This window comes from Gymnoscopelus microlampas (assembly GCF_963454915.1).
Source record: "Gymnoscopelus microlampas genome assembly, chromosome: 14".
NCBI classification, from domain to species: Eukaryota; Metazoa; Chordata; class Actinopteri; order Myctophiformes; family Myctophidae; genus Gymnoscopelus; species Gymnoscopelus microlampas.
The window spans coordinates 23,066,554-23,173,910 of NC_139951.1; the positions used below are offsets into that span (position 1 = coordinate 23,066,554).

Consider the following 107,357-nt stretch of genomic DNA (forward strand, 5'->3'; position numbering starts at 1 on the left):
GTTGAATTCAATTTGTGAACATGCAACAACCGAACCCCAACACTATAAAACAACTATAGATTGTTTTTTTGTATTAATTATTTCATTTCGTAAATTCTTTAGGCAAATGTTTGCTGCATCATATCCAGTGACTGTAAGGCTTGATTTATACTTGGTTGTGTGCCAGTGTTGCGAGTTCATCTGTGTTAGTTGTGTGCCAGTGTTGCGAGTTCATCTGTGTTACGCATGCAGTTCTTGCAGGCATCAGGCGGTGTGTACAATTTCTATTATTTTATTGGACCTTTATTTAACACAGGAGGTCATTAAGAACAAATTCTTAGTTAGAATGGTGGCCTGGCAAAATGCAAGGTGTTTAGGGAGAGGGGGTAGAGGCAAAAAACAATAATCTTTCAAATTAAAAGAAGATTAATTTAAATATCAAATTTAATTGGCCTGGAAGACCATTGGTCGTCACCTGGTCTAGTTCAGTCTTCACGTGGTCTCAAGAAGGTGCTTATTCATGCTTACTTCATGGGGAATAATTGCAAGGTTCAAGGTTGTCTTTATTGTTACTTCCTGAGGTGCGGGCACAGCCTGAGAGGTGTTTGGAGAGTGAAGTTGGTTATTTGCCTTTCATTACAGAGGGGTATGTGTCATTGGCAGGGAATGATACCAGCTACCCGTTAAAAACTTGCCTAATACCGGTTCATTAGATTAATTCATTTTAGAATCTGTATTGCCTCTCTCCTCAGAGTCGAGTATGGGTTATAGTGTGCTTATTCGAGGGATGGGGTTAAAGGTCCTGTCAGTGCCTCTTCATAATGGTGTGTGGGATAAGTACAGGTATATAACAATAAAAATACATTATTGTAGCATAAGAAATCCCCTATCCCCATCACAAGCGGGGCTAAGCATTTACACGTGCCTTTTGGTGAAGGGTAGCTGTGTGTTGGGGCTCAGGTCAACGCCACCTCTAAGAAGTTGGTCGCGATACCGTTTCATTAGATTCATTCATTTTAGAATCTGTAATGCCTTTGCCTCTTCATAATTTCATGTGGGGGGATATGTACAGGGTACAAATGCGTAACATTTGTTTGGTTCCTCAGACATTGTTGCAGCATAAGTAATCAAATCCCCAATCCCCATCACAAGCGGGATCAGCAGGTTACACACGCGGTAGACACGCTGATAATGGCTCAGTTCAATGCCACTTCTCCCTCTAAGAAGTTGGTCGCTGTCCACACAGAGCCACAACTAGTCAATAAGCCAGAGTAATTTTTTTTAATCTAAATCAACCAGACAAATAATTCCACCAACCAAGAACAGCCAATGCGTCACCACCTACAGATTTGAGAAAGAACTATCAATCTGTTGCAGGAATTGAAGGATAAACACAGCTTCAACTTATCTCTCTGAGAACACAAACAATGTCACTCATTTATTTTCATCACAACAAGCAACAGATGCCTAGAGGCACAGCTTCCCCATGTTGAGGCATATTAGGCCGCAGGCTCCGCTCCTGGTCATGCCCTTCTGTCATCTCCATAAAGTTTCAGCTTTGCAACCATACGCCCCTCAGGACCCAAAACTTTGGTAGCTTACAACTCAAAACGCCTAAGTAACAACGCGTCCCAGCAATACGCATTGTGAGCTGGTAGACCAGCTATTGTTGGGTGCACGCAACCAAGTATAAATCAGGTTTTAGAATTCACTCACCTTAACGTCACAATGTTGACAGTGTTGCCACTGGTGACGCAACTATAGCAATGCTTTCAATGAGGCACGAAGGAAATGTAAGTTGATAATGAGTTGGTAGCAATGTGAGTCTTCAGTCACTGTTTACAGAGTTGAAAATTATAAAGAAAAGTTGATCATTACAATATTTCAACTCCTTTACTGCCCATGAATAGATGGTAGACCTTTCTATCAGTAGTAGAGTGGGCGTGGGCTATGGTCGGACATAGCATGATATGGCATTTGGGTAATGATAAAATCACTTCGAGACAAGTTTATTTCATGTCACCTGCCACACAAGACAAAGATAGGGCTCGCAACTCACTTTTGTGCTCCAGGTTTTATTCAAACAAAACGGCTGATGATACGTTTCCCTGCCACACACAAACATTCTTTAGAATTGACTAAATTAAAATAAAATTAAGCTCATAGAAATTAACTCCTTTTGAGGAACACAAATGCTTCTGAAATGTTTAGAAGCACACGTGCACAAGTATGAGACCTGAGACCTACTTAGCAGCCACTGTGGTTTCATACTAATTGTCAGTTTAGTAGCACTCAGGTTTACCAGTCGATGGCATCACAGATTTAACCTAAATCTTGGATTTCTACCTTAGTAAGAAACTTCCACATGTTCACATATTTACATTGAACTGTCCAAAATCATATGCATTTCAAATGTGAATTAATCTAGTTTTTGTTTTTCTTTCTTTTTTTATTCAAACATCACAAGGTCCAATGATAAGAGCTTACTTTTTTTTTCAGTAAAATCAAATGGTTAGGAAAAAAAATATTCTAAGAGATAATGTTGTCTTTGTTTTCCCACTGACTTCCAGTTCCAAGTTTTCCTAACCTAGTTTACTTTGTACGTTGGAGGGAACATCTGGTAGGGGAACATGTTTTCTCTTTATTTCCAAGCAGAAATTATTTTACTATTGAAGGTTTGGGGATTGCAATTGTGTTTGAAAGCGGTGGTGAAGGAATATTTGTTCATATCCATAGGTTGTTGATGTAAATAATCTAAGACCAATATTGATATTTAACTCTTAAAAGAAACTGCACGTTTTGTACACTGTATAGAGAACACAACTTCAAATAGAAGTTGTTTATACTGGATCTTTAAAAGCTAGACATTTTTGACCATGTTAACTTCCGTTTTGCATTGTTTGTACAGGATTTTACGACCTATTGAGATTTGTAAGTTAGGATTAAAGTGTTTGGCGCTGAATATGGTTTCTTTCACTGACAACATGCCTGGAACATCTTTTGATATAAAATAACTATACCTTGGCTGGCTAAGAAGTTGACTGTTACGTACAAAAAAAAATATTTTTCCTGCAGTGTAATACATTCTTCAAAGCATTTTGAATTGTGTAGATTTCATACATTACAAGCACTGCAGTGGGAAGAACACTGTGCACAATGCTTTTAAGCCTGTAATGATAAGATGTGTAAATACTGCAATTTAGGACACTTTTTATAGAAAGTCATTTCAGGTTTGAAGCGTGATTTCGACTGGTTGGATATTTAATTCACAAAATAATCGTTTATAGTGCTGCCTTCCCAATGACCAAAATCCAATGTCTATGTATATTCTCCACATTGTTCTTCGTGTCAGGGATGAGTGTTTTTTTTTTTTTTGCTGGCACATGTACATATACAGACTTGTTAGTGACACACAAACCTCCTTTTACTCACAAATACACACTTGACTCAAAAACACAATTTTATATTGTTGGGGACAAAAGTATGGATGCATGTTTTATATATATACACACAAGGGCTTTTAAAGTGCAAAATCTGAGATCTGCAAAGAGGTTCAATCAAAGGAGAGTGAATTTCCTGCCAGAGCTAGGCTATGTTTACATTTGCTATAGTATTCTGAAGCCTTCCAAATATACTGTGTCTTGCACTCCCTTACACAACTTAACATAGTCTGACTTCTTTGACCACAGCAATGGCACCAAGCACTCACCACTCCACATGGGTAGAAAGAAACCCTTTTGACCAGTTGACTTGTTAATCTGTGTGAATTCACTCAATCCATTTCGTCAACCTCCAAGCGTTTCAGACAATCCTGTTTTCCCCTTTGTGGTAGTAGTCATGGTAATTTTAAATGATATAATTTAGCTCTGTCTGCTCAGAAGAAAGGCACCTATTTAGTGTCTCCATGAGCCCAGTTGCAATGAGATTTAAGTGTTTTGTATTTAGTTGGCTAAGTTATGCTGTTATTGTAACCGTATCATTTGATGTAGGCCTACTAAAGCTTTTTTAATTCCATGATTTCAGCAGCTATTACCTCCAGAAAGAGGTTGTTTCATTGAGCACTTGGCTTTGATCATCATTTCATTAAATTCATGAACTTATCAAATCTGTAGCCTAATATCTTGTAAGTGCCCAGTTTATTTTGATAAATCGTTAAATTCATTAACCAGACCACTGTAATGCATGATTGAAGATGGTCACACTTGTAATTGGAGGGAATGAATGAGTCTTCTCTCTGAATGAGTTATGTTGATAATAAGATTATCATATCACCACATAAATCACTTCTATATGATCTTATGCAATGTTTAAAATGTACAAAATAAGTGTGATGTTAATGGGATGGATCTATATGGTCTTGCATAAGATAAATCCAATAAAAAAAGTTTGTCTTTAACATGTGTACAAATGTGTTATATTTTCAGGAAACGCATTGTGGAGAAATGGGAAACTTATCAGATTGTTTTTGTTGAGTAGCTACTGCTGTGGAAGAAATGCACAGATAATCAGCTCAATTCTATTTGCTGGTATAGATAAAATCAGTTTAACATTTCTCAGTATTCTTTATAAAGAAATAAATGTATCTTATTGGAGAGGGGAACAACTAGGAGTAATGGTGATTCAAGTAATTTAGTTACAAGGACAATGTAGTTTTGGATAAAAACAATCAATATGCAGAGGTATATGTAATACATGCAGTAATAAATATAATGTCGAAGAGGAGGGCTTTCGTGGTACTAGTGGTAGAAAGAAACTTAAACGAATGGCGACCTCTTGTGGCATTTAACTCCTTCAAATGGTTTTCATGGCTTAGTCGGTTAAAAGATGCCTGTTTACATGTTATTGAAACTAAATAAATAAAATAAAAACTGTGGCTATAAACGTATTTATACTTTGCGAAATCTAAATAGCGAGTTTTACTTTTAAAAAAAAAGAAAAAAAGAGGGGTTGATGAAAAATATCTCCACTGTTAGCAATTGTGTCTGGCAAAGACACACAGAGAATGATTTAAAATGGTTTGGTTGAATTGGAATAATAAAATAAAATATTTTATGAATTTTAATACAACAACCAATTGCTGCGAACTGTACAGGCAGCTTTTGGGTTGTTACGGCAAAGGGGGCCTGTTATTTCGTCAGTACAAAGATGTTGGAAACGAGAAGATGGCTATACGTCTACTTGAGCCCTGGAATCAACTCGTTTTGCAGTTTTAGCTTGTGCGCCCAAGAATATTTCCCCGGAAATGGTTGGTCTTACCCATAAGCCTGTGAAATCGTATACCCATAAGCCTGTGAAATCGTATACAATTTGGCATGTTTCTTCAAATAAATACTGTATATTTTGTGTGGTGTGTCCAAACTTTATTCTGAACCATAGCGACTGCGGAGACTTGGCTACTCGATTCGGCATTCATGTTGGGGGACAATAACATTGCGGCGCCCAACCGGATACGGATATTAAGGGGATTCTAGAGTGGGCGTGGCTTAAACCAGATCACACCACTGAGTTCCCAACGAAAACGAGGCTTTAATTCCATCAGGCTAGGCTACTTGTCTTGAGGGTTAGTTAGAGGGGAGAACTCGCATGATCTGATCTGCACACTCAAAGATCGAAACGTCCAACTTGTTTGATACACTATTAAATAAAAAATAAAAATAAAACAAAAAATAAACATCATTTAAAAAATAATATACCTACTAGCCTAGCACATTTCTTATGACTATGTAAGGCCTAGCATGCCACTAAACTGTGAAAGACATCATTTTCTGTCTGGAGTTGCCAATGTATTTTTTTTCTCTTTCTTTCTTTTTAACTGCTGGGTAGTGCGTTGTTCTTGACCGATATAAACTAAAACATAATAGGGTGCGCATAAGACAATAATGTGATTGGACCCAAACTATGACAGCTCCAGAAACCGCTCATCGAACGCATTTAAGCGAAGGCGGAAGTAAACACCAGTGTACACTCTCGCTCTGCTAAACGTCTCTGATTTGAGTCGGAAGGAACGGGTGGCTTTTCAGGAGGGAAACTTTATCAGGTTTAACCCGATCACAGCGCGAATAATCCCAAGAACTTGATTACTTGAGCCATTGCTGCCATATACTGAAGGGTAAGAGCGAATTTGTAGCGATTCCAGTTTTTAATCTGGTCGATATACAAGGTTATTTAATCCGCTGTAGTTTGCGCCATTTTCGCTAGTTTGGTCAATGCGTAAATGTGCGCCTTTTTAGAGCTTGCGTTCTTTGTCCTGCTCTGTCCCGGGTGATCAAACGGTTCATGCACACAGCTCCTCTCTGGCGCTGGTGTTAATCTTAAGAAGCAAGTATCACGAATTAAAACTTTAACACCGTTCACTCTCTCATAACTGCATCTGTCGCCAAATCAAGTGAAAGTGCGCATTTTTGTGCTGCATCAGGCCGCTAACCGCGCGCCAGCCGCCTGCGAGGCAGCAGCGTTCTGGCGCACATGAGCTAGTTGGCTAGCTGGATAGCATGCTAATTTTAGCCCGGTGTACTAGAATGTGTTTACATCGATACATTACCACCGAGGGAAGCTAGCCGGTAACTGTATTGACATGCGGGCTGTCGCAACGACTGTTTGGGTTCGTAACTCCCGCAGACGCAATGCCCGTTGTTCAAAATGTTAAGTGTTTTAAAAAGCGTCTCTTGCGCAGATGATCATAACAGCTAACGTTCGGTAACTTGGTGGCTAAGAAGCCACCGGCCATCTAGTGTCAAGTTGTCATGTGGTTTCAGTCTGACGCTGTTTTGAGTATCTCAAGCTGCTGATTCAGTGTTTATCCACTTGAATGAACACTTGTGTAGCGTTTTTGTAGCCTTGTTATTATGACAAGTCTTTACGTCTACGGCGTTGTTGCCATAGAGATCATTAGCTGTGCTTGTGCAGGGACTAGTGTGGATGAATTAAGTTTGCATGAAGGCATTCTGACCATATTACCTGACCAACGGTATTTTGACCTAACTTATCTAAACCAAGAAGGAACCTGGAGCGGAATACATGATGTCAGTTACGCGTGTAGTCAAGTCCGACTGAGTTTCAATGCCACATATTGACCTCCAAAACACCAGCACCCTGTTCTGTTATCAATTACCTGACAAGTTCACCAGCCACATCCAAAATTAGCTGGAGTTAATATCGCACCCCAGTGCAGAAAATAAAGTAGGTTCCCCATTTCTGGTAGGAACTATGGACAAATTAAATGTATACATGGCAAACGTTATTCCAGAGGATCTACAATATTCTGGCAAATATACTGTCGAATAGGTTTGACAAATATTATTCTTTCATTCACTCCTTTTAGAATAAAACTATTCTTCCCTTATCTTGATGGTTGCAACAACCTAGCTGCAAGCAACTATTTGTAATATCTGTCATCTAGAGCAGTGATTGTCAACCGCGGTAGATGGTACAGTAAGTGTACCGTGGATACTTGCTAGGTGTACCGTGGGCTTTGAAGAACGTGTGAAACCAGCCCCTCGAGAACAATGGCGCGTCCATCAATCGATACGGCCGTCACCCGTTTCACACCCAGCCACGGCCGAGTCCTTTCAGTGCAGCGACCATCACCAGGAATGCAAATATGTTGCCACTGCAGCCTGTGTGTGTGTGACTGTGTGTGTGTGTGTGTGTGTGTGTGTGTGTGTGTGTGTGTGTGTGTGTGCACGCTCGTTGTGCGCGCACGCTCTTGTGCCTCGTTAAAAAAAAAGAATCCAGCAAACAGCTGGATTCTTATAAAGTAGTCCATTGAAGTAGATAGGGACAACACTTATTGTCGAGGTAAGCACAACATTTTAGATCCATTTTAGAGAGTTTAAAACTATCAATTCCAGTGGAGTTTGATGCTAGCAGTTAGCGCATAGCAATGACATATGGTACTTTTTTGCCTAGAATATTCATGAAAGGCAGAGTGACATGGTTTGTTTTTTGCCTTGAAAACAATGAAAGGCATACAATGTTGCTATATTCAGTGTTTCTAAAAAGGACTCAAGTTTCAAACAAAGACATTTGTACTGACTTAAAAAGTGTTTTTTTCATTCTAAAACAGTTTCACACTAAGACTATTGTGGCCAATCTTTCCTATATATATTTTTTAAAATCTTTCCTTTTTTTTCATCTTCTCCATTCATTGCACTGACCCAAGTTTATATATTTGTAGGCCAAAGACATTTTGTAATGTTCAAGGTTTCTTTATTACATCTTGTGTACATGAGAGTAAATATTATATATATATATATATATATATATATATATATATATATATATATATATATATATATATATATATATATATATATATACGCACCGTATATCTAGGTGTACCCTGGGATATTTTGGCTAAGCCAGGTGTACCTTGGCACCAAAAAGGTTGACAAACACTGATCTAGAGTTGCAATACCAACCCTTGACAGCCCAGAAAAGTCAGATCTGATTGTATTCTTGCCAGTATATTGTGTGTTTGTTTGTTTTTCTTGTTTGTTTGCTTGTCTGTTCTTTTGTTGTTGTTGCTTGTTGTTGTATTTTCTTGCCTATGATAGTTATTATCAGGTTAAAAGGGTAGGCACAATAAGCTAAGGCTTCAGCCTACACCTTTTTGGTCTTATGTTTTCAATGAATAACAAATGAATTGTATTCATTTGCTTTTAATGACCAAAATAACTACTACTATTAAACAACGTTAAACTCACAAACATTGCAGCTGTACGGAAAGTTCGATTATCCTCTTTGTATCTGCCAAGTTTTTGTTTCAAAAATCCACCATAGACATGTTATGAGCTACTTTCTGTCAATTAATTCCGTGCAGGTGATAATTTTTCTTAGTGTTGGAGTTTGGAAGCGCTTGTTTTCAACAACGCAATGTCCTGCTGCCTCCTGCATTATGTGCAATTTTGAAACAGGTGGTACGCCGGACCATTAAGTGATTTCCAACGAGTGCTTCCAGACACTTTGAGAAGAAAAATGATCACCTGCACAGAATGTATTGACAGAAAGTAGCTCATATGTCTATGGTGGATTTTTATGAATATAAAGATATTCATAAAGACATAAAGAGGATAATCCAAGCTTTCCATCCAGCTGCAATGTTGGTGAGTTTAACATTGTTTAATCAATCAGATCAGACTTTTCTGTTTGTATGAATGGGCTGTCAAGGGTAGCCTATTGCAACTCTGTGTGCCAGATATTATGGTGTCTAGGGCTATGGGGTAACGATGATCATTGATGATCAACTGAAAATACCTGAAATCAATCTCCTGCAGGCTTTAAAGGAGTAGTTCATCCCCAAAATAACTTATTTTCTATCAATTACACACCCCATGAAGCCTTGAATTCATGGAGATTTATAGTTTTGTCGCATTCCTAAGCCAATAATTTGATGACGGCGGAGTCTATCCCGTCTATCCAAGTCTACCCTGAGCAGCCACCCGGTCATCAAATTATTGGCTTAGGAATGCAACAAACTAAAACATCTCCATGAATTCATGGCTTCATGGCACCTGCCATTTTTTGGGTGAACTACTCCTTTTAAAAAAATCTCTCTTCCCATTGCAGGAGTCCAGAAATGTCTGGGATTGCATTGAGCCGGCTTGCCCAGGAGCGCAAAGCATGGCGTAAAGACCATCCCTTTGTAAGTAACAGCTCCTATCTGTCACAATTTTCCAGGCTTTTCTACAGCTTTTCATTAGACCGTGTGTAAGGTCTAATCCTTCACTGAACTTTCTCCTCTGACTGTTTGATACTCCTTCTCAGGGATTTGTTGCTGTTCCAACAAAGAATCCAGATGGAACCATGAACCTGATGAATTGGGAGTGTGCTATTCCTGGCAAGAAAGGGGTAAAAGGACTTTTATTTTCATTCTTGTACACATGAAGTCCGTACAGTGTCACTTTATTTTGGTGTAGTTAACTCTAAAGAATGATTTATACTTCAGCCACAGTGTTGTGTGACTTGTTGCTCTGCAAAAATACAAATTCTCAACTGAAAAGAGTGTTGACACAATGCATGTGCATGCCTATACTAATGGCTATACTAGGCTTCATAAAGATAAGATCGATTTTTCCCTGTGAGGAAATTAAGGTGTTCTAGCAGCAACAGCAGTAAGAACGGTGTAGGTACAGGAAAGGTTAAAGAGATCAGAATATGGTAGAAATATAATAGAATCTGACACTGGGCATTTGCACTTGGTCTGAGTTAGTTAACATTAGGGAACAAAATTAACACCTGCCAACCGCCAATGGTATGTGGATTTCTTCTTTGGATAATAAATTACGGAGACTAACCAGTCATTATGGTGTCTAAAACAAGTAGGAGTCTAAAGCGCTACTGTTTAAAACTGGTGCAGCCGCTTATGTACTTGACACAACACACACACGTGTGGGTGTGTGGACTTGTGTACGTACGTTCATTGCATGTGCTGCGCGTTCAACTCACAACCACTCAAGCGGTTAAATTCAAGCGCTCTCACTGTGAAAGTGTCCTTAAATGACTGCACCCCACTCTCACTGAAAACATTTTACTGAGGGGATGCAGATTTTTCTTTCTCACACACACATACACACACACCCATACACACATAGCCTGGCATTGTTGGGTTCACAAATAACACACACCGTATTTCTGTGTAATCATCAATCTCATCATTTTCATTGATGTACTTCAGAGCAGCTGATAGTGTTTGAGGATGGTTCTGAAAAAGTTGAGGGGTGTGTACACATTGAATTGCAGTTTGCTCTGTTACTAATAGGGTTGAGTACCAAATTCTGTACTTTTAGTGGTACCGACCGAATCACGTCGGTTACTACCGAGTACCGGTTCACTTAAAAATGAACTGTACCACGTTTCGGTACTCTTGAGCGCATCTTGAAAGAAAGCGAGCGGACAAAATTTGTAAACGAGGGAACATGAACGCAACCATCTCAATTTAATGATGGGGAAAGTAAACAAACATGCATGGCCAGCCGAAAGCGCTCTGAAGTGCCCCAAGATGGGCAGAAGGATTATCTGCTGTTGCAACTTTATCTGCTATTGCAACGCGGACACTAAAAAACGCGGGCACTCGGGCAACAGCAAGTAAGTCACCTTGCCCCAACAACAACTCCAAACATGTCCACTGTTGGAGCATCACAAATTGCATGCAAATGTCTGTTTAGAGCCGCGGTGATTAATCGCTCATTGCTTAACAAAAGAAAAAAAAAGATGGGGTGGGTAAATGGGCAATTCATGACCTCAACACCTCAGTAGGCTACACAAACATGAGTCACCAAAAAAGTTCTGTCCCCTAGCATTTGAGAGGGATTTAACATAAAGTTTGAACTATATTAAATTATAGCCATTTTCAAGTGCAAGCCCTGTTGCCTCATGCTGTAGTGTAGACTATAATCGATGGAAGAGGACGCAGGCTTTTGTTTGCACTTGTTTGAACATTATTTGAGTTAACGTTTGCTGTCGCAATTTTGAAATGACTCAATAATTTGTGCAGGACGACATGTTCGCATCTATCTGCCTGTAATGCTGTCAAACCTACTGTGCCTCTTTGATCATTAATACTTTGTATCTGCAATAGCTAGGTCTACCTCTTGTGATCATCTTTGTAATGAAAACCATACATTGCTAGTAGCTGCATATTGTAGCCTATTTTATCACCTTTCTTGTATTACGGTGCAATGGCTATTTCTCAATAGACATAGGCCTGTCGGCCTGTGTTTAACTGAACATTTGTTATTACGGTGTGTAAATTGCCCCCCAAAAACTTTTAAGTACCGATTTTGGTAACTTATCGAATTCCAGATACCGGCCGGTACCATATCAATTCGAAGGTGAGCGGTACTCATCCCTAGTTACTAAATGAAAAATGTTCTAACCTGGTAAAGCTGCAGCTGCTTTATCATATCAGTATTATCAAGCCATGCCCCAGACCCCTCAACAGGGGCTTGATTTCAGAATTGTCACCTTTTTCACAAACAACACACAATTATGCAGTGTCATTGAAAATGGCATATTATCTAGACCCTCCAGAAAATCGCATAATCAGCAAAATGCCGCATAATTATGCGGGGGTAATGATTTTTCAAAAAGGCCGCATCACATTGCATAATATGCGCATCGCATCCCATAGCATCGCATAATATGCACATAGCATCGCATAATATTTATTATTATTATAATATTTGATATTTATTATATTTCGCAACTTTTTAGCCCGAATAATCAAGGATTTTTGCCCGTGTTTTTCTGGAGGGTCTAATTATCATTTTTGGCCAGTGAAAAATCTGCTTAACCCGGTCCTTAACCCCAAAATGTTTATTCCCTGTATAAATAGTACTAGAGGTGCTCACTCTTCCTGTATCCGTATAAACTAGGGGTATCACAATATATCGTCCCATGATATATCGCAATATTAAAATGTGACGAAGTGGATTGTTGGGACGTCATACTGTATCCCAATATTTTTAAATATTTTTATTTGGTTTCTTTTTTATTGGGCTGGTGAAAGTTACAGGAGTTCTTACTGTATGGTCCATCAAGAGGTAGAAAAAATATTGATAGAAATATTGTATCTATCGTGAGCCCAATATTGTGTATCATGAAATGTATGTATCGAGACACCCCTAGTATAAACTATCACCAGTGAATATGCATGAATACACATTATCACCTATGAATGGGTATTGCGTACAGTGGATGTGACTATATGTGCAGTGTCAGTGGGTATCGATAATGGTAAGTGAAGTAAGTAGATGGGATAGGATTGACCTTTATTGATCCCTCAAGGGAAATGTAGCTGCCTTGGAGTTAAACGGTCACGACAAATAACAGTTAATGAAAAAACTAGTTGGCTAATGCAAAAAATTAGGCCAGCTAGGCCAAGTACGTAAAAAAAAGTGCAGTCTATCAACCTTGAAGCAGTTGATAGTTATCCATAACAGGCATCTGTCATGGTTCTGTAGTGTACATCCTAGTAGTCCATGTGCAAATGTGCCAGAGTCACGCAGGAGTCAATCCAAGAACAGGACAGAACATATGGGGATCAGGCTTTGTTGTGGAGAGCCTGATGGCTACTGGCACGAAGTTGCTTTGTGTTGTACCAGGGGATGATGAGTCTGGCTGAATGTGCTCCTCATCCCCACTAGCACATCATGCTTGTCTGACTTCATTAGGGGTGGGACAAAAAATCAATACTGCGATAAATAGTTGTACATCTCATGCGATTTGTTATCAATACAATGGTGCGCCAAGTATCTATTTATGTTAGTCTGGCAGTCCCACGCTGGTCTGTTGTCCAGACAGAGGCTGAGTAAAGACATGCATAAACACCTGACGTGCATGCATAACGCACGTCTTTGATCAGGATTTGATTGGCGTTCACTGCGTGATGTTGCGCTGCGCCAGAGTTGTTTGATCAATAGCAACAGCAGAATAAGCTGGGTTTTCTTTCAAGGCCGCAACCCAAATAATCTGCTGCGCTGCTCATCCTACAAATGTATGTTCCTTACAAATGGCGCACTATTTAAAAGGGAAATGAACAGGCTTTCCAACTGTATAAAAGTTATTGCAAATAAGCATGGGAAGAAGCAGGGATATAATCTACCAAACACACATTTCCAAACTTTTTAAAATTGGGAGGTTTACATTCACTTAGGGACAGTTACAATTGTGTTTTGAGATAGTTCTGGGATGGTGGTGGAAAAGGTTAGTTCTGGAGCCCTGACTGGAACCAAGAACTTAGAGTAACACATGGTGTGTGTGTGTGTGTGTGTGTGTGTGTGTGTGTGTGTGTGTGTGTGTGTGTGTGTGTGTGTGTGTGTTAAAGAGGCACTATGCAATTTGTTGTACATTGTTTCATGTACTTCTGACTTCTGTGAATACATACGTGATTCCTACTTTTTGCCTTTTTATTTGTACAATCATAACAAACAACCGCTGAGAGTGGGCTGGTACCACAAAACAAAAACTGTTGTGACGATAACGTTCTTGACTGACAGACTACCTAAAAAGACATCTATAATATTATTGTCACATTCACTTGTATTTTAATACATTTCTCAAGTTCTTGAAAGGGATTGCTTTATGTTGAATGGTGTCTTGCATTTTTATTTATGTAAAAGTATGAATCATTGACATTTCCCATTTTGTTTACTTTTTCCAAATTCAGACCCCATGGGAAGGAGGCCTGTTCAAACTGCGCATGTTGTTCAAGGATGACTACCCCTCCTCGCCCCCAAAATGTGAGTAGCGGTGTCTGAAACGTGTTTAGTGCGTACACAAGCCCTCAGTAGATGCTATCCTTGCTTACACTACTGTAAATGTTCCTATAACTCCTCACCCACGTTGTGGGTAATGCACGCTAACACACACAGGCACACAGTCTTGGAGAGCAGTGTAACGGGATGGGTTGGTGCTTGTATGTAAAGTTCTCCAAATTTATATTTTTTTATGAGCAACATAACGTTTCTAATATAAATTAAAAATATCAAAATGTGGGGCAGCGCTATTGCCTCACAGCTAGAAGGTCCTGGGTTCGATTCCCGCCGGGGGAGCTGGGGGCGTGCTGGTGACGTCTTCTCCTCCGTGTCATCAGCGCCCATACCCTGGGTGGGGTTGGCGAAAGGGCCTACTCTGTGTGGAGTTTGCATGTTCTCCCCATGTCTCCTAGGGTAGTTGGTACCCTCACAAAAACATGTTGTAATCCTGGTCGCTATACCGCCTCCCCCATGACAGCCGGGGAGCCTGATGGAGGGGAAGGGAACTGGTTGGAATAACGTGTTCCTTCCACGCGCTACGTCCTACCAGGGAAACTCCCCCCTGTCAGGTGACAAGAAGGTCAGTTGGCTCAAATGCATTGAAGGAGGCATGAGCTCGGCCCTGGGCTCCTTAGGCTGTGGGCGGAGTGTAGCGCCCAGGATCACTTAGAAAATTCCCACCGGGTGAAAAAAAGGTTACAAAATCGTGGGATAAAAAAAAATCTGAAAATTGTGAAGGAAAATAAAATCTGCCTAAATTTGTTCTTAATTATTATTATAACTTTCTTTTCATCTACACTCGACTCATGATTCCACAAACAATAGACCCAGGTGGGTCATGAATCATGATGAGTAATTATAGACGTCCACAACTTGCGCAACAGGTTTATCCCAGCAGGGGGAGACACGATCACATAATGGAGTTAACAAGGACAATATTATGTGTGTGGGTGTGTATGTCTCAATGCCCATGTAATGTATTTCACTGGTGTTGGTTATGACTATTAAAATGCCTAGCCACCGATGACTTATCATCCACCGATGACTTATCATCATGACTAAGAATGGACCACTTAAGTTCACAAATCCTCGTTTTTAATCCATCATTTTGTTTTCTCAACATAATATGAATTCCATGGGCATTTTAAATCACAACTTGTTAATCAGTGCAGACTCTAGCATACAAACAAGGTTGTATTGTATTTCATTCCCCACTTTATAACATGTTTTGACAGGGGTCTGTGTGGGCCAGACAATTGGCTCCGGCGGCCACTTGGCCTGCTGGCCACCTACTATACATCAGAATTATTTTTAATGCTGGTGAATGATATCTGCTGAATTGTAGAAAAGTTTTTCTATCAGTTTACTTCCTGAAGTATATCTCCAGTATGTTTCACCAAAACATCCCAAAGCAAATTGTATTCCAGATCATGACAATGTGAATGTGATGGATGCCATTCTTGAATAAAAAAAATAGTGAGCATTATTTTGAGCATATTTTCAGAAGATATTTAGTGTAGAGCGTAAACAGGAGGAGGGCTAGTATAGAGCTCCAATAAATAGGTAAATATTGAGTGTTATCCTGGCCTTCTTTGCCATAATTAAAGACTAGAACGTAACATGTCCATAAATATTATGATCATATCACCAGCACTGATGCTTCAGCGTAGCGAAATGGCATGTCTTATTTCAGGGTAGAGTTCAAAAACAGAAGTCAAATGCATCTAGCAAATGGTCGTGGGATTGTGTGGTTTCTTAAAACTTGTGTGAACTAGTCCATACCCGGTCGACGCATCCGTGGGGGGATATGCGCACATGATCTGGCAATCCGTAACCATGGCGACATAAAAACGCGAATAAACAGCTGAGATTTGGTGAAATCGAAAAACGGGCTTCGCTGTTAGGTGCACATGGTAATGGTCAATAGCTGTGTGCAATTTCGGATCAATTGCTCCAGCCGCTGAGGAGAACCGGGCAGAGCAATTTTGGCCTCACCACCGTCCATGACACCGTGACAGAGGTTTGTCAAATTATAGGAGGATTGTACAACACATCCTGATCCATTATGAAATATAATGTTTACACATTTCCTTGTGTTGCAGGTAAATTTGAGCCTCCACTCTTCCATCCAAATGTATATCCGTCAGGCACAGTATGCCTATCTATTCTAGAGGAGGACAAGGATTGGAGACCCGCCATCACAATAAAGCAGGTCAGGATTGCAAACTTTTTTAAAATGTATTCTATTTAAGGGTAGTGGGTATTTAGCCCCAGTATTGATGGGGATTTGATCTAATTCCAGCCAGGTTGCCCCTAGTTCCAGAGGCAATGATCTTTATCCTGTTATTATCAATTGACTCGGGAATGCCAACAATTCCTGATACTCTATATTCAGCTCAATGTTTGAGATTTTCTATAGAAGCTACAGTAGCAGTAACACTAGATGTAGTTTTTTTTTGGCATTGGCTTGTATTGCGTGTGAATGTATGTGCAGTATCTGTATCATAATGTGCACAAAGGTAACACAACCACTGAGATGACCAGAAACTAAAGCTGTCAAGATTTAGTTCAACTAAATACACCACTACACAGCTGAAAGCACAGAGGGGATACAGTCCTTACTCAGAATTTCTTTGAAATCCTGTTTATTAAATGATGAAAGGTACTGATCCCTGAAAGTGTGACAGGTCTGACATTAGCTGAGTCAGGGCTCGAGCTTAGGGACCTCTTGTCCTCCTGGGACAGATAAAAATAGTATTGGGGGCACCTGATAGCTGAGTGGTTAAAGGCGCAAACCTCCCAACTCACTCTCCATGTTTCCCGTCTCTCTACACTGTATCTGTCAACAAAGTCCAGGAAAGCCCGAAAAAAATAAAAGGATCAGTATCACCCTGGCAGTTAAGACAGTTGACATTGAATCCAGGAAGCCACTGGGCTTGCCACACTGTTTGAGAAACCTTACATTATATCGCATGTGTAGCCCTGTGTAGACCATACATTGTAGCCCTGTGTAGACCGTACATTCATTGTATCCCATAGGTAGCCCTGCGTAGACCCATTCACAATTTTTGAGCTTGGATTGATTTGTTTGTTCATTGATCTTGCAGATCCTATTAGGCATCCAGGAACTTCTAAATGAGCCAAATATCCAGGATCCTGCTCAAGCAGAGGCATACACAATTTACTGGTGAGTGATATTGATGACATTGTGTGTGGAGAGTGATTGGGGTCAACGAAGTGCATTTACCCTCGAAAGCTGAGCCTGTTTCACACAGGAAGCTCCTACACAAATCTAAAAATGTTTTTGTTGTGTACATTAAGTTCTCAGTGGCCACGACTGATCTCACTCATTCCATTCAAGCCAGCATGGCTTCTTTGAAAGCATGTTGCACACCGAGAATAGCAGATCTACAAGCTCACAACACGTTGTGCTGCGACGTGTTGTGAGCTTGTAGATTTTCGGCTATTAGTTATTTTATATGGTTGAAATGGTCAAACTAGCAATAGAATACATGTTTAGAAGCAACTTCCGTAAACATGAATGGTCTCAGAAATGTCATAAAAGCAAAGGTGGTCAAAGCCTCAATCTGTGATTTCTTCAACTGGTTGGATGTATGTAGAACAGCAGCAACATAGGTTTAGAATGATAGTACCTAAACATCATTACATTTTCAGTCATGAGATTGTATTTTGCTTTATTCCATGCATTTTCATTCAAATTAACACATTGAGTGCCAAAAACGGTCCGGACCGTTTTTCATAATCCAAACGAGGAGTGCCAAAAACGATTATGACCGTTTTTGAAAAGAAATATTTAAAAAAAAAAAGCACCAGGAGATATCATTTTTCGAAGATTTAGACTCCAATCCACTTCCTGGTTAACTTATGACTTCAAAAGCCTGTATCTCTGCTCCTGTGTACTTTTTTTTTTTTTTTGACTATTTTCGACTATTTTCAACTGGCTGCAACTATGGAACGGATTACCTAATGTTTTTAATTTTTTCCCCCCGATTGTACGAGACCCCCGTGTGTGTAATGAAGGGATCACCGTGAGGACGGTGATCACTGAAAATATTTTGTGACTACTTGAAAAAGGTTCAAAAATTGTTAAAAATCCAGGCACTGACTTTACCCCGTTTTAAAAAAAACCCTGGCACTCAATGGGTTAAGTAATTTATAAACAAACGGACATGGGGGTGAATGTTGTCATCTTGCCTCTATGAATTCCTTAGTATCAGAGGGTTTGACCATGCACATTTCTTACTGTAGGGTGCACAACTTTATAACAAATTAGAATTGTATTTAAACATTTGGAACGCATATAATAAACTTTATTTGTATAGTATTTTCAAAAACAATGAAATCATAAAGAGGACACAGCTTATCTGATTCCACAAGGAAGGTTACAATTGCAGAGCCCTTATGGCAAATGCCCTTTTGCCCTCTTGTTACAATCCTTGCCCTGGGGACCAAGCGCAACAGCTGGTCTGCAGATCTGAGAGTTGGCTGAAAAGTGGCTTAAGAAGATAAAGCTTTAATGATGAGTGGTGGAATTTGGTGGATATAGTACTATATTGCCTAGGATACATTTTGGGTGTAGTATTCCATTAATATGCCTTACTGATTAGTCAGACAATTTGGATGTTTTTCCAAAGACATCTGGAACAATTGCTGCACATGAATATACAAACCTGTTGATATACAGTCCCAAAGGTAGAAGAGACCGTTGTCCATTAAAGCTCAGTCAGACGGATTAAGAATGATTAATGACCCTGCTTCACTCTGAGGAAGACGCAAGTCGAAACCTGCGAAATAATAAATACGTGCAGACCAGCTGAGTGCTCCAGTATTGTATTTGGGCAGACTCTCCTGAAGTGCCCAGGTATTATTCTCTTGGATTAAGAATGAGTTTTTTTTTTAAATGAAGGATCTCCATTAGTCTACACCGTAGTGGAGACTATTCTTCCTGGGGTCCAGGCAAAAATCTCACTATGAATCATATAAAATGCATTCATGATTGTGTCATTTTTGCAAAACGGGCCCCTCCCGCAAACTTTAAAAGACTATTGTAGGCAATCGGAATGGAATCTAAAAAATGTGAAATATAAATCTCGATCTGATGACTTCAGAGATCATGTCAACTGATTTCATGTGAGCTTGTATAGGGAGTTGCATCATGATCCAAGGATTGCAGAGAGAAAATAATTTTGATGGCATAACCTACGGTTCAAGCATTGTAGGCCAAAACGTGAATTGTCCTGTTATAGAGCCACCTTCAGGCCAACCCTAACCCTTTTTGGGGCAGATGTTCTTCCTTCTACTGGGAGTGTGTGTGCAAAAGTTTAGATTTAGCTGTTCAGTCACAGATATACGGAGGGACAGACGAATTCACAGGAGCGAAAACATACTCCCTCGCCTCCGGCCATTCCAGCCTCCTAGAATATAATTAGTTAAACTTACTTAAAAAAGCTAGAATTTGTTGACTTTTTATATTTTTGTAAATGTAACGATATTTCTTGTGGTTCACCTAATTTTCTTTGTTTTTCTTGCAGCCAAAACAGAGTAGAATACGAAAAAAGAGTTCGAGCACAGGCCAAAAAATTCTCCCCCTCGTAAGGAGGGCGAAGACTCCGCTCCACTCCGCTACGGCAGAAGGAATGGGTTAAAAACAAGGATCACCTCCCCGCTCTCAGTCTCTCAATGAATGTGCTCCTCTCACATCAGGACTCGCCTAAGGACTTCTATTTAAAACTCCACACACATTCTGTGCCATCCGCTCTCCTCTGACTGCCCCGTTTTGTTTGTTTTTGTTTGTTTTTTTTGTTCAATTTGTTTATGTTCTTAATTGGTTGGCACGTAATGTTGGGAGGGGGTGGGTGCACCTAGCACCCTGGTCATTTCCTTTTTTAAGCTGTTGAATTAATTGTCTTACGTGGTGCGAGGGACACAGCAGCTCGGTACCAGTTTTCAACAACTCTCCATACAAAGCTGATCTGTCATCAGTGTTCGAGGAATTAAAATGTTTGTCTGTTTTTTGTTTTGGTCTCTCACAGGGTCTATTCCTTAAGTTCCCCCTGTATTTTCCATGATTTTAATGTACAATTTGCTATTACTTCATTGTCAGTATTTCAACTGCTGTATAATGAATGGCACTTTTATACTGTTCTATTTCACTTAGTGTCTCTAGATGGCTCTGTCTGATTATCTTTATGCAGGTTTTCTATTCAGCATGCTGTAATATATGATAGATTCTGCTGCCTTGGCTGTCTCTTTTGTTATTTAGAGTGTTTGCTATGGGGGAGAAAAGAAAATGGCCACGTTGACTGAGGCAGGTAGGCTTTCTTCTGTACCAACCTTTTTGTTTATATGGTGCTTTTGTTCATGTATGTGTTGGAGTAAATAAACTGTTTCTACAAAGCTCTTCTTTCGATTTTATTCACTTAAAGCAATTAACCAAACCAGAAAATGTATGTACGTACATACAGAAAATATTGTACTCATTGCTCATGCATTGCTCAGTGAATTGTCATATATTTTCACCAACAGTGTTAAGCAAAAGCATTCTTGAGCCGCTATACATCAGTGATCACTTGTTGCTGCCCCTGATGTATTCCAAATGCCTCAGTTGGCGCAACAATATATGTGCCATGCAAAGCTCTATAGTATGTGTCATACCACTACAAAAATAGGCTACATACCAATTAAACGCCATGTCAGCTACATAATTATACATCGGGATCAGAAATTAATCCAGTCATGCTGACATACTGATTCTGATCGTTTGAGATATCCCTGCTGATGCACTGAACAGCACCTGGCGTATGGAAGGCTCTCAGTGTGTCGGCCAACGTGCAGTAGTTGCTGTTGTACCAGGAAGCGTCCCTGTCCACTGTGTCCAGGGAGGTGGCACTGCAGAGTGAGCACCTCGAGTCTCGCTCCACAATACCCACTGGCTTCTTCTGAGAGGACGGTGGAGGTGGTGGTGCAGTAGTCACGGCATAAGGGAAACCCAGTAGAGCGGCATCAGAATCTGGGAGAGTTATGTTGCAGTACAGGCCCTCCTGAATGGTCTGGTGAGTCTCTGAGGCGCTGTCTTCTTCCTGTGTGTGCTTGATCAAGGTGTCAATTTGGAGGGTCTCCTCTACCTTCAGCAGGCCTGTGTCATTGCTCGGTGTCACCACCCAGCTCTAGATTAACAAATTGTTCAGGCAGGTAAGCTTGACTATTCACACAGCAGCCATTTTGCCTGTAGGTTATTATAATCAATCATCCCCTCCCCCTGTGTGCTGTGAGATCATGGTCAATTTAATTACATTGTGTTCAGTGCATTGCATGCGAGAGGTCCTTTAAGCCATACCTTGAAATCTCCCTGGCATTCACTGTACAATGATTGGAAGTAGGGTGCTGGAGTTGGGATGACTGCGCGTAGCCTTGCCCTGCAAATATTTAGATTTGGTAAGGATCAGTGTTTCGTGTGTGTGTGTGTGTGTGTGTGTGTGTGTGTGTGTGTGTGTGTGTGTGTGAGAGAGAGAGAGACAGAGAGGGAGAGAAATTGCATAGCTGATAATTGATCCAGTCTGGTGTATGAATTGAAGTGTTGAAAGCTGTAGTAGGAACTTACTTCATAAGAGGGGCAAGGCCCAAAAATAGCAATAGCAGTGGTGCCAGCACACATAAGGAGATGATCACATTCTTATCCAGTTGAGGAATGATGGTATTTGCTGGGTCTGTATTTAAGAGCATGAAAACAAAGCTGAAAAGTGAAATGCCAAATGGTATGGCCTAATTTCATGAGTAAAATATTCAGTGTGATGTTTAGTGTGATAACTAAATATGTGATCAATATAGTGTCCTGAGTCAGTGGCATGGTCATGGTCATGGTTTATAGATATACATAGTTGTAGCCTCATCTGATTTCTTTCAAAATGAGAAGGCCAAAGAAAAGTGCAGATGAATAAAATGTCAGAACTGGAGGACGATGTACCCTTCGCAGTAGGACCTGTCTTTTGCAACACATTTTCACCCCAACACTCATCACATGTGATCACCCAACTTGTCATGGGTGATCATATTTGATGAGTTGGGTTATGCCACAGGCATAACGTGGACATAGACTCGACATTAAAAACGCCTTTAAAAAGATTGAAAACGAGTAATAAAAAAAAAAACACTGAACAAGGCAGGCATCCATTCAGAGGTGGGCTTGAGCCCCTTAAGGCACACCAATGTGAGGCATAACGGTGATCGGTGCGAAGCCCACTTCTGCTGACAGTGTCGTTCTAGTTGTATACTGATAGGGTGTGAATTGGCCTGTCTGATCATTCTGTCATCATCAGCATCGGGCACCAAAAGCAACTTACCAACAGGCTGTGTTTTCCAGTAGACCTCAGCTGACCATTCACTCCATTGTCCTCTGTGGAAGGCTTGGTTGGGACTGGACCGGACCTTAACAGTATACTCCGTGTCAGGTGCAAAATTGAGGTTATTCACAGAGAAGCTTGTATTGTGTGTTATTTCAACCTGGAAGAAAAAGAAAACAAGACTGAGATCCAGCCATACAGTACATTGGCTGAATAGCACTATACAGTATGGGGTCTCCAAAATCTAGTTCATCCTGAAATAGGTCTATTAGATTCTAACAATAATGATAATCTAATATATGACGTTAGAGGAAAGGCCATGGTGTCACCAAGTTCATTAGGGTTCATTCCCCATGGTACATGAAGGTGCACAGCAGATTTTAAGTCAATCCAGCCAGTAGTTTTAGAGATATGTTGGGGACCAAAGTGGTGGATGGACGGACGGGCCGCCACTGCCTTTACTATTAAGTAAGCCTCTCAACCTACTTACTTAGTTACTTGTGGGACTAAAGAAAGAAATGGAGTGAAAGGGCTGAAACCTGACATTTCTTTCCACACTGTAGAATGGATTAAATTACCTAAAATGAATGGGTTAAATAAAGGGTAAGTTTAAATTGGTTTGTTCAGTCCAATGTAATAAGACTCATAGGGAGCCAGAAAAGCGGGATGGTAAATTGGTTATCAGAACATTTCTGTTGGAATTCTTACTTTATCTTTGTGGTCTCTGTTATAAAAATGAAGTTGATACATCAGCTTCTTGATTAGGTATTCTTCCTCATAGCCGCTCCTCCAGCTGAAGAGGTATTGACTGGTGTTCCAGATGAGACAGCATGGTGCATTTGGTGTAACTGAGAATTGAGACGGCAAATAGATCAAAGAATGGTAACATTGATTGTACAGAATACAGATACAGTATTCAGAGACTTTTTAAAATTGATGGCAAACCTTGGATAAATAGGTTGAAACATCGGAAAATATACTACGTACTACATATTGTATGTGCCTTTGTCAAGCCTATTTCTTTTCTTTTTTTAAATATGTTTTTACTAGCTTTCCTACCTCTATTTGGATAGTACAGTGTAGTGACAGGAAACTGGGAGAGAAAGCCCTTCAATACCCTCCAAAACCTTTACTCAATTTCATGATTGTTCTTTATGTTGGTGTTTCATTTGAGAAAAAAAAAGATGGGAAAAAAGGAAATCTATAAGGGTGGATGTGTGCGTGTGTGCGTGTGCGCATGTGTGTGCGTGAAAGAGAGATAGAGAAGTCGGAACAGTAACGTACTGTTTTTTGCTGGCATGTATTTGGCATCGAGCACCTCACAGTTTTCAGACACATTATGTCTGATTTGACAAAGAGAGATTTCAAAGACGTGCGTCTCTGAGAAGTAACTGTAATACTCATCATCATCGTTGGTTTTGTTAAATGAGCAGTTATAATGTCCGTCTGTCTTCCTCAGTTGGCACACATACTTCTCCCTGCACAGTAATGGATGAAGTATACTCACATTTGTTACTTAAGAAAAGTATCAATACTGCAATATAGAAATATTCTGTTACAAGTAAAAGTATTATATTCAAAATTTACTTGAGTAAAAGTATGAAAGTATTGGCATGAAAATATAATTAAAGAACCAAAAGTGAAAGTTCTCATTATTCAGATGTATTCAAATCTTTTTTTAAATAGCAGATCTACTCGCGCATCGTGTTGAGGTGTGTGTATTTTCAAATAGCCAAAGTATATATTGGGCTTAAGTGATTAATGTATGTTTTGTAATAATGATACAAATGTACAAAGTAACTAGTAACTAAAGTTTTCAAATAATTGTAGTGGAGTAAAAAGTACAGTAGTATTTGCCTCTGAGCTGAAGTGGAGTGGAAGTAAAAGTACTGAAAATTGGAAATACTCCAGTAAAGTAAAAACACCTCAAAAGTGATCAGGGAGAGACAAAGTAGCAACATGACCAACCAACATGATCTCATAGTAAACACCATTGAAATGTATGATTCTCAAGTAGGAAAGGGGTAATGTCTCACTCTCTATAATCTCTAGGCAGGTAAAGGCGCCTAAATAACAGTCCGTAGCCGTCCAGAGGGGCATCTGTTGGTGTGATGGCCAGGGAACAGTACACGGTCAATAGATAATCATTCACGCAGCGAAGGTTACGCTTCACCCCTAGAAATAATAACAAGAACACAAATATTCCGACATCACTCAATTTGTGCTAAATCAGAAAGAAAGTGTGGCAAACCTGTGGCACCATTCCTTTGTAAAATTATTTAACTAGAATAGGGAAAATAAACGGTCCATCAGGGATTTTCAAACTGTTTTAACCCAAGCATTACAGTGGTTCTCAAACTTTTTCATGTCAAGGATGCCCAAATTAAGTATTTGTCCGTGGACCCCCGTCAGAAAATATTTTTTGCCAGGGACCCCCATTTAAGATTTGTGTTAACATTTTTCAAATATATATTTTTATATATTCTTTCAAGATTTCGATGATCTACAAGCTCACAATGCATGGCTGTAACCTGCAAAATACATGCATTACCAATCTGCAAATTACTGTGCAACAATTACTTATTATGCACTGACACTGAAGTTATGAACCAGTCGTGAGTAAACACAATATCTTTCTATAAAATTAGCTCATCCTCCATAAAGCTGTCAGAACTTCTTGCAATTGTGTTGCACTTCAAATCAGGAATAACACGCAGGATATTAAATAACCTGGGATCGTAGGGTTTCCATGCAGATAGACGACGTTGGCACACATCAGAAGGAAGGCGATAGGGAGCGTCATACTTCAGCCTCTGTGGGGGGTGACCTGATTAATCATCTCAAGGCAGCAGACACATCATCCCAGGCCTCTCTGACCCCATTTGAATCATGTTGGCCTGTGTATCAAACCAAATACCCTTCATGACAAGCACGTGAAGTGGGAGGTATCAGAGAGATGCTTCATACTGATAGCTGTCACTCAGTGGTTCGGAGAGGATGTGCTTTTTGTGAGCAGGCAGTTGTAAATAGGATCTGTAGCCTGCTGAGGGTTAGACTGCTATTAAGGGTCAAGTAACACAAAAAATAAGTTTGGGGTATCAGGTTTAGATACTTTTATAATAAGTCATCCATTTTATATAAAATAAAACCTCTGCTTTGTTTAATTAATTTACCAGTGTTCAACTTTGCACATAGTCTGTCATTATTGTGTGACAGTGTGGTTACATTTTGGTGTACATACACAATTAATACCTCAGGGCGATATGTAAACCCTTCTCCTAGTATAACTCTCGTGCCTCTTCAAAAGAGCTTAACTCTGAAAAACGTGACTAAATGATATACTCTGTGGATAGATTTCACTATTTGAAGTACCGGTATATGTATTTTAGGAAGGCAATGGGACCTGTGGTGGGTGTTCTATATAAGATTGTGACCTGTTTTCAATGTCTTGCCATGAATTCAGTATTTCTATGCCACACACAGGCGGTTAGTGTGGATAGTGCACTTCAGTTGTTGATGCTGAGAGGCCTTTAAGGCTTAAACTAGGCTATGCTGATGAACGTGATAAGATTTGGTTTCATGTTGATCGTACTGTTATGAAAGATACATTTGGGAGATTGTGTGACTCTTCCTCTTTGCTTTGTGAATGTGTTCATATTACACTTGTATTATATTAATAATCTGTTGTTTATTGAATAGTGTATTACTTGAATAAGAAATATGTTGATACAATTTCTTTCAACTAAAATTGTGTTCCCTCTTATCTCCTACTATTCCCATTATCCCCAACAACACCCATACCGCCCCCCAACCCATAGATTATCCTACCTAAGATATTTGAAAAAAGTTAACAGAAACAGTACAATATAGAATAAATATTATTATGGTATGGCTCTGCAAGGGGCTAGCCATCTATGAGAGGGTCTGTGTTTGTGTTTGTGTGTCTTGAAAACCATGGGGGGTTCTCATACAGTATGGATTATACTTTTTGAATTATTTTACTTAAATTTCATAATGGAAGGACCACAATGGAAACAAGCCCCTGGGGCTTTTTGTGTTATCCTTTTAGCATACACTGACGAAGGCCTGTGTGCCGAAACTGTTTGGTGGACTGCTGCTGTGGATCATGAACATTATATTATTATATTATTAAAAAAGACTCCTAAGACCTCTACAGAGAGTGCGGATTGTAGCTTCTTCCTTTTTATCCTTTTAGCATAACCTTTGACTGTACTACCTGTACTGTTAATAAGCATGTTAGTAAAGTATTCAACCAAAGTCAATGGGGCTCTGAACTAGCTGAAACATTGTTATGTTCAAACTGGAGTTATATGTCACAGATACTGTATGACATAGACAACTGACGTCAAAGGCTGGCCACATGAAGTCCGAGATCCACTTTGGAGCCACACAGTTCCCATGTGGATCCCAAGATCCACATGATTAGATTTTATGTACAATATTTCACTTGAAAACATGAAACTTTACGCCAGTACAATGTGAACGTGACATTTTTATGAATGCTTGGGATGTCGTCCATTCAGGACAACGTCCAAGACATGGACAGTGACTGTGTGTGTGTGTGTGTGTGTGTGTGTGTGTGTGTGTGTGTGTGTGTGTGTGTGTGTGTGTGTGTGTGTGTGTGTGTGTGTGTGTGTGTGTGTGTGTGTGTGTGTGTGTGTGTGTGTGTGTGTGTGTGTGTGTGTGTGTGTGTGTGTGTGTGTGTGCGTGCGTGTGTGCGCGTGTGCGTTTGCATTATAGTGAAGTATAGCATAATAAAGCAATAGTATTGTCAGCCCCATGTGCTTGTTCTTTTCATTATAGCTACAGAGAAAGAGAAGCCATTTCTACGGATGTAGGATATAAGACAGTCGACTGGCGTCATGTTGTAGCAAAGGCTAAAGAGAAGCTGTAAATATAACACCCAGAATGCTCCTGTGGCCCCACGTTCTCATGGTCAGCTATAAAGACTTCAAAGCATTTGAACAGGAAACAGGTATCAGTCTTTTTATTCCACAGACATACGTGTGAGGTCAGTTTTGGTTGGGGCTCATTCTATTCACATACATCTGAGCAGTTTTCATGGTCAACTTCATCTCCCACAGTGCATAACTGCAGCTTATTTTAATGTTGTGTAGAACCTTAAGAACTGTCTGTTCAAAGCAATACAAGCTTGCATTTAAGAAAAAAAGAGCCACCTGTTTATCACACGCACTGAAGTCTGTGTGAGATACAACATGTTTTGATATTGCAAAAGAAGATAGACTATCTCATGTTTGGCTCTGCTCTATCTATATCTGCTCGCTGTTCCTCAAAGTCTGATAGCAATACCTCTTTCAGTATTTAACCTTTTGATAAAAGGGCTTCCGTCTTTTTGATAAAAAAAAACAAGCCTAAATACGATAAGAGAGGACAGCTACAGACAAAGTTGTCTTAGAATGCCAACATGATATTTTAGTTTTTTCACTCTTGAAACAAAACAAACTTAGCAACGGTAAAACAAAAATTGAAAGGAAATGAATACAGTTATGTTATTGTTAAAAAGATTCAAAAGTGTGAAGAAATATAAGAGATAATTATAAGATGAAAGATCAAAAGTCACGGATGTGCAAACATTGTGTTATTGCTTTTTAATGCAAGTTATGCAAAAACATTTTCCTGATGTGCAAATGTTTATGAGCAATTCTCTTTATGCAGGTGTACAATCATAAGGTGTTACAGTGCACCGACATGAAAACATGGCTAAAAAGTGACATGAAACAAGTAACGTTTGTGGGAAATTGACTGTTTTACACATCAAAATGTGTCTCTAGGTGAGAAAGACGTTTTCAGTGTTAACAGGAATAAATGCTCTGTCAGTGCAAAAATGCTTTCAATAAAGCCATTTCCTTTATTGAAATAAGTGTAATTGGTTAAAAATGATGTAATAAATACAGACCCCTCCAAATGGAAAAAAATGATAAATAAATAAAACACAAGACATTCCAGCATGGTGGAAATTGACAACAAGAAACCATGAAGCCATCCCATTGAGGCACACAAATCTTGATCACTCACAGGCCAGTTTGCCATCAAACGAGGACAGGGTGATGGCGAACGCTTGCAGGGCACACATAGGGAAACTGTAGTCCATAGAGAACACATCCTCTGCCACACGGCCAAACTGCATCACAATGTAATCCCCTGGAATAGACATTAAGGGATTGGATGGTTGTTGGGGTATTATTGTCAAGGACATTTGCACATACCCGTTACTTTGCATTTACCCATCCTAACTATTAGGAGTAGTGTATGCCATCAATACAGCGCCCATAGGAAGGGAACAGTTTGGGGTCTTGCTCTGGGACAGTTGTGCTTTTTGTGAGCAGGCAGTTATAATTAGGATCTGTAGCCTGCTGAGGTTTATACTGCTATTAAAGGGGCTATAAGTGATATGTTTTTAGAAAGTGTCCTCATCTCTCCAGCTCCTTAGTAAACAGAAAATACATGTTGATACCAATTTTATCCAATCAGGAGAGAGAATCCCACAGAGCTCATTTATCAGCTTCAATGTTATAGTGTTTCAGTTCCAGTTTTATCTGCTTTTATTATTTATTTATTTTTCATCACTTCCAATTTTACTTGATTATTCTGCATCATCTATGAGTTCTCTCTCCTGATTGGATAAAATGTGTATACCGACCTGAATACCACGTGACGTCTTAGACGTCACGTGGCGCACTGGGCTTAACAATGGCGATTGTTTTATGACGTTTTAGACGTCACGTGGCACTGAATGAGTTAAAATAAACCTCTAGTTTGTTTAATTATTGTACGGGGTGCTCAACTTTGCACATCACCTGTCATTATTGTGTTTTGAAAGTATGGTAACATTGGTGTACAGTACATACAAAATATTAAACACTTAAGGCCTGTATATTAAACCCTTTCCCTTACACTCTCTTCTCAAACAGCTTAACTCTGAAAAACATGACCAAATGAAATGCTATGTGTACAGTTAGTAGAATAGATAGATTTCACTGTTTGAAGACCATCTGTTTTTGGAAGGAAATAGGACCTGTGTTCCGTATGTTTTCAGTGTATTGCCATGAATTCAGTATTTCTATGCCACACTCAGGCAGTTAGTGAGAATAGTGATAGTGCATAGAAGTCGTTGATGCTGAGAGGACTTTAAGGTTTAAACTAGGCTATGTTGACAAACTTGTTTCGAGATTAGCGGTGATGGTTTCATGTTGATTGTACTGTTATGAAAGATAACAAATGTAGGAGATTGTGTGACTCTTCCTCTCTGCTGTGCAAATGTCCATAGTGCACTTGTATATCGTCGCTGTCAGGCAGAAACCTTGCATCTCCATATTTCAGCTTTTTATGTTTTATTGTAAAGTAATGCCATACTTCATCATACAAGAGTGTCGCACAAAAGTAGTGAAAATAGACCATCTACAATTTCACAATGCGAGGCGTTTGTGAGCTTGTAGATCTGCTATTTTCACTATTTTAAATAGTTTTTTAAAATAACAGATTTTATAACAGATTTTTGAGTGACACAGTCGTGTGACAAAATTTAGGTTTTAGCTGTCCACTGCCCATTACAACACACACTCCTACCAAAGCACCTTGTCCCTAGGGTAGTGTTTCCTCGACCTTTTCGATCGGGAGGCAAAAATGTGTCACATTATGTTTTGGGAGGATACCACGCACCAGAGCTTCACGACTCACCGTTATCAGGATGGATGATCTGGAAGTTTTTAACAGAAGCCTGAGTGACTCGCCCATGGAAGTTGAGCACATAGGACTGGGTTGTTTCATTCCAGCTGGGGGACTTGTTGATCAGCGTCACCAGGTTGTCTGTGTTACCATTCTCATGGCGTGCCAGTAGAGTTTCTGTATCCTGTCAAGTCAAACTTTATTTGTATAGCACATTTTCTACACATGGAAACTAATGAAAGAATACAGAAAATACAAAACTAGGCAGTGAGAGACAAAGGGTGGAGATGGGTGCCTGATTAAGTTAAGGGGCAAGGAGTGGGTTTGGGTTCAACCCCAGGTGAGTTTATATTCTGGTTTGGTTTGGGGTAGGAGGTGAGGCTGACATAAGGTTATGAAGAGGCAGCAAAACTAGCATCCATTTTAGGATCTTCCCTGTGTGATTCTGCAGGTTATAATTGCCTAATAAAGTCAATGCGATTCTCATAAACGTACACTCTTTGGGTGAATGGACACTCTGTCGTCATTCTCCAGCATGCCAGGGATGATAACCGTCATTTTCCTTGGTCCTTTGAAACCTAGAACATTCTTTTCCTGGAACATGACAGTTGATTGGGTTATAGTAGAGGTGTAGTTTGTTTCTGTTGCCATATGAACAATAATATTTGGAGTATGGTATGTGCCTATTGGTGGGCTAGGGGATAAGGTGCTGTTCTCTGGAGCTAAACGCCTGATGGCCTACAGTAGGATTGAATTGCACCAAAGTATTCCCAACCTCCTTTCTGAGAATAATAATAATAATTTGGAACTCACATAACAAATCGCGACAAGCTCTTGCCGGACAGATTCACTCTCTTTGATAAAAGGCTTTTTCTCTGGGTTTTCCCCTCCATCGTAGACAGTGAACTTAGTACCCAGCACATTGGACCTGGAAAAAAGTTAGATGTTCCATTGTAGAATGAGACAACTGCCCTTTCAGACCTTCATACCTCAAATGATTGATGCCATTAACAGTTAACCTTTCGAAGATCTGCCAAGCTACAAAATAACTCATACAAAACAAAACATTTTAAGGCTGCAATCAACGTTTTGCATAGTGACATTTTAAAAATCTGAAATGGGTTTAAAATGTTCTGAAGTGAAATTCTAATTGATGAAAAATGAGGAAAAAAAAGAAGACAGTAGAAAGCCTAATTTTACTTCATCACACAATTGTGTTACTTGATGTGTTGCATTGCATGACACATTTTTCAGATTAGCCCTAATAGCCAGCCAAAGATAGGGGAATGGACAGCGTACCTCAGTTTTCCAATATAACTGTTTGTATCTCTGGATAGATCTGTGGGGTCAGTGGAGATTAGATAATTGGAAGTTGTGCTCTTCTTCCTTTTCCTGCCTGCCATTAGAAATACCTAAGAGATGACAGATGGCAGAAAAACAGGGAACAGATCAGATGGAGTGGGATATTTAAATAATAAAGTGTAGGTATGTAAAACTAATTATTTTGCTGAAATGTATCTACAGTATGTGTACTATTTTAGCTAATGAAATGTCCTTTTAAGAGTAATTAACCACATGAGCCCTAGCATCCCTGTTCTGGGCCTATTCAAGCTCACAACACTCATTGTGAGCTCGGAGATCGGCTATTTTCAGTGAAGATAAAGGAAAAAAGGAACAAGCATAGACCCCTGGCTGACCCTGGTCAACTAAGTATGGGTTTTAAGTGGATAAGAGTAATTAAACTCAAATCATGATGTGTGTGTGTGTGTGTGTGTGTGTGTGTGTGTGTGTGTGTGTGTGTGTGTGTGTGTGTGGGTGTGGGTGTGGGTGGGTGTGTGTGTGTGGGGGTGGTATACATGTGTTTGTATGCATTCTATGAAAAGAAACATGAATCAATGCCAGTATTTAAACATTTTTGAAACAATACCATGGTGTTGGAGTACCTCTTTGGAGGTACTATTGCATCAAGTGGATAGAAATGTGAACAGAGAAGAAAATGATTGACACACACACACACACACACACACACACACACACACACACACACACACACACACACACACACACACACACACACACACACACTGCACACACTGCACGCACGCGCGCGCACACACACACACACACACACACACACACACACACACACACACACACACACACACACACACACACACACACACACACACACACACACACACACACACACACACACACACACACACACACACACACACACACACACACACACACCACACACTTCGTCCCACAAAGCAATTTTCAGACGTTTTCTGCCTAGCTACAGAGAGGGTACTATCTCCCTTTCAGTTCCTACCATGGGATCAGTGACGTTTTATTTGATCTCATCTTAAAATGACTAGGATCTCAATAAATGTACAACTTACTCTTTTGCCATCATCCTTTTCCATGTGAAGGTAGTAAGTGGGGTACATGCCCTTCTCCACGCCTCTCCTGTCCCTGGTGATCCTACACTGAATCGTCGTGTCCCTGGGCGCCGGACGCAATGCAAACTTCTCCAGGTCTTCCACAGACATGGGAGAAACAGACTGTAACAAGAAAGACTGTCAAATAGCAGTCCAAATGAGAGCTTAAAGCTCATATTATATCTGTGGAAATGTCGTATTTGTAATTTGTGTGAAATGTAGTAGTTTTTACTCTTTCGGCGGAGTCACTGCCCGAGGAGGACCTCTCCCTGTAATTAGAGTTGAGCAAGGCCAGAGTTGTATCGGTTTTCTCTCGTTTTTTCTTTTTAGATTTTTTTTCTGTTTCATGAATTTCACCCTCTTTGCCTTCACCGTCATCACTTATTTGGCACATGGCTGTGGAAGGAACACAAAAACAAAGGTATTCCATAAATGAAAATGTATGTGATGAAAAGGCCTGGAGTTGAGAAGTTTTTTTTTGGACATGTATCATGTTTGAACATAAGATTTGTACAAAAGCTAACTCACACGTGTTGAGTTGTTTTTTCTTTGTAGCGTGACGGACAGATTTCTGGGACGACTCTTCTTTTTCGCCTTCGCTTTCATCACTTTTCTTCGCCTCTGTCCTTGCCAACTCCACGAATGAGTCAATATTAACGGTTGGGGGCTCCAGAAATGTTTTTTCTGTGGTAGTAAGACATTCAAGTACTGTAATAACTGGAGAGAGATTGGCTCTGCCCTGCTACTATACCATTACATTATATGATATGATATGAGATATGACAATATATGATATATTATATATTATATTACAGAACAGCCTGTGCCATTGCTGACTATATTCACACAGTGGCTATTTTGCTCTTATGTCATACTTTCTGGGGTAGGTGTTACCTATACCCTCCTGCATGTGAATATGGTCAATTGTCTGCGGATGATAAATTCACAAACAACATAACCTTGAAAATCTTACGCTCATGTTCGTCAGCGTTTGTCATATCCGTGTCTTCAGGGATGGATCCTTTTACTTTGCCCTTCTTCTTATTCTTTTTCTCCTTCTTCTCCTTGTCTTTATTGTCATCCTCTCCCTCTTCATTCAATTCCAACTCTGAAAACGTATGAAAAATGTATATTAAAAAAACATGGCTGCTGGACTTAACATAATTATGCATGCAATACCTCAAACAATCACACAATATTATTTTGTTTTTTTGTTCGTGGTCTTACGCTTAGATTTGTCCTTTTTCAATTTCCCCCCCTTTTCTCCTTTCTTCTTGATCTTTTTTCCGTCTCCATCGTCCTGGTTCTCCGCGTCAGACTTAAGCTCCGGCTCTTCCTCGATCTCTAGGTCCATGGTCCTGGGGGCCATTGGCCTCTCAGGAGGAGCCTCATCTGAGGTCATGGTTGTGGTGACACCAAACTCACCCAGGCTGATCTCCTCCAGGGGATTATCATAGGCATGTCCAACCTGAGCATCTATGGTAGACAACAAACAAAAATATGGAACTGTTTGAGTGAGTGCTTATGTATAAAGATGTTAACACCAGAACACAAACAGCACAAGACTTGAATTGTAAACAGCACTAGTACTGCTACTGTAACTACTACTACTTCACCTGTTATTAACACTACTACTGCTATTACTACTGTTTATTACTGTTACTGCTACAATGACTATTACTACTACAGTACTACTACTACTACTACTACTACTACTACTGCTATAACTACCACTGCTTTTACTACTACTACTACTACTACTGACTCCTCCTACTACGACTATTACTAGTACTACTACTACTACTTCTACTTCTATTACTGTTGTTGTTGCAACTACAACTACTACCGCTTCTACTGTACTTCTAGAACTGCTTGTAGTAGTAGACTACTACTACTACTACTACTACTACTACTACTACTAATGCTATTAAATCTAATGATATTTCATACCACCCACCATTCAAAGAAGTGTTGCTAAGGGACTGACTTATCAAAGGCGTGTCATCAGAACAGCTGCCCCCCTTGACCTTTTTGTTCTTGGGCCGTGTATCTCGATTGGCTATCACCATCTGAGCATCAGCCCGTCTCCTCTGCTGTTTCTTTACCAAAAGTGTTCGCTGTTGAAAGATGGTAGGTATAGTAGGTAGAGACCTAGATTCATTATTTCAATTCAGATCAGTTTATAACATGGTATTTACAATAGAGGGCCCTACATGACATGAATTATCTTCGAAAAATATTGTGAGATTAACATTATTCAGCAAGTACTATGGACCATATTCACATGGCGCCCAGTTGTATGTCATACTTGGGGGTGGAATACCTCTCCTCTGTACTCGTCCCTGAGTATTATGTAAGAGCAAATGTTCAGAATAGTGATAACAATAAGATTCTATTTTGTAGCTACCTGCTGCTCAAAAAGGTTTAGGTGACTGCTGAATGGAAGTTTCTGTTAAAATAGCCTGAAGCCATCTGTTTTACCATTGTAACTATTGGACCTACCTCCACATATAAAAAGCAAATGTAAAGGTTTTAACCCAGACATTAATTGCACTGTTTTTCTGATGTTCTATACTGATGTTCTATTCAGTTGAAGCTGGTCTTTGTAACATGATCTAAGCATCTGCTATGTACAGTAGCCTATGTACATAGCTTAATTTGATTGGCTCGTAACATAATTATGAAGGTGTTGTGTGTTTCCAGTTCAAATCTGCTGATGAGCCAATCAAATTAAGCTATGAGTATGCACACCCTGTTTATCTACACAAATACAAAATAATATGCAATTGAAGATACAGATAAACAAAACCATTGATTAAATGTGATTAAATACTGCTTTTTTTGTTGTTGTTCCTACTGGTAACCATTCATCACTCCATGCTCAGTTCGATTATGACACTGAGGGTATCTTGTATATTATATATTAGTTCTTTGATTTTAGAAGGATAGATAGATAGATATGGAATTACTCATTGGTGTATTTTTAAATGTTAAGACTTTTTATCTGTTTTTAAACACATTTCCAAATATTCATGTTTTCTATTTTTTCTCATTTTTCTCTCCCCCAAAAAATCCTATTAGCCTTATCAGTATTTTTGTGGTACTGTATAGGCTACATATGGTCTGACTTTAACATTTCTTATACCTGGTTGTCGAGCTTCTGTTGACGCATATCTGGGTCCTCCATGTCCGAGTTAAGAGTAAATAAGACTTGTAAAGATCCACTGATCACAGCTTAGCCACAAGGGATTATCAATATATGCAAAACAAATGTCTCAAGAAATATAGAATCAAAGCATTTACCAAATTAGAAATACCTTTATCCTATAAATATTAACCGTGTGTTGCATTCTTTCATTCCATACCCATCTGACATACTCTATCCACCTTCATGTGGCAGAAGGCTGAGTGGATTAAAAGAGGATAATGTTCTTAAACTCCTCCACTGCTCAGCTTGTGCACAATGGCCAGACGCTAGCGACAAAGCTGACCAGTGTCAACAACAAGAAATAAATGAAGGATAGGACCAACAGGCCACAACACCTTTCATGTTACATGTGTTCTCTGATGCACATTAGTAGCCTCTTTGTGTCACCTACAGGGTGTTTTTTATTTTATTCCCCCGAATATTTAGCACCCTCACATACAGCTTATAGGGTTGATTATTACCCAGCTTGTGTCCAATGTGTCCACAAATTACTTTTTTCCAGTCATTTCAGGCCCTGGCTGCAGCCTCTGTTATGGTTTTGAAGGCCCAGAACTAACTGTAGCCTACTATCAGTGGTGGCTTATCCAACGGGCTTGCGGTGCTGAAACAAAGGGCACCAACCTTTGGGGGGGCACCAGGGTTAATCCGCCGCCCCTGCCTACTATATGAGAGACTGGTTCTGTCTGGACTGGAGTCCTCATTGGGCTGACATTACTATGAAAAGCAGCAATAATTTATAACTTTGTATATGTTCAGAGAAAGATTGACATAGACTTATCAATGTGCTTATACTGTCACTCTACTAGATGAACAAACAATTTTAAGGATTTTGTTACTTTTTATTTATTTTTATAAATCTTTTTATTTCATTTTTAAAGACAGTACAGTGTTACAGACAATAAAAAAAAACACCACGAAAAAAACAAAAAAAAACATTACAATAACCAAAAAAAGGACATCACAAACAAAACACATTGCTAGGTTTACAGAGGTCTTTAACAGTTTAACTTGTTAAACTATTTGAATTCAGCTTCCATGTACTGCAGAACTTCGATTACGTTCAAATGTAATGGCTTACAAAAAAAAGGAGTTAGAAAACAGAAAAATAGAGTTGCATGGAAAGGCTCGAATGAATTTGGAAACAGAATCAAAGGAAGGAACAGGGATCGTTGCAACCGATTCATTTTGATTTTTAAATTGGGACAACGGTCCCATAATAACAATTTCGAAAATAGCCGATCTACAAGCTCACAAGCAGTTGTGAGCTTGTAGATCAGCTATCTTCACAATTTTTGCTTCTTTCTTATATAATTTGACCATTTGGCCAATATTTGTTTTTATAGTAGGTTTATTATTTACTTTTGAATTAGTAATGGTCTTTTTTCATTTATTTTCTTTCTTTCTTTCTTTTTTTCTTTCCTCCTTAAATTGTCACTTCACTGTCATCTGCCCCCCCCCCCCCCCACTCATGAGGGGACCCCCCTGGGGGTCACGAACCACAGGTTGAGAACCACTGCTCTAGGACAATGGAAGAGGGGGGTAAGGTTGTTGCTAGGATACAGGTTAGGTCATAGTAAACAGAGAATGATCGAGGCAGGCTGGGCTGCATAGTAAGCTGTAGCCTGCACTGTTGCAGCCAAAAACCTGAAGGCAATCGTATAATTTTTAACAGCAAATTTTCATTTGTGTGTTATGTCAGAATTAACGGAGCTACTTGCATTTTGCAACGTAAACTTTGACAAGAAAACAAATGGATGTCAATGTAAAGGTACAAGAGTGCTTTGAAGGAGTTAATTCTGACTGCCAATGTGGCTTTTTCTATAGCTTGGCCAGCTAACTTGTCGGCTAGTTAAGTCATATCTGACATAACTGCTATTAAAAGCATTGTTTTTAATTATACAGGTACCACACCCTCTGAAACCCAAAGTGTTGCTGTGGTGAGAATCATAACAGTTGTATTTGTAACTGAATTTTCAAATGCTGTTTGTATGTGTTCCTTCTTTGTTATTTAACATGCATTAATTGAAAAGATGTTAAGACAAACTAGGATCTGTTTCTATCAGCTTTACTGCCAGGTTTCTAACCAAGCAGGGCAGGTGCATTCAATATAATAATTAAGGAAAACACATCCAATCAGTACAGTGTTCATATTAAATGTTCTCACAACATTACACAGTATTTTTTTTTAACTATAAATGCATTCTGTTGTGGTCTTTAGGGCAGATGTGAGCTACCATGACATGCAGGAGATTGACCAAATACAGTCGATTCCTGATTTGGAGAGGTTTGTGTACTTTTATTGATTGATGACACATTTTCAGAATATCTTTATAGTGGGAAAGGAGGAGAAGGGTGACCTGAACTTTCACTTATTTTTATTTTTATATATTCTATGTGCAGGTCTGTATGAATTTAGGTACTGTATATACTCTTGTTTATAATCAGGTTGTATTAAGAGTTTCTGGTCGGGTAACACACTGGAAGGATTTTGTTTTAATTGATGTGTCTGATAATCACATGTGGGATGAGTCAAGCAATTGTCCTGACACGGAAATAAAATATGCATTCATTCATTCATTCATTCATACCTAAATGTGTGCATACTGTGCATTTTAGTGTTCTCTCACTTGCCTCTGCTTTAGTGCTTTATGCAGAGTGTTTCATATTGACATTCCTGAGCCACGGAGGGGAGTTCTCTTGGAGCTGTATGTCCAGACTGTTCTGTTCTGCAGAGAGAGCACCTTCAACAGAGAACAAACGTCTTCCCTCCTGTCTATCGTCAAGTGTATGCACCAGGCCAACACAGGTGTGATTTGGTGATTTCACTGCTATAGATAGAGATAATATAATACCTAATAATGGTTGGTTTTCATCAACAATGCTGAATAAAACAACTAGGAAGGGACATATACTTTAGGCTACTACTATAATTTCTAGGTAGACTGCTGTATTTGGTATGTCATATATATATACAGAACATCTTTTGACTGGGATAGAATTTCTCTGAACAGCATGGACTGTTTTTTTTCTCCAAACATTAATTCAATTTCATGACCAAAACATTGTTGTCCCTTTGGCCTTTGTTATATAGCCACTGTATGCAGCCAGCGTGTGCATGCAATGAGTGGATAGGGAACCCTTGTATGACACTTGACTACTGGTCTCAGCCAAATTTTACAAACAGGCCTATGATATCCAGTCAACTATTTTAGCTTGGCAAATCCTAACCTAATTTCCAGTTTTATCTCCATCTCACTATGAGCCTGGAAAAGAACTACTGCCCCAAAAGTGCCTAACCGGAAGTACAAGAAGTACAGGGCTACATGTTATCCAGCATACAGGAACATGCTGTAGCCCTGTACTTCCTGTACTTCTGGTTAGACACTTCTAGGTTGCTATATCGCTATATGTTTTTAATTGTTTTTGATCCAACAGAAACTTCACTCAGCAACATGGAACAGTGTTTTGAATTCTGCAGCGAGCTTCTGCTCTGTCATTCAGTCAGGGTGTGTGTAAAGCATTTTCAATCTATAATATCCATTCTATATAATAATAGTCTCTTTGTTGTCGTTTTGGTCGGTGAAGTCTTGTTTCTCTGTCCTGTCCTCTACAGCGGCCTCCTTTTAGCATCAACCTTTTCAACTCTGCCGAGGTGACCCAAATCCTGAAGTACATCCACAGCACCTATATCAGACACTACAACCTCTATAAATATATTTTCACTGCGCAGGTACTGTATGACCCCATATCAAAGAACAATCCTGTTGTAGTGGTGCAGCCTAAACTTTTTTAAATGATTTTAGCTTTACATATTGCTTTGAATTATTTTGTCACTAGACTTCCTTGTCAATGTGCAGTGAGAGTAATGACACAGACTCACTGACTGTAGGGTCCCCAGAATAGGGACGCTAGTGTTCATGTGGTTAAACCCCTGGTCAAAGATCATCAGGGGTATAACCACATGAACACTAGCGTCCCTATTATGGGGTCAACATTCAGCAAAAATAGCAGATATACAAGCTCACAATGTGTTGCTTTGCAAGGCGCTGTGAGCTTGTACATCGGCTATTTTTGTCAACGATTGGGTTTCCGATAAACCCACTAGGAGCTCTTTTCTCTCTATTTCTTCGGCTAAGGTACTACTTGATCTGTCCTTGACATACTCTGGGATGCTAGAGGAGGAAGACACTGTCTTGGAGGACACAGCTGTTCCAGGTATTATCATTACTGTTATATGGGCATTGTCACTATAATTTGTCATTGTCCATCAGTCTGAGACAAGATTCCATCAGTCTCATGGTGTTTACTTTGAAACGACTAATTCTCAGTACTTGAAGAACCGGCGAAAGAAAACATTTCTCAAATGTTTTAAAAAATGTTCAGAAATGGCAAAAATAACAAATCTACAAGCGCACAACGCATCGAGAGCTCAACCGTTCCGTCTATAATCTGTGGTGAACATTCGGCAAAAATCAAAAAAGAAATCTACAAGCTCAACACATCTTGTATATTGGCTATTTTCGGTGAAGGGGCTCTCCGGTCAACTAATATAGGGTTTAAGTGGTTACATGGCTAAGGAAGACTTATTTTCTTTGTTTTCACCAGACATGGAAAAAGAATCAGAAGAATTACGAGATGAAGACCAGGGTATTGAAACACAGGCGCCATCGACCACAGGCCTGGACGTAGAAGCCACCACACCAGGTACAGTCATGACTCACTCTAAATTAAAACCAATTCCGTTGTGCACATCAAAACCACTTGTTTATAACTTTCTTGTTTTCAGGATCCAAATCAGAGCTGAGGGCAATGATACAGCAGGAAGTCAGAGAAGAGTTGGTGCGTGTGTCTGGCCAACTAGAGGAGCGTCTAAAAGAGAGTGCAGATCAGCTCAACAGCGCCATGGCTTCATTGCAGCCCAGCCTCCAGGGCAAAATGTAGTGGGTACCAAAACATTGTGCTTATTCACTGGTCGTATGAAAGTCTGGGTGTTTTGTTTTTCAGCGTCTATTGCAAGATGTATTTACGACGTACAACGTCAATCAACTAACCACCAGAACACAGATAGTCCAATATTTGTTTTATTATCATTAATAAAACTTGGCATTATATTATAGATATGTGTACAGTTATTGTACTTTAGTACAATGTAGTTATTGTTCTTTCAGGAAAAGTAGAAAACGTAGCGGTTAGTGAATGACACACAGGGTTGAATACAAAATGCTATTGGTTACAATAATACATGTTGCAACCCTCTGTACCAAAAACACAGGTCAAAATGAAAAGGCTGACTTTGAAAGGAATTGCTCTTTTTCACTTTTCACAGTTTCCCTAAAAAAATGTATAATAGTGAGCACACTATCAGATTGAGGTATTATGAAGACAGAAGAAATGACAAAAACATTCACAAGGTCAATGTGAAGAAGACTTTCACACCAATAACATTTCAATAATGCACAGGTCCATTGGAATTGACAGGTATCCCTTAAAATCAATTACTGTTAATTAATGCTGATTCATTTGGAACTCAGGTTTGGTCTGGTTCCAGGTGCAGAGTTTCATCAATTCCTTGCTTTAGTAGCGTTACATCAGTGAGCAGTCCACAGAGGGAAGATTGACATCTGGTGCTTAATGAACCCTTCTGTTAAAGATTACTCTTTTCTTTATCGGCCAGACAAAATAAGGTTTTCTCTTTGCGTTGAGAGATCCATTTCAAAATGCTCAAAACAGTTTCTACCTGTATATACAGTACCAGTAACATGGTGCGATCACCAACCCATTTGATGGCGTTTTAATTCCTTGCTGCCTTGCGATGAAACATACAGTACAACGCTCAGTTTGAGATTAAATTCAGTGAATTTCTGAGTTCAATAGATGTTCGGTTTCTGACCAAGGGATTCTGTGGGAGGCAGTGACCATTCATTGCCTCCCACAGAATCCTCGGGTCAGAAACTGAACCTTTGTTATGAGCAACACCACACTGTACTCATCAATCTGAAATAATGAATGTGCAGCCCAATGAGAAGCGATAGAATTATTAATGTATGCTGCTGTTGACGTTATTTTACAATGCAGTTGCAGAAATTCTGTTTCTCTTTAAAAACAGCCGGTTAAAAAGTAAAAAAAAGATATTTTATCATTTATCAGAAACCAGTCAGACCTATTACTCCCACTACGCAATACGTAGCCATTTGCTGGCCCTGAGGCTCCATACCAATGAAAATGTATCTGATATAGCATCTTATCTAAAGTTTGTACTGTTTTAACCGATCCCAAGAGTGTGAACCTAACCTTTGCCTCCTTTTACAAGGAACTGTAAAACTCAGGGATTGGCTTTATAAATCTGCATGTATATATCAAGGTCAAGGACTAAAATCTAAAGATGTGTGGGGTTTCATGGGAAAATGGTCTGGTTTCCAGTCTCTACTGTTTTATTTTACACAAAACAGAGCCCTGGGCCTGGCATTAGAACCTTTATGGGAGGGCTGATATTCCGGACCTGGACCCATCTTCTGATTGAAACAAATTAGGCTCCAACATATTGCTGGCCTCTAGAAATCCTGATCACTAGCACATACATTATAATTCTACACATAGGGTAGGTTGTACCAACATGGTTAAATTCAGGTCTGTTGCACCAGTCATTTTAAATCTTGTATAAATCTGAATAAGCAATTACTTTAATTGGTAATTCAAACCACCCCTGGAGGAGGTTTATGGTTGCTATATTTAAATTTTACTGACAAACTATCTTCACTGGATGGGATAAGAGAAAGGAAAATTTGAGACAGGGTAAACCAAATAGAACCAGACACCCCACACTCATTCTAAATGATCTGTCCAACTCTTTTAACATAAGCACTATTAGCTGGGCTTAAAGCATTGAAATCAATGTATGCTTATTATTGTTGTGAACTGGAACCTTAATATTTGTGCATGTCATTTTTCATTAAATGATTGCTTACAGTGCATAGTATATAAACGGTAGTCACACTATGCTTGGAAAACCATACAAATTATAATTTATACTCAATAGTTAATAAAGACCTCAATACACTTAGATTAATCAATGCATTCACTACTTACTATGCGTTAGTAACAGATTGTGCAATTGTGCGTTACAAGTAAAAGTGGTACAGTAATTTACTTTTCTGTAACCATTGTTCTCCATTTTAAATCATTTAAAATATCCCACGTTTCGACCCATCAATTTACAGTATATCCAAACAATGAGATTCAATATTGAGGAATGCACTGTTATCAATAAATTAATACATTAATGTGTACCTTAAGGCATACAAATGTCTCCGGTCCCTAGATTCTTTACATGTACAATCAGCAGGAAACACAAACATTGGCTTGACAAGACCCACATTCATACAAAACAACAACACATGCAAACTTTAACGCATTACAATGGCATAAAAGAGGGAAAACCCTAATTCAGTTAGGAAATGAGGTTGACCTTTTCAAGTTTCAAATTCCTCCAGGCCCAGGAGCATGATCTTGGCTGTGTTCTGGAAGAGGGCGGCCCGGTTCTGCCGCTCCCCTTTCTTGACCCAGTGTCCGTAGATACGGAAAGCGCAACCGTCGATGAGTTTGCGGATGTTGCGGAGGGAGTATGGATCCCTGGCCAGGACGTCGCGGGTCAGCGGGCGCGCCCTGCGGTAACGGCTATACATCCTAATGCAGGCTAGCACACTCAGTATTAGGACCTGTGTAAGGCAGGGAAGAACGAAAGAGTGGCATTTCAAATTTAAACTGATTCTATTTAGTTGACAAAGTACTAGATGGGAACGGTTTCCAGATTCCAAAATTTAGCTGTAACTACATTTGGAATCCTGCTTCAACAGGATTACACTTCCTATTATACTCTAGCAAGTACATTATGTACTTACTATGGTGCAATAATATCATAATTTTCATTTTGAGGCCAATTACAGTTACCATATTTCAATATAAATGGAATCAGTGGTCCAAAATGAAACTGTCAATATGGTGTCTCACCCTAAATGTCTTTCTGGGAGTGAAGAGCCGCACATCGTCCTTTCGGTACTGTCTGAAGAAGGCATGAGCCAAGGCTTGTTCTGCAGAGAGACGGCCAGCTGGGTCCACCACCAACAGCCTGGATATCTGAGAAGGAAGGGACACAATTGTGCAAAACATAAACACCAACTGTGTGATACATGCAATATAACTTGCGCCTGCTTGTGTTGTAATTAGTGGGCATTAGATTAATTAGATTAAGGTGAGTTCAGAGATGCCTTAAAGCCATGCTGTCACTCAAATGTTCATTTTGTTTATGGTGGTGGTATAAGCCTGCCATCTAAACTTAATTCAACGTGATTAGGCCATATCAACATGGCGGCAATTTTGCTCTTACAATACGAGCGGTGAGGTTTGTCAGGAGGAGCAAAACGGCCACCGTGCGAATATGGACATTGATGTCTCACCAGGTCTTTGACAGTGTCTGAGCGGTCATCCCACTCCGGTGAGCTGAACTGATAGCGACCCTCCATTATCATCCTCAGCATCAGCATCTGTTTGCGATGCCAGAACGGTGGTGAGCCGGCCAGTAAGGTGAACAGTATCACTCCGCAGGCCCAGCTGGAAGGAAAAAAAACAGGTAAACAAGTAATTTATGAGCAAGGATACAATAGAATAGACTCTACAATCAATTGATAATAATGTTGTTAATGTTATTGTTATATTGACAAAAGAAAGGGGGATACATAAAAAGAACTTACAGGTCAACCTCTTTCCCATAGCCCGAGTGCATCTCATCCATTGAACATTTCAGTATTTCTGGGGCCAAATAGCCAGGGGTCCCACAAAGCTCTGATTTATTTACATAAAAGACAGAGCAAAACAAACGGGTTTGTCTTTAGTCTACATGCAAATGAAAACCAGATGCTTCACATAATTAGAGAGTGAATCAAATAAATGTGCCTAAATGTTGATTCACGGCCCTGTTTTTCAAGTTTACCTCTGAGATTCTCCCCACGTTCGATCTGGACGGAGAAGCCAAAGTCTGACAATTTGATGTGTCCATGGTCATCCAGGAGAACGTTCTCAGGTTTCAGGTCCCGGTGGACAATGTTGAAGGAGTGAAGGTACTGGACTGCCTCCAGCAGAGCTCGCATCATACTCCTGTGGAGGGAGAAGCAAATCTAGTCAAGTATTAGCCAGCTACAGTCAGGTATTGGGGATTTACATACGCTTATGTGTTGTAGAGTTGCTCATTCCAGATGAGTGCCAGCCAAGTTATTAAAGAATTAAATCTAAAGCCTAAGTCATGCAAATGTATGATGTGTCACTTGGCCGAAAATAAAGATGCGATAACGAACAAGATAATGATTTTCAGATAATGATTTTCAGATCTTTTTCTCATTCAGTGCAGTGCTGAATGTTTTCAGTTTTGAACCTCACCTAGTCTCCTTCTCGCTTAGAGTAACCTTTTCTGTGAGGTAGTCAAAGAGCTCTCCTCTCCTCATGCTGAAAATAAATATGTAGAGTTGTAAGTAAAAACATAGTCTCAACAAACTGTTAAAGTCAAATTATTATAAGTACATTCGTACTTCTAATTTTCTTCATACTCACAGGTCAAACACCAAAAATATGAAGGTTGTCGACTCGTAGGAATCAACAAGAGTGACTAAAGGTGAGACACAGATGACAGATGAGTTAGATTCATATTTTGTGCTTCCTTAAGCAGTCCACACAAATGATTCGCAACACAAGTTACAACTTGCAACCAGTTGCAGCGGTCTGAATTGACCTGTTGCAGGTCAGTGCAGTTTGGGGATTCTGTTGGAATGGTTGCAGCTGTTGCAACTTGTTGCGTTGCAAATCATTGCTGTGGACTGGGCTTTACACTCCTTAAACTAAAATGTGGCCCAATGGACTAGAGAATCGGCTTACTAATTGAGGGGTGTCCCTTCACCATGTCGAGGACCTGGATCTCCTTCAGCGTGGAGGTTTTCACCTCCTCCAACTGCAGAATTGTCATCTTCTCGGCTGTAATTTCAATAATCTTTACTGCCAGTTCCTGTCCAGTCTGTTTATGCACACACCTGCGCACCACACTGCTTACACCCCTGAGAGAGATCATAATAAGGAACACACAATGTGCTTTACCACACATAATCAAATTGATGTTTGTGTGTGTGTGTGTGTGTGTGTGTGTGTGTGTGTGTGTGTGTGTGTGTGTGTGTGTGTGTGTGTGTGTGTGTGTGTGTGTGTGTGTGTGTGTGTGTGTGTGTGTGTGTGTGTGAGACCTCCTTCATATTGGACTCACCTGCCAATCACCTCTTTAGCGTCATACTTTTGGTAGAAGTCCTTGGCCCCCACCCAGTCTGGTAGTTCATCTCCAACAACAATGTCTTTAGTCATGGTGAGAAGCTACAGTATAATGCTATAAAACAGAGAGTGATCACGATCAATGGCACGACAGAAGGTTATCTGGCACACTGTATGGAACTGGCAAAAATAATCATTGTTCAGTAACAGCGCTTCGGCCCTTCGGTGTGGATCAAGACTGGTGTTTATGGCATACAGTATATTGCTTTAGTCTAGTAGTATTTATACTCGTTATCGGTAAACACTAGCCTTGGATCAAGACTATCATAGATGTATTGAATCGATTTTAACATTTGCATATACGAAAGTAAAAGTCAGACACTATATAACACACATAGTCTTGATCCAAGGCCAGTGGTGTAAAGTAATTAAGTACATTTACTCAAGTACTGTACTCAAGTACAATTTTGACAGATTTTTCACTTTACTGGAGTATTTGCAATTTTCAGTTATTTTACTTCTACTTCTTCACTACATCTCAGAGGCAAATATTGTACTTTATAAAAAAATGTATTATTACAAAACATACATTACCCATTTAGGCCTTAAATACATTTAGGCCATTTAAAATAGCTTATCTACAAGCTCACAATGTAAATGTGTGCATCGCGACGCAAACTTTTCAAAAAATATATATACATTTTATACATTTGAAAACTTGTGAAATGGGGACATTCTGCATAATTCTTTTGATTCAATTTTGAATTCCAAACTTTCTACCCGCAGTATTGAAACTTTTACTTAAGTAAGAAATGTGAGTACTTTTTCCACCACTGGTCTTAAACCAAGGCTAGGAAAACACTACGGATTAACCTCAAAGCAAGCTCCATTTTACATACCAAGAATCACAACAATGGTTTGATATCACTTTCGTATTTGTTTTCCGTATTATTTGCTGCATGTGAATAGTTCACTTTATTGCTGACAGACGTTTGCTGTCAGATGGGCCTTAAGTTAACAGCTAGCATGCAGGTTCCTCTTTTGCAGCGGAAATCACTTACCTCGAATGCTGTCAAATGTGTTGTGAAATGTCATGAGAATAGACTGTTTACAGAGTACAAACACCAGTCTAATAATGCCACCACGTCCGAGGAAAGCCGATGTTATGCCATGGTTGCATTCATTCGTCTCTACACCGATGCTAGTTCAGTTTGCTAGCAGCAGCAGCAGCAGCAGCACCTAGATTGTTTACATTCAGTGTTGCCAGATGTTGTGAGAGAAATAAGCAACCGGGTCTATGAAAACAAGCCGGAAAGAAGTGACTAGAAGTGACTAGGCACTTTAAAACTGTATTATACATCGGCTATTTGAAAATAGCCGATCTACAAGCTCACAACGCTTGTAAATCTTATATTTTGAATATTTTTTAAACATTCTAGCAACACAAATCTGGTAAAGGCGGGAGCTGGCACAAAATTAATGTGGGGGTCCATAACATGAAAATATTTGAAAACCACTGGTTTCAATAATAATTAAAAAATGTGGAAACAAGCCCAAATAAGCAATTACACTTGTTTAGAAACAATCCCAAAAAACTGTAACCATTGCAACTACAACTACTAATATTTACAAGCAACTTTGAAACAGAAAAACAAGCACAAAGTCGCTTATAATAAGCGGACATGGCAACACTGTTTACGTTCATAGTTCAAAAGAAACCCCCGATACTAGAGGCATTCAATGAATGGTATCGGGGTTTGTCTAATACAAGCTTTCTACAAGGTTTCTATGAAATTGAGTACAAAGGACCCAGATAGAAACAAGCCATAGGCTTTCTTGGGTTTAAAATCCTCTAAGCAGACCTTGCATTGAACTGTACTTTCCTGTGCGTTCTTTGCAAACTGCTAATAAAGTATTCAATCAATTCTATAATACAAGCTAAGGCTCTGCCTGATACGTTTCCAAATATGGCAACAGCGACACCTAAAGGACCAGTAAAGGACTAACAATGTTTCTGTGAATATTTTAACGTAGATAAATGTAATAAATTAAAACACATATAAAATAGTAGAACGTGGTTTTAAATGTTTATGCTTTTTTAGAAAGTAGAAACCGATTTATTGTTCTTCTTAGTTTTTTAACAAACTACCGGAAATGAGGAGTCGTCATTTCCCGTAGCAGCAGCTAGATTTTGCACACATTACGGTCTGTGCTGCTGCTGCTGAAGGTTTGTAATGTTGGTTGAAAACGGAGGGTTAACTTCATACATTGATGCATATACTCGTTGTGTAGATTATCCTCCTGCGTAACAGATTGTTGCCCTAGAAAGCGGGCAGAAGATTATTCGGAGAAGTAATCGAGGAGCGTGCTTAAGCTAGCAATTATTAGCACAATTAGCAATGGCTCGCAAGCTAAGGAAAGCTAGCTAACGTAAAGTCAAAAACACAGAAGTAACGGGTGTTAGACAATGACCAACAGCACGACAATTCACTTGACGTTCTAATAAGTCAAGTGAATTGTAATGTCTGTTGCGGACTTGATAAACTGCGTTTTCCAATCTAGTTTATGGCCGTGATCAAATGAATGAAATGAAGTGTGTAATGTACTGTTCCTATTTCCCTGTTTCTCTGCAGAAGTAAACATGTCAGGTGCTGGCGGAGGGAAGCGACCCTCAGGAGGGGACAGTCCCCCTGGCCCACCTGAGAAGAAGAACAAGAAGGAAGAGAAGACAACGACCACCCTCATTGAACCCATTCGCATCGGGGGAGTTTCCTCCACGGTTAGTTTAACCACTTGAACCCCATATGGGTAAACAGAATCCTTCAGGGCAATATTACTGTATTTTCTATTTTTGTGTTATTCTGGGGAAAGCTTTTGCTGAAAATGGCCGATCGACAAGCTCACAAGCGTTGTGAGCTTGTCGATTGGCTATTTTCAGCGAAAGCTTTCCCCACAATAAGGATGCTGGTGGTTAATCTGGCCATCATGATGTCCCAAGCCAGTTTGATAACCTCATACACATCTGCAAAACGACATAATGTTGTGCTCTTTCGTCTCTCGCAGGAGGAGATGGACATGAAGGTGATCCAGTTCAAGAACAAGAAGCTGTGTGAGCGCTTGGAGCAGCGGCAGGCCATGGAGGATGAGCTGCGAGAGAAGATCGAGAAGCTGGAGAAGAGACAAGCCACTGATGACACCACACTGCTGATTGTCAACCGCTACTGGTCCCAGGTACCTCTAAATGTTACTGCAGGGGCTCCATCACAAAGCCTGTCTAAAGGTAGTCAAGCAGGGGCTATCACAAAGCCTGTCTAAAGGTAGTCAAGCAGGGGCTATCACAAAGCCTGTCTAAAGGTAGTGAAGCATTGTAACGCACCGAACTCAGCAAAAAAGCATCCGCAGCGCATGCGCTTTTAATGCGTGTGCAGGTTTGCGCGTGACTATTCTCGCCAAACCGGAACATTTTGTCATCCTATATACAATGTATTTATATGAGAGTATGCACAGAAAACCTTTTTCCCCCGCCCAGAGCGGGAAAAAATCAGCACGTACATGAGCGGAGCGTCCGTGCGGCCAGTGAGAACGGCTGCATGCATTAAGATGGAGTGACAGAAAAGCAGTGTCCGTGCGCTTATGGTTGCGTGTCCTGTTGCTTTCTTGTGTTTAGCACACATTGTGAGTGACACCAAGATGATGAAAAGTACAGCTTGTAAACTAGGTCAATCCCAGACTGGGAATACACCCTAAAACGTCTTCAATACAATTGGCTTATGAGGGTGTACATCACACCTGTGAAGCTTAATAAGTTTAATAACGATATTCCGGACTTATGCACCAGATGTGGTGAAGATAGAGGCACATTGTTCCACTGTTTATGGTCATGCCCAAGATTGATGGACTTTTGGAGGGAGATTGGGCAGGAAATACAAAGGATACTTCTAATTAACATTGTACCAGAACCTAAGTTCTTTCTGCTAGGCCTCTATCCAGTTGGACACAGAATGAGGCGCAATGAGAGAATATTCATAGATATTTGTCTTTTACAAGCCAAAAGAGTAATTGCATTGACCTGGAAGAGGCCGGATAGACCAAGCATTGCACAGTGGTTCAGGGAACTGTCTTTATGCCTACCCCTAGAAAAAATCACATATATACTTAAGGACAAACAAGAGATGTTTCAGGAGGTGTGGGGTCGTTTTATACAATATATGGAAAACAATAATCTGCCACATTTAATGGAAGAATCTGGAGAGGAGTAGTGCTGATGTAAATGTATGTTTTTCTTTTGTTTTTGTTTTTTCATTGATTGTCTTGTATGTTTTATTGTAATTGTCCTTTTTGTTTTCTGTTGTGTTTGTAATATAATGTTGAATAAAAAACGTGAAAAGAAAGGAAAAATAAATAAACATATTGTTGAAAAAAAAAAAGAGAAAAGTTGGAATACACCTCAACCCTCCACCTTAATGTTGGGTGTTTTTATCTTACAGTTGGAAGAGAGCGTTCATGTCCTGAGCCAACGCATCAAGCCGGAACCTCCAGCAGCGCCTGCTCCCGACCCTCCATCGGGCCATCCCTCGGACCGTGCCTTGATGGAGGTGGGGATGATTCCACCGCCGCCAGCCCCTGCAGTGCCTCCACCACCTCTCCCGGAGGCAGAGAACGAGGAGCAGCCAGAGCAACGGGAGGAGAATCAGCAAAAGGAGCCACAGGAGCAGCGTCAGCCCCCTGCTCCTCCTGATGGCCTGGCGGAGACACCCGCCCACACAGAGCTGCCACGGGAACCCACAACTGGTGAGGAGTTGGTGAAATTCTCCTGTTATAGTTTGCCTTACCTAGAAATCTCCGTCACCAGTGATGTAGTTTTTCCATTATGGACAAAGGAGGCGTTATAGTGGTTAGAATAATAGTTTACTGAGGCACTACACTGTCTCTCTCTGCATTTGATGTATGTGTCACTGTTTACCGTGCTCATTGTTAGTCGCTCTAAGAGCGTCTGCTAAATGCCTAAATTATCAGGAAGACTAGAGGAAAATAAATAACCATATTTTAATTTGAGTATGAGGACATGTTAACAAAATATCAGCGACGATATAAGATGAGCGGTTTAATCTTTGTGTGTTAGTCATTTATTAATGCCCTATTTTATATTTTGTCGTATGACAGTGTTGTGCATAAGTAGCAACGATATGTGTTAAAAATCTTTGACATTTTCACCTGTAATGACAATGCCCAAAATACGGATAGAAGGTTGCGCCCATTTTTCATGGGCACAGCCCACATACTCAGCTGTGCCGCTCACCCCACAAATGCTTGTTCCTTATCTATAAAAGATTAATAGATAGACTATAGACTACAAGTATATGCGAGAGTCTGTAAGATAATTGTTCTTATGGATATGGTTTTACATGTTCATATTCAGTTAAGAATATAATCCGATTTAGAAAACATGTCCCCACTGCAATATCCCTTGTAAATAACAAGTGAACGACACAACACTGATACTGCTGCTTTATATTTTATATTTTATATTTTTCTATGTGAGATAGTATTTGTATGTGTACTTGTATCGTGTCTTTATGAGCCTTTGAAAAGACTATTTTACATCATGTGATGGATAAAAGAAGCCAGTGTAGTACAAGTAGTGTAGCTGTACCATAATAGTCTTGGTGGCTTTGATGTATCACATGTTGACACTAACTTAGAATTGAAAAAATATACTGACAGCAGGATCTCACATTTTAGTGTGACGGGACTGTGTGAAACCAAACTTTTCCAACAACCCCCAAATTACCATAGTCTCTCTGTCTGAATTGAATCTGATGTGAGATTAATTCAGTGTATATATATATATACCCTGTATTATGAATTCTATTTATTTTCCCCTCTTCTTTCCAACTGCGGCCCACACCTTGAAAACATGTGAGCTAGCACACTGTAGGCATCTGGAAGCAGACACATTTCTAACTGTTTTATCTGTCTTTGTCCCATTCTCTGCTGCACCTCGGTGTTTGTCTAATCACAACGCTGCACCCGTCCACCTCCCTGTGTGAGCAGCCAGTCTGCCACCTCCTCCTCCCCTTAGTGAGAATGCCAAGGCCTTCCTGGCCACACTGGACCACAGCAGCGAGGAGGAGCTCAGTCTGCAGCTGCAGGACCGCATGCAGTTCAGCAAGGAGGCCGCCGCCTGCCTAGTGTGTGCCTTCGACAGGCTGCACAGCCGCATAGACGAGCTCTGCAACCGCGTTCAGGCTGCAGGTAAACACGGAGGCATGATCGCCTGTATGCATATGGCTTCTACGCAGTGTTGGCAATGGGCTGAATTTTAACATGTTGTGTCTAACATATATGGGCATTTTATAACATTTGCATGGGATATTACTACCATGTGTTCCTTTGCAGTGTGTGAGGATGACAACCAGTCTGACATCATCAGTCTGAACCGTACGCTGCTGGAGGAAAATGGCCGCCTGCAGGACCTTGCCTCCTTCCTGCAGGGGCGACACCACAAGATGTCCATGGAGGTAGGCTGACTCTACCATGAGTATGGTGGATATTGGGTAGTGCGTGGTGATTGTGTGTTTGTGCTTCTCATAACATCAACAGACAGCCTTATTTGTTATTATTAGTATTGAGTAAATTCCTTTATGGGATGCTTGGGTTTAGAGATTATGCATTGAGCAGCCTGTTTCCTAATCTTTTTAAATTATGACACGAATGAGAATGGCTCCTCAGTGGCACTGGCAAGCCATCTAGAAGAGTGTGAGTGAGAGAGTGTGTCTGTCCGTGGCTAACCTCGCAAACCACTGGCCCGATCAGCAACACGTTTCTTGTGCACACTGCCAGTAGGCCAAGGAAGTAACTCGCAGCATTGTTTTTCTTCAGTACAACGAGCTGGTGGACAAGGTTACATGCTCAGAGACCAAGGTGTCTGAGATGGAGACGACTGTAGAGGACCTGCAGTGGGATATCGAGAAGCTCCGCAAGAGGGAGCAGAAGCTCAACAAACATCTGGCTGAGGCCCTAGAGCAGGTGTGTGTGTTTGCGTTGTATGTATGTGTGCCTGTCTTTCATTGAGGCACACATTATCGCCATAGTTTGTCTTCGGTGCACATCAGTGTACATTGATAAGACTGAAAGCACTTAACCATGTCGGTCTACCAGATGTTGCTACTTTGTGTGTGCTGATGCATGTCCCTGTGCACGTCGATGCTGCAGAATTGTTTACCTCAGCTATCTGACATCAACATCAACAAAATGAACATTGTCTAAATGACTTGATTGTGGATTAAATGCATGTGTGCATTGTTTCCTTTTTCTCCTCTTTCTTTTTTTTAAAACCAAATTCACTGCCCTCTTCTTTGATGTGTGAACACTTTGTTTATGCTCCCCAGCTGAACTCTGGATACAACAGTTCTGGCAGCTCAGGAGGTCTACCTGGTGGCCAGATCACTCTCAATATTCAGAAGGTGTGTGTTCAGAGATGGTCTTTCATTTATTTGTATGATTTGTAGCTAATCAAATTTCAACCATGCTATTGATCTTTTGAGAGGTTGGTTGCTAAGTTAGGAAGAAAAAAAAGGCCTTTCCCTTGTGTACCATTTATTTACATTCATGCAGTGAAAGTGTTCTACGGCCATTACTAGCACACTCGGGATGCTGTGTGTTTACCATACACATCTTTTCCTGTTTGCCATATTTATACATCATTCACACGCAAACACATTTACATCTGTGTGTTTATGATCCCACGTCAGTTTGAGAGCCTGAATGCGGAGTTGGAGCAGAACCAGGAGTTGGCTAACAGCCGCATGGCGGAGCTGGAGAAGCTACAGCTGGAGCTCCAAGAGGCTGTAAGGGAGAGTGAGAAACTCAAGGTAAAGCTTGGACTACATGACATGACATTGACACTTCAGCCAGTAGAAGGATAATAATCATTGAAGTTAAGCTGCAATAGAGGGAGTTTTACATCAAATTATAGGACACATCTTGGCAAACTCTCAGTCTAGAAGTCACATTGCTCCGGTGACATAGCCAAACGGTTCATTTTGCGATAAAAGCACCAAATATGGTACATACTGTATGTGAATGTAGCTTAATATATTTAGAAGAAATCTGGATATTGTGCTATTGCAGATTGGCATTCTGATGAGCAATAGTCCATGCCCGGGGATGCGCATACCCCATTCCTTAACCTTTTTTTCCTGCAATGTTGCTCTAGTATGCACCGTGAAAGTCAACACTGGGAGTTGCGTTGATTGTTGTGTCCTGCATTAACAGACAGACACATGGAACCCAGCAGCAGCAGCCGATGTTTATTTCACCAGACATTTCTTAGTCTGTTACACACACTCATGTCCCTGTGCAAGACCTGCTTCCCATAGTCTGCTCTCACGATAGGCCATGTTCAGATCCCCTCAGACTTGCCAATAATTAGCAATAAATAATCAGGCTTGAGAGTATAAGGTTCTCCCTTTGGGGTTCCTTAAAACCTTTCCATAAAACCTGCCATCCTTTTCTGGACCACATTGACACTCTTACCGATGAAGAACCTAATAATTAATAAAGAGCAGAACGCCCTCCCCTTGGGTGCTTGTGGTGGATGTCTATAATAGAAAATCACAGACCTCTGTTAGAAATAAAAAGTATGGTATTGTCTGCAAAATGTATACGAGATGTGAATAAATTAGCATTTTACAAAAATGCTAATAAACTTAAATGTGGGAAAATGTAAGATCTGCTTTGAGCTCAATACACGTGCCATTTCAGATTGAGTGAGGAGAAAAGTGGATGCAGACAGCTTGTCAATTTCATAGTACGATGGCAGACCAGTAAGGCAATAATAAACTACCGGTAATGAAAATTCATTGTGTCAACATGTTCTAATGATATCTGCCAGGACCATGTTTACCAATGCTTGTAGTAGGTTCGGCACAGTGTCTCTTTGTCAGCCTTCTTGGAATTCAGCGAAAGGGTTTTCTGCTCATCAAACGTGGTGACGCACGATTTCCGAGCAATGGCCCAGGTGCGTGGCATCACTGTCACTGTGCCATTCACATTCCTTGGTTAGGGCTACATCAGTGTCATCAGAGAATGCAAAAAGGGCATCCCTTCCCCTGTGTGTGTGAGCTTGCAGGTCTGGGATCTGAGCCAAGAGTCTTTCCTTCAGTTAACTTCAATTGTGTTGTGTGCATCGAGCTAAAAGGGGTATCCCACTTTAAAACACTAATGGGGTCTTTAACATTTACTCTGACTTTTGTGTGCTCCACAGTTTTTCAGTTTCGGTTAACCGTCAGAATGCATAGATTTTTCACCGCGGTAATAAAGAATTCATATCGCCCTAGACCTAGTATGCACTCCCAGCATTATTCCTCTTCATCAGCATTGGTCAGCTGATCTTTTTGGCAGATGACAACAAACCTTTTTAACACTTAGTCACCATCATCTTGATTATTATGTGACCTGCAATAATACAAACACCACAGATTCTAAAAACTAATAAATCCTACTAGAACAACTAATACTATTCTTTCTGGTACTATAGTTCTGGTACTTTTACTGGTATTTATTATTACTCTACTACTACTACTAGTTCTATATTTATCAGTGAGAATTAAAAAGTCTACATAATTATAGGCATGTTACGTATACATCACTTTTCTAAATAAAAAATGTTTGCTCTAGTATCCACCATCTGTCAAAATAATACTACAAAAACTGACAACAGTGATTCACAGCACTATATAATATAATATAATAAAATTATAATTTAATGAAATGTACCACTCTTTGTTCTCAGGGTTACTAGCATCTGTTCTAAATTATGCCCGTTATTGCATGTGGGTCAACGGCCACGGTGCAAATTTGTGATGACCTAATATCCAGTTTTGCTCCCAATATATCAATCTGCCAAGTTTGACACGTTTATCATGATATTTTATGACAATTTATTTTTGAGCTATGCCGTCCCACCAAAGATTCCAAACTGTCATCTTGGAATGAAAACAGCAGGTGTCAGTGTGTGCATTGTTCATAAGTGTTTCAGAATAGTTCTCATACTGTCATTGTACAGTTGAACGAGATACCTTTATTTATCTCATGGAGGGAAAAAATGTTAACAGCAGCATTGAATAAATCAAACAAACAGTGCAAGGCATACGTTTTAACTGAAGGAATAAAATGCATGTAAATAAAACTAAATAAAACATAAGTAAAGAGAAGTATAGTTTATGTACACCGAATGACCTGATATAGATTGGTGCACAATATACGCGGTCAATCAACATTTCAATGTACCTAGAGGTCTATCAATATCTGTTTACATACTTATCCCCATTACGCCGGCTGACGCATAGGGCAGCAACAAAGTCTCTCCACTTCCATCTGTCTTTGGCCATCTTTTCTATGGTCCCCCAGCTCTGATGGTGTTACTGGAGCTCCTTCTCTATCGTCCTACACCATGTCATTTAAGGCCTCCCTTTCTTTCTTTTGCCTTCTGGGGTCCAGTGTAATGCGACTCTTGGGATAGCGTTGATGTCCATTCTGAGGACATGGCCAATCCAGGCCCACCTGCTTCTATTGATTATGTAATGCATGTCATCTTCTTGGGTGATGTTGAGAGGTTAATTGTTTGAGATGTTCTTGGGCCAGAATATATGCCGGATTTTGCACAGGCATTATGTGTGGAAAGTGGATAGTTTATGTCGCTTTCTGTGGTTCTCCACCATTCTGCACTGTATAGTAGGGTTGATGGTACGCAGCTTTGGTAGATCCAGAGTTTTGTTTTGTTGCTGTATTGGTTTGATTCCCAGATTTGTTTGTCTTATCCAATCCAATCCAATCCACTTTATTTATAGAGCACATTTAAAACAACAGTGTTGAACCAAAGTGCTGTACACTCAGGAACAAAAACAATACTAAAATATACAAGAGCAAAACTATACACAATAAACAAGACAACATATAGACACAATGGCTAGTGGAAACAGCAAATCTCAGTCTGAAATGTTTTAACGCCAAGGAGTGGTGAGTTTTCAAATGTGATTTAAACAGGCAGGGTTTGAGACGTTCTAACATGGGGTGGAAGATCGTTCCACAGTTTGGGAGCTACAGCAGAAAACTATCATTTTCTTATGAAGGTTGTCAATATCTGTCTGGGCAAACTAAAGTGAACTAAAGAAGCCATGTAATGTACTTACAATGATTACACACAGAGAGCTTCCTACACATTTGCATTTCATCAGAGAGGTCATATTGCAGACTACTGCCTCTGGATCAGTTCTGGGAATCGGTGCCTCACTCAAAGACATTTCCGTAATGTTGGTGGGGGCAAACAGAGGTCTCAATACATTTCCCCAACCCATCCCTCTGTAGATGGACCTGCGGAACATTCCAGAGGAGGTGGTGAAGGAGACCCCAGAGTTCAAGTGTCTCCAGTCCCAGTTCTCCCTTCTGTTCAGCGAGTCACTGGGGGTGAAGACACAGCTGGACGAGGCCCGCGCCCTGCTGCTCACAGCCAAGAACGCTCACCTCCGACAGATCGAACACATGGAGGTAAACTCATTTAGGGTTAAAATAGATAGTGCATGCACATCCAATCTACAGTCCAGGTGCTGGACAAACAACAGAACAACAGTAAAACAAATAAAATCTGCACACTGGTTCTCAATTCCACCTTTTTGTTGCTGCTTTCAATGTTTCAATCTCAGTCGATCTTTATCAGGAATTTCCGAAGAAGATTGGCTGAAATTGAAATATCTATATGAAAGATACAGATATTCCAGAATACTATTATTATTGATTTGGAGAACTAAAATAGTGATAATACAATTTAGATATCATCAAGTGTTCAGTCTAGTGTGTGAACGTCACTTTTTAGTCTATCGACGATCATGTTGAAATCCAAAGTGGTGCCTACCACTGACATTTTCCTGGCCCTTTTTTAATGTGTTTATATGGCATTATTTGCGCACCCTCAACGCATGTCTCTGTGTCCAGAGTGACGAGCTATCCCTGCAGAAGAAGCTGAGGACTGAGGTCATCCAGCTGGAGGACACGCTGGCCCAGGTGCGCAAAGAGTATGAGATGCTGCGCATCGAGTTTGAGCAGAACCTGGCAGCCAACGAACAAGCAGGTACTCCAATTGTCCAAAATGCTAGGAAGGAAGACAAACGATACGTATTCATCATTTGTATTTTAAGTGCGAACATGCATGGGAAATTGGGAACCAAGCTAGGCTTTCTGCATGTTTGTCATACTCCTGGTAGTCTGTCCAGATAGGGCATATGGACCCCTGGTTGCTCTTCATTTGTTTGCTTTCTAACATTATTGTACTCTGCAAGGTTATTATAATGGGAGCTAATTCAGCTCCTATTATGATAAAAACCTTGCAGATAATTATAATATCAACCTCTCAACCTTAAGGCATGGCCATGATTTATATAGTTTGACTTCTTGAAGATCCTTGGATATGTGTATACTGTACCACATATACTGTAAGAAATGTACATCAGGTTCCTAGCAAGTAGTTGTTGTGTTGTATCGAAATACAGGTGTATTTTATAGCATTTGATAGTAACATGTAACCTGTACGGGAAGAGTGCACTCACTGTGACGTGTGTATCTGTGTTGCGTCACCTATTGTACCGTTTATCGTGTCATCGAAACTCTCACTCAAACAGCTGAGCTCATCATTTACAATATCCGATAAAGTACAGTGACTCAAAGTGAAAGTGGATTGGTCCTCCTTATCAGAGTTCACTGTCACTTTGCTATTCTCAGGGCCCATCAACAGAGAAATGAGACACCTCATCAGCAGTCTGCAAAACCACAACCTACAGCTGAAAGGCGACGTGCAGCGCTACAAGAGGAAGCTGCGAGAGACACAGATGGAGATTAATAAGGTAGAGGAGCATGGGTCATTGACCTGTAGGGCTAAATCCATCTTTATTATTAAGTCCTGGTGACTTCACTGTATTTTTTGCATCTTGATGAGTTTTAACTGGTAAGTAGAAAAAGTGCTCCTCGGAGCACAGGTCTCCACCAGGTCAGGTAGGTTTATTGTGGGCCAGCAATGCTCGGAATTCACCAATCGGGATGGAATATGAAAAATCGAAAAGATCCGTCTTGATCACATGACTATAGAGATACTGTGTACCTATTTGCGTGATATTTGGACAAAATATGTAGGAGTAATATTAACACATTCCCTGCCAGAGTTTATTCATAAGGTACTCACCCACTGCCAGCGTTTTTGAGTTTTATAGCCTTTTGAACCGTTCACAAAAAAATTATATCCATTAAAATCCGCGATCGGATGGTGTTTATAAACAGCAACGACGGACGTACGAGCCCTCATAATGTTTACACTTTTTTTCCCCCTTCTTCTTCTGCGGCATCAGCCGCTGAAAGAGGCTGCAAACGTCATATCCGTTTGGCTGTGACGTGGCTGTGACGTTTCCCCACCGGCCATCTTAGATTAGCTTAGCCTCCGATCGGCTATCAGATCGTTTTTAAACACAAAGAGGATAACCGTTCGTCGATCAAAGAGAAGAAAATACAACCGAAAAACTGTTTTTTCAAGATAAAAAACGAACCGGAAACGGTTGTCGGAAATTTTCTCATAGGATGGATCGGAAGCGTCATGGGGAAAAAAAAATAATCAAGGATGGTACCAAAAAAATGTTTTTTCGTTATTAAACCACATAAAAAGACGATCCCGAGATATCTCGGGATACGCAGGTAACAGGTGGATTTAATGTCCCGAGATATCTCGGGATTGGCAGTATATGTGTTAAGAAATGTGTTTTACAAAAATCAACCTCTTGGTGGTGCTATAAAAGGCAGATGTGAAAAATGCAGGGCAGAGGTTTTTCTCGAGGGAGTGTGCGTGCAAAGTTTCATGCCGATCGCATGGACAGGGTGCAAAATATAGTCTTGGCCTGGCGGAGACACTAACATTCTAAATTGAATGAAATGTTTTGTTCATGCTGATATCCAGTGATTATTATTTGTGAAATTTGCATTGAGATTTTATTCAAGATGATATTGCCCTACCAAGAAACAATATAGGATGGACCTGTTAATGATCTATAAAAAGATGTGTTCTGTCTAGCGCTCTAGTTCATACAATAATAGGACACACTTATCTCTTTTCTCTTTTGGTTTCCCGGCCAACATTATTAATGTTAGGATTTAGGCCTGAAATATAATTACTAAGAGTAAGTGAATTTGATTGACTGATATATATTTCTTTGGACATATACATCAGGACTGCCGTCCATGGTTAAAATAATCAAAAGATCGCAAGAAATTATATTGAATCTCAATACGCATCCAATCAGAAACTACAGTAGGTATTGTGATAGTATCATATTGGGAGCTTCCTGCCTTGTCCAATCCCTACACTTTTTACAACACAACGTTGACATCATTTTCAAAGATTCAAAGACTTTATTTCTCACATACTCCTATGTGTACGAGCAGTGAAATATTTCCCTACATTTTGCTAACTGAGGTTGTGCCTTGTTGCCAAGCATGCGTTCCCATTCTGGACCGTTACTTCTGGAGCTTTAATCAGTTTGTGGTGGTGGGTTTTCACGCTTTGCTCACTAGCTGCGGTGCCAGAGCGGAGACACCGCCACTGTCCTCATCCTGGAGGAGACGACAAGCGACAGCACTGATGTGAAGAAAGAGGACGACGAGGAGCAGGAGGAGGAGGAGGAGAGGAGGAAGGAGCTGGAGAGGCAGCGGGCCCGTGAGAGAGAGCGGGAAGCAGAGAGGGAGCGAGAACGTGAGCGTGAGAGAGAGAGGCAGCGCAGCGAGGAGCTGAAGAGGAAGGACTCTGACACGCTGAAAATGCTGAGAGCTGAGCTCAAGTACGTTGCCCATTTTCAATTCACTTCAACACTCGTTTTCTGAAAATAAATGTGTGTGGGTTTTTGTTAATTTGATCTTATTGACACACAAGGCTGATGGTCTTAGAGTGTGTGTGTGTGTGAGGCTGGTGTCCCTGTTCTTGTGTTATGATGCAAATGAAGCTCTCTGTCCTGCTTTGCTTCAGGAAAGCCCAGGAGTCCCAGAAGGAGATGAAGCTGTTGTTGGACATGTACAAGTCTGCCCCCAAAGAGCAGAGGGACAAAGTCCAGCTGATGGCAGCCGAACGCAAGTCCAAAGCTGAGGTCCGTTCACTCGCTGCTCTTCAGAATCACCGTATTTATTGACCCAAAGCTGTGTGCTGCCATGTCTGTCTTGTCTTTATATAGTGAGATCAGATGTCCTAATAACACAGTGATGCAAAAGAGTTACAGAGGGGATACACATAAAGTATACTTAAACCTGACCTGTACATACACAGGCTTTCAAACTGAAGAATTTGAGTATGCGTATCTAAAACGGTGCATCAGATAAGGGTGTTCCTCTCGTATCAAAACTAACCAGGTGGATGAGCTGAGGGTGCGTGTGCGGGAGCTGGAGGAGCGAGAGAGGAAGGAGAGCAAGAAGCTGGCCGATGAAGATGCCCTGAGGAAGATCAGGGTGGCAGAGGAGACCATCGACCACCTCCAGAAGAAACTCACTGCCACCAAGCAGGTAAATTAAGCTAACACACAAAGAGAATGGTTATGAGACCCTGGTGATGTGAAACCATTCCAAAAACATATGTGTGTGTAAGAGTGTTCATTGAGTCACGACATTGTCTTGAATACAATGCAGGTTTCACACATGGCCTGATGCGTGATAATATTCATTCAACTCTTGACCCAGCTGCCTCCTCAAATTTGACATCACTTGAGATTAGCAGATTATTATCACATGTAGAGGATTAAGGGGAGTCTGTTATTTAAAGCATGTATTCTACATCACATCTATATCACAAGCCACCATGGATAGTCTTTGCCCTTTAAGTGTCCATTGACTCATTGGTAATTGATGAACAGGAAGAGATTTTTTTTCAGGACACACAATTCCAATTTCTAATGGAGATTCCCGTTTCCCTGATTGTTGGGACCGCTTGAGTCTTTTCCCCAGCTATTTCCGCATTGTCCAAATTTGATCCATCAAACAACATTTGAGGAACGAAGTATCTTAATTAGATGGTTACATTAGTTACAACTTTAGTAATACATTAGTAATAACTTTTTAAATAGACACTTAAAAGATTAAAATGTTTATGAGAGGAGACGGTAGAGATTTCTTCTTGTGTGCTGCATGTGCAAAATCTGCACGCTTTTGTGTTCCATAAACCCCTGTCACAATCCCACCAAAGACATCTATGCCAACATTAAGTTGGCATAGATCCACAATTCAACACAATTCGACCTCTATGCTTTACATGACTGGATGTACTGAAATCGGAATTTCCTTCTATACCGCCAGGAGCAGCGCAATCACGCAGAAACAGGAAGTTAGAGACATGATTTGTACTTGATATTTTTGCTTTACATTGCCCGGCAAGCACATTTGATTGCTCGGTATTGAATTTAGCATTTGGCTCACAAACTTCCACCTCATATCAGAGGTCTGGATATATTTCCTCGCACTAGTTAATTGTTAATATTACAGTAAAGCAGTCCCCATTCTAACGATGACATGTCTGTCTCTGTGAGCTCAGTTTGATTGGGAGTGGTGGTGTTTCGGAGCTTTAACTGATTGCTTGTCATCGTTCTAGCCGATCCCTTGAAGACATTTGTAAATGCATCACAACCCCCTACCCTAATCAACCTTATGATGTTCTTATCTTATGGTTATGAAAACCAGACTCCATTCTTTCTTAAACTGACGTTCACACGCATCCAACAAAGCTCAGACAAAGGCACTCCCTTTTTTTCTCTCTCTCTTGACCCTCTCTCTTACAAAAAATATCTTTGCTCGCATCCCCACACCCTACACACATGCACACAGACAGCACAAACAAACTCCTATCTCGGATACCTCTGTGTGTCTCTCTCCAGGAGGAGGAGGCCCTGCTGAGCGAGATGGACGTGACGGGCCAGGCATTCGAAGACATGCAGGAGCAGAACAGCCGCCTGCTGCAGCAGCTCAGGGAAAAAGACGATGCCAACTTCAAGCTGATGAGCGAGCGCATCAAATCCAACCAGATCTACAAGCTGTTGAGAGAAGAGAAGGAGGAGCTGGCTGAGCAGGTCATGACCTTCAAGACCCAGGTTTGGAGACCTTCGGAGAGGAATGGGATAGATGGATGGGAGGAGAACATAACGGCATCCATATTTGTGCAGAAGCATCGAACACTTTCTTAAATTCTGGGTTACTGTTGGACCTTTTATCAGTGTATTTCTCTGTCCAGACACCAATGAGGGTCTGAGGGCTTAAAATGTTTCATCTGTCATTGAATTATTGTAATTGTAACTAGATACTAGATAGTAACTGGTCCAGCCACAGAGGCCTCCATACATAACCAAGATATGTGTTACTGTTATTTTACTTTAATTATTTTCTTTTCTATTGATGTTGAAGCACTTTATTCACTTAAACACTTTAATCCTGGAGTCCCTACTTTAGGCATGTTAGTATAGGCAAAGATTGATGAAAGTTCTTCGAAAAGTGCTCAAGTGCTTAATTTAATATTGTACGGCAATTTGGTCAAACTTTGGATGTCTTTAAATGTGCTAAACTTGATTTGACTTAATGTGGTTGTCTGTCACAGGTGGACGCACAGCTGCTGGTTGTACAGAAGCTAGAGGAGAAAGAGGGCGTCCTCCAGAACTCGCTGGCTGCTCTGGAGAAGGAGCTGGGGGTCCGGACCCAAGCAGTGGAATCCAACAAGAGAAAGGTATACTGGAGAACTCCCACAAGTCAGACTGATTTTCAGCCACGTGCACTGCTGGCTCACGCAAAAGACCAGCACAGAGATGACAAGTTTTTATTCCAGCCTACAAACCAGTCCCACTCCCACTGAGGTTCTGTTGCCAGTATGATGTTGTGATAGCGAGTGTTGATTATGTTCTGCACCCATGTCACCAAGACGAGTCAATGTACAGCTACTGTACTTGGAATGAAAAGTGAATCTATAGCTGTGAGTGAAACATAAATGTTCAACATGGCAACCAAATCACCACCCTCTGTATTATTTATTTATTTATTTTCCACTAAGTGTATCCTGTTCCTTCTGTGCTCCAGGCAGTGGAAGCTGCCCAACTGGCAGAGGACCTGAAGGTGCAGCTGGAACACACCCAGGCCAAGCTCAAGGAGATCCAGGTCTCTGTAGCTGAGAACCGCACCGCCCGTGAGAGGGAGCTTGGAAACCTCAAGCGAGCGCAGGTACGTTGGACGTCTTTATCAGGCACAGGGAGGCGCTCATCATGAGTTGCAAGATTACAACTACACATGAAGTGGGAAAAAAACCCAAGTAACTGCCAGACAAAGGCATGTGGCCAACACATGTCAGTCATTTAGTCTTTTGGCAAATCCACCAACAAAGAGCACCTTCCAATCACTGCTCTGATGTATTATGTTTCCTGTTTCATAATATATCCCAGGGGTGATCTTTTCTACTTGCTCTTCCTCATTAAAATTGACATTTATACTTTATCTTCATTTTACTACTTTATCTTCGTTCTTTTACTGCCTTAGTTGTTGTTTTTATTGTAACATGAGCTCGCTGTACAGTTTATTGTGTGAAATGTGCAACATGAATAAAAATGAACTGGTATACTGCACCTAGCGAGTCTACCAAAGTGGGTTTGAGTAAGCTCTGGTTGTAATGGTCAACAATAATATTAAACTCTAATTGCATATAGCACCATTCATGCTAGAATGCAACTCAAAGCAATTAAATTAAAGTGTTTTATTGCAAAAACTGGAGTAAACAGCAGCTTTAACTGTAAAAAACATCTGTCTTCCAGGAGGATCTGTCCAGGCTGAGACGGAAGCTGGAGAAACAGAAGAAGGTGGAGGTTTACACAGACGCTGATGAGATCCTGCAGGAAGAGATCAACCAGTACAAGGTGAGAGGGAGAGTAACGATGATGGGGAACAGTCTTTGTTTTATTTAGAAGAGACAGTAGAGAGACAGGAAACTGAGGGCAGAAAGACATGCAGCACAATTCTCCAGTCGTAATTGAACCGGGGTTGTGTTGCTTTTGTGTTTGACACACTGTCCACTCCAGTCATCAATCAGTGCACCCCATGATGAAGTGCCACTATGAGGGGTTTGCATGTTCTATGATGCTTATATCCATCCTAGATCTACCAATTATATCAAGGTTGCGAAGCGGCTACGCAGAGCTGCATCATAATATTGACAGGCATTTCTGTTGATAATTCTTTTTGCTGAATATTGCAGTTGTGATATCGACTGGGTGAACACAGTCCCTATCACCATTGTTACTTCCATTGTGCAGTTCAAGTTGAATAAAACATTTAGGCTTGCAGTGTGACTTAATAAGCCACGTATTCCAAACCTCGGCAGGAACTTGTCAGTAACACCTTTCACTGTATTTATTTTGTCATCAGTAGTGTTTTCCTCGTAACCATCTGCTGAAAAACAGGTTTGATTGATTGATGTTTCATTGACAGAAGAATGTATATACATAAACATATTTGTACATATCTGTCAAAAGGATCAAACACAAGAACGCCCGAGAGCTTATTTCCATTGTGATCCCTTGGGTGTAATTGGCATAGATTTTAGTAATTGGTAAATAATTATTTGTTCATGCTTGCCTCGATCCAGGCTAAGCTGCGTTGTCCGTGCTGCAACACACGGGACAAGGAGACGGTTCTCACCAAGTGTTTCCACGTTTTTTGCTACGAGTGTCTGAAGACGCGCTACGACACCCGGCAGAGGAAGTGCCCCAAATGCAACTGCGCCTTCGGAGCTAATGATTTCCACCGAATCTACATCACCTAATTCACACAGACACAGGAGAGGGGGAAAGAATAGTAGGTGGACAGAACCAAAGGAGAGGAGACAAATGAACTGAGGACGTATTCAGAGAGGCAGGCATTCCGATGTGTCCCCCCTTCTCTCACGCACACTCTCATCGGAAAAAGACCTGTTCTACTGCATCATTACCAGTTGGTGCTAACGTTGGTGACCAAACGGATGGCGAGAGACTTTTGACTTGAGTGAGAGTGTTGTGCTATAGTTAATAAAACACAGTTGTTTGTGCATACAGTGATATTCTTACATGTGGATGCTCTGCACTGTTCTTTCTCTGTCTTTGTTTTGCAATCCTTGCCAATGTTAAACATCTTTCACTTTTAACTGACTGGGTCCGTTTTATTTGTTTATGTATTGGGGGAGATGGGTGGCACATGACTGATTAACAACACGTAGTCTTTTGGATTCTGTTGTGCTGCTGATTTAGCTAATTTCATGAATTCAATACAGTTGGAACTGCTCTTAAAGTGCCAAGTAACCGTCTGTTTCAGATTGCACTGGAATGTATGCATACGTTTTAACCATGTAATCATCATTATACAAAAAACATGAGAATGCAATCTGTAATTCTGTGAGTTAACCCTACACTGAATCTGTTAACAGTACAGCCAATACCCAAGAGTCGTCCAGCTTAGTCTGGCACTGATTCAGCACATACGGAAGTGTTTGGATCACCTTGGGCAAGAATCCTCGCTGTGTGTTCATTTTGTTACCATGGCGCCCACTGGAGAGTTTGACACAACATCTGCAGCTTATAGTGCCTCATTACTGATGAAGTCACTGCAGTGGAAATTCAGCTCATATGGCTGTCCTTAGTGGGCTGTGCTGCCCTAAGTCCTCCTAGACCACTTTACCAAAGGTTATCCGTGACATTTAAGTATAAAAACATCTGCTTCACAACATGGTTCTGCTTTAATTGAACTGACGAACCCCGTTTTTTTTCCCCCTCTGTTCAGATGATGCGAGTTGTTTAATGGGTTTTTGGTTAGCGTCTGTTTGACGTTAGTTCTTGTGGGAAAGGCAGTTCACACTGTAACATTACATAAAAGGTTCCAGGCTTCAGAAACTGTTTTTTTTTGTATTATCATGCATTAGGGTTAAATTAAGAGTTAGCACTTACACTAGATTTCAATGCAATGTTGAGAATATGTCTGAATATTTTTGATTGATAATGAGTGGGCTGTGTTTCTTGGTCATATGATCACATAACCTGTCATAAATAAATTAGAACCGGTTTCCCTTTGTGCTTAATAGTGATAATTTGATGTCACGCACAGCACAAGTCTGATCTGTTGTGCAGTGTTGTCTGGCTCAGTGAAAATTTGAAAAGGAGCCAACATGATTGCACTTATGGCGAGCGTTCATTGGGTTTGTTATTGCATTTTTGTGGAGCAGACTACACCCCAGCCCCAGACATTTGTAACTTGACTCTGCGTCAAGGACATTAAATATTCAAATGTGATTTTCTGTTTTTTTTCCTCAAACAAAGGATTATCAAATTGTATGAGGAAACAGCTGTGGAGAGCAACCAGGCGAAACGAGATAGTGGAGACATTATTTTGTTTGGAGTGTATAATTTAAGCCTACTCATACGGTTACGTGAAGTGCATAGCGTTTTGCTAAATTCCCTTTTCTGAGTAAAACATTCTGATTTTGTTCCTCTACTGTCTATGACTACTCTATGGCAGTGGTTCCCAAACTTTTTATCTCGAGACCCAAAAGAGAAATTGTATGTCTCCCCTTGACCCAGTGAAAATAGCAGATCTACAAGCTCACAATTAGCTAGATCGGCTGTTTTCAGCACTAACACATTTGTTTTCTAATTAATGGATTTTTATTTATGAAATTAGTTTGTTAAATTATTTGTTTTTAATTCATGAAAAATGTTTTGGGGGATTTTTATTTTATTTCAAATGAATAAATAATATTAAGCAAAATGTAGAAACACTTAAAATAAAGGGATATTTACTCGTGACCCAGAAAAATTGACCCGCGACCCACTGTTTGGGAACCACTGCTCTGCTGGGACCCAGAGACCCATGCCAGATACTTGTGTTTTTTGGCAGCAGTCAGTGAATGACGTCGACAGGCGTGGTAATAACAATGAGAACACTATTAAATCCAGACTACATAGGGTTTTGCCGTCCAAGAAGTAAAAAATGTGAAAAAGCTGGTGGGGGGTGGGGCTTTTGAATGTTGTTCTCTATTCTAGCGTATTAAAGACGGGTCTGTCTGCTGTAAACTTTCACTTTTACTACAACAAACGAAACCAAATTGTATCACACACTAGTAAAGTTTCCCGTAAGTCCGGGACGAGCTCCCTTCCTTCGTGCGCACTGAGAATCCGAGAGTAGCCTGCAGTACATAGGAAATGACTCATAGGAGTTGAACTGTTAGCGTGGGTGTGTGCGCTATTAAAACAAGGCGCAGACTCCTCTGGGTGACTCATTCTGATGCTCGCTTTTCCATGGTGAAAACTCAGCACCGATCCCATAGTTAATCAGATGAACTTTTCGGGAATTGTGTAGCCTATAGCTATAGAAAAGTAAGCAGCCACATCCAGTCAGTACCAGGGCTACTATGGCTTCAAACGTGTTCTGTGCGCTGTGTGGACTTATTATTGCGGCTGTGGCGAATTTCCATGGTGTAAACGCACAGAAAAGTAAGTAAATAAATAACTTAACGCTTGTTTTTTGTTTTTTAAAGTTTGAAAGACATGTGTGAGATAGGAATAAGTTGATATTGGACGAAAGTTCTTAGCCCTGTGATGTGTATTGCTAATGTTGGGAGTTTTTCCCCCTAAGTTAATTTGCATGGGAAACCTTGTTTCATTCAACATGGAATATGTTGGTCAGTCACTCAAATGGAGGCAGATAATGGTCAGTGTTGCCAGGCTGTGCGAGAGAATTAAGCAACCAGATCTACGAAAACAAGCCCAAAAGAAGCGACCGCTCTAACCCTATACGTTATACATTGGGTATTTGAAAATAGCCGATCTTCAAGCTCACAACGTGTCGCGAATTCGCGATGCGACGCGTTGTGCGCTTGAAGATCGGCTATGTCTTTGCCATTTCCCCCAAGAAAATTATTGGGAGAAATGTGGACATTTAGGAATATTTTCAAATCCACAAAATCTTGTGGCACAAAATATTTTCAGAAGGTTGGGTGAGGTCTACTACAAATAAATATTAATTTGGGGGTCATCGTCCTGAAAATGTTTGAGAACCACTGTTTTAAACAACATTCAGGAAACAAGCCCAAAATAAGCAACTACACTTTGGAAACAAGCCCCCCCCCCCCAATAAAACGCAACCCGCATGATACCAATATTTACAAGCAACTTCACACAGAAAAACAAGCCCAAATTCGCTTATAATAAGCGGACATGGCAACACTGGATAATGGTCTGCTTACAGAGCCGCTTCCTCTACCAGCTGCACTTCTCACCGGTTCCGCATTCCAATCGCCTTATTTCACCCCATCCATGCATCCATGGCCCTGGGTGAAAAGGACAAGCCACATGGAATGGCGCACTGCTAGTGTGTCCTTTGTCATGTAGAACAGTGGTTCTCAACCTGTGGGTTGGGACCCCCAGGGGGTCCCCCAAATGACAGTAAAGTAACAATTTAAGGACTTTCAAAACTTTTTAAAATACCCTTTTAAACAACAACTGGTCAAACATTGTCCAAATGGTCAAATAAAATAAGATAAAGGCAAAAAATGTGAAAACAGACGATCTACAAGCTTGTAGATCTGCTATTTTCACAATATTTATCTGAAACTGAGTCAAACAAAATGTAATGCCTCAACTCAACTACAATTCCAAGTGCTTGTCAGGGTGTGTGTGTGTGTGTGTGTGTGTGTGTGTGTGTGTGTGTGTGTGTGTGTGTGTGTGTGTGTGTGTGTGTGGGGGGGGGGGGGTCAAATATGATTATTTTGGGGGGTCAAGGCCTGAAAAGGTTGAGAACCATTGATTGATTGAATACTTTATTTAGAATTTTGCAGAAAAAAAGCACATGAAAGTACAGTTTAAATACACGGTCAACTAAATAGGATTGAAAAGCCCATGAAAGCCTAATGGCTTGTTCCCCATGTACCATGATATAGAAAACAGGAAGAAAAAATAAATAAAAGGTTTAACATTTTCACACACAAAATGACAATGTGTGCTTGCTCTCCGTGCCTCTCTCAATTGGATTGTTAAGAACAGAACACATGCTGTAACAATTCAGACTCAGAACAGTAGGCTGCACTGCATAATTACACTGCTATTACAACATCCTCGAACAATTAGAATTAAATTATTAGTATTATTACAGTATTACCATAACGGTATTTCTGTTGAACGTCAAATTAATCTGACTAGAATTAAAATGCAAGACTTGAAAGTAAACTGGGATTCCTTTTACAATAGACCACATCTGGACAAAGTTAATAGTAATTGTATCATCTTCTAGTATCTCTACATCTGGATATCGGCTGCCGCTAATCCCCCAGGGCCCAGGGCAAACAATGACATTCATGACTTTATGGAAAGAGCACAGTTGATCATTCTCCTGGGCTGAGCCCTTTTTAAGGCTCATGTGCCTTTAGGCCATGGATGTTTGTCCCTTAAACACTCATCCTGTTTTTCAGGACAGATCCAATGGTTTGGAAAACGGTTTGAATGCATGCATGCATCAGTAATGTAAAATGTCTGTTTCTACAAATCAAAGACAAATGAGAAAGAAAAAATGAATACATTAGATTTGATAACACAAGTGATTAGCCCTTTGGCCTAATTTTGTTTTGATAGTTTTCTGGCTATAGCTCAAACTCTCAGGTCTGAGTCACCGTTGTGTGCTAAATGGACCCTTTCGTGGAATTCTGGATCAATCAGTAATCGATGAGGCACATAGGAGTCGAGACAATATTCTAAGTGGTGACTTTTTTGCTTTATGTACATGATATCATGGGGAGAAGTACAATAACGCTCATGTCAGTGGTACGGTAGTTCTGCCAACAGGGCAGAAATCATAGTTATACTGTAGCTGCTTCAAGGACAAACTGAACCATAACAAGATAGGCTGTACCAAAACAATAGCTATTAGGCCTAGTGGAGACATAGGCTCTTACAAGCTGTCAAATATCATAATGTATTGTAGAAGTATTATAAGTGATGGCAAAATATAAAGTTTAGATATAAGCAACCATATAATTTCTTCCTCAACCAGTCAAATGGCCCTTTCCTTGTTTCAACTGAGAGGTTACTTGCACCTTGAGGGTGTAGCCAGGTTACAAACATGACAGGAAATGCAGAGAAGAACAATGACACATTTCACTGCGACCCCAATAACATGGTTCAGCCCACCTCTAGTCCTCTAGGGCCAGGCTTGTTTGTCTCTTGAGGCATGCGCAAAACTTTGCTGTTAAAACATAATTATGGAGTAGTTCACCCAAAAAATGACTTATTTTCTATCAATTACACACCCCATGAAGCCTTGAATTTGATGACCGGGTCATCGGTCAGTTGGAGACTCAGTAGGAGTCTCAGCCGGTCATCAAATTATTGGCTTAGGAATGTGACAAAAACTTCAAGGCTTCATTCAAGGCTTCATGGGGTGGGTAATTGATAGACAATAAGTCCTTTTTTGGGTGAACTAGCGTACTCCTTTAAAGCAAATTTGTTCTAAACTTTAAATGTCTCCATTTGACTTGTTAAATTGTTGCAATTTCTCATGGCTGGCTGACTGAATATGAATCTTACAGCTTAGTGGCCCCTGGAATACCGCAATAAGCTTAAAACTCTGGCTGAGCATAATGTAGTCTGCAAGTGCAGCACTGCACAATACAATGCCAATGCCATTAGTAATGTGTATATTCCAACTGCATTCTTATATTGTGATGTACTAGGTTCCTTGTATTATGAAAGTGGAACACTCACTGTGAAATCAAAAACTGAAGGGAAATACCACTTGTACTCATGTGTGAATCCTGTCTGTCTGCCTGTCTAACTAACTGTTGTGTATCAGACTGTTAAGTCTGTTATAGCCTGGCCACAGTCACAAATCTGATAGCTGTAAAGAGAAAAGATTTGCCCCACCCCCGCATCGGTGTTGTCTGATGTACAGTTCCATAGAGAACAAGATGCAAAAGATTAAGAAAGGTTACTGCGAAAGTATCCAGGAAGATTTTCTGGGATCAGGGTACATTTTCTTATTCAGAGCTGATAACACTCAAATAATGCGAGCCTCATTTGGTTGCAAAAGTTCAGACAAACACGGTAAGCCATGAAGATAGTCTTCCCACTCAGTCAGTTGAGCTGTGCCTTGATGTGACATCACAGATTAGAGTCTCAGCTCTCTGATTTCTAGCTTTAGGGCAGAGGACAGATTATCCTCGGTACTGGAATGATTAACATGTTTTTACTGAATGCAATTCCCATTCCCATCTAATAGGACCTTGAAGTGTAATACTGTCGGTTGTTTTTTAACCAGTTTAACCCCAGTGTCCCTATTTTGACACTTAGGTGAAAATTCTAAGTCTCCCTTTAGTAAGCGGTTGCACTCTATTAACTTGCACTTGGGGACCAGGGTTCGAATCCAGGGTAGGACATGAAAGTTACAAACTGCAGCTTAACGTAACTTGCAGACAGAGTGCAGGTACCCTTCGATCGGCTCTGTGCATAACTGCAGTCCCAGATTTCCAAAAAATGGCAAACCTGTTTCCTGTTCCGGTCCATTTTCCCATAGCTTAATTTTCTCAAGCTGGTCAATGTGCCTGGTTAGAGCACACATCATGTTGTCGCTGTTGGGGTGGAAACCTCTAGCCTGGAAACCAGATGAATCTGCCATTGCAAAAAAACAATGGCAGATTCCTCATATTTCCTCATATTTCCCAAACTGTTAAAAAATAACAGCTTTTTTGAGCTTGTATATCAGTTATTTGTATCTACTTTTGTATGACGAAAAGGGAATTAATTCACACACAAAAAAAGAAAAGTTGAAAAATGCAGATAAGAGTTTTCTGCCCGACAGCGACGATGTGCTCCATGTGAGAATGGAAATCTGGTTTTGGATCTGACCCCTGTCTTGTCTTGCATGTCTCTCCTCTCTCTTCCTTTGGTTTCCTATCTCTCTATAAATGACTTTCCTGTAATAAAGTATGCCAAAAATATATATTTAACACAAAAAACGTGTCAATCCCACTTATCTTTATCTCGTGTATACAGTTTGAAAGACTAAATATGAAACGCTCAAAGCAGCATACATGCAGTTCAGTGGATTAGGAGCTTGCTTTATTATGTCCAAGGTTATGCATTCAAACCCTGCTCTAGTCCTACCAAGAGGAAATCTAAAGTTGAGAGCCAGGTCTTGGAGATCAGATTGAAAACCTCTCTCTGTGAGCTTATAGACAGGTTCACTGGTGGTCTACTGGTTAAGTAACATGCACTTTAAGGCTGTGTTGTGTAAGTTGCCTGAGGGTTTGAAGCCATTGCTGTTGGTTGTGCAGTTGGAGATGTGTTGAACTGAGAGGAAGGTTGGTTGATGGTAGCCTATCACTGAATCTGATTTTTTTGCAATGGCAAATTCGTCTGGAACCAGGCTTGGTTGATGGAGGGGGGGATCACTTCTCTAGACTTTGAAATGTCAAGCGTGGAGATGGGGCTTCAACCCATCAAATCTAGTGTTTTCCTACAGACTGGATCAAAATGTACACTGTCAAGAGTTAAATTAACACAGAAGATTTTGGTGTGTAGAAAAACACACGTCAAGATGCAAACTTACAAACTCAAACTCAATTTACTTATTAATGTCAGAGTGGCTCTTGTCTAAGGTCTGCTCTGTCCTAGTTGACATGAAGCTAAATGAGACATTCAAGTTCATCACTGAGAATTGAAAAGGGTTCAATCTCTTCTTTTCTCTCAGATTGTTTGCTGAAACACTCTTTTGTCCTTGATCACAGTTACCTGGAAGACAATGATTACATTTAAAGTTGTGACTTTAGACTTGTGTATACAGTACATGTACATAATGACAGCGTGTACACTGTGTCAAAGAGGGGTAGAATGGTTAATTCATTCTATTTAAATTTCAGCAGGTGTGTTGGAGTGGGAAGAGGTGCAGGGTTGGGTGAACAGGCTTACGGTAACTGGAGTTCTGACCTTACATTTACACAGTACTGCAGGTCATTGTAGTTGACCCTTTAGTGCAGCCAAAATTATATTCAGGATCTGCAGACAGAAATAGTATACAGACAAACAGCCTTGTTATCTCCGGCAGGCCACGAAGGCCGGGGGCAGAGATTATGTTTTCGCCCCTGTTCTTTTGCGAGTGTGTTTGTGAGTGTGTGAGCTAATCTCGCAAATCTCGGGTAATATTACCCCCACCCAATGTCCCTCCAGAGTACTCCTTCATATGGCGAAGGACTGGCCCGTGAGGTCAGTTCATATGGAAGTGTTTCTATGAGCTACACCGCGTATATGGGTGGTGATGTCATTGACTATACCTTTCGTTCAGATTTACAAGCTCTGTGCTTTTTCTTTCCGACAGCAGTTTACAATTCCTCAGACACACACATTGACCAACACAACACACACACACACACACACACACACACACACACACACACACACACACACACACACACACACACACACACACACACACACACACACACACACAGACATAGCGACTGCGGTTAACTATGACTCGCACACATGTGTATGCCCCCCCCACACACACACACACACACAGATACATCGTGACACATGGCGCCACACGCGTGCACGTGGCCCCTGACACAAAGACACTGAGAAACAGCAGCGCTGCATGGGACAGACACTCAGTTAACAGGGAGAGGGAGACAGAGAGCGAAAGAGAAAATGAGCAGCACTTTCTAACTACCTGCCAACTGTGCCAAGACATCAGAGACATTTCCCACAGATTACAAACACCCAAAAAGAATGTGAAGACAGAAAAAAACAAAACAAAAAACTCCCATGTATGCAGGGTGAAGTACAGCATTGTGCAAACACAGCAGCAAGATTTGTGAGCTGTTGTGACAGGAAAAGGAAATCCACTGGAATACAACCACCATACAGACTGTCAATCACTGGTGTATTCCTGAACTATCTGCACCATGCTGATGTCTGTTTACAACTAATGTACAAACAGAGCAGATAGAAAAGAAAAATACTAATAATGTTTATATATATTGAGTTATATCTTTGTTATACATTTTGTGTGTGTTTAACACTTGCATTAAAACCCCTTCGAACTGAAAGAAAAGACTCAGTAATAGTAGCGATATTGTTTATTTCATTCAAGGAGAGAGGTTTCCTGTAGCGCCTACTCATTTCGTCACTTGTACTGTAGATTACGTCAAACCTGTTTCATAAGTAGTTTTGGTATTGGTTTCTTTGATGAATGCTGACTCAGTTCATGGTTACTGTGTGAAACAAAAGCATAGGCCAATACATACACATAATGTCTAGTGCACATACATGTGCACTAGACATTATATTTGCACAATTCTAAATGTGTTTTACTCCACTGTAAACGTATTTATTTATGTCATCATTAAGGTTTATCATATTGACATTCATGTGTTGCTCTTGTCTTATTTGACTTGGTGTAGCACAATTGTTTTGAGAAGCGCTATATAAATAAGGTCTCTTATTTTCAGATTGATTTCTGCATTATCACATCAGGCTGTGAGTGTGAATGCTTACATATGTTGCATTGCATTGTGTTGAACACTGAACTTGCAGTTGGCTTTTGCTGTTCTATTTTCAGGCTATTTCCTCCCTTATCACCTAGGAAGTGCACAGCTTTAATTGTTCTACTGTCTGGCTGCCATAAAGAGATATGGAGGTTTCCATTGTGTCTAGAGAGGTAGCCATTTTCTCTGTATGAAAGGGAAGGGAACGTTTCACTACTGCCGACTTGCCGAGGCCATCTTTCTCAGACACCGAATACCACATTCGTTTATTCTCTGAAAGACACGCATATACAAACATACCCGGCACTCAAAACAATTCAGCGGAAGAACTTTGTGAAAACACACAGACATCCTGCTGCTCACACACACAAGCTATGTCACAGTGCCTTGTGCCTGTACGAACAAAATTAGCCAGTGATTCTCATTTGCATTTAAGTGCATCAGCACATTTCCAGCCCCCAAGGAATTCCCCATTAAATTTCATGAGAGGCGGAAAACCCACAAGGGTTCTCAGATCTTACAGCTTGATGTCATACCGTTTCTCAATCAGTCCAAAATTTTGACTTTTTTTTCTTTTTTTTTTCTTTTGGAGATGGAGGAAGGAAATGTGATGGTTTTTCAAAACATCTGCATGAGGCTCATGGGATGCCTGGCTCACCCTGAACGTCATTCTACCATCCTAATCTTTCACAAGCTTAAGTAATGGTGAATACTTTATACATTAGAAATATTGCTTTGTGGAGAGAACTCGTATACGGTAAATGCCAGTGGGTTTGGCTATTAAATAATGTGTTGAGAGGAATGACTCATGACACTTAAAATGACAAAACTAATACATGATTTCCATCGTGTTTATGTGTACAGGCTCATGCAGCAGTTCAGAGTTCTGGAATTCAGATTTGGATGTTTGTGTGCCCTGTGCGTCATGCAAGCAATACCCAAAGACCCCATCATGTAACACATGTAAGTAATTTAGGTCAAATCGACCTTTTGGCTTGTGGTAGCTTTTTAGAGTCCTTGTGGCTGAATTACATGTATAGAAAATGCTGCTACTGATCTAAAACATTGTAGCCAAAGTTTCTGCATTTCTGTTCCAGTGTCAGTTCATACCTTCTCTTTAAATGTCATCCCATTTTAGGTAGGCCTATATTTGTGGAGGAGACTTCCGACGTGTGGAGGCTGGCAGCTATCACCAGTTTCTCAGTTCTGGCTGTTGTGCTGGTGGGTGCTGCAATGATCATTGGCGTTATGGTGCATCGGCGCAAGTCACATAAACGGCCACTGCGAGGTAAGACTCTTAGGAAATCCCATAAGTATCCATTTCAGCTTTAGTTAGCTTTCTGTGCTGAAAGAAGAAAACAGTTATGTCTTACATTAATTATGCCTATAAAATTGGGCCATTTGTGAACTCAAGAGTTTAATGGTGAAGATGCATTTTTGTCAATGATGACTCACAATAGAAACATTATACCAAGGGATACTGTAACAGGGCTGAATGATATGGGAAAATAAAGCAACCTTTCCTTCATACACGACAGAGCCCATTGAAGAAACAGCAGGGCCACTTTATCAAGCATGAACATTTCAGTAGGTATATTTTCACTTCTCAATTCTTAAATATGAATGCATTCATAGTCTTATGTTTATGCAGAGTGTGATTGCAAATTATCTTCTCTAACTGATTTGATACTTCCTGACTTTCACAGCCTCATCTTTCTCTGGAAACAGATGCGACAGAACCGGAACCAAGGGAAGACTAGTCCAGAGTCCGAAGAAATCTCTGTACCATAAACTGTGCTCTGACCACAGGGTTTTGTTTTTTTCTGAGTAGAATTGGACCATGTTAATTTATTATACTGTTCATTTGAGAGATGTGTTCAGTGCTCAGCAAAACCTAAAAGGTTGCAGAGGATTCACAGGGAAGTGGATTTTTACTTATCGCACAGTTGCTTTTGTCTGTGGACACGAGTTCAACAGTGCACTGATTATACGACTTAGAAAGAGTAACTTGCTCCTCTTTAGGAATAGTGACAGTAGCTGTTTTCAGTTATTTCGTATTTTACTTGCCTAAATGTTTCAATTAATTCGCAGTTTGTGTTCAGTTTAAAGAAACCTTTGTTAGTGTACACACAGGCTTTTTTTTAATTCGTGAATTAGACATGAATACATTCCTCCTTCCCAAGTGACAGATGCTTTCCAGTGCCTGATTTGCCCTGTCTCTGACAGGGCGCCAGTGAATGTAATACAGCTATTGTTGCCTGCTGAACCATAATGGGTCACCTGCTAATCGGTAAGGTCAGAAGGGGTCTTTTTGCTGGTCATTTACATCAACCTCTTTTAGATGAACCACAAGTGAGCAACAGGCTGTTTGGCACATCAAGGCCATTTGAATGTAGCTACAGTACTTCTTAGGTGAATTATATCAATCCTGCCAGTACCTCCATTTTTGTATACGTATATAACTGTTATTTCAAGAGCCTGATACAGGAATTTTATAACTGAAGTTGTTGAAAGAGAGAACCAGAATGTTTCTTATGCACTGTTACTGGGTCTTCCAAGAAGAAAAACGATAATTCCAACATCATTTCATTTTCCTTGTTGTAATATAACAAACATTTTGGCAGGACTTGGCTGTAGCACCCCCAATCATGTATGTATGTGTCATATCTAGAATACTAAATACCGAATCTCAATCCGCTACCATGGAGATATAGGACACACACATTTAATGTACAGAAATAAACATTACACCTACAGTTGCCAATTACAGAGCTAGGTGGAGCTATATAACCACATTGCTTACTAACTCTGGCCTGTTGAAACCTCTCAGTTCTCCACCAGTGCTGCACAGGCAGTGTAAGGCCTATAGGGGTCCATTTTCAATTGGGTGGGCATTTCGACTATTTTGAAATTGTGACTAATGCTTATTTGAAACACACTTTCCTTGATATTCCTAAAGGCAAACTATTGAGATGTTTTATGACTGGCATCCTTTTCATATTAATAATGTGTGGGTGTGCTGCTTGCCCTGTAGCAGTAAAACTGGGGAATTAGTTAAAGATACTAGCTTTTTTTTTATACCTTTATATTATTTATTAAGTCTCTTGCCATGTTCAGTTGCAACAACTGCAAAATGTGGACACTCGTCCAAGGGACGCCTGTGAAGATTTTTGTAATATTTGTACCATGCAAGCCAATGTTGTTAGGAAGCAACAACTAACAGTTTTCTTTGTGCTTTTTTAGTTGTGTAATTATATACATGCACTGGCATCTCTTAGTTACTGCATTGTTAGAAATGAATTATACTTAGTGTACCAAACATATTTTCACAATAAAATTGATAACATTTATTTAGGACATGTCTCTTATTTTGTCCCTTTAAAATAATAATAATGATGATAATAATAATATATATAATAATATATGTATATATATAATAATATATGTACATATATATATACACATATATACATATATATATATATATATATATATATATATATATATATATATATATATATATATATACTACTGCTACTACTACTGCATATCTTGATATATTTTGTTTGATCATTGTTTGTTGTTAGTTAAAACAGGAGGAAAACAAGTTCAGTGCTGGCGGCATGGTAAATTCATTCATCTTACTGTGGACATGTTTGCCTGAACATGAATATTTGAAATGTTTTATAGTTTTAGAAATGTACTCCTTTAAAAGTTCAGAAATGTATAATGGAGGTGGATGACAGGTTTTGCCCCTAAAAAATCACCAAAAAAACACTTTCACCTAGAAACTCCATTCAAACTTTTTATAATTCATCTTACTGTGGACACAAATGCTTGAACTTTTTACTTTAAAATGTTTAGTAGTTTTTGAGATATTTACCACTTAAGTCACTACAAAGTACTACCAATGTTTTCCTCCGAGGTGGAAAGACTGGTGATGCGAGGTTACTACCAATCAACTCTAAATTGCCTGAAACGTACTCCTAAGAGGTTTTTGGGGGGACGATTTTGGCCTCCACACTTAGTGATTTTTTCGGATTTAACTTTCGTTTCGGTAGTGACAAACTTTCGTTTCGGTAGTGACACAATGGTGAAAAAAAAAGATTTACTAAGTCCAGAGCTCGATGAATGTTAGGGACCAAAAAAAAAAGTCACTAAAAAGTACTACCAATCAACTCTAAATTGCCTGAAACGTACTCCTAACAGGTTTTTGGGGGACGATTTTGGCCTCCACACTTAGTGATTGTTTCGGATTTAACTTTCGTTTCGGTAGTGACAAACATTTGTTTCGGTAGTGACACAATGGTGAAAAAGAAAATTTAAGTCCAGAGCTCGATGAATGTTAGGGACCAAAAAAAAAAGTCACTACAAAGTACTACCAATCAACTCTAAATTGCCTGAAACGTACTCCTAAGAGGTTTTTGGGGGGACGATTTTGGCCTCCACACTTAGTGATTTTTTCGGATTTAACTTTCGTTTCGGTAGTGACAAACTTTCGTTTCGGTAGTGACACAATGGTGATTTTTTTTTTACTAAGTCCAGAGCTCGATGAATGTTAGGGACCAAAAAAAAAGTCACTACAAAGTACTACCAATCAACTCTAAATTGCCTGAACTGTCCGTCAAACTGTTCTAGCACTGCCCCCCCGTGTTAACACCCATGAGGACATGTGCAGATTGTGCACGCATACACTCTTTCATCCAGTAGCACTTTTTCCCCCTCCCTCCTTCCCGTTGTCATTAATTCTCTTAATTCTAGTATTGCCTCATCTGTGTATTCCTCTTTTATTTCTTCCATATATGCTTTCTGTCATGCCCGTTTATTTTTTTCTGTGAACCTATTTTCTGCAAAAAGGTTTAGTGTAGAGGGAAAAAAGAGCAGATCAAGTAGAGAGTGAAAGGTCAAGTTCACTATGTGTTGAGGCTTTAAGTGGTTAAATGTCTGAAAAATACACTTTAACATGAATCCAACATGATAGTTCTGTCAAACATATCTATGAAGCAATCTATGAAATCTATGAAAAAGATGAATCTGCAACACAATTTTATACAATATGTAGTGGGGCGGTCTCTACTGCTTCATCTCTCTCTCAGCTAAGGGGTCCTTGGCCTGACAAACCTTGAAGACCCCAGCCCTACATGGACACAATTTGTATTCCTCTGCCGGTGACAGCCGATGGTATAATGTTTTCGGGTAGTACAATATACAAAGTGAAGATTTTGATGGTCAAAGATCACGGTCACTGTGAGTGTGACCACTGGAGGGTATGTCATTACATCTGGCACAAATGTCCACTTGGACTCAAGGATGAACTGATTAGAATTTGGAGGTCAAAGTTCAAGGACACTCTACCATCTTCACCATCTATGTAGTCATTTAGGTTACAGAAGCTGTCACTTTGATCATCAACTTCATGTTCAAATGTGTTTACCTGTAGTCTACAGGTAAACACATGATCTACAGGCTGTAGATCATATGTCACACTAAACAAAAATTGTGCTAAATAGTGCTAAAAGTGGTTCTTTGAATCATGATTATGTTCTACCAGACTCAGGTTCTGGCCGCTACGCTACCCTCACACCTACGTGGCATATGTCTGAGTCTGCGCTCAGGAATGTGTCAAAAACAAAAAAATCTCCATGAATTCAAGGCTTCATGGAGTGTGTAATTGATAGAGAATAAGTATTTTTTGGGTGAGCTATTCTTTAAAAGTGTCTTGTTCAGGGACACTTTGACACATTGCTGCGGCCTGGGATCGAACCAGGGATTTATGGCTTAACAGGTAGGCTCTCTAACCATTCAGCTATGGCCACATCATCAGCAGTGATTCTAAGGCAGTTGTTCTCAGTAACAGTAAAGGGGCTAGCATGTGAGATAAATCAGTGATTTATAAACCGGTTAAGGGTTCAAAACTCCTAAAGAACTTTTTCACTCTCCATCTAAATTCTAAAAGGTGGGTTAAGTATCACATTCTTAGTTAATTATTACATTCCCAGTTGCATCTTCCATGCCAGCTATAATTGTAAAAAGACTATACTAAGTCAGTCAAGTTTTACAAAATGTGCTAAAGTACAGTGAATGTCTGTGCGGTTTGTCTCCATCACTGAAATTAACATTATAAATGTAAACAGACATAAAATGTCCTGTGCAGTTAGGGTGAAAAAAACTGAACCATTACACTGTCATTGTAATGACAAGACAGACCACCTTTTGCTCTGTACATGGTTCTGCTCCTATTTCTCTACAATTTACAGTTTAGGCATTTAGCAGATGCTCTTAATCCAGAGCGACTCACAGTAAGCAAGGTAGTTTTCCTTAAAGTATTTCATGACAGCGGTTCCGGTAGGAGACACAAAGGAGACTCTTTGTGTCTCCTACCGGAACCGATGCCGGTCATCAAATTATTGGCTTAGGAATGCGACAAACAAAAACATATCCATGAATTCAAGTCTCCATGGGGTGACTAATCGTTATAAAAAGCCCTTTTTGGGGGGTGAACTATCCCTTTAACATGAATCCAACATATTGATAGAAAACATGATGAGGGAGGCAAACAGACTCTCAAAGCTCCTGCACTGTGCAGTTAGGGGGAATAAAATGGACCATTGCAACATCACACCCCCCTAATAATAATTCAAATTTGATCCCACAGGGCAAATTCCGTTTTACCCAGCAACAAATTCAGTTGCTACACACAGAGGAGCAGCTAGGAGCTCAGTGTCTTTCTCATGGACACAATCACATTGCCTAGCTCAGGATTTGAACCCAGGACTTTCTGTTTCTTAGGCAGGCTCTCTACCCATTCAGCTATGGCTACTCCTTTGACCAATATAGTGGTTTACACACTCCTTCATATCAAGGACCCCAAAATTTGATATGTATTTTGCAGAACCCTCATCTGAACAGATTTTATGCCAGGGGGCCCCAAATTAAAATCTTCCTGCTCCTTTACTCTGAAGCATGTTTTGAAGACTAACATTCAGGAACTACACTTAAAAAACACTAAAAGAAGCATGTGTGAATGTGTGGAGGTGCAGTAGGGCAGTGGATAGTCGGTAGACGACGCTGTGGTCTCTTTTAACAGGGCCACAGGTTCAAGTCCAGCCTAGGCACTGAAGTCAATACTCATCGATGTACTGTTAATAGTACAGTTAGGTCGGATAGTTCACCCCCAAAATTTTTTTTTTCCTATTAATTACCCAACCCATGGAGACTTGAATTCATGGAGATTTTTTTGTTTTGTCGCATTCCTAAACCAATAATTTGAAGACTGACGGCAGCTCCGGTAGGAGACACAAAGAGTCTCCTTTGAGTCTCCTATCAGAGACATTAGCATATTTCCGCTGGTCATCAAATTATTGGCTTAAGAATGCGACAAAACGTGTGTGTTTCTGGGGTGCTGCTGTCTGCTGCCCACTGTTCTTCTCTAACTAAGCTTGTTTCTTCACACTTGTGATTTATTGAATATTGCTACCCATGGTTAAATATTGAAATGCTGCCAGCAGCAGGTGGCGCTCACTAACACAGGGGTCCTTGTGGTCCTTGAAAAACGTACGTTGAAGACCCCAGTGGCAGTTACCTTCCACTAATCACATGAACACACACACACACACACACGCGCACGCGCACGCACACACACACACACACACACACACACACACACACACACACACACACACACACACACACACACACACACACACACACACACACACACACACACACACACACACACACACACACACACACACACACCATCATCATCAGATCTTCAATCAACAATTAGTGTTGATTGAAATCAAACTGGGATCCATTCACTCCAGACTGGATGTGAGCAGTGCTTATTAGATATAAATAGAAGGCAGGTGAGAGATGCCAGGGTGGATCACTTCAGAATGGAACCTGTCCCCTCTGCTGCAGGTAAATACAAACTGTTTGAATGATATGACGATTTTTGCCTGAATATTTAACATTCTTGTTTAAGAATTGGGTTTGTAGCCTAAACTAAACCATAGCCTACAACTAAACTACAACTACTAAAACCAACCCAATCAGTTGTTTTCAAAACGTTTCCATATCAAGAACTCTCATCTGACAGGGAACCCATAAGGCTACAAGATTTGTGTTGTATTCCAACCAATTCCAGAAGTGTGTGTGTGTGTGTGTGTGTGTTCTTGTAAATATTTACAACGCAAATCTTGTACGTTGGTCCCTGGCACATGTTTTCAGATGGGGTCTGTGGCCAAATATAATTGAATTTGTGGGTCCTTGACATGTAAATGTTTGAGAACCACTAGCTGTCTTTAGTTGTGAATTTCTGATGTCTGAAAGACCATAAGCATGGTAGTGAAGGCTTCCAAAATGTGACCCTGTAGCCCTACACCTGTGGTTCTCAAACGTTTTCATGTGAAGGACTCCCAAAATATGTATTTGGCCCCCTCTCATATATTTGGTTCCAGGGACCCCCAGAAGCCAAGTTTTGAGTTAAGCTATGAGCTTGTAGATCAGCTATTATTGACTAGCCAAAGTATAAAAGGTTAAAATGATTGTGATGCTGTATTAAGCCATTTTGCTGGGGACCCCCTGGAACCCCTTGGGGGTCCCCGGACCCTACTTTGAGAAACGATGGCCTACACAACTGAACTGTTTTGTCTTTCTTTCCAGAATCTGAAGTTGACCAAAAGAAGACATCTTGAGGACATGCAGGTGGCTGGAGTGACAAGAGGAAGACGCAGATGGAAATGGATGATCCGCTGTGACGATCTAGGTTTCTATATCTATGGCTGTTGCTGCAACGTGTGCAGTGAAGATGGCAGAAAGGTAGGAACTATTATGTTGCTGTTGCTGCAGCGTGTGCAGTGAAGATGGCAGAAAGGTAGGAACTATTATGTTGCTGTTGCTGCAGCGTGTGCAGTGAAGATGGCAGAAAGGTAGGAACTATTATGTTGCTGTTGCTGCAGCGTGTGCAGTGAAGATGGCTGGAAGGTAGGAACTTTTTTTAATTCTTTGCTGCTGCTGGTTAGGGTTAGGGAGGTCACTTGTGTTGCGCCATTCGCGTTATAAAATGTGCCATTCGCAAAAGAAATGCGCCAACGCAAAAAAACAAAAGGAAAACAATGGCCTACATAACTGAACTGTTTTGTCTTTCTTTCCAGAATCTGAAGTTGACCAGAAGAAGACATCTTGAGGACAAGCAGGTGGCTGGAGTGGCAGAGGAAGACGCAGATGGAAACGGATGATCCGCTGTGACGATCTAAGTTTCTATATCTAAGGCTGTTGCTGCAGCGTGTGCAGTGAAGATGGCAGAAAGGTAGGAACTATGATGCTGTTGCTGCAGCGTGTCCAGTGAAGATGGCAGAAAGTAGGACCTATGATGCTGTTGCTGCAGCGTGTGCAGTGAAGATGGCTGGAAGGTAGGAACTTTTTTAAATGATTTGCTGCTGCTGGTTATGGTTAGGGAGGTCACTTGTGTTGCGTTGTAAAATGTGCCATTCGCAAAAGGACAAAAAGAAAACCATGGCCTACACAACTGAACTGTTTTGTCTTTCTTTCCAGAATCTGAAGTTGACCAGAAGAAGACTTCTTGAGGACATGCTGGTGGCTGGAGTGACCGAGGAAGACGCAGATGGAAACGGATGATCCGCTGTGACGATCTAGGTTTCTATATCTATGGCTGTTGTTGCAGCGTGTGCAGTGAAGATGGCAGAAAGGTATGCTGTTGCTGCAGCGTGTGCAGTGAAGATGGCAGAAAGGTAGGAACTCTGATGCTGTTGCTGCAGCGTGTGCAGTGAAGATGGCTGGAAGGTAGGAACTTTTTTTTAATTCTTTGCTGCTGCTGGTTAGGGTGCTGCTGGTTAGGGTTAGGGAGGTCACTTGCGTTGCGCCATTCGCGTCATAAAATGCGCCCTTCGCGTCATAAAAAAACAAACGCAAAAAAACCCAAAAAAGGCGCTGGTCTGGTTCTCCTGGTTTTACTAGGACAGGGTTCGATTCCCTGTGGCGCCCTGCTCATGGTTTGCGTTGCATTTACATTTCCCTAGTTTATTAGCACTTGATTGGTTACATTGATGGGGGGGGGGGGGGCAGCAGTGTTAAAATGTGTTATAGGAGGGGGGAGGTACAGGTTAAAATGAATACATTACTGCATGCATTTCAATTTTTTCTAAGCTTCAGTTCACCAATCCTCTCCCATCACCTGCAAGAAATGCACTGCACCTTCCATCACCATGTCATGAGACACTGGTTCAGACCTAAAGTCTATTCTGTGTTCAGAATGTTCAGTTCTTTTACATGCAATGATCCACGTGCAGTCATTTTATGTTAGTAGACCCCCTGTACTTTTGTCCCTGTTTGCTTTTGGGACTCATTCATGATATAAATGAAACTCTGAATTCACCAGTGGTGTAAAATAACTAAGTACATTTTTGAGGTACTTCCAATTTTCTATACTTTTCCTTTTACTCCACTACATCTCGGAGGCAAATTATTTGAAAACTTTAGTTACTTTGCAGGTGTAAAGTATTTATTACTTTATAAAACATAAAGTAACCACTTTAGCCCTATTTTATACCTAGGCTATTTGAAAATGGCAGATCTACAAGCTCACAGCGTGGCGCGTTGTGAGCTTTTAGATCTGCTATTTTCAAACATTTTAGTACTTTTATTTTTGGTACTTTAAGCACATTTTGATACCAATACTTTTGCACTTTTACTCAAGTAAACTTCTACATTGCAGTATTGATACTTTTACTAAAACATTTGAGTACTTTTTCCACCACTGGAATTCACTTTATTGAAATGGATTTATGCCTGATTCAAACTTACTTTATACATAGTAACTAAGTTAACTAAGGCTACTAGGTGTAAACATTTACTTTCTACAACATCAATGTTTAAGTTTAATGTATTGTATAGTTCAAAGCCATCTGCAACAGTGCAACTGCATTTAAAATCTCTTTCCCCACACCTTCTCGGAGGAAATGACACTCCGACATATTACTGGGGTGACATTTGAACCTGTGACTTTCTGCTTACCAGGTAGCCACTCTGCCCATTCAGCTATGGCTGTTTCTTTAGTCACAGGTTCAAGTCTTCATCACAAGGACCCACAAATTGATATGTATATGGCCGTGGACGCCCATGTCAAAAGATGTAGTGCCAAGACCCCCCATAAGAAAGATTTATATTTATAACTTGGGAGGGGAAAAAAAGAGTGTTCCAATTTGGCAAGATGTTGGGTACACCTTGATACATTGTCAGAACCTGGACTTGAACTTGTAACCTCCCACATCATAGGCAGGTGCCATTACTCAGTGAGCCACTGAGCTTTTGCTAAAAACATATGAGAAACCTTCAAATTGAATCCATTTCGCTGTATACCATTTGTATATTGTTCCTTACACCAGTAGGGATACTATAATATTAGTCCTGTGTAGTGGAAGAAAGCTGGCATCAATCATTTAAAACGTCAAGATTCTTCAAAATGTTTAACTGTTATTTGTAGGACTTGAACCCAGGACCTTTTTGGACTTGCAGAAGGAGTCTTTTCACAGTGAGCTATTGTGGTGAATGCTAGAACAGCCAAATAGAATAGATTCATCACAAAAAAGACAGAGGATTTTTTCCATACACATTGAAACATCTAAGCTAAACTAAATCATTTTAACTGCATATTTTGATATGTATTTTGTTGCAGTAATTAAGGAAGTGAAGGGACAGTGGAAGTTACAGTGGTTCTTCTTTAATCTGAAGCATGTTTTAAACACCACACTTAAAAGCACTAAAGAAACATGTGGAAATGTGTGGAGGTGCCATAGGCAAGCGGGTTCTGACGTGGATACCTAGGCGACCTTGTAAACAAGGCCAAAGCAGGTTCAAGTCCCGCCTAGGCACTGAAGCACATACTCATCGATGTACTCTGTTACCCCCGGTGTACGGGGATGCAGTACAGTGGGGCTGGGGAGTGGTTTAGCTCCCCGGTGTTTCCACACAGTAAAACTAGGTGGTTATGGCAAAAGAAATCACACCTATCTGAACTTTTATGTAATCAAGGTAACAATGACAATTAGGTGAGGTCACTTCCTGAACTGCACTCCTCCCACCTCACTGTTTGATGTCTGTGCTGCTGCCCTGTCTGCTGACTGCTGAGCTTTTCTATAACTAAGCTTGTTTATTCATTGTGATTTATTGAATATTGCTACCCACTGTTAAATATTGGAATGCAGTAGATGGCGCTCACGCACTGTCTTTGGGTTTTCTAGGGTTACATTCAGCTCAGTGATGGAGGTGTGTTTGTTACAACAAAGTCAAGTCTGACTTTTACTCAAGTAAGAAATGTGAGTACTTTCCAACCACTGGCACACAACAGTTGTTACATCATGTGTGGAGGTAGTGATAGGAACTTATGTGTGTGGGCCGGGGGGAACAGTTTAGGTGACGGACCAGTCATTCACAGCATCTGAAGCTACTGAGAGGACATATACTCTAGTCTGTATATACACATTAATAGAGTTATCAAACACATTAACAGAGTTATCAAACACATTAACAGAGTTATCAAACACATAATTACACAGAGGCCTTGAAGAATGGGTACAACGGTTTGTTGAAAACTAAAAGGGACGGTTATTATGCTGCAGTGGTCACAGCACTAGCATTAGCAGCAGCAGCATCCAGGTAAAGTGCCTTTTATTTTCCACAGAAACGCCACTGTCAAGTCAAGACTCAGAAAGGGAGCTTTGACTTAGTGCTGAGAGCCTAGTGCCAATCCTCTTCCTACTGGCCCATGTATAGTCAAAACTACACCCCTGCTCTACACTACATTTCCCAAAATGTACCAGCAAAATGGCCGCTCATTACCTGATGGGAAGCACCTGAAAAGGAGTGGAGGTGCTCGATCATTATACAATAAAAACTGGATGCCAACCGCTGTAAAATAAAAAGAAGAAGAAGAAGAATCAATATATAAACACACTTCAGAGAGAAGGAACTCCAAGTTCTTCCAAAAAAGTTCAGCCCAAAGACGTCAATGGTTGGTGAACTGGTTTTATTTACTTTGTTTTGCAATACTGCTTATGTGTTTGAAAATGTGTCTTATAATGTTTAACTGGTTAAGTTTGAATTAAGGAACACATTGCAGCATTGTTGAAGGAACACATTGCAGCATTGTCCTTTTTGTGTTTGGAAAGAAAAGTATGAAATACAAAGGAATAATACAAAGTTAAAAAGGTTAAATTTAAAACTACTAAAATGTAGAAAATTCATGAAATGACCATGTTATGGTTTATTTGAGTTAAGACTACTAAAATGTGGAATTCATGAATTTACAAGCTTGTGGGTCTGCTATTTTTCCTAAAATGTGTCTTTATTCCATTTAAAGGACTTAAAATGGTTTATTCATTTTAAATGTTTAATTCATTTAAAATGTTTAATTAAAATTATTTACTTTAATAACTTGTTTAAGACATGAATTGGTTAAAGACACTTTTTGTTTGGTCTAAGGGCTTTAATTGTTTTAAGACAGTTAATTGTTTTAGAGCATTTATTGTTTTAAAACATTTATTGTTTTAAAACATTTATAGTTTTAAAACTTATTGTTTTAAAACATTTATTTGAAAACCCTAAGTTGTTTAATAAATACCCTAATTTGTTGTAAAACGGCAATGTTGTTAAACCTTGTTTTCTCTCTGTCTTTTAAGGTTTACAACCTGACTATGATTGACCAATCAACGAAAAGAAACCAACCAAAATGAAATATAAGAGTTGGAAAAATAAAGGAGTTGATTGAGTTTAAGACTGAGTTGTGTCCTTGTCTTGGGTTTGGAGCTGATCTGGGAAAGAACTTGACAGCCACTAAATCATGTAACATTCCTTTTTAAATCGACCTGGGATTGTATAATTGTGTACTGGGCTGTCTGTAACCTGCAGCGTGGGCTTAAAGCTAACAACAGTCTAAACATGGTTATTCATATCTTTTCATTCATTTTCATGCAAGTATGTAATATGGTGTCAACATGGCAAAAAAGCGCTGGTAGTCGGTACACCTGGTTTCTGCTGGGAACAGGGTTCGATTCCCTGCAGCGCTGTGCTTACTGTTTCACCTTTGTCCTGTTGTGTATGTTTACATTAAATGTTAGCACTCAATTCATTGATTCATAATACCTGAATGCACTTTTATGCAAAGCTGTTCATGTGAAAGATGGTTGCATACTGAGCAACACCAGAATATTCACCACATGCTGACTGCATGTTTTAATTTCATTGTGGTTCAAGCATAGGCATAGGATGTTGCTGTACATTTGATTGCTTGGATCTGGGTGTGCATGCTTTTTTTAATTGTATATTTCTTGATGGAATAATGACCTCCTATTCGTGGCAGCAGACCACCAAAATGATGGCGACACCTCGAAATAGATAGGTGTCATTGTGTACATTGCACTGTAAATTATGTCCCACAGAAAGTAATGCTCACTCATGCACTTTGATGTCCTTATTGAATGCACGTCATCCTGGCTTGAAACCTTGAAATTTAGGAACATTATTTTGTTTTTATTTATCATATGCAATCATTTCATTCATTTAGACCTATATGTTTGCTATTAGCCTACAGCCTATATTATGTGTGCAGTGTGCTTGAGAGATACATAGGGTGTATATTTTGTAATAACCTAATAGCACAATATTTCTACAGCTGTAGCCTATTATGAATATATTCTGAATATATTTTATTTGGTTCTCAGCCCAGGTTGCACAAACTGACCTCACCCAGTATCATTCTTAGGGGCCAGTCCTTTCCGGCTAAACCCTCAGTCAGCTACCTCGGTTGTCTGCTAGATCGCAGCCTGGGTGGTGAAACCATGCAGGCTCTTAAGACCATTAGTAAGGTGAATGGCAGAACCAAATTCTTAGCCAGGAAAACGCAGTTTCTGGACTCGGCCAGTCTTCGCTTATTAGCAAACTCACTGGTTTTGTGTTGTTTCGACTATGCTGTTTGGCTCATGGTACGGTGGCCTAACCAAAGCCCTAAAAGAGAAGTTGCAGGTTTCTCAAAATAGGTTGGTCAGGCTTGTCTTGGTGCTGTCTGTTGGGTTGGCTCCTTCTGGCAGCCAGGTCAGTTCAACTACAGCTGAACCTGGTGCATAACATCTACATCAACAGCGCCCCTGTGTACCTATAATATATAATAATACGACATATAATCGTAAATAATGCGATTATATGTTTTTATGCTAGTGTAGCTATTGATTGTTTTATTTATTTACTGTACTGTCTACCTGTATGTATTTTGTTGCAGTGTTGTTTGTCTCAGACCAAGGACCACAATGAAAATAAGTCGCAAGACTTGTGTCTGTATCCTTGACATTTCTACGATGAACATGAACATGCAATAACATGTGTTTTTTCCTGTGTAACGTCTAATAAAATCAATCAATCCTATTGACTTGTTCCTACCAAAACTATCTGTAAGAGTCAAGCAAAGTTGAGCTTTTTGCAAACTGAAAAATGAAATGATTAGTGCATCAACAGAAGTTGCTATTGCATGCATTGCAAGCAATCAAACTCATCTGTGTCACATATTAAGTGATATTTGAAAGATGTGTTAGGACTCATAACAATGAATTGGCACATCTAATGATGAGTTACCAAGAATGATAACTAATGATGTGAGCATGATGAATGATGACCTTCTGTAAACACATGGTGGTAGCCTATACTGATGCCTTGAAAATACAGATGGATTTTGATTGGCCATTTGCATTTGCATTATTCATCAAATTACTCTGAAACTGATGCCAACGATTGTCGTTCACCACTGTGATTGTCTACTGTCAGTACCATTAGTTGTGGTATAGACCCTATAGCCGTAGAACCATTTACAGTTATCGTTCTTGGTGTGGAGGGACAGCCCTCTACACTTATTTACATTTCACATCACATTTGTCATTGTGTAAAATGATCTAAAACACAGCATGTGCACTTGTTACTTTTGGTCAAAGCGGGGATCGAACTGGCGACCTTGGGATCCATACTCCCCCTTCTTAGAAACACTAGTTTTAACATTTCAGTGCTTTTTGAAAATATTCGGATACATAATTGCTTGCAGCAGGATTTTACATGAAGCTGAGTTAGAATTGCATCCATTCCCTTCCTTTTTCTCAACATTTCTCTCCTTTTCCCTTCTTTCTTCTCTTTTTCTTCTTCCCCCTCCTTCCCAGAGCTCTTGACTACAGACCACAAGGTCATGGGATCGAATCCCAGCACAGGATATTCGGCATCTGAGCAATCTGGCTCCCACAGAATTTCTAACTCTTTCACCTTTAAATGGCCATTGCCATTGCCAATACATTGGGCGCTTAAAGTTAAATATTTCAAAAACTACAAATGATTTCAAAATAAAAATCTCAAGCATACATGTCCACAGTAAGGTGGAATTTTCCAATAATGAATCAAGTGTATAGGCTAAAGTATGAAAGAACAGCAAGGTTCACCTTTAAATGTCCATTGCCATCGACAATTCATTGGGCGCTTAAAGTTAAATATCTCAAAAACTACAAAACATTTTAAAGTAAAAAGTTCAAGCATTTGTGTCCACAGTAAGATGAATTATAAAAAGTGTGAATGGAGTTTCTAGGTGAAAGCGTTTTTTTGGTGTTTTTTTTAGGCGCAAAACCTGTCATCCACCTCCATTATAAATTTCTGAACTTTTAAAGGAGTACATCTCTAAAACTATAAAACATTTCAAATATTCATGTTCAGGCAAACATGTCCACAGTAAGATGGACATTTTAAAGTTTGAATGGGGTTTCAATAATTTGTAGTTTTTTAAATATTTAACTTTAAGCGCCCAATACATTGTCGATGGCAATGGATATTTAATGGCAAAAACGTACAAACAGATATATTCCAGTAGGTGGTGGTAATGCAACAACTACGGATGATAACTGCCATAAAACACCAAAGTAGAAGAAGAAGAAAAATAATCTGGTTTATGTTGTCCCCAAATTAGAGCCAGGGTGAGGATACTGTATATCAGCATGTAAGGAGTCTCAGATTTACTGAAGCAGTTAAACCGTGCAGGGTACAGAGGTCTGACTGTTTTTTACCACTATAGAACTGTTGTGTGTATTTGAGCATTGCCCTGCATGCTCTTCAGTGAAAGATCACAGCCAGCTACAAACATGAAAAAATACCTATAGTGTAGGTATATTTTGCTTGTTGATCTTATTTTTGTTTGGTTCTTCCCACGCTTTGTTTCGATGTCCCACGTCCTAATTGATTGATTAGCTCCTGCTGTGTGTCCCCTCAGCACCTTTAGTTTATGTCAGGTGAGGTGTGTGTTTGGGCAGCCTGGCATTCAGTGAGAGAATGGGGGTGAGTATAGGCTCAATATTTTGAGTTTGGGTTTGAACCCCTAACCTCTGGTTTGAGAAGCAACATATCTCTAGCTCAGGGGTGGGCAACTCTGATAATGGAGAGGGCCACTATATTTCCACACTCACTATGCCATTCTATGTCACACAAAAGTTGCGATGCGTTTTGAGCTTGTAGATCGGCTATTTTTGCTATTTTTTTATTGGAATCCTGATTTTTCTTTGCTATTTTTGAATTGGGATCCTGAAAAGTAACATTTGTATTTAATTTGAAATGCATTTAGTTATACTTATGTTAACCTTATGAACTTAAATACAAATACATTGGACATAAAAAGACAATAGAATTTGAATACTAGTCATCAAGCTACTATAATAGACTGAAGTAATTTATCGAAACGAAAGTTAAATCCGAAAAAATCACTTAGTGTGGAGGCCAAAATCGTCCCCCCAAAAACCTGTTAGGAGTACGTTTCAGGCAATTTAGAGTTGATTGGTAGTACTTTGTAGTGACTTTTTTTGGTGCCTAACATTCATCGAGCTCTGGACTTAGTACATTTATTTTACCGAAACGAAAGTTAAATCCGAAAAAAATCATTAAGTGTGGAGGCCAAAATCCCCCCCCCCTCAAAACCTGTTAGGAGTACATTTCAGGCAATTTAGAGTTGATTGGTAGTACTTTGTAATGACTTTTTTTGGTCCCTAACATTCATCGAGCTCTGGACTTAGTAAATTTATTTTTTCACCATTGTGTCACTACCGAAACGAAAGTTTGTCACTACCGAAACGAAAGTTAAATCCGAAAAAATCACTAAGTGTGGAGGCCAAAATCGTCCCCTCAAAAACCTGTAAGGAGTACGTTTTAGGCAATTTAGAGTTGATTGGTAATTTTCGTTTCGGTAAAATGTATTTTACCGAAACGAAAGTTAAATCCGAAAAAATCACTAAGTGTGGAGGCCAAATTCGTCCCCCCAAAAACCTGTTAGGAGTACGTTTCAGGCAATTTAGAGTTGATTGGTAGTGCTTTGTAGTGACTTTTTTTGGTCCCTAACATTCATCGAGCTCTGGACTTAGTACATTTATTTTACCGAAACGAAAGTTAAATCCGAAAAAATCACTAAGTGTGGAGGCCAAAATCGTCCCCCCAAAAACCTGTTAGGAGTACGTTTCAGGCAATTTAGAGTTGATTGGTAATTTTCGTTTCGGTAACATTTATTTTACCGAAACGAAAGTTAAATCCGAAAAAATCACTAAGTGTGGAGGCCAAAATCGTCCCCCAAAAAACCTGTTAGGAGTACGTTTCAGGCAATTTAGAGTTGATTGGTAGTACTTTGTAATTACTTTTTTTGGTCCCTAACATTCATCGAGCTCTGGACTTAGTAAATTTATTTTTTCACCATTGTGTCACTACCGAAACGAAAGTTTGTCACTACCGAAACGAAAGTTAAATCCGAAAAAAATCACTAAGTGTGGAGGCCAAAATCGTCCCCCCAAAAACCTGTTAGGACTCGGAGTACGTTTCAGGCAATTTAGAGTTGATTGGTAATTTTCGTTTCGGTAAAATTTATTTTACCGAATGTTAGGGACCAAAAAAAAAGTCACTACAAAGTACTACCAATCAACTTTAAATTGCCTGAAACGTACTCCTAACAGGTTTTTGGGGGAACAATTTTGTTTTCGTTTCGGTAGTGACACAATGGTGTCACTACCGAAACAAAAAAAAAATGACTAAGTCCAGAGCTCGATGAATGTTAGGGACCAAAAAAAAAGTCACTACAAAGTACTACCAATCAACTTTAAATTGCCTGAAACGTACTCCTAACAGGTTTTTGGGGGAACAATTTTGTTTTCGTTTCGGTAGTGACACAATGGTGTCACTACCGAAACGAAAAAAAAATTACTAAGTCCAGAGCTCGATGAATGTTAGGGACCAAAAAAAAAGTCACTACAAAGTACTACCAATCAACTTTAAATTGCCTGAAACGTACTCCTAACAGGTTTTTGGGGGAACAATTTTGTTTTCGTTTCGGTAGTGACACAATGGTGTCACTACCGAAACGAAAAGAAGTCCAGAGCTCGATGAATGTTAGGGACCAAAAAAAAAGTCACTACAAAGTACTACCAATCAACTTTAAATTGCCTGAAACGTACTCCTAACAGGTTTTTGGGGGAACAATTTTTTTTTCGTTTCGGTAGTGACACAATGGTGTCACTACCGAAACGAAAAAAAAAAATACAATACCAAAACGAAAGTTAAATCCGTAAAAATCACTAAGTGTGGAGGCCAAAATCGTCCCCCCAAAAACCTGTTAGGAGTACGTTTCATGCAATTTAGAGTTGATTGGTAATTTTCGTTTCGGTAAAATTTATTTTACCGAAACGGAAGTTAAATCCGAAAAAAATCACTAAGTGTGGAGGCCAAAATCGTCCCCCCAAAAACCTGTTAGGAGTACATTTCAGGCAATTTAGAGTTGATTGGTAGTACTTTGTAGTGACTTTTTTTGGTCCCTAACATTCATCGAGCTCTGGACTTAGTACATTTATTTTACCGAAACGAAAGTTAAATCAAAAAAAATCACTAAGTGTGGAGGCCAAAATCGTCCCCCCAAAAACCTGTTAGGAGTACGTTTCAGGCAATTTTAGAGTTGATTGGTAATTTTCGTTTTGGTAAAATTTATTTTACCGAAACGAAAGTTAAATCCGAAAAAATCACTAAGTGTGGAGGCCAAAATCGTCCCCCCAAAAACCTGTTAGGAGTACGTTTCAGGCAATTTAGAGTTGATTGGTAGTACTTTGTAGTGACTTTTTTTGGTCCCTAACATTCATCGAGCTCTGGACTTAGTAAATTTATTTTACCGAAACGAATGTTAAATCCGAAAAAATCACTAAGTGTGGAGGCCAAAATCGTCCCCCCAAAAACCTGTTAGGAGTACGTTTCAGGCAATTTAGAGTTGATTGGTAATTTTCGTTTCGGTAAAATTTATTTTACCGAAACGAAAGTTAAATCCGAAAAAATCACTTAGTGTGGAGGCCAAAATCGTCCCCCCAAAAACCTGTTAGGAGTACGTTTCAGGCAATTTAGAGTTGATTGGTAGTACTTTGTAGTGACTTTTTTGGTCCCTAACATTCATCGAGCTCTGGACTTAGTCAATTTATTTTACCGAAACGAAAGTTGAATCCGAAAAAATCACTAAGTGTGGAGGCCAAAATCGTCCCCCCAAAAACCTGTTAGGAGTACGTTTCAGGCAATTTAGAGTTGATTGGTAGTACTTTGTAGTGACTTTTTTTGGTCCCTAACATTCATCGAGCTCTGGACTTTGTAAATTTATTTTACCGAAACGAATGTTAAATCCGAAAAAATTACTAAGTGTGGAGGCCAAAATTGTCCCCCCAAAAACCTGTTAGGAGTACGTTTCAGGCAATTTAGAGTTGATTGGTAGTACTTTGTAGTGACTTTTTTTTGTCCCTAACATTCATCGAGCTCTGGACTTAGTAAATTTATTTTACCGAAACGAATGTTAAATCCGAAAAAAATACTAAGTGTGGAGGCCAAAATCGTCCCCCCAAAAACCTGTTAGGAGTACGTTTCAGGCAATTTAGAGTTGATTGGTAATTTTCGTTTCGGTAAAATTTATTTTACCGAAACGAAAGTTAAATCCGAAAAAATCACTAAGTGTGGAGGCCAAAATCGTCCCCCCAAAAACCTGTTAGGAGTACGTTTCAGGCAATTTAGAGTTGATTGGTAATTTTCGTTTCGGTAAAATTTATTTTACCGAAACGAAAGTTAAATCCGAAAAAATCACTTAGTGTGGAGGCCAAAATCGTCCCCCCAAAAACCTGTTAGGAGTACTTTTCAGGCAATTTAGAGTTGATTGGTAATTTTTGTTTCGGTAAAATTTATTTTACCATTCAACTCGGTAATTCGGTAACATTTATTTTACCGAAACGAAAGTTAAATCCGAAAAAATCACTAAGTGTGGAGGCCAAAATCGTCCCCCCAAAAACCTGTTAGGAGTACGTTTCAGGTAATTTAGAGTTGATTGGTAGTACTTTGTAGTGACTTTTTTTGGTCCCTAACATTCATCGAGCTCTGGACTTTTAATATTATACTTATTATTTTACTCACAACCCTTAAAAATTGGTCCGCGACCCACATATGGGTCCCAACCCAGGGGCCTCATACTGGGGTTTGCCTAGGGCCTCCTGATCCCTAAGCACGGTGCAATGCATTTTCCCTGCCAGCGTAGCTCAAGAGATTAATCCAGGGTTTATAAACGTAAGATTTAGGATTCAAAGCTCCCATAGAACATCTTCATTGTCCATCTAAATCCTGAAAAGGTGGCTTAAGTATTATGTTCTCAGTTGCATCTTTCATGCCACCACGGCTTAAGAGAAAACTCTGGGGTTTATAAACCGAAGGTGTGTAGAGTTTGAAACTCTTCGAGCACATTTTCACTGTCCATCTAAATTATATAAGGTGGCTTAAGTATTACGTTTCCATTTAGAATGTCTGAACATGTTTGGCTCAAGAGATAAATACAGGGTCTGAAAGCAGAAGATATGGGTTTCAAGGCTCCCGAAGAACATTTTCTCTGTCCATCTAAATTCTATATGGTAGGTTAGGTATGGCGTTCTCTTTGTAACATATATACCTGTGTGGCTCAAGAGATAAACACAGTGTCTGAAGGCAGAAGGTTTGGGGTTCGAGGCTCCTGAAGAACATTTTCTCTGTCTATCTAACTTCTATATGGTAGGTTAAGTATGACGTTCTCTTTGTAACATATATACCTGTGTGGCTCAAGAGATAAACACAGGGTCTGAAGGCAGAAGGTTTGGGGTTCAAGGCTCCTGAAGAACATTTTCTCTGTCCATCTAAATTCTATATGGTAGGTTAACTATGACGTTCTCTTTGTAACATATATACTTGGTGGCTTAAGAGATAAACACAGGGTCTGAAGGCAGAAGGTTTGGGGTTCAAGGCTCCTGAAGACCATTTTCTCTGTCCATCTAAATTCTATATGGTGGGGTAAGTATGACGTTCCCAATCGTAGTTTCCATGCCAGCGTGGCTTAAAAGATAAATACGTGGTTCATAATACCAGGGTTCCTGGATCAAAGCTCACTCAAAACAACTCAAACGACAACTAAATAAAAACTGAAAGGGTAAAACAATTAAAATGAAACAGTGGTCAATACAAAAACTGGTGATGGAAAAAAAACACTAAACAATAAAAAAAAAAACTCAAACAACTTAATGTGAAAAACAGAGCCCATACAATCACAAAATAAAAAAATAAAAAACTTTGCATAATATGTAAATTTATTAAGTCCTCCCCCTGGGGGTGGGCTCCCTCCATGCTCCTCCCTCTCCTACCGGAGCTGAAAGAGGGCGTGAGGAGGGAGGCGGGCTACATCCATGCTTCTCGCCTTAAAAAGACAGAAAATTGAGATCTTCCCTGACCGAGATTCAAACCCACAACCATCCACTTGTGAAGCCCATGCTTTTCTCTTGCACCACCAGGCCTTTCACACTAATCAGGATTTGGAGGTCATATTTAAAGTTAAAACAAGAGGTGACGGGTCAAAAGATGAAAATCCACAGCAAACACCTCTACCCCTGACAGAATGACTGAATCTACTAGATACACCAGAGGTGGGGACTTGGACTCGAGACTCGAGACTCGACTTGACTTGAAGTCCCGATTTTGATGACTTTAGACTTGCTTGACCAAATCAAGAATGGACTTGGACTTGCTTGGGACTTGAATGCCAAAGACTTGAGACTTGACTTGACTTGAACGCTAAAGACTTGAGACTTGACTTGACTTGAACGCTAAAGACTTGAGACTTGACTTGACTTGAACGCTAAAGACTTGAGACTTGACTTGACTTGAACGCTAAAGACTTGAGACTTGACTTGACTTGAGCCCTCTTGACTTGAAAATTCAAGTCTTTTCAAGTCACTTTCAAGTCACTTTCAAGTCACTGTCCATCTAAATTATATAAGGTGGCTTAAGTATTACGTTTCCATTTAGAATGTCTGAACATGTTTGGCTCAAGAGATAAATACAGGGTCTGAAAGCAGAAGATATGGGGTTCAAGGCTCCCGAAGAACATTTTCTCTGTCCATCTAACTTCTATATGGTAGGTTAAGTATGACGTTCTCTATGTAACATATATACCTGTGTGGCTCAAGAGATAAACACAGGGTCTGAAGGCAGAAGGTTTGGGGTTCAAGGCTCCTGAAGAACATTTTCTCTGTCCATCTAAATTCTATATGGTAGGTTAAGTATGACGTTCTCTTTGTAACATATATATCTGTGTGGCTTAAGAGATAAACACAGGGTCTGAAAGCAGAAGGTTTGGGGTTCAAGGCACCTGAAGAACATTTTCTCTGTCCATCTAAATTCTATATGGTAGGTTAAGTATGACGTTCTCTTTGTAACATATATACCTGTGTGGCTTAAGAGATAAACACAGGGTCTGAAGGCAGAAGGTTTGGGGTTCAAGGCTCCTGAAGACCATTTTCTCTGTCCATCTAAATTCTATATGGTGGGCTAAGTATGACGTTCCCAATTGTAGTTTCCATGCCAGCGTGGCTTAAAAGATAAATACGTGGTTCATAATACCAGGGTTCCTGGTTCAAAGCTCACTCAAAACAACTCAAACGACAACTAAATAAAAACTGAAAGGATAAAACAACTAAAATGAAACAGTGGTCAATTCAAAAACTGGTGATGGAAAAAAAACACTAAACAATAAAAAAAAAAACTCAAACAACTTAATGTGAAAAAACAGAGCCCATAAAATCACAAAATAAAAAAATAAAAAACTCTGCATAATATTTAAATTTATTAAGTCCTCCCCCTGGGGGTGGGCTCCCTCCATGCTCCTCCCTCTCCTACCGGAGCTGAAAGAGGGCGTGAGGAGGGAGGCGGGCTACATCCATGCTTCTCGCCTTAAAAAGACAGAAAATTGAGATCTTCCCTGACCGAGATTCAAACCCACAACCATCTACTTGTGAAGCCTATGCTTTTCTCTTGCACCACCAGGCCTTTCACACTAATCAGGATTTGGAGGTCATATTTAAAGTTAAAACGAGAGGTGACGGGTCAAAAGATGAAAATCCACAGCGAACACCTCTACCCCTGACAGAATGACTGAATCTACTAGATACACCCTCTGATGATCAGGGAAAGGGTTCATTATGACACAACTGAGATTTAGGTTGTTTAAAACCATCTGTTAGAAAACGTGACTGAGTCTGAACCCAGATTTACACTTTCATTGAGAGCAAACAGAGAGATGTTTCTTAATGTCATAAAAAATGCATACCCTTTTTGTCATTTATAAATTCCTTAGTTTGAGATGATCAAAAGTATAGCAGTTTTGGTGTTAAATCAAGTAGGCTACATTGTTCTCACTTTGGACTGGACATTAAAAAATATGGCTGTAAAGTGTTCAACTATAGTTCCTCAAACAGCACAGATCCTCTTTGATTAGCTGAATTAAGTTTAAGAAAATACCACTTTGCACTCATGGCATGCAGCATATCAATCAAATCAATGATCAATTATAGGCCGAGCTCCATACTTCGTTTTGAGGTATTCTAGTGACTCAGGGATAACAAATTACGTAAGTTGAATCCAACCACTTTAATGTAATTTATTTATTGCAACAACCAACCAAAAGTGTTGCAAACGGCTGAGTTTGTAACAAAATGAGGAAACTCACACAAACAAAGAACGTTTAAATTACTTTATTAAAAACTAACATATATACACATATACATACATATACACATATATATATACATATACATATATATATATATATATATATATATATATATATATATATATATATATATATATATATATATATATGGGTAACCGGTGTCCCTCAGGGCTCAATACTAGTGTATTTTCTGTTTTGTGTTATTGTGGGGAAAGCTTTGGCTGAAAATAGCTTATCGACAAGCTCACAACGTGTCGTAGTGAGCTTGTCGATCGGCTATTTTCTGCTAAAGCTATACGGATACTGGGGTGATTAACAGTGCTTAAAGGGCAAGACCACTTGGTAGACGTTTGGGTTGTGTAGTTAACTTGCCATGATGCATCTCAAAAGGTGGGCAAGAAATCTAAAATAATTGCTCCATTGATAATTAAAAATATGCTCCTCATTGAATTACATTGTATGCTGAAACAGCTCTCAAAGTCACTTTTAGCACAAACGAACGCAAATAAAGTTGATTCAGACAATCTAGAACATCACCAAAACCAGTACCGTTTGTTTTTTAAATAAAAATGCTAACATCCTGTTGATTTTGCTATTTTTATTGAAAAGAAAACGCGGACTGGATCCGCGGATCTGGATCTTCAAATGGTAAAATCAGCAGGGAGTTGACATTTTTACTAAAAAAACAAACAGTACTGGCTACTGGGTTTGGTGATGTTCTATATTGACTGAATCAGCTTTGTTTGTGTTCGTTTATGTGCTAAAAGCGTGACTTTGAGAGCCGTTTTACCGTACAATGTCAATGAGGAGCATATTTTGAATGATCAATTTCTATTCAATGGAGCAATTATTTTAGATTTCTTCTTCACCTTTGGAGTTACATCATGGCAAGGTAACTACACAACCCAAACCTCTATCAAAGTGGTCTTGTCCTTTAACAACCAAAATCCAAAAGGCTGGAGTGCTCCCAGTGAGCTTCATGGTGAGAGAGAGAGGACAAGAGTGAAGTCCAGCCACCTCTTTTATAGAGGACAATCCAGGTGGGCCAGATCTCCACTGATGACATACTCCGCCCTCCAATCATTCTGAAACACACGACACATGGTTAGTAACCATGACAACCACACCAGTTACCCTGACAATCCCCAGGGTTGTCACAACAATGAAATAGTGCTGTGAACAATTTAGGCTGACAAGAAGAAAGTATTTTTTTAACAACAGGACTGTATGGCATTTTGTTTATACTGAAGTATTGTATAGCTTCATTTTTTATGACACAGTACGAGTTTAGTATGACTTTTCTCATATACTATTGTGTCAATGTAGGAACTGAGTTAATAACAAGGGAGCCCACCCCCAGGGGGAGGAGCTTAAGAAATGTAAATATATTATTTTTGGTGATATTATGGACTTTGTTTTTTCACATTGATGTGATTGAGGTATATATTTTTTTTCGTTTAGTGTTTTCACCAGTTTGTATTGACCACAGTTTCATTTTAGTTGTTTTACCCTTTCAGTTCGTATTTAGTAGTTGTTTGAGTTGTTTTGAGTGAGATTTGAACCAGGAACCCCAGGTTTATGAACCACGTATTTATCTTTTAAGCCACGCTGGCATGGAAGCTATAATTGGGAACCTCATACTTAACCCACCTTTTAGAATTTAGATGGACAGTGAAAATGTTCTTCAGGAGCTTTGAATCCCAAACCTTCTGCTTTCAGACCCTGTACTTATCTATTGAGCCACACAGGTTTGGACAATCTGAATGAGAACGTAATACTTAAAATGTTCATCTTACTGTGGACACGTTTGTCTGAACATGAATATTTGAAATGTTTTATAGTTTTAGAAATATACTCCTTTAAAAGTTCAGAAATGTATAATGGAGGTCGATGACAGGTTTTGGCACCTCAAAAAAACACTTTCACCTAGAAACTCCATTCGCACTTTTTATAATTCATATTACTGTGGACACAAATGCTTGAACTTTTTACTTTAAAATGTTTTGTAGTTTTTGAGATATTTAACTTTAAGCGCCTAATGCATTGTCAATGGCAATGGACATTTAAAGGTAAACCTCGCTGTTCCTTCATACTTTAGCCTATAAACTTGATTCACAATTGAAGAATTACACCTTACTATGGACATGTATGCTTGAGATTTTTACTTTGAAATAATATGTAGTTTTTGAAATATTTACCTTTAAGTGCCCAATGCGTTGTCAATGGCAATGGCAATTTAAAGGTAAATAAATGTAGTAATCCCATGGGAGCCAGATTGCTTAGATGCCGAGTGATAAGTTAGAATAATGAGGGCAATTATTATGCACTGATTATCCCAAGCTTATCACTGAAACCCGGACCCTGTGTGAAGTATGATTTTGGTAAAAAGGTGATCGTTATAAAAAGTATGTTTCAATAAATGAGACAACAACGACTGTTCAAAATAGGGTATTATTATTACAAATGAGTTATTAATTACAGTTATATTAAGTTTGCACAGAGTTATGATATAGAGGCGATACAAAAATAGCGATCAAATCGATAGGAGAATAGGAGGTCATTATTCCATCAAGAAATATATAATTTAAAAAAGCATGCACACCCAGATCCAAGCGATCAAATGTACAGCAACATCCTATGCCTATGCTTGAACCACAATGAAATTAAAACATGCAGTCAGCATGTGGTTAATATTCTGTGTTGCTCAGTATGCAACCATCTTTCACATGAACAGCTTTGTCTCTGTCTATCAGTCCAAAGCCCATTACAGTGTCAAAGACAGCCCAAAGTACTACTACATCTTCAAATATCTCCCCTGTTCAAGGGAGAGGCTATATATAGTGGTTTGGCCGTAGGTGTCTCTTCTTACCATGCGGGAGACTGGGGTTCGAATCCCGACCGGTACACAATCTGCGCTGTATGACATAATTCTCATACTCCATTCATTATAACACAGAGATGTTATTAGACACTAATATATCCATGTCAACACGCCCTAGGAGTCTCAACAGTTATAAGTGACTACTGTTTAATATGGCTGAAGAGGCAATTCATTGACCACAGTTTTGCACAACTTTAACAACCCAGATCGATCGAAATATTAACCCACTGTGACTAATACACCATGACATAGGAGGATGTGCTAAAGATGTAATCACAGGTAATCACAGGGCTATCTGCTTGATATATTATAATAAAAAGTGCATACAGGTATTATGAATAAATTAATTGAGTGCTAACATTTAATGTAAACATACACAACAGGACAAAGGTGAAACAGTAAGCACAGCGCTGCAGGGAATCGAACCCTGTTCCCAGCAGAAACCAGGTGTACCGACTACCAGTGCTTTTTTGCCATGTTGACACCATATGTCCATAATTGCATGAAAATGTATGACAAGATATGAATAACCTGGCTTTACCAACACAGCTCTCCTTCGGTGTTTAGTGATTGACCTGTAATCGCACTATACCAGGGGTCTTCAACAGGGGGTCCGGGACCCCCAGGGGGTCCTCAGAGTTACTACAGGGGGTCCGCCAAATCTACTTCTCCCTTTTATGAGGAGAACTTAAGCCAAAAATAGCTGATCTACAAGCTCACAACGCCTCCAGCTGCGAGGCGTTGTGAGCTTGTAGATCGGCTATTTTTGGCAAAGAGGTATAGGTGTAGAGGGAAAAAAAGGGCAGACCAAGTACAAAATAAAGTCTAATCTGAAACACAATTTTATACAATATAGAGGGGGGGTCCCTGCTTCATCTCTCTCTCTCAGCTAGGGGGTCCTTGGCCAGAAAACGTTGAAGACCCCTGCACTATACAATAGCACAGTGATTCTCAGACTGGGGTCCGGGGACCCCCAGGGTCCCCAGACTTTTATTTTTATATGGTATCAACATCAGCTATATAGCCACTATAAACCCTATACATCAGCTATTTGAAAATAGCTGATCTACAAGCTTGTTGATCAGCTATTTTCAACAAATCAGACCCTTAAACTAAGCTAAACACTCTAAGGAGCATGATAGTGATCAGTGAGTATGTTTATGAATCATTTGTCTAACATGGACTGTTGTTAGCTTTAAGCCCAAGCTGCAAGTTACAGACAGCCCAGTACACAATTATAAAATCCCAGATCGATCTAAAAACGATTCCACTGTATTCACCAACTCACCAGGTTATTTGAGCATTACATATTTTGCTTTAGCATGTTATAAACTGCCCTACAGAGCCTTTAAACCCTTTTTTTAAATAGACCATGCTAATGCGCTAAATTTCGTTAGCATGGTCCTCCCTTGATCAAAGCATGACCAAAAAATCAGGCCGTTTTAACACACAATGTTACATGTGTTTAGTGGCGTTTCTGTGGAAAATAAAAGGCACTTTTACCTGTATGTTGCTGCTGCTGCTGCTGCTGCTGCTGCTACTGCTGTGTGACCACTGCAGCATACTATGCTATCACAGTCAGTGAGACAGGTCTTAATGTCATCAAAAACATATAAAACATAAAATCAAAATGTTCTTGGGGTCTAACCGGCACCAGGAGACCGTCGTTATTTCATTGCCGTGCCTATAATTAATTTAGTGTCATATTAGAGCAGCATAGAGTTTCAGCCTTCATGTAAACAACAATGGCTGCCGTTGAGGAGCTTTTCATTGGCTGAGGAAAGGGGTGAGGGTCGGGTTTTCATTGGCTAACAGGTAAATGAGCCGAGGGGAAGATTTCATTGGCTAGAAATGCAAAAGGGAAACAAGGGGAAGATTTCATTGGCTAGAAATGCGGAAGGGAAAAGAAGGGTGATTTTAATGAAATTGAAGCCGCGAGCTCTGTGAATGGTCGGATATTTACAGTCCACCAGGGGCTGGGTAGAGCTATACCCAAGCACAGCACACTAAGCTCTGTACATTGACATTAGATGAACGTGATGGGTCATTCCCCCAAACGAATTAAAGGAATTTACCACATGTACTTTACAAGTGGGCTTATTGTTAGCAACAGCTAAGAACACAGGAGTCTATGCCTGTTACAGCACCAGACCCCAGGGAGACAGATTGCTCACATGCTGAATTTCCATTTCCAGGATTCGATCACATGACCTTGTTGTTCCGAGTCAAGAGCTCTTCCGACGGAGCTATTCAGACATAAGAATCATTGTACATTCCATGAACGCGATGGTCATTCCCCGCAAATAATTAAAGGCACTTGGAAGTGGTTTGAAATGAGTTGAAATTCTAATCAGATTTCTGAACACTCGTACGCTGAAGCTTGATTCATACTTTGTCATACAACGGTGTGACTTGTCGAAAATATCAGATCTACACGCATCAGTATTGACGCAAAGTTTCTTATGGGCACTACATCTTTTCACATGGGCGCCCACGGCCATATACATATCAATTTGGGGGTCCTTCACATGAACTTGTTTGAGAACCACTCATAATACAGAGACAGCCATAGATGTATGGATAGAGTGGCTGCCAGATGAGCAGAAGGTCACAGATTGAAGACCCCACCTTGGCAGTACATGTCCCTTCACTTACTGAGACTAAACACAATGTGGGGAATACAGACATACATATTGATGATGTAAATGTTTAATTCTGTTACACCTAGTAGCCTGATTTAACTTATAAAGTAAGTTCGAATCAGGCATAAATCCATTTAAATAAACTGAACCCTGCGTTTCATTTAGAACGTGGATGAGTCCCGATTCACAAAAGCCAACAGGGACACAAGGGTTCAATCCGGCAACACACTGTGTCATTTTAAGATTTCTTTGGCTATTGAAAAACAGCAGATCTACAAGCTCATGAGCTTGTAGATCGGCTATTTTTGAGGAAAGAAATCATGAAAATGTGTGCAAATCTTTGAATATATATATATATATATATATACACTTTTAACTAAAATCTTTTCTTCTGGGGGTCCCTGGAACAAAATATTGGGCACAAAGGTCTTAATGTCATCAAAAACATATAAAACATAAAATCAAAATGTTCTTGGGGTCTAACCGGCACCAGGAGACCGTCGTTATTTCATTGCCGTGCCTATAATTAATTTAGTGTCATATTAGAGCAGCATAGAGTTTCAGCCTTCATGTAAACAACAATGGCTGCCGTTGAGGAGCTTTTCATTGGCTGAGGAAAGGGGTGAGGGTCGGGTTTTCATTGGCTAACAGGTAAATGAGCATATTGATGATGTAAATGTTTAATTCTGTTACACCTAGTAGCCTGATTTAACTTATAAAGTAAGTTCGAATCGGGACATTTGATGAGTCCCGATTCACAAAAGCCAACAGGGACACAAGGGTTCAATCCGGCAACACACTGTGTCATTTTAAGATTTCTTTGGCTATTGAAAAACAGCAGATCTACAAGCTCATGAGCTTGTAGATCGGCTATT

At 39.9% G+C, this 107,357-nt stretch overlaps 7 protein-coding genes across 8 annotated transcripts; 4 read left to right on the forward strand and 3 right to left on the reverse strand.

Moving 5' to 3' along the window:
• Positions 1-5,949: 5,949 nt before the first annotated feature.
• LOC311060986 (SUMO-conjugating enzyme UBC9-B) lies at positions 5,950-20,654 on the forward strand. Its single transcript, XM_084079438.1, has 7 exons — positions 5,950-6,088; positions 9,547-9,622; positions 9,745-9,828; positions 14,147-14,219; positions 16,337-16,446; positions 17,342-17,421; positions 19,787-20,654. Exons 2-7 carry the CDS (start codon positions 9,557-9,559, stop codon positions 19,848-19,850), a joined length of 477 nt encoding a protein of 158 aa, XP_083935564.1. The 5' UTR covers positions 5,950-6,088; positions 9,547-9,556; the 3' UTR covers positions 19,851-20,654.
• Positions 20,655-20,710: 56 nt separating this feature from the next.
• On the reverse strand, positions 20,711-25,463 carry LOC311060975 (interleukin-21 receptor). Its single transcript, XM_084079415.1, has 8 exons — positions 25,325-25,463; positions 24,631-24,769; positions 23,879-24,072; positions 23,303-23,442; positions 22,595-22,754; positions 21,856-21,961; positions 21,592-21,670; positions 20,711-21,421 (listed from the first exon to the last, which is right to left on the reverse strand). The coding sequence occupies exons 1-8, from the start codon at positions 25,395-25,397 to the stop codon at positions 20,960-20,962; spliced, it is 1,353 nt and encodes a 450-aa protein (XP_083935541.1). The 5' UTR covers positions 25,398-25,463; the 3' UTR covers positions 20,711-20,959.
• A 3,180-nt stretch (positions 25,464-28,643) lies between these two features.
• On the reverse strand, positions 28,644-35,932 carry LOC311060126 (uncharacterized protein; the record flags this gene model as incomplete). Its single annotated transcript, XM_084078252.1, has 11 exons — positions 28,644-28,777; positions 30,314-30,485; positions 30,797-30,895; positions 31,115-31,229; positions 31,601-31,713; positions 32,707-32,868; positions 32,978-33,429; positions 33,719-33,853; positions 33,973-34,221; positions 34,703-34,862; positions 35,891-35,932. 11 exons carry the CDS (start codon positions 35,930-35,932, stop codon positions 28,644-28,646), a joined length of 1,833 nt encoding a protein of 610 aa, XP_083934378.1.
• A 2,216-nt stretch (positions 35,933-38,148) lies between these two features.
• cfap119 (cilia and flagella associated protein 119) lies at positions 38,149-40,914 on the forward strand (the record flags this gene model as incomplete). Its single annotated transcript, XM_084078253.1, has 7 exons — positions 38,149-38,237; positions 38,596-38,759; positions 39,389-39,459; positions 39,567-39,683; positions 40,090-40,168; positions 40,559-40,657; positions 40,740-40,914. 7 exons carry the CDS (start codon positions 38,149-38,151, stop codon positions 40,892-40,894), a joined length of 774 nt encoding a protein of 257 aa, XP_083934379.1. The 3' UTR covers positions 40,895-40,914.
• A 152-nt stretch (positions 40,915-41,066) lies between these two features.
• Positions 41,067-47,488, reverse strand: phkg2 (phosphorylase kinase, gamma 2 (testis)). Its single transcript, XM_084079418.1, has 10 exons — positions 47,314-47,488; positions 46,251-46,367; positions 45,875-46,050; positions 45,554-45,608; positions 45,383-45,448; positions 44,940-45,103; positions 44,701-44,791; positions 44,407-44,560; positions 43,961-44,086; positions 41,067-43,668 (listed from the first exon to the last, which is right to left on the reverse strand). Exons 2-10 carry the CDS (start codon positions 46,343-46,345, stop codon positions 43,423-43,425), a joined length of 1,173 nt encoding a protein of 390 aa, XP_083935544.1. The 5' UTR covers positions 46,346-46,367; positions 47,314-47,488; the 3' UTR covers positions 41,067-43,422.
• A 930-nt stretch (positions 47,489-48,418) lies between these two features.
• Positions 48,419-67,611, forward strand: rnf40 (ring finger protein 40). Its single transcript, XM_084079397.1, has 20 exons — positions 48,419-48,479; positions 48,886-49,031; positions 49,316-49,483; positions 50,740-51,043; positions 52,307-52,507; positions 52,652-52,773; positions 53,135-53,281; positions 53,644-53,718; positions 54,007-54,126; positions 57,623-57,802; positions 58,247-58,382; positions 59,030-59,151; positions 60,863-61,125; positions 61,311-61,428; positions 61,688-61,837; positions 63,199-63,411; positions 63,912-64,037; positions 64,385-64,525; positions 65,110-65,211; positions 65,940-67,611. The coding sequence occupies exons 2-20, from the start codon at positions 48,894-48,896 to the stop codon at positions 66,114-66,116; spliced, it is 3,003 nt and encodes a 1,000-aa protein (XP_083935523.1). The 5' UTR covers positions 48,419-48,479; positions 48,886-48,893; the 3' UTR covers positions 66,117-67,611.
• Positions 67,612-68,422: 811 nt separating this feature from the next.
• Positions 68,423-79,208, forward strand: LOC311060987 (tumor necrosis factor receptor superfamily member 12A). Of its 2 annotated transcripts, none has more exons than XM_084079440.1 (5): positions 68,423-68,811; positions 76,716-76,814; positions 76,990-77,139; positions 77,390-77,442; positions 77,558-79,208. In XM_084079440.1, the coding sequence occupies exons 1-4, from the start codon at positions 68,730-68,732 to the stop codon at positions 77,428-77,430; spliced, it is 372 nt and encodes a 123-aa protein (XP_083935566.1). In that variant the 5' UTR covers positions 68,423-68,729; the 3' UTR covers positions 77,431-77,442; positions 77,558-79,208. The 2 variants fall into 2 exon arrangements, with proteins under 2 accessions (XP_083935566.1, XP_083935565.1); XM_084079439.1 differs by having other exon boundaries at positions 68,424-68,811; positions 77,390-77,438.
• The last annotated feature ends 28,149 nt before the right edge of the window (positions 79,209-107,357 follow it).

Excerpts from the sequence above, each read along its gene's own strand:
- LOC311060986 (XM_084079438.1), top strand. The coding sequence starts at position 9,557 with ATGTCTGGGATTGCATTGAGCCGGCTTGCCCAGGAGCGCAAAGCATGG. Across the intron at positions 9,829-14,146 it reads CTATTCCTGGCAAGAAAGGG|ACCCCATGGGAAGGAGGCCT; the intron begins GTAAAAGGACTT and ends TTCCAAATTCAG. Across the intron at positions 17,422-19,786 it reads GAGGCATACACAATTTACTG|CCAAAACAGAGTAGAATACG; the intron begins GTGAGTGATATT and ends TTTTTCTTGCAG.
- LOC311060975 (XM_084079415.1), bottom strand. The coding sequence starts at position 25,397 with ATGACGCTCCCTATCGCCTTCCTTCTGATGTGTGCCAACGTCGTCTAT. Across the intron at positions 24,770-25,324 it reads TGGAAACCCTACGATCCCAG|GGGTGAAGCGTAACCTTCGC; the intron begins GTTATTTAATAT and ends TATTATTTCTAG. Across the intron at positions 24,073-24,630 it reads CTGCCTAGAGATTATAGAGA|GGAGAAGTATGTGTGCCAAC; the intron begins GTGAGACATTAC and ends ATTACTGTGCAG.
- phkg2 (XM_084079418.1), bottom strand. The coding sequence starts at position 46,345 with ATGACTAAAGACATTGTTGTTGGAGATGAACTACCAGACTGGGTGGGG. Across the intron at positions 45,609-45,874 it reads GAAGGGACACCCCTCAATTA|TCACTCTTGTTGATTCCTAC; the intron begins GTAAGCCGATTC and ends TCTCACCTTTAG. Across the intron at positions 44,561-44,700 it reads TATGGGAAAGAGGTTGACCT|CTGGGCCTGCGGAGTGATAC; the intron begins GTAAGTTCTTTT and ends TTTTCCTTCCAG.
- rnf40 (XM_084079397.1), top strand. The coding sequence starts at position 48,894 with ATGTCAGGTGCTGGCGGAGGGAAGCGACCCTCAGGAGGGGACAGTCCC. Across the intron at positions 64,038-64,384 it reads TGGAATCCAACAAGAGAAAG|GCAGTGGAAGCTGCCCAACT; the intron begins GTATACTGGAGA and ends TCTGTGCTCCAG. Across the intron at positions 65,212-65,939 it reads AAGAGATCAACCAGTACAAG|GCTAAGCTGCGTTGTCCGTG; the intron begins GTGAGAGGGAGA and ends GCCTCGATCCAG.
- LOC311060987 (XM_084079440.1), top strand. The coding sequence starts at position 68,730 with ATGGCTTCAAACGTGTTCTGTGCGCTGTGTGGACTTATTATTGCGGCT. Across the intron at positions 76,815-76,989 it reads GACCCCATCATGTAACACAT|GTAGGCCTATATTTGTGGAG; the intron begins GTAAGTAATTTA and ends ATCCCATTTTAG. Across the intron at positions 77,140-77,389 it reads ACATAAACGGCCACTGCGAG|AGCCCATTGAAGAAACAGCA; the intron begins GTAAGACTCTTA and ends CATACACGACAG.